At 52.1% G+C, this 140145-nt stretch overlaps 7 protein-coding genes across 7 annotated transcripts; 3 read left to right on the top strand and 4 right to left on the bottom strand.

The window, feature by feature from the left end:
- Positions 1-1394: 1394 nt before the first annotated feature.
- On the bottom strand, positions 1395-40939 carry LOC128728641 (serine/threonine-protein kinase 32A). The gene is made up of 9 exons (XM_053822272.1): positions 40885-40939; positions 35846-35901; positions 21466-21631; positions 20191-20261; positions 19885-19973; positions 13553-13590; positions 3340-3465; positions 2567-2748; positions 1395-2498 (listed from the first exon to the last, which is right to left on the bottom strand). Exons 1-9 carry the CDS (start codon positions 40937-40939, stop codon positions 1947-1949), a joined length of 1335 nt encoding a protein of 444 aa, XP_053678247.1. The 3' UTR covers positions 1395-1946.
- Positions 40940-50438: 9499 nt separating this feature from the next.
- Positions 50439-53416, top strand: LOC128729068 (xaa-Pro aminopeptidase ApepP-like). The gene is made up of 4 exons (XM_053822719.1): positions 50439-50518; positions 51078-51213; positions 51292-51796; positions 51863-53416. The coding sequence occupies exons 1-4, from the start codon at positions 50439-50441 to the stop codon at positions 53089-53091; spliced, it is 1950 nt and encodes a 649-aa protein (XP_053678694.1). The 3' UTR covers positions 53092-53416.
- Positions 53417-55296: 1880 nt separating this feature from the next.
- On the bottom strand, positions 55297-61763 carry LOC128728522 (cytochrome P450 307a1). The gene is made up of 2 exons (XM_053822149.1): positions 61325-61763; positions 55297-56555 (listed from the first exon to the last, which is right to left on the bottom strand). The coding sequence occupies exons 1-2, from the start codon at positions 61761-61763 to the stop codon at positions 55297-55299; spliced, it is 1698 nt and encodes a 565-aa protein (XP_053678124.1).
- Positions 61764-83142: 21379 nt separating this feature from the next.
- Positions 83143-84959, top strand: LOC128728674 (cholesterol 7-desaturase nvd). Its single transcript, XM_053822309.1, has 4 exons — positions 83143-83361; positions 83428-84137; positions 84208-84499; positions 84569-84959. Exons 1-4 carry the CDS (start codon positions 83143-83145, stop codon positions 84728-84730), a joined length of 1383 nt encoding a protein of 460 aa, XP_053678284.1. The 3' UTR covers positions 84731-84959.
- A 1363-nt stretch (positions 84960-86322) lies between these two features.
- Positions 86323-88797, top strand: LOC128728700 (xaa-Pro aminopeptidase ApepP). Its single transcript, XM_053822334.1, has 4 exons — positions 86323-86382; positions 86619-87895; positions 87999-88306; positions 88382-88797. Exons 2-4 carry the CDS (start codon positions 86640-86642, stop codon positions 88672-88674), a joined length of 1857 nt encoding a protein of 618 aa, XP_053678309.1. The 5' UTR covers positions 86323-86382; positions 86619-86639; the 3' UTR covers positions 88675-88797.
- A 325-nt stretch (positions 88798-89122) lies between these two features.
- LOC128728826 (protein LST8 homolog) lies at positions 89123-90368 on the bottom strand. Its single transcript, XM_053822475.1, has 3 exons — positions 90252-90368; positions 89461-90178; positions 89123-89391 (listed from the first exon to the last, which is right to left on the bottom strand). The coding sequence occupies exons 1-3, from the start codon at positions 90366-90368 to the stop codon at positions 89231-89233; spliced, it is 996 nt and encodes a 331-aa protein (XP_053678450.1). The 3' UTR covers positions 89123-89230.
- A 6071-nt stretch (positions 90369-96439) lies between these two features.
- On the bottom strand, positions 96440-122753 carry LOC128729245 (dorsal-ventral patterning protein Sog). Its single transcript, XM_053822910.1, has 10 exons — positions 122450-122753; positions 120963-121856; positions 117394-117672; positions 116084-116773; positions 103184-103287; positions 102851-102983; positions 99236-99298; positions 97329-99152; positions 96739-97247; positions 96440-96663 (listed from the first exon to the last, which is right to left on the bottom strand). Exons 4-10 carry the CDS (start codon positions 116220-116222, stop codon positions 96451-96453), a joined length of 2985 nt encoding a protein of 994 aa, XP_053678885.1. The 5' UTR covers positions 116223-116773; positions 117394-117672; positions 120963-121856; positions 122450-122753; the 3' UTR covers positions 96440-96450.
- Positions 122754-140145: the final 17392 nt, after the last annotated feature.

Genomic DNA, 140145 nt, shown 5'->3' on the forward strand with positions numbered 1-140145 from the left:
ACCATCGAAAGGGAAAACCACAACAAAGGGAATGAAGCGGCGTAATGGAGTACCGCAGAGCCGGTTGAGGCTGTAGCTGAAGCCAGCCGGGAGGATGGGGCGCGTGGATAAAGTTTTCCGCTCGTGTGCCATATCGCCCGAGTTGCGAGGCTCACCCGTGGGTGTGGGTGCGAGCTCGATTCGGACCTTTGGTTGCGATACTTATGCGATCCGCTCGTCCTGGCGCGAATCCTTGGTGTGGGGTATCCGGTGATGAGCCACCCTATTCGGTACCGGGGTATGCCGGTTGGGCTTTCAATTAGAAAACTCTCGCGTAAGCCTGCAGTGCTTGTCGAGTGGCGACCGCAAGGCTCGATCGGTATCATGGTTCGAAATGGGCTAGAAAATAGATATTGTAAAAGTCTCGCTGGAGCGTAACGGTGCGAGGCTACACGGTATGGTGGTCCAGGGGGTGAGGGGAGAAAAGAGGAAGGCTGTGGATGGGGGAGAAGGTTGGTGGGGCACTTGTTGGTGTTTGAATGGAGGAGGATTCTTTTTTTTGCTCCACCAACAAACGTACCGTTCCATGCCTTTCGATATGTTTGCATATTGCATACCTTCCGTGCGCAGTTCGCTCGGTGCAGGTAACGAACTAGCGCAGAATATTGATGACAGACGATAGCTGTTGCTTCGCCAATCATAGAGTGGTTTTAATCAATAGCCTTGCGCTGGGGGAGTTGAAAATAAAATTTACGGTGCTTCGGTGTTAACAAACCAGCAAACTGGAGAGCTGAGCACACCGGTGTGACTTGTTCGGAGATAAGTTCTATTGTCGGAAGCTACCAGCTACCTGGGTTATAAATTCAGCATCATATTTTTATATAAGTATATCAGTTTAGTTGTCGTTCCCAGAATGTCAACATATCTGGCTGATAAGTCACTTGAATCGAGCTAACCTCATCTCATCGCAACGTTAACGAACTCTGATTATTTTCAGTTCAAAATGAAGAACAAAGCTCTCGTCAGCCAGCGAGAGCAACATCATAACCATTTTTTTATAAGTCTAGTCAAAGTTTTCTCAAAAAACCATAAAGGAACCTGCCAGAAAGCTACCGCGACGCTTTTTCTTCGCTTGAAAGGTAGGCAACCCGCTTCGCATAGCAGCTTCCTCGTTCTAGTTATGAAAATTACATCGAAAAGCAGTTAAGACAACTACCTTTTCCACTTCTGCCAGCCTGTAAGCCTTCTCCCTTACACACTCCGGCTGGCGTTAGCTCTTTAAGCGGCTTAAAACGAGCCCGTTCGTTCTCGCGTGTTCCCCGACGTAATGAGTTTTCTTTCCCCCACCCAACGTACTATTTCCAACAAATAATGCACCACCCGTGAGTTGCGTTTCTGGGTTTTTTTTTGCGTTTTGTTTATTTCACAGCGTTTCACAGACTAACATACATGTCTAGTTCGTTTTCTTTTTCTAATCGAATGGGACCGCTTTCTGCTCTGGCGGAACGCTAGAATGGTGGGATGGGCCTGACGACCGGTTGATTTATTCACCGTCTCCGGTACAGAAGCACGAGTAAGCGTTTGGGGGTGAGGTTCAGCCACCGGCAAGTCATTAAGCGAGTACGTACCCTCTGTATGTGCGATAAATTACGCCACCGTGTATGTGCGAAAATTGACTGGTGTGTCGACCGTCGATGCGTCGACCCACGGCACAACGAGCGAGAAAGAGAGAGCAGTACAGCAGTAGATAGATGCACCGGAACTACTGCAGCTACCAACCGGTTGTGGTAGTTTAGCTCCACCGCGGCGACAACTCGCACGCTCGCAGGAGCGATGATAAATGATTGCCTTCCGCGCGAGATGTCGGCGACCAGGCGCAGGCTTGTGGCCTATATGGTCGGTGCCGGTATCACAAGGCGCCTCGCTCAGGCGATGTGGCAGGTCTCACCGGACCCGGATGGGCGCTGCTAGATACTGCCTTTAGGTGATGGCGTCCGGTCGATGTAGTCGAGACTGTCTGCAGGTCCTGGCACGGGAACTGGCACCGTAGGTCGGCTTGTGCTGGCTTGCTCTGGACGCTCACTGATCGTGGCTAGACGATCAGCAGGATCTGCTGGAGGACCTGACACGTGCGAGTTGGCCATCGCCTGATCGAGCTCTTGCTGCCATTCCGACTCCTTCGCTTCCATCGCTTTACGCTTCAGCTCTTTATAGCGGTTGTACACGAGGAACTCTTTCAGAAGCTGCGCGTCGAGTGGGCTGTGCAGTTGGTCGTGGTTCTCCTTGTGTACTGAGCGCTGCTTCGCCAGCCGCTTCTTCTTCTTATGCAGGGGTTTCGTCTCAACGATCATCTCCTCCAGCTCGAGGCTTGGGTCGCAGTTGAGATGATCCTTCGATGGTTTAAACGGTGGGTTAGTGCGCTTGGCAAGCACCCGCTCGAAGTCAGTGCCGCGCAGTAACTTCGTCAGGTGAAGCTCTTTAAGCGTGCTGATGCGTGCCCCTGGATGTACGTTCAACAGCTGCAACAGTGCGTCACAGGATCATGAATCATGAGTGAAAGCATGCGAAGCATCGGAAGGAAGCTTACCTTTGCGAGCAAATCGACGAAATTATCACCCCAATGACGCGGGAAGTGCGGTTGCGTGTTGAGGATGTTTTTCACCTCAGCGAGGGGTGTTGATGAGTGCACGACGAACGGACGTGCTCCACACCGCAATTCGTACGCAACAACACCGAGACTCCACCAGTCGACCGGATAGCTGTAGCCGGCTGCAAAAAAAAAAAAAAAACCAGGGGAACGTTTGCGTTTAGTAGCGCAAAAACTGCATTCGAACTGCAGAACGCTGGCTTATTATATTGTTAATATTTTCACCCTCAGGGAGAGGCACCGACGAGGCTGGCAAGCGTGGCTGCTCGCACGCGGAATTGCAATTTAATGATGTGGAATAATTTAATGGTTTATTGGGTGGGTAGCCATCGTGCCTCCAACTCCACGTGGTTTGCTTTCTCTGCCTTCGTTAGAACATTTCCTGTCAGCAGAAACGAGTACGGTTCGCTGGGGTTCCTGTTTGCTTTTTTTTGTTTTTTTTTTTTAGCAAACCGCTTCCGAGCAACCGTTTAATAAATGATTTTTTGTTGCTCTCTCTCTCTCTCTCGCTCTCTCGCTGGGAATGAGGCTGGCTTAGTGGGGTGGTGGATGTTGCGAAGGGTGGCGATATTAATTGCAGAAAATTATGACCACAGCACCCAGGCGGTGTTTGAGTTTTCCCTTTTTTTGTGTGTGTCTGCGTGCGCGCGCAAGGACGAAGAATACGAGCACAAGGGGTGCCATTTTCTCGATCCGCTTTCCCGACTACTTACCGATTTCTTCTAAGGCACACATAAATACTTCCGGAGCCATGTACGGCTTGGTGCCGGACATGCTGCAGGCGAGCCCGTCCGGGGGTAGGCGAGTGGCGATGTTGAAGTCCGTCAGATGCGCATGTCCTGGGCAGCGTGAAGGAAAGGCAAAAAAAAAAACAGAGCCAGAAAGAGAAAAAAAAGGGGGGGGGAAAGACAATTAGACATGCTCACTTCCACCGCCCGCAAGCGATCCACAGCACGCGCGTTAATTAACTGAGCCTGGTGCTTTTTCGCTTCAAAAACACAACCCCATACTGCTTGGAAACAACGCATCCGTTTCCGGTTGGTGGCACAAGAATAACAAACCTGTGCACGGCGGCAAACGCGGCTTCGATTGGAAGGACCTCAGAAATCAGTGCCCCTATCGAACTCGTCTATGCTACCTCTAACTGCTGTGCTTCTTCTGTTTGCTTTGAGTTTGCTTTTCTCCGATTTTCCACGCCACACCCCCGACAACAGGACAGTCACGTGTCCTATCTCAATACACCCGCTGGAGGACCACTTGCCATGGTGAGGCACACTTCAGACGCGCCAAAGATTATGAACGTAGAATGGCAAGCGTATGGGCGGGCTTTTCTTTGCTTTCTTTCTTTTCGACTATTACCCGCGTTTGGGCGCAATTGGCTTGTTTTTCTTTCCGCTCGCTCGTGACGGTTCGTCTCGAAAAAAGAGTAGAAAAAAAAAACGAAATCGTCCTGCCACGATGGGGGAAACATTCCCGCACGGTGATGGACCAATCGGTGCCGCTCGAGAAAATAAAGCTTCGAGCGGAAAATCAAACAACTCGCGAATCAACAACCTTTCGAGGGAGCCTTCCAAAGTTTGGGAAGGTTTCTGCTGCCGTACCGGGCATTATGCGTCGCGTGGAAATGGCGGTGAAGTTGTTTGCTCTTCGGCGGTCGTTTTATTTCCGCAAGTTCCGACGACGGTATGAGAAATTTTAATTGGTAAGTTTTCCCCAAAGTCAACGGAAAATGCTCCGTGGACGTTTCACAATGCTTCTCACGGCGATCGATCGGCGGGAACTATTTTGCGATTACTGGCATGAATTTTTCTTCATTTTCCGATCGATGTTGGGTCGTTTGTCAGTGGGGAGGATGTTTGAAAGTGCCCGCGAAAGCCCTGCAGCTCTGCTCTGCGAGAGCATCCGCGTGGTGGCAAATAATGATGATTGAAATAAATGACCACTCCAAACCGCCTATCCAATTCCATTTGTGGTCCGATCGGTGAGCCTCCCGTGGTCAGGAGCCTCACTTAAAATCCCATTTCCCGGGTGCTAGGCCGGCCTCGGGCGGTCATAAACCGGCTCGCAAGTGCGTAGTTAAGAATTCTAAAGCTCTCCGGGTTGGCGCATCATCCGGGGCTCTCAGGATGCGAGATCCTTTTCTTTTTTTCCGCGAATTCCGAACGCTTAGCCTATGTTTGGTTCCACTTTCGAGCCAAGAGATGGTCTGATGTCCCGTCAGGGACTCGTCGAACGTGATCCTGATCCTGCGGGCGCACGGTTGGCGTTTATTTCCTAATTTTATGGCACTCCCTGGAAAGCGCCACGAAAAGGTGCGACAGGCGGGCATGTGGGTGAACTTTCTCGACTGGTAAAATGGGTGGCTGCCACATGCAAGCGAGGGGAAGCTCCACCCTTGTAGGTTCAAATTCCGAGAAATACCGGAAAATCAACGGATTAAGGTGAATCTCGCATAAACGGCGTCACGCAATCTTTGTGCCGTATCGTCCTACCGAAATCGCGCGCCCGCCGGTGGTGGGAAAATGGAAGGAAAAAAAACCATCCCCTTCACGGTACCATTTCGGGACTCCCTCCCTGGTTGTTTCGTGTGCGTAACGTCGTAAAACAAAAGCACACACGCGCACACACCGTGGAAACGAGAACGAGAGCAACCCGCCATCTTTGACGGCACCGGAGCCCGTCGGGAAGGGTCGCTAGGGAATAATAAAGGGAAAAATATCTCCTTTATTACTGTCATTTTCCCATTTCGGCACCATTCCCGGGGAGCCGGAGGCCGGTGGCCGGGGGCATTGATGTTGCAGCCAATTGAAACCGGCCGGAAGCTCGGCAAAACCCGGAAGCGTCCTCAGGGATGCCGCCAAGGTCGAGCGGCTGTGTACGTGATCGTGCTCGATGGCTGAAGGATGACGCGCGGCTAGCGATAATGGGCGGGAGGGGGTTGAGAAGGGGGTGGATTTTTTCGCATTTGTGGACGTGCTCCGATTGCCGAGAGGCTCGAGTTGTTGGGGTTTGTGTCGTCGATGCGTCATATTGTCAAAAAATGTCGAGTGAATCTTAAAGCGGAGAAAAAGGGCGCCAGCCTTTTTTATTTCCTATTTTTTGCTCACCCTCTTGAAACCCCAGCACACACAGACACGAGCTCACATACGAAGGCCCGGAGAACGGAGAGGGTCGAGGAACAGAGAGACATTTGACATCCGAATGGTACCGTTAGATCTGTTACCATTAGAGCAACTGCAGGATGTGGACGGGCAACGGGAGCACATTAAGAAATATTTGTATGTTAATAAGGGTCGCTGGGCTGCCAGAAAGGATGGGGAGAGGAGGAGGGGAGGGGTAATGGTTTAAAATATTTTTCAACTATCCCAGCATTCCAGTGGGGCTCTTGGAGTGCGGTTTGAAGACGCGACCGCACGTCAGAAGAGACGGGAAAAATATGGAAAATGTGTATGCAAAACCCCTAACGGTTTCCCAGAGGGTGAGGAGACCGAAAAGCTAGGGGATCGGGGATGGAGAGGTTGGGTGAGATTTGCGGTTTTCCGGCAAGCGATTCGAATGCTGCGTCTCAAAACAGAGCATGCAGATTTTTTGGCGACATTCCGATGAACTGATAAGACCCTGGAACGGTTGACAGCAGACAGCTGACGTCTTGCAATGGAGCGGTGCCGTGTAAGTAGCGGAGCATTTAGTGCGTTGATTTATGGGACAAATGTTTGACACATTCCTCAGTAGTGGTGACCACAGTGGCATTCGGCATGATGATAACTGACCGCTACTAGCTGTCAGTTTGGGACACACCTGTCAGCTTGGGGTGAAAAATCAAATTCATACGAATTCCAACCCATTTTCTAGGGGTTTATTAAAGAGACATTATCAAGTGATTATCTCCTTGAAAGACGGGAATTCGTAACATAAAGAAAATAGTGTTTTAAAGGATGCATTGTTAAATATCTTTCATTTGCTTTTGTTGTTATAACATTCAGGAGCTGTCAAAGAAGCAAAACAAAATGCGTTTGCAAACCGGTCTATTCGAACTTTAGCTCTAAGGAACCATGGAGAGGATCTCGGAAACGAAACGGGAAATGGCATTCTTGATCCCATCTCTAGGCACCAGCTCAAGATAATTGCCAAACTGTTGTGGCTCTAAAACTGCAGCTTCATGGCACACGATTTAGTTCCACCGTACTGCCAAGCATCCTTCGCATGCGAAGGTATTAAGCCGGAAGGCGTCCCACGTGGTGGAGACCCTCTCGATAACAAATTGCTTCCCCAGCCCCAGTAGGGATCCCTTTTAATGAAATCACGTCCTCGGGCACGGGCACCCGCCGCAGCTACTAACCGCACACGCAGGCTCGATTTGAAGTGTGCAATTCGGAAAATAATCATCTCTCCAGTGTCAAGCATCCACTGAGCTGGGCCGTGATATTCGCTGCCTCACCCAGGCAACCAAACCGGTGTGGCAGTCGGCCCTACCACCTGCGCACTCCTCACGCATGCAAACACCGTAACCGATCCTGGCGGCGAAATCCGACCGAGAAAGCTTCCCTGCGTGAATCCAGCCCACACGGAGGGGGTGGGTGGACCGGAAAGGACGACCGTCAATTGATTGGAAAATTGGATCCAATCGCACGGGAAGCTATTACTCGACGGCTTGCCGCTTCTTCTCTGTCCGAGAAGCTTCGCTTCTTTTCTCATTCGTGCTCATGCTGGCTCGCTTCCACCGCGCCGGCATCAATGGCGCATTGTTCGAGGCGATGAAAAATCGGAACACGCGTCGTGAGGGTTTTTGCCGTTTCCGGCACCGGTTCGTCTTTTATATGAATGTGTTTTATTCTTGGTTTTGTTTCAACCCCAAAACGGCGTGCATTTGGTGGCGCTGGTGGATGCGAGTCCTTGTGTTTTTTGCTCCTCGCGGTAGAGGAGCTTTGTTTTGTGGCCAGAGTTTCGTGTTTCGTAGAAGAATGAAGCGTGCAGTTTGCTGTAGTAGCTGTATAATATGAAGAGCGCTGTTAAAAAAAAGGGGAAAAATCCGTCCAGGAAGAGCACAAAAAGTGTCTTCATTGGACCATGGTCGCGTGGTTGGATTGGTCCGAAAAGTTGGTGGTGGAGATTAACATGCAACCAGAGCTGGTAATTCACGTCCACGAGGTAGATAGACCCATAAGTGGTGGTGCATTTATAACGTGTTGTGCGCGTGCAGCGGTTGCCGACTAACAATGCAGGATTTAGATGTTAATGCACATGCAACCATGATTTAATGATGAACCAGGTCAAATTAATCCGCTTTACTATCGAAAAGTCAATTCTAAAGGCTCAAAGTCTATGCTTTCTATCGCGCGAAACGTGGAGAAGATTGACAGAGGATATTGCATTGAATTACATCAATTAATGTCACTTTGACAGCTGAGCACCACAATGCAAGTGTTGTTGGTGACTCCCTCAAACAGCGATCTTGTATTCAACATTGTTTGCGGTATTTCTCGCCCATTGAAACTCGAACCAAACAGCTGAGATTATGCAAAGTTTGTAAAGTTCCCGAGGGACATGAATAAAACGAGCTTACGATGGGGTTTTTGTTTGCTTTTTTTATGCCACAATACGCAAGACCAGATGGGGACGATTCTTGGCGATGAAGTACAGCATATCCTTTTCCGGTGCAAAACTCCGGAGAAACACAAAGCGAGAACAAAAATGTAGTTCAAAACCTACTTGCTAGTCAAATGCGCGTTGTGTCGGTTGTGGAGGAAACTTTACCACTAGGAACTAGGAACAAAACTCCATCAAACATTCATCAGCTAAAAGCCGACTACTTCCTACAGGGAACAGAGAGAAAACAATTTTGCATATGCTTGCTTATGGTTTAGATTTCGTGTTTGCGCTTTATCGTTTAATGAACTTATTGTAGCTTCTTATAAAACTCCAATAACTTCTGTTGATTCCGTGCATTGACATTTGCGAGATTAGAAAATAAGGAGCGTAAGCCATTCCTTTCTCGAAACGAGCTGAAGGTAAGCAAGGAAGGAAGCTATTAAAACATCATGTGATAAAATCCTTTTTGTTAAAACTGCAAGTATCTTCTACCGGACCTGGCTATTCGATATTGCAATGTCCTTTTTCCGTTACGACAGCTCTCACAACTCTCGCAGAGTATTTTTTCGGCCTTTACTTAGGCCATGACCCACACTAAAGCAACAGTCCCATCAACAGTTGCGTCAAATAATGCGCCAAATGCCCGGTAGGCTCCCAGATGGCGAGCAGGTGTGATTTTAAGCTCCCTCATCCCGATATATAAGCAAGGAAGATTATTACAGTTTGCGACGCGTTTTAAACCGTATTCTACGTGCGACAATCTCAACGGAAGCGGGCACATTACCGGCACCTTTGGGCCACGTTAGAGTGGACTTTTATCACCTTCTCAACTCGGTTGCCGTGTTTCGCATTTCACTTCATAAAGCCGAATAAAGAGCGCACGCGGGAAAATGGTGGAAAACCCCGGAAGCACGGAATCGTCGGTCTTATTTCGCATTTTATAGCCCCACCAGGCTGTCTGTGTTTGAGTGTGTGTTGCGAGTGGATAGGTTTGCGTTTCCTATTACTCGTTTGCCCTTGCACCGGTTTCAAGGAGCCACTCACTCACCCACACAGTCCAAGAGCAAGGATCCAGCCCGGAATGGGGGAGTGGGTAATGAGCTTACCGATAATTTCATTACTCTTTTCTCCGCCTTCCAACCAGCTCAAATGCAACCGCTGGCTGGAAGCCGATTGTGACCAGTCGGAAAGTTTTCCCACCCCTTTCGACGGTGGCAGCTGTCGGAAAGGTTGAAAAATCGCATCCAAGGCAACTTCGCCATCGAATAAGGGGGCCCAGCGTTTTCCCGATGCAATGCCCACCCGCTGGAGGGCGATTGCGTTTTCATCGGTCATGCTTTCGCTCAAGTTTTGCTGCTTTCGATTAGCTCGAGTTTCACCCCGTTCCACTCGAGGTCCGGCTGCAAGTCAATCTAATAAATTAATTGCTTTTTGCCCCCCGGTTGGCGAGTGAGGTACTGGGCGCCTCCATCGCGGGAAAAGTGCCGTCAAATTGAAACAATTAATATCCTTTCCGTTCTGGCGTGGACAGGCTGGGTTTAAATGCGCTTCGGCACCGCAACCAACGTGGTTGGGTGAAAATGCAGGACGAAAGCGTCGTTGCGTGTCCTTTGTGGAGTGCTGGTTGTATGCTTTTAGCTGCAAGTTCGTTGTCTCACACAATAGTGGCTCATAACATGTGCTTTAAGTAACGTTGTATGCATCTTGTTGAGGTGTGTTTAAGCCTTTGCAAATGCCTTATCATAGTGAAAGAAATCCTTCACACTGTCCTCGAATGTGCTGCGCTGCATGTATTTAAGTTTTTTTTTGTAGATTTTCGCTTTCCTTGCCATATATTTTCACACTCTTTCACGCCAACATTTTCGCCCACCGTTTCTCACCGTTGCTCGCAATTAGAAAGTAATCCATTGAATGCTGTGTTGTTTACTCACTGTGAGCTTTCCTTTTTTCTCACCCCTCGCACGTTGTTTTCCTTTCTTTTTTTCCTTCGTCCCACCACACATTAGCCCGGATCGTTTCCACGGGACCCTGGAAAACCCGCTGCGTAACGAGCAAAACGGTAAACCGCATGGTATTAAATCTCGGGCGGCTTCACGTTCCCGCTGGGAAATCGTGGCTGCCCCTTCCTTCCTCCCTCCGGTGTAACTGGTTTTCGCTTGCACCAAAACCGAAAGGATTATGCTAAATTTTCTCGCACCCAGTGCGCCTGATACACGTTGACAGTTTGTTGCGTTGTTGCGGTTTACGGACCGGTTGGCGTTTTTTTTTTACTTTCATTTTTCCCTACTTCCGGTCCCCTCGTACACGGACAGCGAAGGGGAGAGGGGTGGTGCTGTAGTTTTTTTTCTCTTCATCCTCCCAACCACTCACTTCCTGCTCGGGTGCAGTTCGGCCGGGTGAGCTTTTCCTTCGCTTGATGCATCACGAAGTGTCGCAATAAAAAGAAGAAAAAAAAAGGAACAGAAAGAAAGAAAACGGAACATCTCTTCATCATTGCAACCCCTTTTCCGCGCTTCCTCTTCTCCTCCCACGATGGCCCTGCTGCCCTGGATGACGCAACTAGCGCTTTTCATCGGTTTTAGTTCGCTAGTGGCCATAAAATATGCAAAAACAATTTCCCGCTCTTGACCGGTTTCAAACGGGGCGCAGCATAACAAACGAAACCTAGCGAAGGAATAAAACACCGTCGGGAGGACGCAAAACAGGGACGCCTCTCACTGAGCTGTTGACGGGGACGGGGGGGGGGGGGGGGGGGTGGAGGGAGGTGTGGGTGGTGAAAAGCCAGGGAGAAGAGGAATTGAATTGTTGCGAGAGGGGTGCGAAAAGGATCGGCGAATGGAAGGGTGGGAAATTGTTCTATTCATCCCGATGTTTGCTTCCGCGTTTGCAACCTCCCCGCACCACCACCCATTGACACCCCCAACCCCCCACCCCGCAACCAACAACCCCCACCGGTGAAGTGCGCGCTGTTTGTTTGCTCTCTTGTTCGAAACGAAATAATAATAATACAAGCAACAGTATAGGCAAACAAAAAAAAAAAACTAGAAAACATCCTTCTTCCGAGGTTGCGCTTTTTTGCCTTAATCCACCCGCCCTCCCGCTCTCCCCAACTCTCCCCAACTGCTGCCTCTCCACACCCCACGGCCCTTACAATCGAACGGTCAGCGGGCGGCAAGGGCTTCATTCCACGTTTCCTTCTGCTTGTTTCGCGCTTGTTCGCTTCTTTCGCGTTTTGGTGATTGTTCCTTTTTTTGCTTTTTATGTTTCATCCACTTCCCGGCATTTTTCTCTCGGCTCTCTTTTCGCGAAAACTTCCCCACGGACCGAATCAAACCGGGAAACCGTTTAACGCGCGCTGCCCACAGGGTGGACAAGTTGATGGAAGGAAGGAAGAAGAAAGGGGGGGGGGGGGGGGGGAAATTTTCATTCCCCTTCGCTCTCGCTCTCTCTCTCCTTTGTGCGCTTTCATTTCCTTGTCCAGCTGTGTTGACTTTTCGGACTAATATTGTGCCCCCCCCCCGTTTTTCCCGGTTTTTCTCCTTCTGTCACTCAGCAGGAGCTTAACAGGGTGACCGTTCGGGCGTTCGCTGCAATATTATCATTTTTCGCCCCTCCCCGCCACTGCCCCAGGACCCTCCTCCTCACCCATCCCCGCTCTGCCATCGATCTGGTGCGCTTCTATTTGCAATCGGATGGATGTCTTTTTTATTTTCTTCTCTGCGCTTCAGTTTTCCTCCCCATTCGGGTTCGGGTGTTTCATTTGATTGTTTCATGTACTTATTTGCTGGCCGTTTCCGTGCCCTTCGCACCCTCCCATCCCATCCCAACACACACACACTTTGCCCCGCTCTTCACCGATGATGGGCGTGTTTATTGATTTGGATTCGCCCCGGGAGATTTCGGGCCCCGAGTCTGTGTATTATTCAAAGTTGTCTACGCGATGCTTTGCAACGGTCAGCCGACGGGAGGCGAGGAAGGGTGTGTGTGTGTGTGGCACAAATGGATTTCCATTCGAATTTCCAAATGATTGCAATACTTCACATTCCACCCCCGCTTAGCGCGGTTGAGGGACGTGGCTCGCCCCAATCCGCCCTTTCGGATTTAGGGTGGTTTGTTTGCGTTTTCCGCCCATGTTCTGACCCATTTTCCTCCTCCCAACCCGGAAGTTTAGCGAGCGCGCGTTCGCTTCTCGATGAAACGAAAATGAAGTGACAAAACCGGCCACCGGAACAAAACCACGCACTCCGTTTGGTGCGCAAGAAAAGAAAGTTGCTTCCAGGGTTTGGCATTTTCTTCGCATTTTCCAGCACGCGTGTGCTCCGCACCTGAACGGGCGCACCCCCACGCTAAGGATAATAAACAATGCCAAAAGGCGGTGCTGCAAAACTGCGCACTGGAAGATGACATGAATAATCAATTTTCACGCCGGCCAACCGGAATGAATACATTTTCGCGCGCGCTGACCAGCAGCCAGAGCGAGATGGCAGCTGCAACCCCGGGGAAACGGGATTATGCATGTAAGACGGTAGATTTATCGCTGCTTCAATCGGCTCCCCGTGGAGGGGTGGTTTGAAAATGGCTACCGCTCAAATGGAGAGAGTAGCAGTCATTTTGGCGCGTGTCACGCATTAGCATACATTCAAACGCCTGTGGGTTGATTCGCGCCTACCGAATAGGACCTCGAATAAAGCGCCCGTTGAAGCACGGATGTTGGAGGTGAATGGAACACCCTTGGTTTGGTTGTGACAGCAGGCAGCTTGATGGCGTGTTTTGTCAGCGGCAGCGCTCGACCGAGGGCTGAATTCGGTGAAAGGGTTCTGCTAACATCGCAACCGAATGCGAATGGTGCCCATTTGGCTGGGTAGATTGAAGACGCCATTCTGCGCCCGTTGTCGGTTTCTGTCAATCTTGAGCCAAGGGCACAATGGAGGGCAGGGAAAATAAACTCTCCAGCCGCCTTTCCTTCATCGGTTGCACAGAAACATCGCCCTTTAGCGTGGCGATGGGATGGAGGCGATAAAATTATGAAGATGATTGTCAGTTCATATTTTAATGCTAGTCCGGGTGGTGAAATTGGAATGTAGATTGGAATGCCGATGTTATCGGGAGGGTAAATAATGTCACATGAAGTTGCTGATGGTAAATTTTGCCTGGACGTTTTCAAGCAGCCTAAAAATGTATCCTCAACAAGATATGTAGCCACCAGTTCAATTGCAAAGCCTCCAAATGTCCTGTTTGAAGCCATTATTGTTTAGTACGCAAAATGGTGCAAATTTATCAAAAAGAATCTTTCTAATTTTGGATGAAAATAATTTCATTAAGAACAAATCAACTTACCTTCCTCATCCAGCAGTATGTTGTCCGGTTTGATGTCTCTGCACGAGTAGCACGATTTATCGAACGTTCGTATCCGGTATGAAACGAGAAGAAAAAACAACACTTAAGCGTGATGCTAAATTGAACCACTTCAGGACACTGTTGAGAGAAAAAATTAAATTAAAATTCTTTGGAATAATAATAAAACCGATCTGAACAACGCTCGCCATGGTTTGGTTTCTTACTCAGCTCACAAAATTCAACCTCATCAGAATGGAATGGAAAAAAGGGGGCAAAATGAGAGGCATAAACAGAAGCAAGAGCATACAAAAAATAACAAAAAGTTAATGATTTAACCCGTACTGTCAATAAAGAGCAGCTCATTACCCCAGAATCCCGTCTGTTCGCTTCGGTTTCAGCCTGCTTCCGATGAATCCCGTCCGGGGAGTGGGATGTATTAGAAAAAAAACTTTTTAATTGCTATTTTAGCCAAACGGCTCGAGGCGTACACGAGTGGCGTGGGATGTTTCTCACTCTCGCAGGAAGCGAAAAAAGAGCATTAAACCCGAATATGGTGCGGGCGAGGATGTTTTTCAACTCATCCCCTCTTCAACTCAACAGATGGATCATGGCTCCATATTTATCCGGAAGCGTACGTTTATAATTAATGGAAAACTACGTGCTAATTGGTTGATTGAATCCGAAGCAACGCTGAGATCGTTTTGGCCTCCTTTTCTGGATGGCTCGTGGCACAATCTGACGGTAACAGATTCACGCGTTTTATCGAGTGGATAAAAATGGCTTTCCACCCCGGGAGGATGATGCGGGTAAGGATGTTTTCTGCACTGCTTTTCTCTCTACTAAATGTCAAACAATCAACGCTAAATCAAGGTGACAAATGTCAAAATGAAGTATCCGCAATAGAGAAGAGCGAAGGAGAAGCTAAATTCGTAATATAACAAACAACGATGGCTTTGGTAGCTTCCGGGAAAGCCCACCCCCTAGCGGAAGTGATTTAAAATGTATTTGTCCATCAGCGATGACATCCGGGTTTTCCTTTCTCCACTTTGCAAGACGTACATCACGTTGCGAACGTTACGCATTGTTCGAAGTCGACCGTAGAATGTTTAACAAAAAATTGAAGCAAACAGGAGAACGAAGGAAAAAAATGCAAAATGAGGGAAAATCCGTGGCGCATGTTGGGCCACGGTGAAATTAAAGTCCCATAACGCAACCATCGGAAACTGTCGGTTCGCGTCCGGTTTCTTAATTATTTCCACCTCCCTTTTGCCGGTCCCATTTGCAAACCGCAACCGGCACCGATGGAAGCGCCCAGTGCCCGGTAAAACAACAGTGTGAAAACCCCGACCCAGAGGGGGGCAAGGTCGGGCGGCAAGGATGATACATAAATAATGATTATTATGAGTGTGACCTGGCGCGTGCGCCTGGCCCCCAAACCACCGCAACGATACGTGATGCCGCCGGAATTGCCGATCCCGCTCCGAAGGACCTGCACGGCACCAAGGGGGTTGGGAGGGCGTGAGAGGGAGAGGGTGCGATGAGAAAAGTTTTATCCCATCGTCTACGGTGCGGGCGGTACCGTATTTATATGTAAATCTGATTAAATCATTCCACCACCCTCCCCTCCCCCCCCCGAACCGACCCACCGGAGGAAGGAAATGTGCGTGAATATTGTATTATCGCCATCGACTCTCGCGCACGAGGGTTGGCGTCGTGGTATGTGATAATGATATGGATGCAGGACGAAAACACGAGCTGGGGGAAGGGGTGGTGAGGGGGGGCGGGGAATGGTGGTTGGGAAAAGTCGAGCCCCAAGGGCGCTAGACGATCGCGTGTCTAATCCCGCGGCGTTTTCCGTGCGCACTTTCCCGTGGAAAGCCCGAAGGTCCTGCCCTTTCTTGTGTGCGTTCTTTGAACCATGCCACGGGGGAGGGAAAAAAAGGGGTTTCGAAAAGCGGCAGGGTTGGCTATGGTTGAGTAACACGATTACGCCGTCACGATTCACCTTTTTCCTTCGCCTTTTTCGTCAAAACCCGCTTCCCGGTCGGGTTGCGGTTGTGGAGGGAAGTGAAGGTTGGAGCCGAAATTTGGTCGGTTTGAAATTCAATCATCACCGCGCCATTGAATGGTGGTGATTGATGAAGTGGTTTCGGTGGCTCGTCAACGGCGAAGATAAACAATCGAATCGCGTCTACATCCCTTTTATTTGGGTGTCTCTTTCCTTCGCTTGCTTTTCCTGTATGCGCTTCTCACTCCTTTGGGAAAAAGACTCAAAACTGAGGGATTCATTTACACACTGGGATGAACGTGTATGTGTGTATGTGTGTGATTGTCAACAGCGTGACGAATCACACAAAACCCCGCACGATTTGACGATTTTAATGGGATTGTTTTTCTTTGGCAAGGGATTGTGGTTTAATTTGATTTTGTTTTGTATTCTGAGATTCAAATAACGCGTTCTCGCAATCATCGTTGCATAGCACATTCTAAGAAGCAACCACGTGTACCGAAGCTTGCAGCACATTATCCCTGGAACAACACCTTTCCGATGGCCGGAAAATGGCCGGAAAAGCGGCCTGGTTGGACGATAAATTATGCCCGAAAACAGTGCCGACCGGGTGGTGGAACAAAAACCGGACACTTATCGACGATCGCGGGCACATTTCCACCAAGGGAGGAGGGGCACGCACCCACCTTATCTTTTCGTCCTATCGAAGCAGGACAATGGAAGGATGCGAGACACGCGAGGGACCATGTAAACCGCCCAAGGACACGCGCGAAAGCGACCGATGCGTCCTGCCAGGCAGCGTGTGAGCGCTAGCGTGTGTATACACTAGCGGGGGAGATAATCTACCGGCGGCAAGGGCAGACGGTGTGGAACATCCTAGTTGACATCCTGGCATCCGTTCCCACGGGGGACCTCACTACCCGGCGGGTCGACGTGACGCTATTTGTGGAATAATTTGTGTCCTCCAGCCGGGAGCGGCTTTCGCGGGAAATTGCGAGACGGTGAGGAAAAATAAATAATCCATTCTCCCGCGCCCCTCCCCCCCCCGTTCCACCTCCCCAAGCCCACCCTCCTGCCCCGCAGAACGCAAAATGGCAGCGGTAGCGATCCTGACGAATGATATTCATTAAAACATCACAAAAAGGAATCGCTCACCCACACGCCGGCTCCGGTGATGGGTGATGGGTGATGGTGGGAGGAACGTGGTGGAAAAGAAGGAAGGGAAAGATGGAAAAAGGCAACAGAGGAGAGGAGGGAATCAATTACGGTGAGCTGTACACATATTGTGTAGTGTGTTTCTTCCGGTCGTTCTTCCGATGCCATTATGTCGCAGGAAGTCCCCGAGCGGGGATGGATTTGTGATGGATACGTCGACACAAAAGAAGCTCTCGTGGGGTGGTCGGAAGGGAGGGGAGATGGCTGAGGGTGGGAGTGGCACGGCGTAGGAAGGCTGAGGGAAAATGAGACCGTTGTGAATGCGCGGTTGTAGCGGGATGCGGTTGAAGGTATCGTTAATGGTGCTGGTGCTTCGGAAGATTTGTTGCCCCACAACACACCCTTCCGCTGGTTCTACCCTTGCTCGTACCCTTCTCTTCTAACTCCCTCCCCGTTCGAGCAACGTGATGACGAGCAAACGCATGGGCGGGCGCGTGCACTTGTAACCGACATGGCAAAAGCGTGTGTCAGTCCAATTTCGCAACCCCACGTGACAGAGGAAGGAGAAAAAGAGAGGGAAGGGGGGGGGGGGGCGAGTGAGAGAGGAGTTGGCAGAGATGGGAGTGTATGAAAAATAATAATAATAATAGCAATGGGGAAGCCAGCGAGGTTCGATTGGCTCCTGACTGGGCAAGGTCCTGGGCAAGGTGGAACTGGAACAGCCGAGCGAGGATTAAACCGTCCACACGTGCGAGCTTACGTGAGGCTTCACCCTCTCACCCCCCCCCCCCTTTCTCTCCCCCTTCATCCCTCTGCAAGCTTTTTGTGGCTTTGTGGCGTGCCCTTCCACTGGGCCATTCGGGCTCGAAGAAAACGTCGCAGTTATGAGCAATCGACAATGCGATTACTTACCACCCGCGGACCGGTGGCGCCCCACAACCGTGTCCTTGCGATGTCGAGCAGGTGAGCAGACGAGGCTAGCAGCCAGTTCAACCGCCTCAATCAATTCACAGATGGGCGGGATTTATGCGTTTGATTGCGAGCTGTCAAAAAGGGGTGAAAGAGGGAAAGCGATGGTGAGCGGGGGGGGGGGGGAGGAGGAGGGAGGGTTGGTAGTGAGGTGGGTGGAAGAAAAGAAGCGCGAGCCAGAGCCGACCTAGATGGCCCGCGCAGGTAGGGGTGTCGAAATAATGCGAGACGAGATTGTGCCCGCGATCGGGACTTTCCCACCCTTCGATTTCATCCCCTATTTGGGGGGGGTAGGTGGGGGGGGGGGGGGGTGTAATCGCATCATAATGGTGGCACGTTTCATGACCCTCGCGATCTATGTTGCGACACTTACGGGCTCCATGCTTGTGCTGTCAAAATGTCAGCCTAGGCCGATGGAGGCGCCCAGTCGTGGCATCCGATGGAGACGCCTGGTGGCGCACGCCTTGAAGTGAAACCGATTCGCAACGATGGCTGCTCTGCCTCTCTCTCTCGTCCTTTACCACACCATGGGGTGGTATTTCCCAGTACGTCCACCATCGCAGAAACATTTCCAATTTGACGTGTGGCGTTTTATGTCATGCTTTTCCTCGGATCGCCTCCCAAAAGATTGTTGGAAATTGTTTTAAAATTCATGCATGCACGTATCCGTGTGAGCGAGGAAGGGTTATTTTTACGAAAGAAAGGATATAAGCAAAAAAAAAACCAGCCCCCACGCCTGAAAAACACTCAACATTCGCAGGTACTTGACGTGAGCAAGAGCAAGACCGAGAAGGGAAAGAGAAATAATATGGAAAAAAAAACCTCCCTGAAATTGTGACAGAAATGTTTGTCTCTGGTGGGTTTTTTTTTATGTTTGCTTTTTTCGCCTCATTTTTACATGCTATCCGCACACACGTGCACGTGAGCCACACCATAGCAGCTGACTCGCGGGACGAACCGGTTACGAAGGGACATTCGGGGCGAATAATACGTGCCAAATGAAATATTCATAAAGCCAGCGCAAATATGCGACGGAAGCGAAAGGATTTCATTTACGTCCTTTACGTCCCGATTATCCTTTTTGCGCTGTGCATGGTTTTTCGATGTACCTTCCAAATCCACGCTTCACTCGCCCTCTCTTGCCTTCGCCCTGTGTGCCTGCGTGTTGGTAAGAAAACAGTGAATCCATGATTCAATTTGTAATGAAAAATGTAATCTATCAACATTAGTCTGCGCGTACGATCTGCGAGCAGGATTAAGGACCCGCGCTTGCAGCTGATGCAGCAGGGGGACATTTTGCAAAGTGATCCGATGTCGATGGAGGGGCGAGTTGGCGCTGAAGTGAAGGTACACGGAAAAGGAGTTTATTCCGGAGCGAAACGCCAAATAGGCACCATGGATTGCAGCCGTCTACGGCACGCGAGGTGTGAAAATAGCTCGCTAGAGCTTATTACGGGTGTGGGAGAGGGAGTACAATGCGAAAAGTGAGCATGAATAAGGATAAGAACGTGTGTGTGTGTGTGTGTGTGTGTTCGTGTGTCTACAAGTGAGTGTTTACACGTGCTACAAAGGATGTGTCACCGAGAGCGCAAACACGCTTCAACATCACAGCACGACGCTGTTCGCCATTTTGCTTTGTCTTTTCTTTTTACAACACACACACACACACATTGGCACGCGTGTACACAAAAGAAGCACGCATTTGGGTACGTTGGCGGTGAAACTTTCGCTTATCCACCAACATTTTGGAACTATTTCGCGCACCCGACGAAAGTGAAAGAACCACCGCGCGACAACGTGCCAGAGTTTCGCGAGCAAACGTGCGCCATTTTCTTCCACCCCGCTAGCGGTACCGAGAAGGACGAAACGCGCCGGTAATGGTTTTACGGGCTTTCAAACGAAAAGTTAGTCGACGGAGCCGAAAATTGCCCGTAAACGATCCAAAAAGCCCTGGCGGGAAGCGCGACCGGGAATCGCTTATTTCGCGTGCGATGATCGGCGTAACGGAGGCCCAGCAGGTTGGTGCAAATTGTGCGGATAGGCTTCATCTAATGGGTTTGGGCGATTTGACAGTTACGGGGTGCCGAACCGTTCGAGACGGCACGCACACACACACACCGGTGCGTGGTGGGGGGGAAGTGCTAATTAAATTTCTCCGATGCTCCGAAAAACCGGCCACCGGATAAGAACACGGACCTACCTGTGCACGACGCGCTGCTTCTGCAGGTAGTCCAGCGCTGAACCAAGCTCGCACACCAGCAAACCTACGCCGGCCTCGGAGAACTCCACCTGGCCGTGTTCGTGATAGCGCGCGCGCGTGTTGGTGTGATAGAGAGCGAAAAACAAGAACAGAAACGAGTTAGTGAACGAATGAAATTGCACTCCTGGTGTGTCCTTGTGTGTGGAAGCGAGTCCTTTCTATCTCTCTCATCCACCTACACAGACACACAGACACACACACACACACACACACACACACACACACTGACACCGTCACCCCACCTACCTGGTGCTGCAAATGATACCGCAGGTCGCCACCGGCCAACAAATCACAGACCATAAACAAATCCTCCTCGTCTGTCCGTGACGTCCAGCGAATGGGTCAGCGTGGTAGTAGAATGGGTCAAAATGGAAGCGTGTGTTAGCGTTTGACGTTCGAGAAGTTGCACTGACCGTTTGGACGCCATAAGCCAGTGAGAGGATTACGCGATATATTTGTCTGATAGCGAGATTAGGGTGGTTTGGTTGTGTTCGAATGGAAGGACACCAAAAAAAGAAAAGGCTCTTGCCGTGCTTGGCCAATAACCGATCATGGTTTATTATTTACGGGTTTCGGTGACGGTTGGTAGATCCGTTTGGTTTCATGGCGAAGATTGAGTTCGTTTTATACGAAGCTACACAATTCATGGGGTTGTATGGTTTGGGTTAAATCTAGCCCAAAACCCACCAAACGATCGTAACGCACTTAGTGCCGTTCAGGCACAATACTGGCTTGAGTACCTATCATTCATCGATCGAGATATTGCTTCCTTTAAGTCGATTTTATTCGAAAAAAAAATAGTACGCTAAACCGTTAGAGGTCTATTGATGGAGTTGTGGCACATAAAAGCAATCCATCATAGCAATGTGACCAAAAATGAACTACAAGGTTCACCGGAGTCTGATTGTAAAAAAGTAAATATAAAAATCCACCGCTAACCCGGGACGAGGTTAATATTCGTCATGTAAAGAACGAAACCCGAGACCAGGATCACGTTCCTCCCGGGGGGGGATCATTGTTGTACGACCGGTGATGGCCGCGCTACACGATGGCGTTGTTCGAATGGAGCTAAAATAATGAAAAAACACGCCAAGCGCATTCGCCAAATGGTGCGGTCCATTCAGCTGCTCCGCGGTAGCCCAGAGGATAAGTGAAAGTCATGTTAATGTTGCTGGGAATATGAAATTTTAAACCGTACACAGCTGTCAGGTGCAGATAGTTGATAGGGGGAAGGTAAATGGGGCTTAAAAAGTTACAAAAAAAAATAAATAAAACCAGATGCAACCGCTGCATCTGATGACGTGCGTCGGGAATGCCGCGGGAAAAGCAGAAAGGAGTTATGTAAACTGTAACTATTAAGCAGGACGAACGAGCGAGGAAGCCTCGCTAATCCTTTTCCGGTCGCATGGATAGACATTTCTATCCCTTCCGGCCGCGAAGGAAGGACACGCGTGGGTGTAATAATGAGCCGCTTTCATTCAGGCTACCAGCATGATGTAACGTGCCGTCTCGGGCGCTTACCTTGGAAGGAGAACCAGAGGTTAACCAGGAAAGGATGCTCGAGCGAGGCGAGCAGTTCCACCTCTTTCAACACGCCGCCAAGAGCACCCCGGCCGATGCACACGTTTCGGCTGACGTACTTCATTGCGAAGAGGTTGCCGCTGTCCTTCTTCTGCACGATGCACACCTGCGAGATGGGAGAAAGAGAAGGCAAGTAGAACCGACCATCAGAGGATGAATGTGAGTTAGTCTGGTGGATTTATTTTGCGGGAATAAAAATATATATGTTGCGCTGTACTTGCTGTAGCTGCTGTAGTAAAGTGTGTGTTTTTATACGCAAGCAGATATTACTTTTTAAGTAGCACTTTCCCTGTAACAACTTCTAGTAATTCTGTTTTTATTTGAAGATCCTCGAAAGCGTCTGTTTACTGCATCGGATTGGCTACTGTAATTACCGTTCTGGCAATGAAAGGATTTGGTTTTGAGATATATGCTAGCTGATAAAAGCGTTAACTCATCTATATGAGAACTCCGAGATTTAATCTATTGTCTGTTGCTTTAGCACACCAGCGTTCTCTTCATCGAGCCATGAGGAGGTGATCTACAATAGGTGCTTAATATGTGTTAAAATGTCCCTATTATTCCAGCCCAAACTCGCTCTAACGATGTCTAGTCAAGTTTAGCAGGCAATCGTGCACTCATTTAGCTTGATCATAAATATGGTGGCAAAAGCCGTGTAAACAAGCGCTCTATCCTTGTTTGAACAACCGTTCAGGTTAGCTCACACAGACCTTGGTTTTCGAACAACTGCAGCCCGGGCTACGAAACAACTCTACTTTTCCAGTTCGCGTGCGAAAGCAAAAGGCGGTTTGAAACGGCAGCAAATGGAGCAAAAACGGGTGGGTAAGCAATCGATCGAATAGTTGGAAATAGGCATGAGGGTTGATAGCTCTCGGGTGCGCTGAATGGAGTGAAAATCGACCACACCACAACCGATGGGTAGATGCTGAAGGTGAGCCAAAACAGGCAGAAGAATTTGCAAGCTGCAAGGCCCACACGCGCAGGGTTGATGTATGGCAGCTCTGACATAAGAAAGTGGTAAAGAAAACCGTCCCAGCTAAAGCGAAATGAGGGGCGAAGAGTTTCCCGTTCGGGAGGCAGGGCGCGTTCGGGTGCACCTAAGCACTTTTCCGTGTTTTCCCACGCTTAGCCACGCGTTCGCGTGCTGACAGGACGCGAGCATGCTCCTTAAAGAAGCCCGCGTGTGGGTAAGATGGAGGTGGTAAATAATGTCACATGGCAACCGGGCGTGACATCAGCCGGCGGAGAATGAACGATAATAGAACTAGCGAACGCACGGCCTCACCGGTGGTTGGCATTTTGGGTGGGTAAATGTCGGTGGAAGCACGCTCCTGCAGGTTCCATGGCTTTGCAGAAGTACCACCGTGGAATTCAATCGGTCTGGATTGGGGGGGAGAGACACCACGATTCAACCGACACCCAATGACATCCTCCGGTAGCTATTTATTTAATCCGGCTTTAATCCTGCCCGAGTGAGGCTGTCTAATGGGAGACTTTGTGCAAAGAACCTGTCTTTATGGGCGTGAAGGGTGATTTTGGAGCTTCGTCAGTAGCACTTGCTTCGTGTATGGGTTGGATTTATTGGACCAATCCGTCACTTTCGTCAAAGTTTGGATCCACCGGTGAGCTTTCGTTCCCAGAAGGAAGTGAAAGATAGTCACGATGCTTGTGGGACGGCGAACTTCATTCCAGAGCTCATCACAATCTCTTGCGGACGTCTCATGGGACTTCTTGACGAGGTACTCTGATTGCATGAAGCAACGATGTAACCCGACTTTGGAGACTCCCAATCAGATGCACACAATGGCAAACAATTGTGAGTAAATTCAATTATACGCCATCAACTGTTCTCTATATTTCAGAGTGAGATATTCCACAGCCACGATGCGCTACCGCAAGGGAACGTAAAAGTTTGCAACCAACTTATGCAGTCATTGCTATCCTTTGCGCACTTCTCTTTAAGGGCAGTAATGTAGGAGTTGATGCACAAATATCTTTAAAGTGAAACGCTTCGTATACACCTGTTTAATCACGTCTGCAATGCCTGCCCAGTCGAGAAGCTCGCTAAAAAACCGCAACGTCGGAAAACAGGCCTCAAAGTTCAAGCCCAAGGTTCACCTGTTTGGTCGTCACCCATCAGCATCTATTAGCCCATCCGCTACAACCGTGTCGACGTGCTGCAAAAGCACGCCCAAGAAGCAAACCCTCCGTGCTGCAGCACTTTAGTTTGCTTAATTTGATTAAGAGCGTACTCGAGCCGCTCCCTCGGGGGTGTAGCGTGCCCTTCGACGATGCCACTGAGCTGCAGGACATGGTACGGTTGCGTTCTGCACCTAACAACACCCGTGCACGTGGCGCATGGAGTGCCCTCGGTGCAGTTGGGAGTTAGAAAAGTAGCCCTTTTCGCGTGGCTCGAGAGAGATGACCGCGACACTAATGGTGAGCGCACTTTTGCGCTCTCACGTTTGTGGTTTTCCACAACTACTTCCTTCGTGGCTCAAATCTCTGGCCATGACGTTTTGCGATTGACTTGCGGGTTGCGTACTTTTACGCGCCATTATCGAGCTTCAAACGTCACGGCATGGTTTCGGCGAGGGAATATCTCTAGCTCGAGCTTACTTTTCAATAAAGTCATAGTTTAAGCAGAACCAAACACCATACTGTGAGCTACGGATGCCACTGCAATGCACGTTCCCAACCAGTACGAGCTCCCAACGGGCACGATCGAGGGAAAATCTCCCGCACAGAAGGAATGCACTCACGTGCGAGCACAATTGCTCCGCGAACGGTTTCCCGGCGGGGCAAGTTTTCCTCAAGTGAAGCCCAAGAAACGAGCTCGACAATAAGCTTCGTTGAAGGGCAACCCTTACAATTGATTCGCTTTCGTGCGACAACAGATGTCGGTTCTGATCGCGATCGAATTGATAGCGTGCAACCGCACAGCCGAATGTGGACCTACTTGGGTGTGGAATGAAGGTTTATGTCGCTGGCGTGGAACCCGAAACAGCTTTCAGCGCCCCATTCAGGTAGCAGCTCGTGCTGGCATTCTCAGACAGCCGAATCCTTGCCACCGTTCGGTAACCGGTTGGGGGTGGAAAGAAGAAGAAGAAGAAGAAGAAAATCCCTTCAAACACAGGCACAGGGTGGTTCGACGACGTGGCCCAAAAATGCCGCTGCACGATAATTGACATGCAAACGGTGGGCTCACCGGGATGCTGGCGCACGTTTGCTGCAAAGAGCAAGCTTTTGTGGAGCTTTTTTCTCTTCCCTCCCCCCCTCCCCTCCCCCTTGTATTTCTGCTTTTTCCCTTACACCCAGCTGCTGCCCGAGCACGGCGTGGCAATAAAAGCGTCGGCGTCGTCTGGCGGCATTACCGACACCTTGCCCGGAAGCATGTGTCAAGCGCTATTACCCGAAGGACGTGGCAGGCGCCAACTATAGCAAAAACTAGCAAAAGACTAGCTGCCGGCCCATGAAGCCAGCCGGAAATGGTTGAGCCCGGGCGTCGTCGCATCCTGCGTCCCTGTAAGCGACCGACGTGAAAACGGCCCCCGCAAACGCCGAAAGTGAAAGAGTGAGGCTTGCAGGTCTTGCTCCGTCGATTGGATACGTGATTGGATGTGTCCGAGGTGGCCGGAAGGCGTACCAGTGGAACGGTCCTTCGTTTCGTCCATATTGCGCAACGCTAACCGGAAATAAAAAGTGAAGAATGAGAGTGGGTTGCGGGTGGTAGGCGTTGTGGCAGCTGGGAAGGGTGGAGTGTTCGTCTCCCACCGCAACCCGGCCGTACCGGCTCAAATTCAATATCCTAAGCACCGGGTCTCCCTTTGACAATCGCAATCTTGAGCGAGCCGAGGATGCCATTTACCACCCATCGTCATGTTTAGGACTCTCTGCCCTTCGCCACACCACTGTACGGCTGGTGAATTTCTTCATCAAGCTACGAGCAGGCGAACTTTCCATGCGGAAACATACACACACACACACACAGAGGAAAAAGCAAAAGAAAAAAAGGGGCAACGAGAAAGCAGCAAAAAAGCACTGGCCGGGATGTGGCGGCTTGTGACGCCTAAAGTTATACATCACGCCCGACACCAGCGGGCAACACGCTTTGGAGCGGTTCCTCCTGCCAAAGGCTCTTGTTTTCTGGCTCGTTTGTTTTGACTTTTCCGTCCCCCGTCCCGTGTGTTGACGTTATTTCGAGAGTGTGCGTGAGTTGGTTTTTGTGTGTATGGGTGTGCCTCATTCGTTACACCGGCGCGACCGGGTGCGAGTGAAGTTTATGACAAAATAAAAGCAAACATCCGGCTGTTGTCGCACGGCACAAACAAACAGCGAACAAAACGCGTACGGCTCCGGCTCGAGAAGTTTCCACCCCGTGCCAGGGTGCAGGCGTTGCTTTTCTTTCTTTCTTTCGTTTCGCTCAAGCGTTTTGAATTTTTGTTTCTGCGTGATACTTTGGCAACACTCTCTACAGCCGAGGCACGCGTGGCTCAATCATACAGCGTGGTTTCCATTTTGAGGGGAGGTTTTTCCCCCTCCCCCCCCTCCTCCCCCCACCCCGCGTCTGCCAGCTAGCATTCGATGTCACAGGTACGTCCTGTGCGTCATATTTCAGCAGGAGCGAGCGAACAAATATGAAATCGCTCAACTTCAAACCGAGGGTGGCTTCGAGTTTCACCAGCTCCCATGACAGCTTTCGTTGGTGTGTGAGAGAGAGAGAGAGGGAGAGAAAAAAATACACAAAATATCCTGCGAGCCATTGTCATCCCGGTGCGTTGGTTTGATTTCTCGTTTCATCCCGTTGAGTGTGAGGTTTTGATGGGCTAATGTGTGCTCCCATGCCGCTTGATGGAGGCGATCAAATTGGCCCGGTTGTAGCAGGTTGGCTGGTGAGACTTTCGGATATTGGATTCGGCTCACCAGCTGGCGCACGTCGAAACACCCAGGTGGTTGCTTCTTCAGACGAGGCCTCGTCATGCCGTCGACGCCGGTTTCGTTCCATTTCGTTTTATAGCGATCTGTCGGCGAGCAAACGCGGCTAAACGTTTGGCACAGATCGGTACAAACCGTGTCAAGGACGAGGCTTAGCACTGAAGCCTGCGCGTGGAAAAAGCACTCAACATCTCGTGGAAAACCCACCCCACAAACAAGTAACGGAGAGTGAACGCACGATGAATAAAATGGCCACGATCGTTTCGCTTTTCCGGCGTATTTAACGGCGCACTGTTCGCGCCCTTCCCAGCCCACTAATGGCCATCCAGAGGTCGGTGCCGGCGGGACAGTAATTACGATTCATTGCTCACTAACTCCGGGCGCGTAAGTGTCCGATCCGGCGCTTTATTTCATTCGCTTCTCGTCGCCACTTTATTGCGCTCTTAAATTCGAACGATTACAACCGGGGTTTTTTTTTTGTTGCTCCTGTCCCGTTCGTCTACCCAGCACGTTGTCCACCGTGCGAAAAGCGACCAGCTGCTTGCAGCGCTGTGAACTTGTTAATTGAATGAAGATGGAGCGGTCCGCGCTTCCCAGACCATTCCCACTCGATTGCGTTCGGGGGTGTTTTTAATAAAATAATTTCCCAGCACATCTCACTTATCGTGCAGACGGCAATGAGAATCCAATCGATACTGCCCCCAGCGCTCGGAACCGAGAGCGATTTATTATCGGTCATTTCCACCACACCGGTCAGTTAATGAATCAATCCACACGTTGAAAGCTCTCTGCCCTGGACGGTGGGCAGCTGGGGACACTTCTTTGGAATCCTTTTCAAGCGAGAAAACAAAATAGCAGTAATTCAATCATCCTTCATCAGCTTTTTTCCACTTCAAACGCCAATGTCTTCGTTCTTGGTATTGCGTCCCAGGTGTGGTCCCATCTTAGGTGCAGTGGGTTCAACAGCTTCATTGAACGGATTCTTGGTTTCTCATGCAAGACACGACCCAAGGTGGCATTTTGCAGCCGCTTGCCCAAGGTTGGGTGGCATTTGAATATGTTGTTCTAAAGTGGACGACTGTTTATCTACCATTCATACTCGGAATGCGACTTCGGGGCGCAAGAACTATTTAAAAAGTCCTTGCCCGACACCTTCTCCACCGGACAGTGTATCATTGCCGCTGGGTCAGCCTTGCGAGCCCTCGGCTATTTCCACATGGTGACTATTCGTTGCCCTTTTCTCTGCTGCGACCCATACACGGTCCCACGGCGCTGCTGCGAGTGCATACATTAGAATATATTTCCATCGAGCCCGAGGCGGCCGCCATGCATCGTTGCAGCCCGGTTTGGAGGTTCCACCGACGCGAGCGAAGGACGACGGTGCAAAGTCAAATGAACGAAATTGACCACACAGGCTCGATCCAGCGGCAGGTCGGACGGGCGAGAATGAAAACCGGGGCGCAAGAAAGGTCCGGGCTCAATTTAACTTGAAGGTAATTTCCATTTCAAAAGATCAAATCTAGTTCTGTTCTAGTTCGAAGGGAGACGCGAGGTGCGCTGACGGTGTGAGGTGAAGACCGGAATGTTTCGTTGCAAAGGGCATGAAACGAAGACGCCCTAAGGTGAGCCTTGGTGCAGTGGGGTGCGTTTGCCAGGCTCCATCACACTCCATGCGCCCGAAAGGTAGGCAACACGGTGGACGACCCTCCGGACGCTTCGAACCGTACGTTGCCACTTTGCCACTCGACACTCTTTGCGTTCTTTCATCTTTCTGTGCGAGCGAGACGGGATGTGTGGGAGCGGATAAGAAAAGTGAGATGCACGCAAAGTGGCGGATAGAACGAGCATCAACCGGGGCTTCCGGTGATGACCTAATTTCTGCCTTCTTTCCTGCTCTGCTCCATCAATGTGCCGCCGTTGAGTGCTGGGATGTGTGGGAAGCTGGGGGCACACATTTCCATAAATTATCAACGACCACAAAATCGTTACATTTCCGCCCTGGTGGGCTGACCACGCGCGTCCTCCAGCAACCGAACGGGTACGGCATTCCGGTTGCTCGGGCTCTAAAATATGCAACCGTTCTAGCAAATATTTGGCTCGTTCGCATATTTTAACGCTTGTGAAGCACGGGCAATGTGGTGGTGCTGCCTAACTTTAGGTGAGCAGTTGGAGGCTTGTGTAAAAGCCCGTAGTGATGGAAAAGAGAGAGCAAGAGAGAGAGAGAGAACGAGAAAAAGAGAGCAAAACGAGCACGAGCTGAACGATCTGCAAGTGCCATTCGACGGGTTTCACCCATTCAGCTAGTGCACTTTCCCAGGGCGTGCAAACGTGCTGTTTTCCATTCGATGTCAGTACGATGCCATTTCCCGCTCAATGAGAGCAACCTTTCTCGCTCACTCGCTGGCAACAGGGCAGTGAAAAGAATCGAAAAGCTCAACCGCAATGGCCACTCGGGACCATACGACGGAGGCGTATCGAGACCATAAGCATGCAAATCGCTGTGATAAGAAACAAACACCCCCACACACACACACACACATATACGCAATGTGAAGCCATTTAGGGGATGCAAAGAACCGCTGCGAGTGGTTGGCGTTTAGTCGCGAGTTGAGCGAAAGGCATCTGCCAGCGATCGACGCCCGCCATCGAGGCACCATCGGCCGCGAAAACGCGATGCATGCCGCGATGGAATGCAAACTACATGCGTCGGTATTTGGCCACGATGAGCACGCCGTGGCAGAAATTATCCGTGGCCAACCGGTGGAGCGTACGGTTTGAGATGAGCGTTGCCATCCTGCCTCCGAAGAATCTACACGCCTCGCGTCGAATGGAAGACTTCAATCGGTGCCGGGGGTGCTGGTGAAAACCGAGGAAAAATAGCGACATCCGTGGAGCAGCCCGTGCTGGGACTGGAGCTGCTTGGGTGTGGCTCGGGGAAGATGCAAAGTTTAATTAAATTCCTTCTCAGCCGGCGTCGCGAACGAGCGCTCTGTCACGGAGCAAACGTGGGGTTTTCGTCTGCGCTTATGCAAGAAACGCGATTCTTCGTGCGTTTAAGGCGTGCGCGAGCGCGTATTGAACCGTGCTGTCCTCGGGGGCAAATCACTTCCGTTACCGCACATCTAAAGGCCGTCTGTGTGATGGTTGGGGATAAAATGGTTCCGCTGGAAAATAAAACCCAGGCGCCGGCTTTTCGCACCGGCCGGGAGGGCGAAATGAGATCTGATGGAATAGTTATTTGTAGTAATAAGATTCGTTCCAATTACTTGGCCTCTGTCACGCCTGGCGGGTGAACCTGCTCGATGCCAACCAATCATCGTCGCTAATCCCAGCTGATACGTGGTGGGATAGCAAAAGTCCCGACGCCAGGATGTCAGGATGGCGTGATAAGGGAGCAACAGTACAAAAAAAAAGCAACCAGCTTACTCCAGAAAAAACCGTCCGTCGTTGTTCCCTTGGCGTTTGAACATGAGCTCTAGCTGAGAGGAGATGGGGATAGCGATATTGGACACCCCCAAATACGTTTGCTTAGATTATTTCGGTGTGATTTGGAGACGCTTTGTCGCGTCGAAGTTGCCGCATGTCGGTAGAATGAGCACCCAAGCAGGACGGTCTTCTAAAAGGTGGAGAATGAGGCAACAAAAAATCGATCAGAAAAATGTCCACGAAGACACACCCGGCCGTATGGAAATATCCCCTGAAGGTCAACCAAAGGTCAGCCAGTTGGCAGGCGGCCTTGGCGATGCGTTTCCGTGTGGGTGGCAACAAAATAGGTCAAACAAGCTAAGCGCATCCTTTTCGAGCCATCATAAAGCTCACATGTTTGCTCGTCATCGGCGCCATCGATCTCGCAGCATCTGTAACGAAGAGATCGTTGGCGGATGAGGAGCTTCCAGATGTGTTGCGTGTTGTCTACCTATTAGGAGTAATAAGGGGGAGGTAGGTTGGGGGGTGGTGGCTCTTCTTCGGTTGGCTTTCGAGTGCGCTTTGAATCAAACCAAGCAGCATGAGAAGGAAATTTGCAACTTTTTAACCCGAGATTCTCTGAGGCAGTACGATAGAACAGAGCTGGGATCTGAGTTTCCAATCCAATGCTATCGATCAGCACATGCATCTCAATGCACATGCACCCGCTGGTGAAACCTAAACCGGTTCGGTATGGTACGTAGATGAAAATCGATCGATCAACGGGGTAGACGCAAAGGCGTTAGAAAGGTCACGCTTAAAGGGCATCGAAACTCGATCCGCCAGTTGCGCCATGCCGTAAGGAGAGCTTTTAAAAATTGAACCATTTATTCACGCTCCATTACCGCGCTGCGTGTCCCTCGAGCATCCATTACGCATCGAGTATCATGTGCCCTTCGAAGGGCGCTTCGCTGGAACGTCTTTCACGATAGAGCCACAACCTGGATCGGACCGGTGGCGATCGATTCGTTCGAACGTCAATATTTTCACAGCCCATCGGTTCAAACTTCCGTCCAATCGCCCCTTTTTCACCCCCATCGCAAAAAGGCGAACGTAACGAAGATTCATTAGGGCCTGCGCTGGGCGAACAAGAGGGCATTGAATTATCAAAACGGCTCGGCCCGGAAAAAGGGAAAAAAATCCCCTGGGCTTCATGCAAGGCAACACGCGCTTGTGTGTAGCCCAGCGAGAGTTTTGGAGTTGGTGGAAAGTTTCCGGGCGCGCGAAAACTCACTGGTGAGTGATTTATGTGTGCGTGTGGTAGGGATGAGGGGGAGGAGGGAAATCACTACCACCCCCAACCCCATTACACCGAGTACGAGCTAATATTCATATTCGCGTGAACTCGAGAGAATGTAGGACAATAGGAGGGGATCTTTTGCGCGTAAAACGAGAGGGCATGAGCTGCACAAAGTTTGGGACCCTCCCAATTGGCTATGATGAAATCCCTAGGGTACGTGCACAAAAAGGAAACAGCAAAAAAAAAACGTGGCCATTCGCGGTACAACACCCAACTGCTGGACAGCGAAGGGCACGTAATGGCGACCAGCGGATCCGCGGTTCATTATTGTGCAATAACTTTTTCGTTAGGGTCATTTGCGTTACCCTCGGCTCGGGAAGAGAGAGAGAGAGAGATAGAGGAAAAACACAAGAGAGGGATGCTGCTAAGGGAGGCATAAATCATGCCAAAAGCAAGAGACATCAGCCAGACCATGAAGTAGAGTTTACATGGGGTGTTACGAAGCTTCGCCGCTGCCAGAAGTTAAAGCTGTCATTTTTATGGAGGTGATTGTTCAGGAGGTGAGCGACGGTCGAGTAGAATGACCTTCTGGAAGTTGGACGAGGTACTGCTAATTAGATAAGCTATTTATTATCAAACTGACAGTGACTTGTAGCCAAAACTTGACCAGTTGAATTTTTGACATATATCTTGGTTGGGAAAACATACTAAGGGCTATCGGTTGCTACTGTTGTTAACCCCACCGGGAGCGTACAATTTTTATTTTGTCGAACGAAGTTGTTCACGATTGCAAATAAATTAGTAAATAATTAAATTCCCATCCGACTCCCTAGTCAACGCGCTCGAGTAAATAAACCGTGCCGCTCGAAAGCTCCCAAAGCGACCAGATTGTTCCTCTATCCAAAACGGCACTGGGTCCATTTCAGCGAATCATTTCATGCCGCTGCCCACGGTTGCGCCTCACATTTGCGTGCGACGTAAACGACCCTTCGGATGGTGCGCCTTGCGAACACGCAGCACTCGGCGTGCGGGCGTGGGCTACAAATTGGCCTCCTTCTCCCGCCACAAGTAAACCAGCGTGGATTGCCTAACGTTAGACGCGCCTTTCGTTCCCGCGGGGTTGAATCTCGCTCGCAATTTCCTCGCCATCGCAAGCGAACAACAAATTAAACCGGGAAATGCTGGCCCGCCGGGGGCGTGTCAGCCGGAGACGCTTTTCGGATTGTTGGCTTTCCGCTGCCGCTAACGGGGCTTGTTTCCTCGGTAGCGCTGCCGTGCCGGTTGCATACCCTGCAGGCGCGCCAGTGAGACAGATCAGCCGCGGATGGTGTCTGGGTGGGAGCTTTCTTAACTCTGCAAGTGACTAAGATTGGATCCACCCTGCACCATCGGCCCTCGAGACTCGGTTGACAAGTTTCGCTTGTGTTTCATCTCCCCCACGAATAGCTTCGGGTAGAGCGCTAGCCTGCGATTTAATAAGCTCGCTAGCAGTATGAGTATGCTCCGGGGCGAGTAAGCCACCCAAATGGGTGCAAGGGAATAGAAAAAAGTAGAATGAAAGCAACCTTCGCTTCTGCAGCCACGATTCGGTTCCTTCCCAGCATCAACAGCTCTCGACAAAGGCATGAGTTTAGTGTGTGTTATTCAACGCCGTAGGCCTATTGGAATGCAACCATAGCAAAAAGGACCCACGCTGAACATCCCCTACAGGAAAGCGTTTAATTTGTGTTCATTTTCGTCCTCACTCGTTAGCGTGGACGGTGTTGAACGTGTCTTTGTTGCTAAGCTCCGGTGTTGCTCAACTACGGCAGGGTCAGAGATAATGATGTCCTGGTACGTGTCCTGCAGTGTGCCAACTGACATTCCGGAGCACGATTTGGCTTCGAAAATTGCCCATTCACTTTGTTCTACTCGTAGAAGGTAAGGTTGATGGAAAAGCCACCTTGTGGGTCGTCCTGGTCGCTAAGGATCTACTTCCCGTCGGTTGAAACGAAGCCAAACCATCACCATCATCCATAATGCAAGCACCACACCAGATGGATGTATGGAAGTGCATCTCTAAGCGGTTCTGTGGATGCAATAGACGCACCTAGCACTGACGAAGAAACGAACGTTCACCAGCAGCTTGGCAGGGTTCCGGAAATAGGCATCCTTTCAAACGACGACGGGCGTGGGAGAAGAAAATAATTATCAAGTCAACAAACCCCACCCCATAAAGCAAAATGGGGAACGATGAGTAGTTTTCCGCGAGCTTCACGTGGCTCCATGTCTGATAACCTCGCGGCCATTAAGGCTATCATCACACACGGAACGACATCAGGGTGCGTTCTAAATAAGGCACTGTTTGTTGTTTCTTGGGTCGTATCGTTTTCCATTTTTTGGTCCGTATTGGTGTGCTCAAAGTGCACCGCCATATTAAGACGTCGTATCTGTGCCAGTGAGCGTCCATGTTGTGTCGAATCGAAGCCGAATCAACATGGGCATGAGAGCCACAGGTTTATCCAGCTTGAAATCTTCGAAGGTCAATGAATCGGTTCGGTTACGCACGAGTTCTAATATCTGGAAAACAGTTGAAGCATGGTTGAACGTCCCCATGGAGGGTTGATGGCTTCTGTTCTTTTTTTTTTCTCTCGTTCAAACGAGCTGAAGAAAGGACCCGATCTGATTTCAGTTGCCCGAGAAGGACTATTAGGGAGTGGTTTCCCGGATCGCGTCTACCTGTATCAGAGTGGATTAAGGTGTGCTTGTTTATTTCGAAATTTATCATCACGCACACATGGCCAGCCGCTCGAAAACGAGCGCCACCAATACGTTCGTCCTATCGAATATTTAAAGGGTACGCCAGTCGCTCGTTGTTTTGAAGTATCCTTGGGAAGGAAAAATGCTCCAAAAAACACCAGCTGATGGCTCACCTCCACACGCGTCTCTTCAAGACATCACCGCAGATGTTCGTCCTCCTGCACGCCCAACTCCTGCAAGGTTTCCGAAAGTCACCAAGAACACCCTGGCGGGATTTTAACGAGCTCTAGACGTCGACATCCCTGCCGGTGTTTGCGGACACTGTTGTGGGTCGCATTCCGCCGTTAGCTGCGGTTTTTTTTCGCGCTACACCACCCTTTCCACCATGTGCGCCATGTTGCGGGCCTCCCTCCACCTTCAGCTTCCTCTCTTCCTCTTCTCGCCAAGGAACCGATTGTCGGCCGATTATCGTCACTGCCTCTTCCGAGCACTTCCGAGAAGCTTCCGCTCTGTTCGGTGGGAATGATGTGGGAGGAGGGCAGGGCAGGGGAGAAAGACGCCTTCAGCCGTGACGTCTATTGTTAAGGTTTTCCCTCCACTCCCCGCTCACCACCCATCATCAGCACCTCACCACAATTAAGGTCGCGGCTCATAAAGCGGTCGCGACAACGACACGCAAAGGGCGCACGTCCTTCGCCACCGCAAACCACTGGCAGGAGGCGTCGACGCCACCAACCCCCCCCCCCCCCCCGGGTTGGCCTTTTGCGGTTGTCAATTTCTGTGGTCCTTAGGCTGGTGCCGGTTCCCGGAACGTGTCAGAGTCCGGCCCAGTGAATTCCGCGCGAAACACAATGACCCGGAACCGGCCTCATTGTGGCAATTGCAGGGTGCGCTGGCATGGCGGGTGGGAGACGGGAGGGGAGGGGAGGGAGGGGGGGGCAGAAAACTAGGACGTTGGAATGCAGCCCTCCACTCTCTCTCTCTCTCTCTCTCCCTTCCAGCAACAAATAGGGAAAGGGCCGCAGCAGGAAACCAACCGCGTGAAGCCGCCGTACCGTGATTTGACCGCTTTCCGAGCTAAGAAAACAGTTCATTAGTCACAATACCGTGGAATTATAGCCGGTTGTTGGTGGGAGGGAATGAAAGGAACAACGAGGAGAAGGGTGGCTTGGGGGGGGGAGCGACAGATGGAAAGATAAAGCAGTAATTTCGTCAACGTCACTTAGTGAGCTATTATCCGGCACGCGGCACTTCATGGGCGCATTTCCGGGGGGAAAGGGTGCCCTGGAGCTGTGAAGGGGGAAGAAGCGTGAATGCAAGGGAGTAAGAAGAAAAGAAAACCCCTGGCAACCCGTGGCGTGACGCTTTGGTCGTCTTGGAGCAATTGGTGCAAAGAAAACGGAACACAAACCCCGCCATTGCTGCTTGTAGCGAAGCTCTACTTTCTCGCGATAATCAGGACATGTAAAGGGCTAAGAGCACGAGAGAAAGAGAGAAAGAGAGAGAGAGAGGAAGCGAGCTAGTGGCTGAGACAGGAGAAAGGAAAAATGCTTGCGATTTGGGACGCAATCCTCGTCCCAGCAGAAGCTGAGCATCCTTCATGGGGTAACGTTGAGCTTGCAGTTTTGCATTTCGTGCTCGCGAAAGAAACACAAACAGCGAAGGCTATGGGAACGAAATGCTGGGGAAAAATTAATAACACACTAACGAACGCGTGGGTGTACGTGCGTGGGCTGAGCGGAAATAAGGGAAACAAAACAGCGAACCGTTGAGCCGTCACGCGGAGACATTTTGCTGGGGGGTTTTGCTTTGGAATGGGCTGTCAAACGGTCAACGGCACGGGTCTCAAATTTTGGGACCAAACGTCAGAGACGCGAGAGTAAACAAACCAATCGATCTGAAGAAGATGCTACATTGGGAGGACGAAAGGCCGTCACTTACCTTGCCAAAGCTGCCCTTGCCGATGTTGCGCAGTATTTGGAAGTGGTCAAAGTTTACTGAAAAACGAGATCGGAAAGCGAAATTAGTTATGCGAATGTCAAGCGAAATCAAATTTCTGGAGAAGAGCAGTAGATGTTGATGGAGCGGTATGGTAGAAGAGGACAAAGTACATTAATTTTCATAACGTCAAAAGACCCGCTGGTGGCAGTGGCGTGACGGAGGTAATCCTGCGTAGAGAGTTTTGAACCTGAACTTCAAAACAGGACACAGGTTGTATAGGAAAGCTTTCGAACTCCTGCTTCCATCTCCCTCAGTTGTTATTGCTATTGGAATCAATCGCAAATTTGGACAAACGTACCGAATCTCCGTCGTACGTTAGTAGCCGTCCAAAATACGACCCAATTCCAAGTATTGTGACATCCCGGGGAACGAGAAGTAAACGCAGATAAGCAACATCTGCGGTTATCAGCACGTGGTAGGAATGAAATCGAGCTTCGGCATAAATTTCAGAATTCCATCGCATAAACCTGGAAATCTTGTCCGAGACATGTTTGGACACTGCTCAGAATTACGCGCCCTCCCAAATTTACTTCCCAAGCAACCATAACGTTTTCTGGACAAGAACGCTCGGTTAACACGCACAAATTACGATGCCGAGCCTCCTGCATGTAATTGCGCTAACAATCGATCAGTTCAGGCTGCAGCTTCGCAGGGAGACGCTGAACTTTGGGCGTAACTTTGCGCCAACTTTTCTCCTCGGCCACGGCTAAGGACGTGCGCGTGTTGCGGGAGCGAACCCACCCGAAGGATTCGCCGATCTGGGAAATTAGCCCCAAATTGAACGCTAAACTGACGTGTCCGCCTGGTCCAGCCCAAGGATCCTGGGGCCACCTCGTGACGCTCGTGGCGGTGACAACTTCATGTCCGTCGCCGAAGCCCCAGCGAAAAGGTTATTCATAACAGTAATTAATCCTCATTCCAGCCGGCGTCTTTGGGCACCCTCGCACGGATGTCACGTTTTCTCGTTAATTAACTTTCCGTTTTGCACGCCTTGTCTCTGTTTTGCGGCCCAAGCGTCGACTTTCCCTCGGGCGTAGGTGATGGCGACGAACGAGGACTCCGGAAGGTTAGGGTGAAGGTCCACCCGCCCGGGATGGGTCTCGCACGTGCGGAAAAACGAACGTTCCCTCCTGCGGTGTGGCATGGCCCGACGGCTTGTGGTTTTTATTTCTTTTGCTATTTTTACTCCCAACCCCATCCGGGCCTTTTTCCCGGAAGGCACCGATGCGTAGGGTGAAATTTAATTTAATCGCCATAAACAGATGATCCTTTGCACCACTGACCGTGGGGGGGTTGAAGCAACTGCTGCTTGAGGCTGCTTAGTATCGCTATTGGCCCGTTAGATCTTGCAGCTCTGTTTGCGAGAAACGATTTTACTTTGTTTCATGTCTTCAAACACGACGTTGCGCGAAACGCATCTATGCAACCCGCACATGCACGCTAGAGCGGCATCTGTCATCGAGAGATGGGGGTGTTTAGCTCACCCCCCACCTAATAGCATGCATACCTTCAGGAGCAGACATGAAGGCGGATTTTAACGAGCCGCTCCTCCCTCACCCCAACACCGGAGTGCCTTGTTAGTGGTGAAGGAACCGTTCGTTAGCATAAAACAGTCGCCGCTAGGGGCGAAACCTAATCCCCGGACTCGACAGAATCTTGACAGCTCGCACCGGCACCGACCGCGACTGGGTCTCGGTAATGATGGTATCGATTCTCTGATGCTTTCAGATTGCCGCGGAAGCTCACAGTTTCGTATTCTGCTCACTCACTTGGCCCTGCAGGCCGTGCAAATCACGTCCGCCCGATCGTGCCCGACTGCGGCCGTTTAAGGATGTCTAGCGCCCAAAACCGCACCTGGTGGCAGGTGGTGCGTATAAGTGGGTAATTTTAATTTACGCATGCACCACGAACACCACGGCATCTTGGGCACGCCGGGCACGTCCGCGGCATGGTGTCGCTGGATTTGGTTCCAAATTTTCTTTCCCCAAAGCCTAGTTAAACCACTCGCCTGGCATTCGAATAAGCGCCATCGAACAGAGGGTGCACGCGAATCGAACTGTCTCGTTCACAAACCGGGATCTAATCAAGCCCTCACTGGTCACCGTCTGGAAGGAGTTGATGAACCAACGGGTGGAAAAGGACGAAAACGCAACCAGTCCTTTTGGCTGTCAGACGCTACTGGATGGCGATGGCCTTTTCCCGCGAGAGGCGTACGTCCCGATATCATGTTTTATTAATACACCCTTCTATCTTCAAAAGCCCAAACCTCGTCAGCCCTTTCTCACTCCGGTTCGGGTGAGTTCGAGATTTTAATGAGTTTATAATCCGGTTTTGTGGTTCACTTTTCTTCGCTTCATCCCAGACAGAAGGGATGAGGAAGGAAGACGGGGGGGGGGGGGGGTGTTCCGAGTGAGAAAGGGCTCCATAATGATTGCGATGATTATTGATTGGTAATAGGATGGCCAGTGCTGATGGACGCGATTCGCGAAAATGCTTCTGATTGGAGAGTGACTAAGGCCTTTCGTGAACGATTAACTTCTGGGCACCAAGACATGGGGATATCCCTTTCAGCGTTTTATGCTTAACGAAGACGGAGGAGTGAGAACAAATGCTGCCTAAAAACGTCAACAATGACGAGTTGACGGATGGTTAGGCATTATTTTATGTTGATATTTCATTTAATGAGTACTACCAAACTTGACAGCTGTCAAATGGCAATAGACGCGAATAAAGATATTTATCCTTTTAAACAGATAACGCCATTCTGCAGGAACGTTAGTACTTCTACTCTTGAGCCTCCTCAACAACCATGCAATAACGTTGCCTTATCTCGCCCTAATTGCTGAACACGTTTTTGAGCACCCTTGATGTCCGGTTACTTCACTTAAGTGGTCTTGAACATTGCCCTTTTTATTTGCCGATGTACTCAAACCCCGGCAGTACGCTACAACCACGCTTTCCGCGTGGTTTTGGGTGGAAATTCACCCCCCCAATTCGACACAAAATGGGTGGGCCTCATTAAAATGGCTCATTATGGAACAATACATCCTCGCGGGCTTTATCGCTTCCCTCCAGCTCCGCCTGGTGATCGGATGTAATTAACATTAAAAGCATAATCATGGCGTACGTTTTCGGTGCGGCTGGTGTTGGCCGCGATGAGAGGGTTGTTATTATTAAAATACTTTATCTTTCAGGGATCGGTTCGAAGGGCGCGAAGTAACGGATAGTATATTTCCGGGTACGTGGCTCCACCCAGCGAGGTTGAAAAAAAAAGGAAACCAACATTTTCTTGGGCCATTGATTGCTGGATATAACTGTTGGGAGCAAATAATTGTTCACTGATGTTTACGACGCACCCACCAATCCCGTTAAGGCGCCATTTTGGGTTGCCGTGTATGCGAGCGAGTGTTATTTTTTCACAATTCCAGCCTCACGTTCTCACAACCGAGCAGGAAGGAAGCAAGCCGTCCCGGTTTGAAGGAAACCCACCGCCTGTACATGTATTACAACATCTCCCCAAAGGGGATGTGATGGTTTCCAGCCACCCTTAACGGCCGGATCGGAGCCAACATGCCGATGATTTTTACCAGCACTGCCAGACCTCCGATCCCTTTCTCGGTCGCTTCCTCTGGAGGCCTTCACCCTGCCATTCATTAGGCGACTTTACGTGAGTCCTTTGTCATGTACCACCGGTTTTATTCGACCTTAGCCCGCGCGGTGAAGAAGAACGGTGTAGTAGACGTTGTTAAGGGCTGGCGGCGAATTATGGGCAGACGTTTCCAGCCGGTGTTTGCGCTTGTGGAGGGTGTTCGAGCTAACGAGAAATTTGGGTGAATATGGGTCAAGTTTGCTGAGTACATGAGGGTGGTTCGTAGAGTCCGGTTCGGGTCGGGGCGTAGGTGCTCTGGAGAATGATTGCTACAAGGAGATGTTCAATGGGTAGAGCAGAAGCTGTCTACACCTGTCAGCCGGTACTATACATGCTGTTCCCCATCCCTATGGTACGTGTTCGTACAGGACATGCTTTCAAAGAAGCTAAATAGCAGATTGTGAGCATTCGGGTCGAGATGAGTGTATTTTCAATACCTCATCATCATTATTCATCAAATCGCACTATTCAAACATGTGTCAATGTAACGTGATGGATTAATGGAGTGTGTTTCAATTCTACTTTCAAAAAAGAATGTAAAGAATCAGCTCTTTTGGGAGATTCGAAGCAAAACTTGATGAGAAAGGACTTTATCTAAATCAGGTAATCAGTACCTCAATCTGGTTTTTGCGTTTCAGTATTAATAATTATATTTATCCGTTGCTTAAGTAATATTCAGTTACTATAAAATACCTAAAATAATGGGAAAGTAATTATGAGTCACATCATCCAACCAACGACAAAGATCTTGTTGTCAAATAAACGTCAAGTGGTTCATAAAAACAACGCATTATACTAACGTGCCTGAAAGGTGCACAATGATGGCCCATTTCAGATTGAATGTGCAAGATTAGGCAATAAAATTAATATCATCGCAAGAAACGCCGGCACAATCGTTTGCTTTCTTTACCGTTCTCAATCGACATTGACCAAAACCCAGAGCGCGACCCAAAAACCTGCCGCCATGACAGCCATCTTCCCTCTGGTGGCCGCTCGCGTCATTGTAGCAAGAACGGAACTCACTTCCACGGAGGCGCAAAACCCAAATTATTCCAAGACATTCTTCCACGTCCTTCCACCGTCCTTGTTCGTTCTTCGCTCGCGTGCACCATCGCCAGTCGTTGTGATTTTACGAACGCCGGAACCGGAAAGCGAAGACAGCACGCTCTAATGCCAGTAATTGCTCGCGGACGAGCCGGGGAGTTTTATTTTTCCTACTTCCCTCACTGTACCCACCCTCTTCGCTTCCGGTTTTGGGGGTGAAATGGAAGAAAATGGTTCGTCTGGCAATCGCTCTCTCTCTCTCGCTCTCACTCCAAATCGTACTTACCATCCTCATCCGACAGCATGCTCGCGTCCTGCCGGGACGACGAGTTGACGCCCATTGTCCGTCCGTCGGTGTCCCTTCGTCCAGGTCGCGTATCAATCACCTGCCTTACTGTTGGAGCCACACCACCACACACACACAGACACACAAACGCAAACCTGCCCTATCGCGAGGACACGATCGGCGCCAGGTAAGCCCCCTGGCGGGCGTTTCGCGAAACACGTCGCCTATGAGCTAATCGCAGGATCACACGCGATTCACCGCGATCCGTCCGCTGGCTCCGTCGGGTTTCAACCACACAATGTTCCGCTGTTCACTCCTCGTTGCGTTTTCCCCGCTCAGGTCACCCCTAACCGTCATTATCGCACTGCCAGATCGATTGGCGCCACGGTTGGCGCGGTTCGTGTTGAGCCATTTCGCCCTTCACTGGGGCCGAGCTCCATACCAAGGAAAGTTGCCAAAACCAAACACCGAAAAAAACCCCAAAACCAACCCCAAACCTTCCTTCGGCACCCGTGCACCCTTTCGTGAGGGTGAAACGAGTCGAAAATAAATCCAAAAACCCCCACAACTGCTCTGAAACTAGTTGCCCGTCCGGTTTCGAAGGACTAAGCGAAACCGCGAAGCTAATGTGTGTTTGGTGGCGCTAAACCCAACGAGAAGCAGGTCCTTTTCGTAACACCTGATGCGCGCTCACCCTTCCTGTTGGGTGGCTTTGTTTCGTATGCGCTCACCATCCTACCCATCGAGCCGGCCGATCCATCGATATCGTTTTATTCAATTTGCATTAATTTTTTTACCCACACCCTTGCCGTTTTTTCGTTCTGCTGTGGTGGGTGTTATTTCTTTTTTCGTCCTGCTTTCGTGACGCCCAGACACGCGGTGTGGTAGGTTGCTCTCCCTCACGCCGTACTCGTTTCGTCCTGCAGGAAATGGAAAGCGAAAATCACGGTTAGGTACGGTGGGAGGGGTGAAATTTAAAAATAAAGCGCTCATTTCAACCAGGATAAAGCTACACGCTGTGGAAGAGGGAGTACGATGACAGGAGTAGATGGAGCTTAGGCGGAAAAAAAATTGGCCCACTTTCGCAGACAGCGAGTGAGTTTTCTTTTAAGCTTCGTTCGCAACGACACGAAACGCGGAACGGAACGGGATAAATGATTCGCGGAAGTTGGCTAGCGTTCAAAATGCTGGAATAAAAAAAAACCATCTTAAGAAAGGCACGGAAGGTAGGTTTTGCGAGGCTTCTTAGCCTTTTTGTGTTTTCGCCTCCCCGGAATCGTTAATGAAACAGTCATTGATAAAGCAGCTTATTTTGAAATAAGAAAAAAAAGTTTGCGCCACGTGCACTCCACCGGGCGCCTCCATCGAAAAAAGTACCGGGCGCCTCCATCGAAACAAGTACCGGGCGCCTCCATCGAATGAAAACAAAGTGCAGTATTATTGTAATTTTGCTACGCTATTGTGCAGGTTGTCGTATTATTGACGCAATATCCTGGCAGAGATTGGCAAAACGAGTCCCTCTAATAGACTCACAGCTCTCGTTCTTCTCGGCCGATCGATTTATCGCCCCGCTCGGTGGAAGCCTTGCGTATCGTTTCGCCATCGCCTGGATCGAGCTTGAACGGCCACTTGCGACCGACAAAGCTGAATCGTAACGGCAGAAAGAGGTGAACCATCATCGTGATGTGGCAATCCAAGCTCACCGTTGAGTGGTAGATGCTTAACCACACGCGCGTAGGCAGATGGTTGGTTTCAGTGCTTCGACCGCACTACCGCTGGCAATAAAAATCATCACCCTTTCGGCGTGGGTATCTTTGGTTTTTGCTTCGTGCCGATTAGTGGTGGTTATGGTCACGAATTGGCTCCACAGCCACCATTGTTGGGTGCTCATTATTTGCGAGCCCAACGCAACTACCCTTCTGAAGGTCCTTTTACAGTATCAATCGTTGGATAATGCCACGATTTAGAGGAAAGCTTCCGTCGGGCGTCGAAGCGACATTTCAATTTTGTCATGCTTCGCGATGCACATCCTCATTGCTCCCAGGAAGGGCTAATACACACACACGCATCACGGTTTGCTGTCGATGATCACCGACCGGAAACCTGAGCAAACGCGAAACAAAACCGTTACGCATGACGGGCGGAAATCCGCGTTACGGTTCATAAATGTGAGGGCACGATAAAATGATATTCCTATTATTTCTTAATTCCTCCTTCCACGAGCATTTCTCATCCTTGTTAAACGCGTGGTGCTGCCTTCCCAGAGCCTTCTTCTTCTTCTTTTGCTTACTTCAAGGAGCGTAATCATGCATCTTCCAACGATCTAATGAACAGGAAAATATCTTTTACCTCTAATCCACCCAGCTTACGAATGGATACAGCTTTAATTTTCTTGAGTTTCAAGTCGCCAAGAAGTGCTAATTTACGTATTTCCTTTCTATCATATGATTTCATATTCGTCCTAACACTCCAGGACGTAGCTACCTCTCGTCCACGTCAGAGAAGGATAAAATAGTAACACTCGCACTAGCACGAACAGGAGTGGTTGCAAAAAAGAAACCTCACTCATGGTTTTCCATGCGGAGAGCATCTTAAAAAAGAAAGCTTAGTGACCTATGCCGATAGCCGTGTAAATGTATGCGTATCTTTCCCTACTCCCTAAAAGGAATCCTCTTTTGGAGCTAATGAACATTGGACATCTTCAACCAACTCTCGTGCCATCCCATGCTCCTGTATGCTGAAGATGTAGGGATTAATGTTACTTTAAAAAATGGATTCCAAGACAGTGAAGCCTACGGGATAAGAAGCAGACCACGGCGGGAAACAGTTCCAGAAGTAAAGGAACCCTACCGAAGGAACTGAACTTTGAAGATTCTTTCCAGACGCTCCGAGGGCACTCTTCGCCACGTCTAGAGCGCGGCATTACTTTTTTGCTTTTTAGATTTTTCGTTTTGTTTCTTTGGCTTATCTACATTCCGGCGCCTTGTCACCGTGGCTTCGCGTTTTTCTTTCGGGTTGCTTTTTTCTGGTGTTTTTTTTTCGTCCATCCGGCCTGGATTTAAATGTGCTCTCCAAATAGCACATTAATTGGGCGCTCTGTTTGGTTGGAAAGTTTTTACCCGTTTCGATGGTGCTTCAATTTCAACTGCCATCCCGAAAGCTAGTCGATTGGGATGCGCTCTTGGCGTATATGTGTGTGCATATAAAAATTTATAAATTGGGAAGTGGGTCGTGTTTTCCCGACGAGTGTTTCCATAAAATGTGCAAGTCAATATACGCACCAACAGCGTTCTTTAACAGTTTCCTCGGTAACGGATTTCCTCGTGAACCGTTTTTGCAGACAAAATAATTTTCCCGGTTTGACAACGTGCAAGCAACGAACAACCTACCTCAACCGGGGATTTCATCGATACGTTCGGGCACGGTATTGACACAGCTGCCTCGGGGTTGTCGTTGGTCAAATGAAATATCACACATCCGATAAGATATATTTACTCACCACCTCGACCATATGGAGCAGCCACCTGATAGGTACTCGATAACACTAAGAGAAAGTTCGGCGAACGTAGAAAAGCGGTGTTTATTTTCCAATTACTTTCTTGTTGCAAAAGGAATGATGGGAAAACGATGGAATTTAAAAACAAAGCAAGGACGGTCCAGCTGATAATCGGTTGAAATAAAGCGTGATATAAAACTAGGAAAAATAAACAAACGCTCAATAAGAATCGCCCACGGTATCACCTTTACACGCGCTGCCGAAGACGCTCCTCGCTTTCTCAAAGTTGATTGCGAAACGTTCAAGAGCCTGCGTTTGATTGAGCGGAGGGTTGTCGATCACTTGCACGATCGAGCCGTTCCCGGAATCACCACTCACGTGCGGCCACTTGTTGACAGCCACGATAACAGCCCAGCTGGCTGAACGAAACACTCGCCCCCAAATTGCGCGCCAAATTCACCGCCTTCACAACTGACACGCGGCACTTCCGGACGCTGCGGGTGGCCGAAAACACGCACCGGAACACGCGAAATTCAACTGGGCAAAAGCGACTCCAACACCGGTGCGAGCGCGCGCGTAGCAGGCTCGTCCTGTTCGCCAACGTGTCTACGGCACACTGACACGGCATGTGGTGCGCGCTGTTGACGGTTCCCGCCATCACCGGCGCCATTGGACTGAGCTGTCACACGCGCCACGAACGACGTTCGTTCGGGTTCGGGTCCGTTCGGGGGTTGCGTTTGTAGTATAGCTCGGTTCACTGAGCTTATAAAAGAAGCCGAAGCGCATCCTTTTCGGGGTTCTTTAAGCCACACTTACCGAAGGTATGGTTAACCAATAACAGCTGAATATTTTTAAATTGGATCAGATCTCCAAACTACTCGCTTTACGACACGGTGTTTGCAGGAAATATGGTCCAAAAATGAGCACTACGTCTTCGCCTGCAACGAAGTCTCGCCAATGACCATCGATTACTGACAACCCGATGCGATACAATTCACGAAATAAAGCATGAATTTCGCTGGAGACAGCATCCTGGCAAGGGGTAGCTCTCGACGCACGAAGTGGCTTCTTCCAAGACGGTTTTCTGCGATTTTATGCCGTCTCCGCTAACCAAGCAGCAATCAAACTCCGGTGAGCAGCAATCAACTCGAGATTGTTTTTCCTATCGCTCGTATCTTCGGCAGATAATTAAGGGGATTATTGCGATCGCTTTCGTCGTTAGTGCGTGCCCGATCGTATGCAACACGCATTAATTAATGCGAGGAGGGATGATGAATTAATTAGACAAGTTCTGCGTAATGGACGAACCCATGAAGCGCACGACCGTGAAATGCCAGTCATCGAGCAGGTCGTCGTACGGCTCACCGAACCGCGCGTCTTCGTTGGAATCTCTCACACCATAATCTACCTATCAGATATGAAGCCCAAAAGTGCTCAAATTGCACTCGAGAACACACGATAGCGTCGTTTTGCCTCGTGCCGTTAATAAAGATGTCCTGCATGACCTCCAGAGCCACTCCTCGGTCAGTTCTGGTAGGATGCGCGTGGTTATGGATATTTTTTTTTGTCGAAGCAACCTGACCATCTGAGCCCACACTTCCAATTATAAGCCCCTTCTTTGCGCTCCGTGTCAGGTATCTTTCAGGGTGAAGCATCTGGTCGTTGTACGGGTCGAGATTTGTGCACATTTCCCTACTGGGATGACCCGAACAGGTCAAGGCGGGAGACTTTGTCGCCCGTTTTGGACACTTTCCAAGCATCCCGAGAGGTGTCTCAGGCTTCGTTCCACCTGTGACCCAAGACAGGCAGGATGTAGACAACGTTATCCACCATCAGAAAGGTTTCTTCATTGGTACACCTAAGCTTTTTGACCGAAAACTATCGGCCATTTATTGTGGAAAGCTTGTATAAAAAGCTGAAATGAAACTTCACGAGCAGGCATCTCATTTGAATAGGATTATGAGATGGAAAATTGGGCATACCTAGAACACGTTTTAACTCTCGAATACACACACAATCCCGAGGAAAATTCAAACGTTTCCGGTACCTTTTGCGCGAGAAAACTGCGAACGAAAAACGGAACGTAAAATAATCACACTGGTTTTCGGCCGCTGCTACAACGGTCGATATTAATTACCCGCATTCTCCAACCATTCCGGGAATAGGGGATGGAAAATTGAAACGATCGTTGGGTGCCCACCAGGAAGGGTGATATTAATTTTTCCCCATCATCACGAAAGCTCAAGCGGAAGGAGCAGACAACCAAACACTGGCCGGCTCTACGGGTCGCTCGCGAAGGATGCGTTTTATTGCAGCGAATCAAAGGTGCCGTCGAAAGCAAAATGGACACCATACGGACCGGAAATACGCACCCAATCTAGACGTTACGTTCTGCTACGCGGGTGCGCTTTGGTTTTTGAATTTTAATTCAATTACACTCACTACCGGGGTCCATGCGCTGCTGATTAATAATTTCTAGCCCTCCAGGTCGGGCGGGTTGAGCAGTGAGATTTCATTATCCTCGCTCGCGATTTAGCGCCCGAGCCGCGGGCTGGAAGTCTATAATCGGTGCCAGTGTGTTTGCCAACGCTTTACGCTACATTACGCTACCGTGTAGCGGCGTTCCGAGGGCCGTTGGCGCATGAACCCAATGCGATCGAAAACAGCGTGGCGAATTTAAATTGATATCGCGCCCGGCGCCACTGCAGGGTTGCGCGGATTTATTGGCTGCGTTGCCAATTTGTTTGTGCCGTTTGCGATGTTTCCGAAACCGTAGGCAAAAACGGGCGATGAATGTACTCTGGGTTTTGGTGTGTTTTATGGGGCGAATGTGCGAAGGCGCGCGTAGTGAAGCGGGCTTGTTTTAACTGGCTCTGTAATCGTTGATTTAAAAAAAAAATGCGGAATCAAATTGAAAATCATGTGAAAGCGGAATGATCGGCGAAACTAATTAAGAGACCAACCAGCCAATGTTAAATCGTTACAAATTGCAGCCATGTGAAAAACAAGGTTACGCGGCGCATTAAATGAACACTTTCGAAGAGCAAACACTAAACGGGTGCCATGGAAGTGGTATGGAAGCGATAGCAATTAACGTATATTTAATGTGGACTTTATTTGCAGTACTTTATTCCCTGTAAAATACATTCTATAATGCTTCGTACGTAAAACGTACATTGTGTATTGATAGATAATGGCAACTATACAGTTCTAAACTTGCTGCCATAGCCCCATATTTTTATTGAGTTGTTGTTAGCAAACTTATACTCTTAGACTAGATTAATTCTGATGATAGCTTTTAGTTTAGAAAGTAGTATACCTTATTGTAACAATTACGGAAAAAGAAATAGCTTACAGAAACGCATGTGTTCAATACATTATATTATGGATTAAAGTAACATCATATTCTTAACATAAACACTTTGTGTGCCTTGCTTGAAGCTCTAAATATCTTACTAATCAACCAAAGAAATGAAGACATGAATCTGGATCAAAAACCCCTTTTATTTAGAATGTGATCGAGATGATGGAAGGTGTTTGGATGACCTTGATTCAACCGGAACACATCTTACAACCCATTATAGATATGCTTACATCTTCGCAGATAAGAAATGTGCGTTATTGAGATCTAAAACAATGTGGTTGTTAAAACGGAGACTGATAGCTACTCGGTTGAAGTGAAATCTGAAACAGAGCTCTTTCACGTACACAGCAACATGCCTTTTTGTCACGCTTATCAATTCCAAGCTGAACTCAATATTATCTTTCACCTCCCTAATCTAATTTTTTGCTCAATACATAGCTCAAAGCGTTTTTTAAATTCACTTTTCGTTCTCAAACGTCTAACAACGCTTCAAAATGTCGTCCTGTGATGGCATCGGCGTAACTACAACAGTTTCATAGTGGAAACATGAACACCTTGCATCAAACCGCCATGCCACGAGGCCAGCTTGGCTAGCCGGAAGTCGGTTGATTTACGGCACCACCCGGTGAAGGTGGGAAGGTCTCTGAGGTCCACTGGTAGGTGCGACCTTCGAAGGACAAACATTAGGGCCAATTTGAATCGCAAATCGGACTTTTTCCCCAAGCCACAAAGTAGAACGACCTTCCGTCTTGGAGTGTAGAGGGCGTTCCCATTCTGAGTCTTACAACTCCCTTGCTAGGTTGTATACATCACACGGTTTTGCTCAATACCCTCAAATGGTGCCTGGGTTTTAACAGCAAGAACGTAAAAAGAAAATCCGCTACAAATTCGAAGCCCTTTGTAACCTGTGAAATGTTCCTTCGGCACGTGATGTCGAGCAAAAATAGGATCCTTTCTGCTTTTGACCTCACCATGCGTCGTGTGGTTGAGTTATACTGTGTCAGGTTCCTCGCTACAGCTCACTACCGAACTGCTCATCGATTGCTGTCGATGGTGAAAACTCCCCAAACAGCCTCCAGGCACGTTGATCCCCTTCAAGTGCCATTGCGCTCCGAAGAGGGATAACCGCTTTATCACGTCCACTTCTCCGACCTCCAATTCTACCGACCAAAGAGCTCGCAGCAATTGTTACTGAGTTATGGTAGGATTGGATAGTGTAATCATTTTTTTTTCTACCCATATGTCTGGTTTTCGATCGCACGTTTAGGCGTTGGAGCGGTTGACATTTAACAACCCATTAGTCAGATTCGCAAATCCCTCATTGACTGTTGTGGTGGGGCGTGTTGATGGATTTCTCGCATTGGTGTCGGTATTCGTCTGCCAACAGCGAGCACTGCGGCAGGTGTTCGAGTTTACAGGGTGGCACAATTATGTGGCCGAATTTAAAAACGATTTATCGTAGCCAAGCTATATTAGATTATCAATCTTAACTGACATATTTCGACTGCTCTTTTATGCCATTTACATAGATTCACTTTCATTCATCCTGTCTAAGAGCCTTGCTTTGCTTTGAAGCTCAATGCTCAATTGAGGACGCAAGTGTGACTTGTAGCCCTTTTGATGAAGTATTTGTTAATAATACTTTAGAAGTCAAGTACTTCTATATAAGTACTAGAGTAAGACTCTAATAACTCTCTGAACATCTGTCAATTATCTTTGCTTTGTCAGCTTTTTGCTATCTGTTTTGTGGACTATAAGGCTTAAAGCATATGTTGACGCTTTAATACATTTATTACAACTCTAAAGCTATAAATGTTTTGAGACAAGCATGAAACAAATTGACACTCTTTGTTTCAAAAAGAAATACGTTTGAAATTCCTCTTATACAGTGAAAATCGACAATATGAGCCACCCTGTAGAAGTAGCTCATTTCGTATGAAGCACGCTTTTGTATGACACCCAGCATGCGACCGTTTGACCTCTTCGACGTAGATTCCGCAGCACACTGACCACATGCTGACCCTAGCCTATTTTCGTATCCTGCGCCCTCCACCTCTTCCAACTCACCTTCACTCCCTTCCCTAGCGCAGGAAACTTGTACCATTTCTTCTTCGCACGAAATGGCCCTCTTCCTGCTGATCTACTGGCCACCACCTAAAAGGTCCTAACCAGCACCCCTTCAGCACCTGATTGGGGCGCCCCAAATCGATGCTAACGATACAGGTGAAAGACCTGGCGGCTTCTACCCGGCCCCTCCGATATCAAGGTTACGGCGTCGTTTTCGCGTTACCTCCACACCACCGCAGGGGAATACAAAACTCCACGTAGTTTACGAGCAACCCCCACCGTATTCTACCCCACCCCATATCGGTCACTCGCTATCGCACGTCCAAAGAGTGACCTCCATTAGCAACGGCGGACCGTCACTCACAATTACGGGGACCGCATGTTTCCCAAGCGATGGCGGCGATGGTTCCGTTGCGGCGCGTTTTCGCTGGGTAGTTGCGGTTCACACGCGGACCTGTGAAAACGCACCCCTGGTGGAGTGCCCCCACGTGGGAGGTGGTTTTTTTTTCCTACGGAACACCGAACGGAAGCTGACATCTTGGACGTACTACATCGGGGAGTGGATTACTCAATCAACCCGAGGTCGGATCTGCTGGTGAACACGATCAAACACACTCAAACGCAACAATGAAGCACACTAGGCGGTATCTGGTTGGGATATCGGCTCTGCTCGTACTCCTAGTTGGTGGTGGAGTAGCACTTGGCAGGTGAGTGGTGGCAGGGAAGCTGGAGTAAACAGATGGGATATCGGAATCTAGAGAATCTGTAAGGATATACGAACATCTCCAACACCTGCGGGCGATTAAGAGTTTAGTTTTTAGTGATTGAACCTCTGCAAGTTCTTTGGAGCAGATGGAATATATTGCTTTTGGGAGTTTCCAACATCTGCTCTACCTACAATATTCCACCAACAAGGTGTATTGTAGTTTCCGAACCAACAGAAGTTGTCCAGGGTATCGGCAATATCGACGAGAGGCCAGTGTCGTAAAGAGATCAGCCAATTCGTCCGTCACTGTCACGGGAGTAATCTCTCAATCGGGTCTCCCTACTCAACATCGCTGTACCATTGTGTTCCGTGCACTTATCTGCTCAAATTGCCGTCACTTTATTGCCCTCACTTATTGGTTCGAAATGCCCGGTTGAGGCGGGCTGTGGGGCAAAACGGCCAACCGATTGATAAGACGATTGCACGTAGTTCGGGTTGCACTACACCCGCAGTCGCGAAGGGCTCGACCAGGCCCTGATTGATGCTAATTTCACCCGCAGGGCACTCAACAAAGATGACGACCTGATGGAGGACATGACACCGAAGTCGATGGATGCGATACTGACCGAGATACGCAGCCTCATGCGGGACTACTCGATCGAGGCGTACATCGTCCCGTCGGTGGATGCACACAACGTACGTTGCGTCTTCTTCCACATCTGCCAACTTCTCTCTGGTCTCCCGACATTCTCATGCTTGCTTTTTCCCTTGCAGAGTGAGTACATCTCGCTGCACGACCGCCGATATCAGTACGTTACCAACTTCACCGGTTCGGCAGGAACTGCCATCATCACGCTAACGGGAGCAGCTATGTGGACGGACTCTCGTTACCATCTGCAGGCTGAGGGACAGATAGATCCCACCTACTGGACGCTTATGAAGGAAGGGCTTGCAGGTGTTCCCACACGGGACGAGTGGCTGCTTTCGCATTTGTCCCCAGGTGGGCAGGTCGGGACGGATCCCTTCCTGATTGCTTCTACCGAGTTCGAGCGGCTTGGTGGAGCACTCGCACGTCAGGGTTACCGACTCATCACACTCGAGCGTAATCTGGTCGATATCGTGTGGAATAATCGTCCACCTCAGACGGCGGAACCACTGCGTCCACTCGAGCATGCCTACTCAGGCCGATATGCCTCAGAGAAGATACAGGACCTGCGGAACACCCTGCAGGAACAGAGTGCGAACGCGATCGTCATCAGCGCTCTGGATGAGATAGCATGTAATATACGCGCCAAGACAGATCATCAAGAATATGAACTAACAGCTTGCAATCTTCCCTTTTTAGGGCTCCTAAACCTGCGTGGTTCTGACATCCGCTACAACCCGGTGTTCTTCGCTTACCTCATTGTGTCTCACGGAGCGTTACACCTGTTCACGGCTCCAGAGCGCATTAACGAGACGATACGTGTTCACTTTCAGACCGAAGGTATCTCTGTGGATGTACGCGATTACCGAGACGTTCTGGCAGGTATCGAAGAGCAGGTGCGAGGTGGCAATCGGCTGCTCGTGTCAACCGCATGCAGCCAGGCGTTGTTTGCGGCCATTCCAGCGGACCAACGCATCCAGCTGTACAGCCCCGTGGCACAGTTGAAAGCGATTAAGAACGCGGTGGAAGCGTTTGGAATGCGTCGGGCGCACATCCGCGATGGAGCTGCTGTCGTGCGGTACCTTCACTGGCTCGAGCAGCAGGTTGATGAAGGTAACGTGACCGAACTGTCCGGAGCGGCTCAACTGCGGGAATTCCGCTCTCAACAGGACCTGTTCGTCGATCTCAGCTTCACCGCTATCAGCGCGTTTGGACCAAATGGAGCCATCGTACACTATAGCCCCACAGAGGACACAGACTTGCAGATTACGCGTGATGGTATATATCTGATCGACTCTGGTGGGCAGTACTTGGATGGTACAACGGATGTGACGAGATCGGTACATCTCGGAGAACCAACTGCCTTCCAACGAGAGTGCTTTACGCGTGTTCTTAAAGGCTTCCTAGGTGTCGCTTCGGCAGTGTTCCCAGCGCGAGCTTCTGGTACCGTGTTTGATGTTCTCGCCAGGCGTGCTCTATGGGACGTTGGTCTCGATTATGGACATGGAACTGGGCATGGTATAGGTGCGTACCTGGGTGTACACGAATACCCACCATCATTCGTGTCGAACAGTGCGTCTCCTTCCAATCAGGGTGTGGTGGAGAACATGTTCTCTTCCAACGAACCAGGATACTATGAAGCGGGAGAGTTCGGTGTGCGGCTTGAGGACATCGTGCAGGTTGTACCGGCCAGTGTACCACACAACTTTGGAGGGCGTGGAGCTCTCACGTTTTACACCAACACTTTAGTACCGATTCAGAGAGCACTCATCGATGTAGAGCTGCTTTCTGCGGCTGAGATCGCGCATATCGATGCCTACCATCGGCGAGTAATGGAGGAGGTTGGACCTCTGCTATTACAGCAAGAAGATGCCGGTGCACATCAGTGGTTGACTGAAGCGACACTACCGATTGCAGGCGCGAGCTAAGACAGCTTATCACTTAGTTTGCATGCGTTGGAGCACGTATAGAAGAACAAGACGTTACTCCCTGCTCATTAAAACCCAACGATTTTACAGGCTCAACCAGGTGCACTACATTGTCGAAAATAACTGTACAACGCGCAGTTGTAATGCCCTATAATTGCAGCCTGCAGCAAGACCTCCTCAATAGACCGTTTCAAAGAACATCCAAGCAGCAACATGAGGAAAGGTCCTTTATCAACGTGATTAATAAAAATAATAAATTAATTGATAAAAATAGTTAATTTGTAAGAGACAAAAACTATCATTCGAAAGGTTGGTAGGCAAAATATTCAGCTATATTTTATGATTCATAGTCTTCAAATGTGTTCAACACGCCGGCATTCGAACATTCGATTAAAAGTATAAACACTATTTGCAAGAAGAGATTCTGCTCATTTTGAAACATGTATTGTTGTAATTTTTTTGTAAAATCTACGATCAAAAATTGTGACCTTTTCCTAGTCCTTTAGCTCAATTGAAGTATTTCAAACCGAAAGGCTGAATATCAATGCTATAATGTACCTAGGTAATCTAATATTGTCATAAAATTTAGTGCATTTTTGATTGTATCAATTGCTTTTGTTCATATTGTTCGATTGTGATACGTATTAAAAGCATATTCGAAAGTAATATTGTAGTCGCGTTGAAGCTTGAAATATTTCTTAACGTATCCAGTGAAATATTTCACTGTAAAAAAAAGCTGCGGTGCACGTTAGACCAGTTTGGTATAGCATGTAAGAAGGCTGAAACAGGATCCCGTTTTTCAAACGAATGGAGCAATCGCCCCAACCAGTTGAAAACCAAGCCAATGGTAACGAGCGAATAAAATGAATCATCGAACCAAATGCGCATGCTAGGCGGGTAAATAATTCAAACCAACCGGCACTGCATGAATAAATATCTGTGCGTTGATCAGAAGGTAAACACGCTGAGTAAAGAACGAAAACATGCTTTGCTCTCTAAAAAACCATGTTGTGACGCTTGAACTCGGTACCATGACTCATCGGAAGCGAAGTAAAAATACCCATAGAAACACTGATTGCAACAGAGAACCACCAACAACTAAAGCCATTTTAAATCGTTATCAAATAATACATGAACATAAACACCAAAGGCAAAAAAAAACATCGATCGGTTGTCATTACGCAAGATTTTATTTTTCTATCATACAATACTTATAGCCAGTAACATTACCGTTTACGCTTATGGATGCAAATAACAAATTAAATGCGATTTACTTTACTCTCATTCATAAATAATCACTTCTGACGTAAATCCCTGAAAGAAAAAAAAATAATCCTTCCTAACATAGCTATGCTTTTGCTCCATTCCGGAGCGGCTGGACCGCGCGGCCCACCCGCCCGCGTGTGCCTCTAAGGGGATGGCTGCCAGCGGGAGTCAAAATAATAATAATATTAATATTAATAAAACAAATACATTCAGCAGAAGTAAGGATGGATCGATGGGCAGGGTTGGGATAGGGATGATGTTTTCTTTTTAGAAGGCAGGGAGAGAGAGGTGGGAGGGAGGGGGGGGTCTCCTACAACCTAGTGTACCTTTTTCGTTTGGAATTTGATGGAATTCGTCTAGATCTGTCTCACAGGGTAAAGATGAAAATCAGTCTTAGCTCATTAGTTTACTTTATATTTTGTATGTCCGTATGCGTCCCATTTTGCGCCATTTTGCGTACGCGCCCTAAGCGGATGGTGATCAAGCGCGTGCGAGGGTTGGTGAGGGGTAGAGGTGGGGGGGAGGGGGGGGGGGAGTGAGGTGAGGTGTGTTTGTGTGTGCAAGTGCGTGTAAAGATACATGTGTGCATATATATATATGTATGTATACCGCGCGCGAGAAAAAAAAAAACCTCCAAGCAGGGGACAGAAGAGACACTACCCTGCTTACCTCTGGCCGATCCCTCAAAGTGGGGGGGGGGCAAGGTGGGTAGGGATTGAGGGAGGGGGGGGGGTAAATGGCAGGTCACTCCACCTGCTCTACTAACTAGTTAACACGGACACCGGGAGCATCCGCCGTCGTCACGCTTTCATCGCAGCTTCTTGCGAGGATCTCAGGAATCCCCGGGGCGGGGGGGACAGAGCGCAAATTAGCGCCATCTGGTGGAGACGAGACTCTCTCCTCTCCCTCACCTCCCACGCTCCCAAAAACCGAACCTCCTCACTGGGCCACCGGGGTGCGTTGGGTAAAAGCGAGCGGGTACGCGTCAGGAGGCACGGCAACACACGCCGGGTACATCTTGATCTGCTCGAGATCGTTCGAGTGGACGTCGTACTTCTGCAGGATGTTTGCGATGATGATGAAGCTAAACCCGCGCACCAGGTTCTGCCCGATGCAGGTCCGCTTGCCGATGCTGAACGGCAGAAAGTGTGGGATGTTCTTGCGCAACCGCTCGATCCGGATCGTGCACTCGTTCTCGCTGCTAACACCGTGCGTCCGGATGATACCGGTGAGGTCCTGACGTGCCGTTGGCGAGTCACCGAGATCGGTGCGGATCTGCGCGAGCGTGGCCGTCTCGATGAACCGGCTTGGGTTGAAGCGCTTCGGTTCGGTCCAGTACCGCTCGGAGGTGTTGAGCTCGTAGTTGTTGATGAACACGACCGTACCCTTGGTGACGCCGTACCCAGCGATGCAGGTGTCCTCAGTCGCGACATGTGGCACGATCGGTGAGGAGGAGTACCGCAACACCTCGAAGATGGTCGCCACCGTGTACGGCATGCTCTCGGTGTCGTAGAGCGTCACGTTCCGGCGACCATTCTCCGTCGTCCGGTCGATCTCGCGCTGGATCTTGCGCCCTACCTCCGGGTGTCGTGCCACATACCCAAGCGCCAACATCACGAGGTTCCCGATCGCCGAGTGTCCACCGAGGAAGTCCTCCAGCATGTACATGATGGTGTCACGCGTGACGGACGGATCCAGCCGGAGGCTCTTCAACAGCGCGTCCGCAAAGTCACGCTCCGTCTCATCGTCCCCGAGGGTCTGCTCGCGTTCGTTGACGATCCGCTCCAGAATGAAGTCCCGAATCTCAGCCGACCAGCGCGTCAGCTTGCTCATGTGCCGGTGATAGAACGGCGCCAACCAGGGCAGAAAGTCGACCGCGTACCCCTGATTGATCTCCCAGAAGATCTCGTCGAAGTTGCGCACCACGCCGAGGAACTGCGCATCACCATACTCGAACCGAACCGAGCACATGTACTCACTGAACATGTTCGCGCAGGCCTGCATGATCAGCGGCTTCACCTTGAAGTCCTTGCCCGGCGTGACCACCTCGTCTAGCTGGTCCATAAAGCGGTGCATCTCCATCACACCCACGTCGCTCATCTTCTGGTAGTAGCTGGAGGCGTCACTCGGCGAACAGTGCTTCCGGGCGAGGTTGCGACGCTTCTGCTGCAGGGTCGACCAGTCACACAGGGCTAGTGCTGCAATCGAGAGTGCGCGAGAGAGAGAGAGAGAGAGATGCAACATACACGTCGTTAGTGTTACGTCTCTTCAGCCACGGTAAGGAACCACCGATCGAGCGACTCCTACGCTTGCTTCCTTATGTAACGTCTGTTACCCAGCCCCTGAAGGTCACCTAACCCCCGTACTTCTGCTCCAGGGAGGGAGCGCGTGTGTGTGTGTGTCGTAATCCAGTGACACCCCCCCCCCTCCCCCCCACGAGACGAACACAAAATGGAGAAGAAAAGCTCAACCCCACCGCGATCCAACATCGACACCCGAATGGTCAAGTTCGCATCCTTGGCCTTCGCGTGAGCTCGCGGAGTTGGCGCGCGGTAGACACCGAAGTTCGCAAAAGCGTCGTCCTTGAGGTCGCGCCAACATGCGACACCCATACCAACGCGAGCGACCCTGCCGATGGTGTGCTTCAAAGCACACTAACCGCACGTATCTCCGGGTGTGGCGATAAATCGCCGGTTTACGTCACCGGATCGTGCGGTTGAGTGAAGTGAGCTTCCGGTTCGTTGAGTTGACGCACGAAGCCGCTGAAAAGCGCCCTCCCCTTGGAGGGTGGAAAAATTTGACACAAACACACGGAAACCCAGCTTCGGAATGCCTTTTGGGTGTTTTTTTTTCTCCTTTTTTCCGAGGTTTTTTTTCCTTTTTTTTGAGGGAGGTTTTGAGCTCGTTTCCCTTCCGGTCTGTGGGTGAGAGTGCACTCGCGCGTGGTTCCGGAAAACCGGAAGCTGACCACTCGCCAGCTATGTGTGGGTGTGTGTGTGTGTGTGAGTGCGAGCGGCCCAGTAATGGAGAGATTAAAATGTATTAATTTGCTCCGATCCTCCAAACCCCGCTCCGCTCTGCCGGAAGTCCTTTACTGCAGGGGCATGTGGGGGGGAGTGGAAAGCGCGAAGCGATCGCTTCCGGGAGGCGATTACCCCCGCAACCTCTGACACTCTCCTCCCCCACCCCGCTGTGCGGAATCTCGGGCTCGCTCGTTGCGCTTTTGCGCCCACATGAATATTAATCTCAAATGAAGGCGCTGATGAGTGCGATGGGGGAGGCAGAGGGGAGAGGGGAGAGGGGAGAGGGGAGGGGAAGGGCCGGGTGGTGAGGAGGGCTTAACTGTTCCCGTACCCAGCGATCGGTACGATCATCTGGATCGTGGCTGAGCGCGTGTGAAAGGGAAAGGAAACAATTTAAACGCACCGACCCCGATTGTGGATGAATTATTCATACCCACCTTTTGGGTGGGTGGGTAGGGAGGCCAGAGGAGGCGTGAAAGAAGGGGGGGGGGGGGTGCAGGACGAGTGAGGAGAAACGGGAATACGGGAAACGTCAAGGGCGAGTTGCGCCTAGCGGCAAATAAATCCCAATTCTCCCTTTTCCTTCCTTTCGCTCGCATCTCGCATCTTTCTCTTTCCTGCTCACTGCGCTTTTCTCCATAGAATTATGTATGAGTCTTCCCCCCTCCCCCCCCACTCCGGCGTGACCTGCTCTAATTAGCCGAGGGTTGGTTCGACCCCCGAAGTAGGTGTGAAAATGGCGGCGAATCGGGAACATCGGATCGCCCAACCGGATCACCTGTTCGTCCTGTGCGAGGTCTCAGGTGCCCTCCCGCTTGTCTCCCTTCTACCATCACCCCGCTCAAGCACGAACCTGTTTCGGCGCAGTCCTCCCTACGTCCACACACCCTTCGCAACGCGCTAACTACGGGAAGGGTGAGTTCTTTTTTATTTTTGTTCGACCCCTCGGCGTATTCTTTGCCTTCCTTCGGTTCAGTTGTCTTGACCCACCGTTCGGTTGCGCTGTGTTTTCGAGATAGCGCAACCATAACGCTCTTCTCCAGCTGTTTCGAAGCATCCCCGAAAGCCAATTTACCCGCTCCGAATCTCGCCCTGTGTGTGTGTGTGTGTGTGTGTCAAAAGTGAACAAAAAACGAACATTGGGAAGGTCCAGAACGGAAAAGCCGAAACCATGGAGGAAGCGAGAGAGAGAGAGAGAGCGGATGAGCGGTGGAAGTGGCGAGAGTGTGATAATGATCAAGGAGGAGCCTACCGGTATTCGCACCCCCACTCAAACCCATCTGGACGGCCTTGAGGGGGAGAGATGATCATAACGGGGGCGATTGAAACAAAGGGGGTGAGATTCTAAACGTCAAGTGAAATGACGTAACACGAACACTGCGTAAAACCGACCTAAGTGCACCTGATGACCGGGAAGAAGCTGTTGCGCTAGATCAGTGTCACACAACTCCCTCATCTGTCACCTGTCAGGTTGTCAGGTCAGAGGTGTCAAACGTTCCCACAATAGAGTTTCCCGTTTCCCGTTTCTCTCTCTCTCGCATTCGTTCGATCGTTTCCCGTGGCACATGATCGCACGTGTGGCGGCTAATTGGTGTTGGTTCCGGTTGCAAGATGGCGCATCGTGTCACCACGTTCCGGATCGAAAGCAGATCCATTGTTGTTGTCATCCGGTTTGGTTCGGTTTTTTTTTTTTCGGGGCATGTTAAGTTCCCGACGCAGAAGGCAATTGCGTCGGGAAAATCGACACTGCGCCACACTTGCGACTGGACTTCTTTATCACCCCCCCGCCCTCCCCCGCTTCCTTCAACAACCCTCCTAAACGGGTTGCCTCCTTGTTCCACTCTTAGTGACGTTCCTAGGGGTTTTTTTTCGCAATCGAAACACACACACATAAAGCCGGGACGTGCCGGTTTTTGGAGGTTCAGGTTGCCGGCGCCATGTGTGCTGATGAAGAGGATTTTTTTACCATTCCCCCACTCCCAACCCTCCACCTTGTACTCTCCTAACCCCCTATTAAGGGGGGCATATGGCCCCCATTTGGTATCGCGACAGTGGAAGCAAAAACAAGCGTACCTTCATGGTTCGATTGATGGTTCGTGTGGTTTAGCCACCGCCTTATCGGTGGTCAATGGACCTATGGTTCCCCCCACTCAGACCTCCCGACCCCCCTCGCTCCCCCTTGCACCCATTTCGCAGGGAGTCATGAACTATTTCGAAGCAACGTTCCCACGGCACTCCAGGTTGATGGCTGGGTGATGCAATCGACAAACGGTATGTGGCTGCAAAGTCGTTTGCACAAAAAAAAATCCTCTCACCCTCGTGCCTCGAGCCCCCCCCCCCCCCTCTTAACATATAACCAAGGCTCCCACGGTACGGTGTTCCAGAATCGTTCTGGCAACGTAAGCGCTGACGGAAATCGACGAGACCTCAAGTCACCAGGTCTGAGTGTGGTTACGAAATTTCACCAACGGGAGGGGGGAGGAGCTCGTTGGGGTTGAAGTGGATGGGATGATATCCCCGTCCTCCCCTTTTAGGCCGGAGGACGTTCAGAAAAAGGTTGAAAAAAAAGGGGGAGACCTGGAAAAAGGTCACGCGGTGAGTTCCACTGCGCAATAATGGCTTCCACTTCCTTTTGGACGCAGTTGCATCGTTTCGATCCTGTGCATCCACTCTTGTTGCTCCTACTCCTGTACCCCCCTTCCTTTTCAATATTCGCTTTCTCACTCTCGCAATCTATCGCTAAATTGATCTGATTTCCAACAGACGGATCTAGGCTCGAAGAGAGGGCTTTGGGTTTGAGCCGCAAAATCCCCTCTACACCCGTGCTCTTGGCCGTGCTTTTCCTCTCCCGCCGCCTCCTCCATTACCACTGTTCCCATCTTCCCTTCCGGCTCGCCCCTTCATCACTTCCTTCCAAGCTCAATTCCCGTGCTCCACCGCTGCAACTTTCCCCCAGTGATTTTGTTGATTGTTTCCTATTTCCTCTCGCTAACTAGCACACACACACACACGCACACGCACACGAGCACATACACTTTTCTTGTTTTCTTATTTTTCTGTTGGGTACCCCTCACTCTTGCTCCCTCCCGTTCACTCTTTTTCGTACTCGCCAGTCCTTCTCGCCTCGCCCTGTGGCTCCTCGAAGGCTCCATTTCACCGATTCGACCCCCTCCCCCTCCCCCCCCGCGCCGCTACCTATCCTTACAGTGCACCACCCCCCCCCCCGCCCCTCCCACCCAGGGGTGCGCGTGCAACATCAAACCAAAAGGCGCTGCAGGGCAAAAAGGCAAAGTGGCGGTTTTTGCGCGTGCGCTCGCTCGTGCCCCTCATCGGGAATTGGAGCCCTGGCCAGACCACCCCCCTCGTTCCCCCCTCGGACCTGATCGGACCCGGTCCGGTTAGATCCGATCCGGCGGCAACGAGCCTCCCCCCTTCGGGTGGAAGGTGGAAGCCATGCCCACAGGGGTGCAACGAAGGGAAGGGGTTGGGGTGGAGGGAGCTAGGGCAGCCCGGACCTCGCGTGGTGCGGTGGGTTTCACTTTCTCTGGCCCAGATTGAAGCGAGAGACCCCTTTGCCCAGTGCCCAGGCCGCTTGGCGCCAACTTCAACTGAGGGCCAACGAGGCAATCACAGAATCGGGGGGGGGGGGGGGGGGAGGGGGGAGGGTTGAGTCCTCGTTTTGCGGGTTCCCCCTTTAACCCCCCCCCCTCCCCGCAACCCCTTTGACCTGTGTCGAATGCCACAGGGCAAACCGAAACCGATGGCAGAAAGAAGGAAGGAAGGAAAAACAAATCGAAAAAAAAACGCACCAGAAAATCGGGCCACAAAACTGCGCATTTTCTCGGCACAGCTCGTCCACGGGTCTTCCAAGTTTACAACGCGGCCAGTATCCTGATACCCCCCACGAGCCTCCCCCCCACGAGCCCCCCCCGGATAATACTTACAGTTGTTCCGGTCACCGCCAAACAGCTTGTGGAAGCGCAAAAAGTCCGGCCGACCGCCGAAGTAGCGCCCATTCTGGTTCAGCACCTCCCGGATGAGGTCGAGATTGTTGACGACGAGGCAGCGGGTCGAGCCGAGCGTGATGCTGTACAGATCACCGTACTTCTTCGCCAGCGCCGTGAACCCCTCGAACGGGACCTCGTACTGGCCGAGAAAGGCGAGACTGCCAAGGATCGGCCACGGTACCGGGCCGGGTGCCTGCGGGAACGTCACCAGCTCGGTGGTTGATTGCGGCTGGTCGGTGGTGGGGAGCTTCTTCAGCCTGGCCGGCCGTGCGGTTTGGATGCGCACCTTCCGGTGCCACTCGTACAGGATCTTGAAGTAGCACACGACCGACAGGACGATCGTCAGCACGGCCAGGATCAGCCCGGTGTACGCCATTATCCCCGCGCGTGTGTGTGTGTGTGGGGGGGGGGGGTTGTTTTTTTTTTGACTTGACTTGACTTGACTCGACTTGACTTGAGCAGCCCCCGAAAGTTTGAGCCAAAGGGTCCTTCACGATGGTTGGGTGCGATATGGCTTTTCCCGGTGGCGAGTTGGGCCGTTTTAAATGCTTTTCCTGTCACGTGCACATGCACTAGCGCGCACGCGTGCTAACACTTTCACACACACACAATGGGAGGGGGGGGGGGATCGAACGCGCCTCAAAACAAAATCGAGCTCCTAAACGAAGCGTACCCGGCGGGGGGTGAATTAACGAAACCGAATGCAAATACTGCGCGCGTGCGGGGTGTAAAAATTAAAGCAAAAAAATAAAAAACGGGGGCGGGGGGAATGATAATAAACTCTCGAGCACCCCCGTAACAAATGTGAACGCGAGCGCGAGCTAAACAAAACAGCAAACAAACAAAACAAACATAAACCGAGCAACAATAACAATTACAGGGGGGTGCCCACCCCTTAGCGAGCGATGGGTGGATGCGGGGGTGTGGCGCGGGAGGTGATAACCAGGTCGCAAACGAGGGGTGACGCCTTACGGGTCCTTATCGCGCGAGATGACGTGATTCTGAGCTTTTGCTCCCGCGCTTTTTTTTCGTTTTCGTTTTCGTCGTTCTCGCGCACTTTTCCCGATCGCTTTTCTCGTGGCGGGGGTGGGGGTGGGGTGGGTGGGAGGGAGGGCGCGGTTTGATTGACTCCCCCCTGGGCTGGGCGTTACTTCCGGGGCTGTTTTGCGCGCACACACACACGCGCCACAAACGAAACGAAACGAAACAGACAAAAAGAAAAACCAAAAAAGGACGATCACACTTCCTTACGATGGCGCAAACGGAGAAGGGCGCAAGGACGATTGTGGCGGGTTGCTGCACACTGCTCCCGGTTGCTTGCAGTCTACGCGTGCGTGTGTGTGTGTGTGTGTGTCGCCGGCGTGTGTGTGTGGGTTAGAGACACGGACGCCCGTCCAGCCGCGTTCTGCGAGACCCCGTGGCGCGATCGCTTCCTGGTCGCGATCGGACGATTAGCTACGGCAAAAGGTTAGAGACTGATCGAGTGCGGATTATGCGCCAACGTTTATATAGAGTTCGCCGCAGACCCCCTTCGGAAGGGCAACCGAAAGCAGGGAGGCAACAAGTGGGTGCAAGCGCGCGTGCGCGCGCACACCCGCACTAGCGCCTGGCCAAACCCACCGTTTCGGGTCCGAGAGGATGCGGCCAATGTGTGCGAGCGAGAGAGAGAGAGAGCGACCGAGAAAGAGAAAGAAAAAGCCACCAGCTTTAGAAGAGGGCGGGGGGTGGTATGGGAGTTAGAAAGGGAGCAGGAGTGAACTGTGCTGCGAGTGCACGCGTATGAGCGAGAGCAAAATGACAGAGTGAGAGCGAGAGAGAGAGAGCGAGAGAGAGAGAGAGAGAGCGTGTGTGTGGACCCGCGAGAGACCCGCACGGCAGCTTGTCGGGAGCCTTGACGGGAGACGAGCCAGGGAGAGAGCGTGAGACACACACACACACACATACCGAGTTGGTTGCGCGTGTGGTAGGTGTGTGCGAGCGAGATAGCAAAACCGGGAGAACGGCAGACCCGGGAGTCCCGCTTTTGCGCGAGCGAAGGAAGGCGATCGGCGTTTGGCGCCGGTAGCACGGCAGGAAAGACCCCTACGGGGGGGGAGGGGAAGGGAGGGGAAGAGCCACCCCTCCCCCCAACCCCATTGGGCGGGGGTGTGTGCGAGTGAGTGCGAGGATACGTGCGAGAGAGCGCAAAAGCTTCCAAATGAGTGGACGAACTGGCGAAGCTCACCGCAGGACCGCGAAAATGTGGCGAGTGTTGGAGCGAGCGAGAAGGAAAAGGAGCTGAGGGAGGAAATTCGTACCCCGGACGCGTCAAAGTTCACACCCCTTTGCAGCATCCCTTGCAGAAATGGGGTGGCCGTTTTTTTTTCTTTTCTGTGCGGCTCAAAAGAAGCATAAAAGCGCATTTAGGTTTTAGACCTCCACAGGACACTCCCTCTCTCTCTCTCTCTCATGAGAGGTGATCTTTCTCTCTCTCTCTCTCTCTCTCTCTCACACACATCACATATTGGGTGTCTCTTTCTCTCGCAATGTTAAAGAACCCCACGGGTGGAGAAAGCTTTCCGCAAAAAAAAAGGAAAAAAAAATAGAAAAAAAAACCACCGTTCGAGCTTTCCGGCGAGTCCTGCGTCACTTCCCGTGACGTTCGTTTGCTCCACCAGAGGGCGCTTCATGTGGCCTTCGGCCCCTTTCGGAGGGATGGAAACAAAACAAAACGCAACGAAAATGGGGAAAAACAATAGTACAAAAACCGAACCACAAAAAAAAAATGAAAAAAAGAAAGAAAAAAAAACCACACACTACTGCCAGGCAGCAAAATGTCTGCCCGAGCGCCTCGTGCGTCTCCCATCTCTTCGTCTCCCGTTGGCGTCGTTGTTTTATTCATCATCTCATCTACCCGGTTCCCGTTTGTCGCTTCCTCCCGCCCTTTTCGCCCCCTTTTTTCTACCCGTAACCCCCTCACCGCACCTGCACAGAGTTCGCGTTTCGTTCTTGTTCTTGCTTTCTCTCTCTTTCTCTCTCCATCCCATCGTATCCTTCCTCTGCGCGATCGTTCTTGCGCGATCGCTGGTTCTGGTTCTGGTGCTGCCCGCGCGCGTCGCCCGTGTCGCTGAATTGCGGTTCAGCGATATCGATAATTAGAACGGCCATAAAAAAAAGAAGAAGAAAAAAAAACCCAAAAAAAAAACCCTTTCATCCCCTACCGAGAGGGGGTTGAGTTGGAAGGGTGCAAGCAAAAAGGGGTGTTGCGCGAGGGGTGGAGGAGGGGTGGGGGTGGACGGTGAAAGAACCCATCACGACCCATTTCCCTTTAGAGCCCCCACACCCATCCACCCCCTCCCCCCCCGCCCTCCCAGGGTTGAGATTCGGTGGATCGAGTAGGAGGAGAAGGTGGAAAGAGAGCTTTAAATCTGGCCCTTGTCCGAGAGGGACCCCCACTATCTCTTTCTCCCCCTGTCCTACCGATGGCAGGTTCCCTACTCCCCCTCTCCCCCCCCCCCCCCGCCACCCATCTGTGTCGGGTTTCGAGAACAAAAACGTGCTGAACGCGCATCGATGCGCGACATGCACACGCAAAAGGTACACCAAACGAAGGGGTGGGGGGGGGGGATTGAACATCCGATTGAGTGTAAGCGAGACAGCCCGATTCGTATGCCCAACCCGAAAAGCCTCCCCCCGAATCCCCGTGTTGCAGTGCGAGAGAAAGCTTGGAAAAGCAAAAGCCAAACGATCGTCCAAAATGAGGCAACGATCGAAAGGGAAGAGCCTCTAGAGTCAGAACACCCCCCCCCCCCCAGGCCTCTCCACCACCAAGCCCCCCCCCTCCCCCCACTGGGCCCCCTCTCCTGAACACTAAGTCCTTTCTCCCGCTGTGAAGTCGCCGATCAGTGATATTAAACGGGCGCGCCTTCCCGGCTAGATCGATCGTTGACATTACGCAACTCCCCCCCCCCTGGGGGTAGGGAGCTGTCAAACCGGGCCGAGATGTCAACCGGCCATTTCTCTTTTTCCCGCCACCCCCCCCCCCCCCCCCGCTCCCCTGCTTTACCTCCACGAGGCGCGGGTGTACGCTCAGCCATAACCTTGACACTGACGCACTTCTGGTTGAGGAAGGTGTTGCCTACCTACGACCGAATGATCTCATTTTGCGGTCTCCAATCTCGCTGATGTCATACGCGCTCCCTCCCCCCCCCCCCTCCCCCCACGGGACGATCGGCTTTTATTTTGGCTTGACCGGAGCAAAACGACTGGAACCGGATCCCATCCCACGGGATGGTCGCAGCCGGAAAGCCACTTGGCACCTGGGCTGGGGACCGAGCTCGAAACCGAAACCGGCCGGACGAGTTTCTAGAACCGCTCGGGCCGATAGCAAAAGTGATGCTGGTGCTGATGGTACCGTGCAGAAGTACCACCTGGTGCGGCGCAGGATGACGCGGTTTGGTTGATGCAACCGGTGCAGAAGCCCCTTTCCTCCGGGGCAAGGGGTACTCGCTCTTATTAAGGCCTTATTAAGGTACTCGCGGGTCACAAGGTGAATGGCCGGCCAAAAATCGAAACCTTTGCATGGTGCTTCAACAGGAACTTTCTCTAGCTGGGGACGGTAGGGTTGGGTGAGAGCCCCTCCCCTCTATTCGGTGAAAAAAAACACGCAAACTCGAGCGAAGAAGACAGCAGTTTGACAAATCCCCCAAAATTGAAAGAGAAACCGAACGAACCTCTTAGAGGAGCCTAGCACATAAATATGTAGATGGCACACGGGCCTCTCTTCTGGGGCCGGTTCTGGGCGAATTGCAACCTCCTCTCTCCCACACCCACACCCCCCCCCCCCCCGCCAAAGGGGTTGTGAAACCGGCAGCACCAACGTCGTGGAGGCGAACGTCTATCGGAGGACTTTATATCGTGATTTAGAATCAGCACCGAATCAACTGGCGACTCCTGCTGGCCAGCTCGTTTAAAACGAAAAGTAATCCGGTCGGGTTCTGGATGCTAGCGAGCGGGAAAAATCCGGGAAGAAAGCTTCTGCTCAGCCTTTCCTCACCCCCCCAAGAGATTCCTCTCGCCGGAGCAAGGATGTTGGCCAGGGAAACTGGTTTCCGTTCTTGCCCGGCAGAGGGGGCTTCCCCGAACCTTGTGCCAAAAGGGGAATGGGGGGGATGGCTGGAAGGGGCCACGGAGGGAGGAAATGAGAATGATGTAGTGCTCCGGCCGTCGTCCACCACCAGCCAGCCCGCCCGATATGACTTAATTCCGTTCGGACGCCATTTCGACCTGGGGAGTGGGAACTGGCGCGTACTGGTTTGGGGTTTTTCGCTAGTAATTTTGTACCCCCACGACCTGAGCGACTCTTTCACTCTCGTAGCACCTGAGTGTTCGCGTGGCGGGCCGCTGCGCAAGGTGACGATGGGGCGGGCAGGATGCCTTGGAGATGGTTGGGGCCATCTTGAAGAAAAGCAATCAGTTCGCCCCCTTCGCTCTCCCTGCACAGAAAGCCGGTTTCTAGCGATCGTCCGGAGGTGTTCCTTCTTGAGCGCGAAGCCCCCAACCAGAACGGGTCGTGGTCCGTCCAGAACGGGCCGATGGGGAATCTAGTCAGGATGCCTGCTGTGCCTATTTCTTATCTGAACGCCCCTTACGGCTTTACAGCAGATTCTGAAGCAGGGCAGAACGCGAACGTTCGCAACACCGTCAGGGCGTAGTCAGAGAAATGTATGACATTTATCTCAATTATCATCGCTCCCCGAACAACGCAGCCCCCTTTGGACGTTTCTTACGTCAGTGAGTTGTCTCGATAGGGGCGGGAAGTTGCGAAATTGATTGCGATCGGCTCTCCTCGCCATATCTCTGTCATCTTCTCTGCCTCTCGCTCTCTCTCTCTCTCTCTCTTTGCTCCATCTTGGTGAAGCGAAAACCTAGCCCCGTCGGTCGGTGGAAATGCAGGTGAATTAGAATCGCTTTTCTGTCACCTGTCACCCGTCAACCCCGTCAGGTAGAGCTGGTTTTTTTTTCTGAAGCATAGGGTTGAGAGCAATAGAACGGGCCTGCTGAAACCTGTTTCCAAGGGATACATTTCGGTGACTCGCCACAGGGGGGCTTGAACGTTGCCAGGACGAGCTGATAGGCGGTCGATCTGAGATATCGCACTCCACATCGGCGGGTCACGATCAGGCCAAAGGTGTTCCAACAGCTTCCTTACCCTCAGAATAATTGAACATCCTCACGCTGCAAATTCATCGCAATCATCTTCACGCAAACGTCTCGTTTGTGGCGTTCCTGGCGGAATTCGCAGCAATTCGATTGCGCAGGCGTGAAGGAGAGAGAGAGAGAGAGAGCACGACTCGATCGACCAGGAAGTACGGCGAGTGTCACCAAGCAATTGTACCATGCCCAATCGGTTCCAATCACTAGCGTCGCCCTCAGTTCACCGTCAAAGGATGAAGGCATTCAAGGCAGCCGGCATAATTTTTCTTCTTCCACACGGCGGCTCAGTACGGCCGTGGTTCGCTTCCGTGTTCCGTGCCTCCAAGGATTCAATCAAAATCTCTATCGCTCTCTCTTGCGCTCACGCGCGCGCGCGCACGCGCTCACAAGCTCATCGAGTACGGCTTGCAAACGCTCAAGGCTCGTATCACACGCCCCAACCCCCACTTGACAGCTGGGGGAATTTGCGTACGCTTGTTTTGACATCTCGGCTATCAAAACACGCCACCGAAGTCCGCATTCTCTATCCACTATCGAAAGGATAAAACGAACGACGGAAAAGCTGGAAAAGCTTCGCTTGATCGAGAGAAAGAGAGAGAAAGCGAAATAAAAAAAAAGTGAAAAAAACGGGCACCCAAAAATCACAACAACGAAACGTCAGTCGCGCGAGGCACCTGTCAGAACGCTCAAGCCGATCAGGATGTGAGCCGGCACCGTGGCCTCGTTCTAACACCTGCTGCGCGTGTGTTACGTAACGCCGAGCCTACCTGCCCCGGGAGCTTCCGCCTTTGTGCGGATCCTGCCCAATTAAGGCAAAAGGCTCGCCCTACCTGAGCACCGTATTTTTGTTGTAGTTTTTTTCTTTCCTTTCATTCTTTCTTTTTTTTTCACTGCACTTCACCGCGTGCTGGAAAGGGTGTAATTAGAGGCGCGGCGCCAGCACCGAAACCTCCGGGACCCTTTCGACAGCGGGAAAGGGACGATGGGCGGGGAGGAAAACTCACCCACACAGACAGAGAGACACGGGATCGCACCCGAACCGGAACCGTCCCGGGGTTTGGGTTGGGTTTCGTGGCCTACGGAGCAGTGCCGCGCTGTTGGTCCTGCCGTGCGCAAGTGTGCAGCCTGCCCAAGTGCCCTGAATCAGCGTGTGTGTGTGTGTGTGAGCGAGTTTCACGGCCGCTTTTCCAAATTTTGCCGCCCGCTGCCCGGGCACGTGCGAGTCAAAGCGTCAGCGCGAATTTTCGTCGATCAATCGATCGCTCCCGGGGCCGGGTTTTTTTTTGGTGTCTGACACCGATTGGTTCGAGCTTTGAGGACGGGTAAGTGTGAACCATGAATGGGCCCCCAAGGGGGGGGGGGGGAAAAGGGGCTGATGGGTGTTGAGAAGAAGAAGAAGAAGAACCAGAAGGAAAAAAGGCAAGCAACGCAAGCAAATAAGTCGAAGCCACCGAAGGAAGCCGAAACCGAACACCGGCAGGAGCGCTGGCGTTGGCGCATTTTTGCTGGCCTCTGCAACACACCCTATGGTTTGTGTCGGGTGCGAGGAGGTGGGGCGGGGGGGGAAGGGAGGTGAGATCCCTGCACTACAGGCTGCAGGCTGTTTGGAAAGCCTTCCAGAAGCGTCCAGGGTTGGGCAGCCCCTTTTTTTTTTGGCTGACACATCTGCTTCTGGAGGCGGAAGAAATAGTAAGAATAGAAAATTGCATTCACTACACTTCCTGGAAATGTGACATTGTAGGTGTGTGTGTGTGGGGGGGGGGGGGGGGCGTTTATACCTCTAGGCTCATTTCCACCGATTAGAGCACGTGCGTGACTGGCAGGGTTTGAGGAATGCATGAGTGGGACAAGGGGAGGAGAAGAAAGGGAGGACGATCAGAGGAAGGAAGGGGGGGAGGGGGGGGGAGGGGATACCGGAAAGGGACGACGGTTGCGCGAAGTGTTGGCCGTCAGCGCGCGAGATCGAGATGGCCCTGAATTCGCAAAACTCCAACCGGCGTGGAAGAAGCCGTAGAATAAGGAAGAAGAAGAAACACACACACACACAGACCCGAGACCCGCGAGGGTAGTGGCGAGAGAGGAAGGGACGAGGGGGGTGGGGGTCTAGATTTCAATTTCCCTTGATCATGACCTTTCCGCAATGGTCAATCAATTACGATTGGCACCGATCTGCGAATATGCGCACAGACATGTAGGACAGCCGTTCGTGTTTGTGTGCGTGGGAGTCGGTTTCCCCCTTCCCCATTGAGGTCCTCACCCCCCCCCCCCCCCCTGTAACCAATTGAGCTTCCGTGAACGTGCTGTGTGCGGCTAATGCGCAAGCTTTTCAACCTACGTGGCGTGGCAGTCTCGACTCCTCTCACAACAGATTGCAGCTTCGTCCTTCGGTGTGTTGATCTGAGGGGACGGGGGGGGTCGAGGAAGAGGGGCGGGGGGGGGGGGGTGATGGTAGGCCCATCCTGCTGACTGACGCATGAAGGTGTTGTTTTACGCGGCGAGCCAACAACGTCAGCGATTAGGGGCGCTGTGCCTGGTACGCTGCGATGCCTTCTGCCCGAAATTCGCCTTCGAGCAGCAGTTTTTTTTGGCCACGGCTCCGGTTGCACCGGTATGTGGCCGGGTGTTGCGCAACCGGAGCCTTCCGGAGTGGTGCCTAGCAACAAAACGCGGCCAGGTTCCGCAGCAGGTTGTTCCCGCCGCAAGCGAAACCGGCACCGACCGGACAGTTGGCGTTTGGCGCTTGACGTCAGCGCGGTTCGCTTCCTGCTCCGGTTACGCCGAGCGAAGGGGGGGGGGGGGTGAGGGAGAGGGAGAGGATCTCTGCGAGGGGAAAAGGAGGGGGGGGGGGTGTCCACGATGCGTGACGCATTCCGCGGGGCCACGAGAAAAAGGGCCGATTCGGGCAATAAAGCACCAGAAAAAAATAGGGGGTTCAGGATTTTTGAGCGAAATTAATGACCCAAAACTGGCCGATAGAGGGCGCGCAGGTGTGCTTTGGGAAAATGCATTACGATAGCCGGAGGTGTGTGTGTGTGTGTGTGTGTGTGGCTGGAAAATCACGGCCCCCTCTGGACAATTTCTCTTTCATTTTTTGAGCGTGTTGAAGGGAGTCTAGAATGAGGCTCTGCCCGATAAGCGCTCACGCGGAACGCCTCTTCGTTCGGGTTCAGTGGAGCAGGTGTGTGGGGAAGGGGGAAGGGGGGGGGATCTTTCGATTCTTCAGAAGAGCCCCTACCCCATGCTTCAATGTCAGAAGCCTTTCCGACTATCCACTGCGACCTTTGGCAGAGCAGCTGTTCAAAATCTGCTGGCGAGCGACGTTTTTCGACATCAAATGGTTGGTTTTCTTTCTTTTTTTTTCTTCTCCTCCTACCTCGTGCTTTTCTTCCTTTCCTTCACTCGCGAACATCTTCTGTCCATTGTCCACCATCCCCCCCCCCCCCTCCTCCCTCTCTTCCTGCACACCTCAGCATGCGGCGGCAACGCCCCGGTCGTCGTTCGATCCTCGGACCTGACCAGAACTGGTTCCGGCCGCCCGCCCCTCGCTTTTCTCCCTCTAGGAAGAGCTAGAAACCTGCCCCCCCCCCCCCGTCCCCTCGTCCCATCCCACACAGATACCGTGCCCTTGCCGCACCGGCACGTACAGCTCCTGGCTAACCTTCGGTTGCAGGGAAAAACCGAAACACCGCACCGCAGTGGAAGAAGAAACCAACATCGATAGATCTTTCGCACCACGGAGAAACCTTGGGTACCATTCTTTGGGGAGGTGTCCCGGGGGAAGGGGGGGAGGAGATTTTGGAACAACCGGATTTTGGCGGAATTGGCGATTGAGCTTGCCAGGCTGTCAGTGATGCCGGTCACGGTACCCATCAGCCGGTTCACCGGTCCAAACCGGTCGCGCCTGGGTCCAAAACCGAAACCGAAAACTTCCCACCCGTTGGGGATATGAGGGGGGTGGAGGAGAAACCCCTTTCTTCCTTCAACCACCTCCCCACGCTCAGGTCTGAGCCTCGAGAGAGAGAGAGAACGGCACGCACGCAGACACGCCTCCACGAGTTCGAGGCATCCGTATTGGGGCGACCTTCCCAGACCTTCCCGGGGTTGTCAGGCTCGTCGATCTGTCTGCCCCGGTCCGAAGCGCGGGAACCGGTTTGATTTTATTCGCCGCAAAATTTATTCTAATTCATCGAGTTTTTCCTGCAAAAATCCATCAATCAAGCGAACGCGAGTGGTGCGCAAGCTCGAGCGCTCGGTTGTGGATGTTGGGTTATATAACCGCGGTCTGCGGACGATGCCGGGGTCCGGTCCGTACCCTTGACAATGACTGTTAAACCCCCCCCCCCCCTTTCGTCCCACCTCCCCCTGCTCCCTGATCATCTGTCCCCCGACTCGGGCATCGAAAGCAGGCCTGCCCCACATCCGCGGTGAAGTCTACCAGTCCTTGCGGAGAGTATAAGCGGACGCAAAAAGCTCAACCCTCGCGAACACCTGCTGGGGTGTCTTTAGGACAGGTCTTGGGAACGCCGCACCGTAACCGTGCGCTGGGGCGAGAACCGTGTGCCTGGGACCACTTTCACATCGGGGCGAACGAGGAAGAAAGTGGAACCGGCACGCTGGAGCACCGCCAGAGGGCGCTCGCGGTGCTCAGTAAAAGCGGGATCTTGCAGAGTACGAGAACGTTCTGGCGTGAGATCGTATCGGGCGCAATTTCCCGGGACCGGCAGCTAACGGTAACTGGCGGCCATGTTTTTTTTTTTTGCTGTTTTATTAGCTGCTCTTTATTTAGCTTCTTTTTTTTTTTTTTTTAATCGATTCCTCCGGGTCTGAACCTCGCCCGTTAATGAGAATGTACTCTGCTTGACGTTTCGCTTCACCGGTTCTTGCGCTTCTAGCAGATCCCCGTCTCCGCAGCCAGCTCCAGCTCACTCACTTTCTTTCCTACCTTTTCTGGTCGCCCCCCTGCAACCTCCCGTGTTGCCAATCTCACAACCATTCCGCCGGCGTGCGGGCTGGGATTCTACACCCGCAGGAGGTACACCCTGGCATACATCGGCTTCGCTCGCTCGCCTGCGGTCCTCATTTATTGCCTCGTTTCGCCGGTTTCTGCTGTTCGTTTAAAAGCAGCCCAGCGGCACCGAACGAACGGAACGCGTTGCGGAACTTTTATGGCGGCTCTCCATCGCGCTGTTCTTCGTCTGCGCCCTGCAAGAACCCGCTTCCTCTAGGTGTGACTGCTCCAAAAGCGTCGCGTGGAACGTGAGCTTGCGCTTATGGAGCAGCTTGTTAAAGTTCTCGATGAGGTTCTCGAGATTTGCGCTCAGTTCGAAGATCAGCTAGATAGCGATATGGGCGAGCGCTATCAAGCTATACTAGGGGTAAGCGCTCAACTGCTGCTATTACACGTACATTCGCTTTCATCCTATCTACTTCTGCCTCCGCGTGTGACTAGATCGCTTTTCCTCTTACGCCATTCGCCTTTTCTTCTCGGCGCTCTCGTGGCCGCCAATAAACCGAAAATCATCTACAATCCCACCCCCCCTCCCTATCCCACCCGCTCCTCCCAGGAGAGGGGGGGAGTCATGCTTTCTCCCGCAACCAACCCTTTTTTCCCGCCCTTAAAGCCACCGGAGCCTACTTAGAGCGCGCCTCGCAAACGACTGGTGAGACGAGGGAAGAGTGCGGCGGGGGGGGGGGGGGATTTCAAGCGAGCAAAACGAAGGGTGAAGAAAAAGAAGAACAAGAAGAAGATGCTGAAAAAGATGAGAGGGGTGTGGGAGAGGCAGGAAGAAGATGAAGGAGATGGAGGAAAATAAAAATGAAAAAAGAGCATCATATTTATTCGCCTTCCCTTCTTTCTTTTCGCACTTCGTGAAAGTGGTTTTCTGGAATGCAATGATCCAATTCCTCCTCCTCCTCCTCCTCCTTCTCATTTTCCACCTCACCTCACCCCCCCCCCCCCCATTCACTCTACTCCACCCACTTTTCCAGCAAAAAAAGCTCCGGTGTGGTAGAAAAAACCAAAAAAAAATTTACTCCAGTGTGTGTGTGTGCCCCCCCAAAGGTGGTACCGTTCTTTTTCCTACCTCTCCCATCCTTTTTCCCTCCCCCCCCCCCCTTAATCCAACACTCAGGCCTGTAGCAGGGTAGGATTCGCGAGGAAAACGTCGCTACCATCCACAAGGTGAGCTGATTTTTCACGTCCCCCTTGAAGCCCCCTTCCTCACTAGCGTCCCTCTCATTTGGTGGGTTGAACCACCAGTTCTTTTTTGTCTTATAGCTCATCCACCCCCCCCCCCCCTCCCTTTAACTCACCCTCATCGGGTGGGCGCGTTCGTGGCGCGAAAGAAAGCGAGAATAAATGCGCCGTTTTTGTCCGTCTCCACTTTTTTGAGCGCATGTTGCTTTTTTTTTTGTTTGTTTGGTTCCTGCTGGGTAAAGAGGGGGTTTCGGGGCGTGCAGAAAACGAGAAAAAAAACAATCCCCCGGGCATATGCAAGCCTTACATAACGAGAGAGGCGCAAGCGGGCGCACAAACAACACCGCCCCGAACCGGGACAGGAAATTGGTAACGACTTTCATTCCCAACCCGTTGGCGATAAATTCAAGCGCCATCTCTCCTCGCGCGTGTGCAAGGGAAGAGAGGAGGGGGGGGGGGGAATGGGGAAGGGGGGGGGGGTGGGAAGGGAAGAAATTTAAATTCGCATTGGAGCTCGGCTCCAGCGCGGGTTCCTGTGGGAAGGAACATTGGCCGGCGAAAAAACAAAACCTCCCCCCCCCCCCCTCCTTCGACTCCCTTCCTTCCCTCGACTCCCTTCCTCCCCCCCCTCCCCTTTCCACATCCCTTCGCCCACCCACTGCATCCCGCGGGATGGGCGCGAATGCGATCGGGAATTGGTTTTTTGATATTGAAAATTGATGGCCTGAATTCATAAAAGCGCCGGGTCATCCAGCCTGCGCCCTGTCTCTTTCTTTCGCTCTCGCTCTCTCTCTCTCGCTCTTGCCCTCACTCGCTCGTACCGGTGCTCATATTCGGTGCATGTGCAACGCTGTGGATGCAATTCGCATTCGTTTGCGCGTGCAGCTTTGTTTCCTTTATTTTTTCCCCCTTCTTTTGTTTTGTTTTCACCCCACCGTCGCCCAGCTTCTGACACATTCATCAACCCCCCTTCCCCCTTCCTCCTCCCCCTCACCACCCTCACGCCACACCGGCCCGGGGGGGAAGAAAGCGCACGTTGCGTAAGAAAAACGGGCGTCAATAAGTTTGACCATCGCGCTCGATTTGGCGACCGTGCTCCGTTTTTTATTGGCCACCCTTCAACCCCCCCACAAACCACCCCCCATTCCCCCCCCCCCGTCACCGGGGAGGCAGGATCAGGGCCCTACGCTAATGGGGTCGCTGGGTGCGCTGAATCGTTCATTGCCAGCCGGGGTCGTCCGGTCTGTTTGGTCCTGTGTCGCGCCAACAATTGTCACGCGGGTCACCGAATCAGGTCGCTTCCTGTTGCGCCTCGCGGCGACGGTCACACCCCGAGAGGATGCTGTTTTCGTGGCAGGATCAGGACGGAGACCGAAACAGCAATCCAAGCGGTACTTCGAATTACTAGCAACGGTCCTCGAGCCTCAGAATGCAATGTCTGAAAGGTCCTCGAGCCTCAGAATGCAATAGCAAAGGTCTGCAATGTCTGAATGAGCGTTGGCGTTGTAGAAGTCGTTCGTTCGGATCAGGTTGTGTATGTAGATTCTACACCTTAGAGGATCAACGACGTCAAACTCGCCCACCGGAAGGTATAAACCGGCAAGAATCAGGTTGAAGAAGAACGTTCCGAGACTGTTTGGGGACAGCGAGTATGATCGATCGCTTTTGGAGCTGTCAGTCGCGATCCCTGTCCCTGGAGCGATGTCCAAACTTGACGCCAACATGACGGGTTTTGACTAACGCTGTAGCTGGAAGTTGCTCAGCTATATCTTTGCAGCTTCTTCAAGTGCTCTTATTTTGAAGATTAGAGTAGAACTACTCAGTGAGGGGTACCTGAAAGGGAGTCCTCTCGTCCACATCCTTGACCGCATCCATCCAGGTCACGCCCGAAACGAGGGAACGATTATATAAAAGCGAAAAGCAACGCCAGTTCGAACATTCCCGGGGGGGGGGCGAAAAGGCTTCCCCTTCCACCGCTGCCCTATCCCCAGGCTGGCTCCAAAAACAAAAGCTGTAGCAAACAAACAAACAAACAAACGAAAAAGAAAGGCGCGGGAAAGCGCCTCGGTCGATTCGAGCCCGGGCGAAAACAATTCCACAGCTCGGTGGCGCAAATTAGAAAACCTTGAGCCGGGTGCACTTTTGGCCCGAAAAACGACACCAGAACTAGTGGAGTGGGACCGGGTGGGTGATACCGGGGCGGGAGGGGAAACAACAAAATTGGCAAAACCGCGAATCGATTGCGATCGAAAACGCTACCTCGCACTGATATAACACATCTAGCGGTGGGAGAGAAACAAGGAAAAAGGAACCGAAAGAAGGGCGAAACTGCCCATTCAACACACACACACACACGCGCGCGGGTTGTGGTGTTGAAGGAAAAGCAGCAGCAACAACGGCAACAAAAATGGCAAGAGTCGAAAATCTGCAAACCCTGCAAGCCACGCTGGACGTTCAGGTCGGGAATGAAAGTTGTTTGCAAGCGTCAAGCGCTCAATGCGGCTTGCAGATCGAGAGCAAACGATAGGTAGCGCGCGCACGCGTTTGTGACGTGGTACTTCGGGATGGGGTCAGCGATTTGACAGGAACCGATTAACCCGAACGTGTAACCCTAGCCGAGATGCGCCCCGAGCAGAGGTTAGAGATATGTGGGATGAACCGATCCGACAAGCCTGTCGCTTGAGATTCCGCACGCTCTCGGACATCACAGAGTGCGCTGAGCTGAGCAAAGGTCAGCTCTCCTAGAGAGAACGAGATCGAGAGAGAGAGAGAGAGAGAGCAGGGTCCAGAACGAACGTCGTGGAAGCCAGCCGGAGCGGCGATATCGCGTGGTCATTCGGTGGTTCCAGAGGCCAATGGACTATAACCGTAAATCACGCCGGCCTCACCGGTATTTCCATCCGGCGGTTTGTCATCCGCACGAGTGGCACGGTTTCCACCCTCGCGAGAGGGGGCTGGGGGTCGTTGTGGGAGGGGGGGGGGGGGTTGTGCGGACGGAAAGTCAAAACAAAAATAACGTTTCTCGGCGGCGTCGCTGCGTCAGAAAACAAAAACCCCAAACACGCCACAGCCCGGTTCCGGCCAGCCTGGTAAGGGTTGCTGCCCTGTATTCTTTTTGGTACCTTCGGGGGCGCATCGGGGGATGTTTTGTTTTGGCTTGCGCGTGCCCCACGTGGCCCCCCTTTTGGGGGGGGGGGGAGGAGCGGGTGCAAGGGTGCCCTGGATGGGGGGAGGGAAAGAATTCTGTCTATTTTGTTTTGATCCAACGCTTCCATCCAAAATGCGCGCCAAGCGCGTGTGGTCCTACCGTGTGGTTAAGAGCGCGTAGAGGAGGAGTACAAGTGAGAGGCATTGTGTGTGTGTGTGTGTGAGAGAGAGCGAGAGAGAGAGAGAGAGGGCTAGAGCTTTTGGGAATGTACGGCTGGTGCGCGAGTAGTGACCGAGGGCACGAAATTGGGCCACTTTCTCGATTTACGTAACATACCATTGGCTGCCTCTGGCCTCTGGCGATCTGAAGGATCGGAAGGTTGTGCGATGTCCAGGAACTATCACAAGATCTTTCCTTCTTTCACTCTGCCATGTTTACACAGGCTGTGTTTTTGTTGTCATCTGTCATTCGTCTAGTCCTTAAGGTTCCAAAACATGCAGGAATGTCTAGCTTTGGAATTCTGACATACTCTGACGTATGACACTAGTTCGGAAGAGTTACAAGAAGTGCTCCAAGCCAAAGAGCTTTCGTATAGGAGTTAGACACATCGCAAGAGAAGATGTCTCCCCATTGCAGTGTGACAACAAGCCCCAGGCATTGTAAGGAATTTTCCAAGCACCCTTCTGCAAGATCCTCTCAGAATTTGTAGACGTCTCCTATCAGCTGCCCACTGATGCGGTTGGGTACAATTTCACAACATTAGAAATCGGTAACAGCTTGTTGTGCGCTGCCTCGGTGCAGTGTACCTCCTCCAAATCGGGCGTTTGGTGAAAGTGATCATTTTCCTCACTACACCGCGATTGAGGGTGGAAGTCTCTTTTCCTACCCCAACATCATCGCCTCCCCTTTGACCCAAAGGGCAGGGGGAGGGAGAGTGGGAAAACCGTACCACCGTGCCAATTAAGGCCGACAAAAAGCGCGCAAAATGCGATGTGGTCTAGTTCGCTTCGTTTTTGTGCCGGCTTGCAGATGTTGCCTTTTTGGTTGTTTTGTATTTTGTTTTTTTTTTTTTGTTTTGTTTTTGCGGTCCGTTGTTTTGCAGTTTGTTTTTGTTTTGAGTGGCTCTCTATCTCTCTCTCTCTCTCTCTCTCTTTCTCTTTTACTCTCCCACCTCCCACCGGGTGGACTGTCACTCCTCTCGGGCCGCTCTCCTGCCACCCCTTCATCTCACCAAGCCGGCTCGACCCAAGGGTCGTATCGCTGGAGCACAACTGGAACGTGAACCGGGAAAATACGGCTAGCCTTTACCGGTTGGGAGCGGGGCAAGGGCGAGGGGTGGGTTGGGAAAGCTCGAGGGCAGGCAGGGGCATCGGGGCAACGAGGTGACCGCTCTGAAACCGTTACGCGAAATTCCACCCGAACATCGAAAGCCCGGCGTCAATCTTTAGGTTTCTTCTTCGACGCTGTTCCACGAAATAAAACCGACCTGGCAGGACCCCGGAGGCCATGCAGGTCTACACGCCATCTGGCCACCCCTCTCGTCCTCTCTCTCTCGCTCTCACTCGCTCTCTCTCTCTCTCTCTGTCGCGCGCGCACTCTCGAAAGCTTCACGGAGCTTGAAGGCAAGATGTCACCGCCAAGACGTTCGCCATCCGCGTGGCCAAGTCTTGTATCACCCTGAGGCTGCAACCTGACGAACCGTTAGATTGGCATCTGCGCCGCAAATCGTCAAACCTAACTGTTGTGGAGCCCCCTCAGGAGGGGGGGGGGGCACGGAACAGTTTAGCACAAGGCAATAAAAAGCTGCCCATGTCACGGCATGGTAGGATTGCATCAGCTTCACCCCGAGAAAGCTCCCTGCCTTTCCCCTTGTCTCAAGGAGGGGGGGGGTGAGGGGGGTGGTTGAAGGGGAAGGGGGAGAGGTTGAGGTCGGTAGAGAAAGGAAGTCACTCTCGTGTCGTTCATCCGGGTACCTGTGCAATGGAGTTGAAGTTGAAGTGGACCAAAAATACGACAACAGCGACCAGGATGGGTCAGAAGCCTAGTCAGTGACATTTGGGGGTTGAAGGGGGGCAAGAACATCCCCCGGCGGGGGGGGGGGGAGGTCATAAAAAAGGGGGAGTTCGATACAACGCAATCGTTGAAGAAGTTAAAGACAGCAAAAGAGGGAGCGAGCGAGCGAGAGAACAAGAGTAGGAATGTAGCAGCAGAAGTTCGGTTGATGGCGTTTCCGATGAGAAAGAGGAGGTGATCCGATAAAGGGTTAAGGGAGTGGGGGTGGTGCAAGGGAGCAGGGAGAAAGGTGAGATAAAAACAAACCGATCGATGGCGTGACACGTCGGGAAGCGAGCGAAGCGAACCGAAACAGGCACGATCGAACCAGCGACCTCAGTCACGTGATTGTGGGTTGGGAAATTTTGTGGAATTCCAAAGATTCCGTAACCGTTAGCTGAACCATTGACCCTGGGGGAAACCGCACCGAGAAGTAAACAACCCTCTCCCGGTGCTTCCCTTATTTCGGGATCTTCGGCCCCTATATTTTGGAGCACCGAGACGTTTTTTGGAGGGCAGTTTTGTTTTTGTTTTGACACGGGAAAAGTCGATGGTGACGCAGGCAGAGGATGCTGGTTGTGCGTTCCCTCTCGTTCGATTTGGGGCTATACTTAGATGTGGCAGCGCACCAACGCCTTCATACAGGTAGCTGTCAGGTTAGTGACGTACTGACGCGAAAACGTCAAGTACTCAGGCCAAAGCACGCGCGCGCGCGAGAGAGAGAGAGAGAGAGAGAGAGAGAACGCGAAGGAGAGAGTCTGCGTGGTGGAGAGTGCGAACTCGCGCATAGTGGGGAGTTGCAGCCTGGGCAAAGCAAACTTCAGCACGTGCGTGACGCACTAACATTGAACTTGACATCTGCGGTTCCGTGCGTTGGGCATTATACACCTGAGGCGAGGTCTTGCGTACGCGCTCTTGTTTGACGTGCGGTTTTTTTGGAACCTCCATTATTTGCGTTCAAGCTCAGGCCGTTGGAACCGTTGCACCATCGTACAGACAAAACGCTCCCTCTGATGATGCTGCATTCCAAGATGGAGGTCCGCAAGGTGGAGGACGCAACAGAGAGAGAGAGAGAGAGAGAGAGAGGCGAGCTTTCGCTTGTTCGTGTCCCGTTGCGAAATAACGCAAAGTGAACGGAGTCGGAAGCGTCGAAAGCGTGGAGCGAAAACCCGCGAACCTCGCGCATCTCCCACCCACCGAAGCCAAAGTACCGTAAGAAAATGCTCTCCCCCACCCACCCACCCACCACCTCATACCCACCGTTGGCAATTCTATTATTTTCGGGTTAGTTACGTTCGAGGGAGTCTCCCCCCTCAAAAAAAAAAAAGAAAAGTTGAATATTCCAAAAAACGAGCAGAACCTCTTGCGGTTCTTCGCGCTTTTTTTGGTTCTTCTCAAGAATAGTGGGAGGTGTGGAAGAGGAGGCTGCGGATGCGGACAGGGACTCATTCGCCCACCCAACGGTGGCCATCAAAGCCTGCAAGATTGGGCGGCATTGGGCAATTGGGCTGCGTGAAGGAAGCCTGTTCCTTTCTCTCTTTCATCCCCCCAAAACATTCCATTCTCGTTAAGAGGTTGATAGGGAGGGGTGGGGGGGCGGGGTTTTCCGGGAGTTGAAAAGAGGAGTGCAAAGAGCAGAAAGCGAAGAGAAGGTGTGGAGCATGGGCAGGTTCATGGACTCCACGAGTGGAATTCGCGTGTTCTCGATGTTTCGGAACACCGTTGCGCAAGCGGCCTTTGGGAGAAATTGGCGTGCAACGGGTTGCGGTTTGGTGCTGGTGAAGGTGGTGGAGGATGAGGCCGCGAGGGCATGAAGTTTTGCTTTCATCGTTCGAAGCGTTCGGTGACGTGTGCCGGTTGAGTTCGGGAGGTGAGCAAAAGCGAGCTTCAGTGGAGTCGGTGACTTAACGCACGGGTTTTGCTTTTTTTTTTTTTTGGTTGTGGAGGGCGCTGGACTTTTGGGTACCGGTGCTTCATGATGGTGGGCACGGGTGGGTAAAGAGGGACGTGGGAGGGGGGGGGGACTCATCGAAGGCGAAAAGGCCCCACCCCAAGGCGGACCAACGGAGTCCAGAAGTAGGTTATTGCGTTCTGGATTTGATCACTTTTTCGTTTGCGATGAAGGAAAAGAATAACGCGCGCGTGCGATCGAAATGATCGGGGGGAGGAGAGGGGAATAGGAGGGGGAACGGAGGAGGTATTGATTTCCTTCCTTGCTCTTTGTTTGCTCCCCTCCCCCCTCCCCTCCCCCACCCCACCCATTGCACCACCCGCCCCATCAACTGCAGTCAGCTCAATTGATGGGAACGGTTGCGAATGAATGCGAAAAGATTTTTATTAAATTGAAGCAGTTGGCAACCGCCAGGGCTGTCCAACCCTTCCACCCACAAGAGGTTCCTTTTCTTCTTCCACCATCAGCGAATGTCACCATTCAATTACCAACCGGCGCTGAGATGCGTTCGGTATTGGGGTGAGTTGCAATTGAGAAACGATCTGCTCGCCTGCCTATAATTGTCGCTGCTCACTGGGAAAGACAACCCGCGATCGCGTCAATAACACCCAGGAAGAAGCTGCAACGTGAGACGGTGATGGGTGACCACGTGTTGCACTCGTCCCTGTCACTTTCCGCACGCGCGCGCCACTTTGCCCCTGCGAGGTAGGCAACACGCAAAGCACACACGCGTGCTTTCGCTTTTCACCGGCACGCGCCAAAGTGTTGCATGCAAAACGCAACCACAAGTGCAGCTGTCCTTGCCGACCTGACGCCTGGCAGGGGACTCAACGAACTTCGACAAAAAGGACTCGCGAACTCGCGCCAAACGATGTTCGACGTAACCCTTTCTTTTGTAGAGGACGGATTCTTTTCGGATCATCTCCTTCCTTTCCAACTGCTCACGCTCTTCTTTTACAAGTCACTTGCATTATGCAACGGCAGGTCGTCCCCCTTATCAATCCGCTGATCACACACCCTCGCCTTCTACCCCCCCCCCCCACCCCTCTCTCTCCCTCCCTCCCCACACAAATCAATCAACATCGATAAGCGGCGGACCTGGAGCTGGTTTCGGGGTTGGCCTTCGGGCGGATGCGGCCACTGCCCGCATGGATAACGAAGCAAAAGAACGAGAGGAGGAAGAAGAAGAAGAATGCCTCCCTGCCTAAAACCCCATGCAGGTGTTCCGCTTCTGTTCGGTGGTGTTGCCGATTTACGCTCAGGTTATCGGGAGTATGACGAACGTGCGAGCCTTTTTTTTGTTTGCCCTGCTTAGGCGTGAGATGGCACTTTCCAGGGGTTTTTGTTGCGTACGTGCGTGTATGAGTGCGTGCGTGTGTGTGTGTGTTGGGGTACCAGGGCGGTGTCATTCCCTTTACTCTATCTTTTACTGACCTTGAGGCATCAACCAACCCCAAAAAACTATTCACCGATTCGGGAAGGAAACGGCACGTTTCCTCACAGGAAACAATTGCGTAGCGGCACGCAGGAAGGGCGCAGGAACTTTATCTATTCCCCCTCCCCTCACCACCTTTTCCACCATCCCTCTCTCTCTCCCCACCCCATCCACCAGGTGATATGAAAATGATGAGTAATCTATCCCGAAAGGGGCGCTATCTCGGCCACCCGGAGCAGACGGTGACGTCGTACTGGCATTGGGTTGCTGCACGGGACTCAGAAGTGCTCGAACAGTGCGCGAGACGGGACGTGCACAGCTCCACCACCGGACGGCGGACACAAGGGGTAAGCGCAACGTGCGAGATCTCGGTACAATCGATTCCGGTCCATATTCAAATCAGCTCACCCAGCATCGAAGGATCCGTGAAAAAGGGCGCTTCGCGGTCGTACATTAAAGCAGCAGACCACGCAGGATTAGACCGAGCTGGTGGGCCTCCCCTTGGGGAGGGGGACGAGTGTCGTGGGGGGTAAGGGGGGGGGGGGAATCAAAAAGAGAAACCGTGCTGGCTCAATTCTCGGCCACCTCGGCCGGCGTGATTGGTACGATTCGCTGATGGTTGCGTTGATTTCGTTTACTTCTCCATCTACTCCTCCACACACATGGCACTCCAGACGACGACGACGACGACAACGACGACGACGTGGGGTGGGTTCTGCTCTAGCGACGGCTACGGTCCGTAAGTCGGCTGACGGTCCAGTTCAGTTGGTTCGGCGCGATGGAGCAGCTCGGTTCGATGATGGAGCACCGGTTGAAGGCGTTGGCAAGCTGGATGGCCTATGCCGGGAATGGTACGTTCGAGGGCTTCCTTGGAGGACCTGGAGTCGCGCTCCTGCCCGCGTGGTCCTGGCCCGGCGGGTTCTGGTTCGGTGTGATCACGCTCGCCCTTGGATACGGTCTGTACCTACTCTACTACCCTGTGTTCGTCTGGAAGCGGGTAAGTGTGGCCTCTCAGCTCCACTTCAAACAACTATCAAAACGAAGTCATCGAAACCCCGACCAGGACCTCACCGACATCGGGTACAACAACGTGCTGGACGCGGCAGGGATTGGGAAGCGCGATCGTCGCCGTGTGGAGGCGATCAACCGTGCTAGACGGCTGCGTAGGGCCGGAGATCGTTTGCCTCCACCGTACCCGAATGGGTGGTTCTCGGTGCTGGAATCGGAGTCCCTGGCACGCGGAGAAGCACGCAGTGTGGACTGCCTCGGGCAGAACCTGGTCGTGTTCCGGACGGCGTCTGGCGAGGTGAGTGTCCTGGATGCGTACTGTCCACATCTTGGGGCGAATCTAGGTGTTGGAGGTATCGTCCGCGGTGACTGCATCGAGTGCCCGTTCCATCACTGGTCGTTCAGCGGACGAGATGGTCAGTGCACGAATGTCCCGTACAGCAAAACAGGTACCGTACCACGGGTGGCCAAGCTGCGCAAATGGCGCTCACTCGAGGTGAACGGTTTCATCTTTGTGTGGCACCACACGGACGAGGGTGTTGAACCGTGGCCGGTTAACGTTGTGCCGGAGATCGAGGATGGGCGGTGGGTTTACTACGGCAAGAATGAGTTCCTCGTGAACTGTCACATCCAGGATGTGCCGGAGAATGGAGCTGATGTAGCGCATTTGGCCGCCGTTCACGGACCGAACATGCTGTCTGGGAGTGACATACGGTATTCGAGAGCAGCTTGGGCTGATTTTGGCATGCACTCGTGGCTCGCGAGGTAAGTGATCTTGAGGAAGTGGAAAACTGCGCCAATTCCACAGGTGATCTTCTACTTTTACTCACTGCAGCTGGAAGGCACCGGAGGAGGGCGAACCGGCGCACATCGCCAAGATGGATCTGGTGCATTCGTTCCGGATCTTCAACAAGCTCGAGGTGGGTCGGATTGACGTTCGAGCGCTCCAGATTGGTCCCGGGTACGTTCAGCTGCTCATGAACACCGGTATGGGTCCGTTTGTCGTCCTGCAGTCGGTCACACCGGTCGAACCGCTCGTGCAGAAGGTCATCCATCGGTTCTACGCGCCACGAAACCTCTGGAACGCGATCTTCCAGAAGTTCGCAATCTGGGCGGAAAGCGTCATGGTACGCGTTGACGTTGCAGAATCTCCAACACCTCGTTTCAACATTGTCTCTTTCGTCGTTCATTTGCAGTTCGAGCGAGACGTTATGATCTGGAACCACAAGCAGTTCATCGACAATCCGCTGCTCATCAAGGAGGACCGTCTGATCAAGAGCTACCGGAAGTGGTACAGCCAGTTCTACGGCGAGAATAGCGTTAGCTTCGCGATGGCAAAGGAAAAGCTGGATTGGTGAGCGGCAGAGGTGAATCAAAATGGCGAGCGAACGAAAGCGAAACATATTCGATGCAGTGATCTTTTTGTACTTAGTGCGTTAGACATCGACGTTAGGTTGAATCTGGACTAGGGCTCGTTAACTGGCGCCGAAATCCCCAGGGGGCGTACCGGCGTAGAGAACGCTTTGGGAAAGCTTCTAGAATACTTAGTTACCGTGTTAGAGATAGGATTACGATCGTAATAAAGATAACCGAATTTTGTATTTTACGTCAACTCGTTTCACTTTATTTCGGGCCGCTAATCTTCACGTGCGCCACCGCATCGGTAGCCCGTTACGCAAGCTGATTATCGGATGCGATACATGCGATGCGTATTCGCGGTGGGAATACCGGAAATGAGAGCTGACAAGCGGGCCGGGCTATTCAATAATTAAAACTCGGTAGATTAATTTGAAGGGCCCATTGTTTGGACCAGCCCAGCCCGTTCGTAGTAGATGAGAATAGCGAAGGGCACCCAGCCAAGAAGCAGTAATCAATGCACGTGCGTCTCACATTTTGTGACGTCCACGACGTTACCAATACGGGCCAACGATAGTCTCCATCAGGACGAGATCCAATGCTGGCGTCCCTTCTTAGCATCCACTATTGGGGTTTGCATATTGCGTAGAAATCATCGGACGATGTTTGTACCGTTAGAGGCGCAGTATCCGTTGAATGACAATGCCTCCGCTTATTTCCAATTCAAACCCACGCATTGTTCGGGAAAAGGATCCATTTTTCATGAGCATTCTCCGCATTACGATGTTTTAAACTGCCTACACACTAAGCAAACTGGTCGAAGGAAGTTTCACATGAAACATTTCACGGCGCGTGAAACATTTCACCAGCACGTTGTGGATTGGATGTTCAAAGATTCAACCGATGTTTTGACGATGTGCAGAGGTTTTAAGCCGGAAATTCAACATTAAACAAAGTAGAATTGGTTTGCAAAGAAAAACCCCAAATGTTTAAGATGCATTTGTATCGTTAGAACTGACTTTCATGGCGTATGTTTACGGATAAAAATTCGAAAGTCATCTGACATCACAACACCTGGCGGAAACGTCAAAACGTGTGCATTGTTTTGGTCGGTATCGTCAATGGAATGGGATTTTTGATTTCGTTCTAATGTTAATTTAAACCCGTTTTCATATTCGAGAGAGAAATCATAAAAAAGAATATAGATTCTAATCTAAGAAACTGCGTAAGTTTTGCATAAAAACGTACCATATTTAGAAGATAAAAGAAGCTATGGCTTGATATTGTTATCCCATTTCAGGGAACTTGCTGCGAATAGTAGGTGGTGTTTTTTTACCGTAGATAACTCATTCTTTAGGTAAAGTTGTTAACTGCCATCTCAGCTGGCCTCAAATAGAAACCGCCGCTACGAAACTGGTTGCAGCGTTATTAATAAGATTTGAATCCGTTACACGTTCCAGATTCCTTCGAACACGTGGGTGCCTCGAGGAAATCTTGAATCCGGTGGTTTACATTTTGAGCGCGGAATACGGACTACACCCTTTAGAACGAAAGCGGCTTTCGTCCGTAAACAACCTGCCTTATCTATCAGCCGTTCGGATCGAAGTAACGGAACGAAAAACAAAAAGACCATTGACCGTCCGTGTAGCGCCAGGTAAGGAAGGGAGTCCGACACAGTGAAATAGATAAGATATAATATGAAGTCCCTCATAATGGGTAATCCATCATGAACGAGTTGTTAACGGCGACAATGCAAGAAGATAAAGCCCCACTTGAGTTGCGCAGGGAAAAGGACAGGAATTTCGTTAGCCTACTGCGATGAGCCAGTTCACCTCTTACGGTTAGCCCGCGATGACTAACGATCGTGATCTTGTCTCTCCCGGTGCACAGCTCCATCGCAGTGAGTCGACGATGAAACCGACCGGAGATGTGCTGGCCGCATTGCGGAGACAGATGCAAAGTTTGCCGAACAACCTGGGCTCAATCAACGCGTATATTATCCCTTCGAACGACGCGCATCAGAGCGAGTATTTAGCGGCCCGGGACGAACGCCGTGCGTACGTGTCCGGTTTCGACGGTAGCGCTGGAACGGCTGTCGTAACCGAGCAGGAAGCATTGCTATGGACGGATGGCCGGTACTATCAGCAGGCGACTAAGCAGCTCGATACCAACTGGACGTTGATGCGGGATGGCCTACCAACGACGCCATCCATTGACGCATGGCTGGCGAAAACGCTCCAGCCCGGTTCGCGTGTCGGCGTGGATGCGAACCTTATCACGGCCGCAGCCTGGAACCCGCTGCAATCGTCTCTTAAAACGGCCGGATGCACCTTACTCCCGGTCACGCCTAACTTGATCGATCTGTTGTGGAAGGATCAACCACCCGTGCCGCATAACCCACTGCTACCGCTCGCAACCACCTTCACCGGGGCGACCGTAGCCGAGAAGCTGGCCAGCGTACGGGAAAAGCTAGCCGAAAAGCGCGCCTCGGTGCTGGTGGTGAGCGCTCTCGACGAGATCGCTTGGTTGCTGAACCTACGGGGCAGCGACATCGATTACAATCCCGTGTTCTTTTCGTACGTCATCGTGACACCGGATGCGCTCCATCTCTTCATCGATGACGCACAAATGCACCCATCGGTGGAGGAGCATTTTCGTGCGAATGGTGTCGCGGTCGAGGTACAACCGTACGGTGAAGTCCAGACGGTGTTGAGTCGATTGGCTGAACGTCCCACCGCTCCACCATCGCCTGCCGGTGGTCCTTTGGTGTGGATTAGTTCCGGTTCGAGTTACGCGTTGGCCGCCCTCATCCCTGAGGAACGTCGGCTTCACGACATCACACCTATCAACCTCATGAAGGCGGTTAAGAACGAAACGGAAGCACGTGGTCTGCGCGAATGCCACGTGCGTGATGGAGTTGCGTTGTGTCAGTACTTCGCGTGGCTTGAGCGCTGTCTGCGAGATGGCAAGCAGGTGGACGAGATTAGTGGGGCGGCTGAGTTGGAGCGATTGCGGAGTCTGCAGGCGCACTATAAGGGTCTAAGCTTCACCACGATCAGTGCGTCTGGTCCGAATGGGTCAATCATCCACTATCATCCACTGCCGGAGACGAACCGCCCGATTACGGACCGAGAGATCTACCTTTGCGATTCCGGCGCTCAATATCTGTACGTTTGTAAGCAAGCTTGCATTTCATTGCAGGGGTTTTTTTTCGGGATGAAGAATCATAAGGATTTTGGAGGAATTTTGACCCACTTTCGTCCTTTTTAGTGACGGTACCACGGACGTAACACGGACGATGCACTTTGGCCAACCAACACCGGAAGAGATCCGCGCTTTCACGCACGTCCTGAAAGGCCAAATCGCGCTCGGAACGGCCGTGTTCCCGCGCAAGGTAAAGGGACAGTTTCTCGACACGATCGCTCGCAAGGCGCTGTGGGATATCGGGCTTGATTACGGCCATGGGACGGGCCACGGTATCGGTCACTTCCTTAACGTCCACGAAGGCCCGATGGGCATCGGTATCCGGCTAATGCCTAACGATCCTGGACTGGAAGAGAACATGTTCCTCTCTAACGGTAGGTGTGGGTTTTGTTTTTGGGACGATTGCTTAGCTCTCTTCAACTGTGCGTGTTGTTTTATTCATCCACCAGAGCCCGGTTACTACAAGGACGGTCAGTTCGGCATCCGGATTGAGGACATCGTGCAGGTGGTGACGGCGAACGTAGGGACGAACTTTGACGGGCGTGGCGCGCTTACGTTCCGTACGATCACGATGTGCCCGATCCAGACGCGTCTCATCGATGCGAGCTTGCTGACGGATCGCGAACGTAACCATTTGAACGAGTACCACGCGACGGTACGGGACACACTTGGGCCGCTTTTGCGGGATGTTAACGATCTGGACACACTTGCTTGGCTGGAGCGTGAAACTGAACCCATTTAGCTCGTCGATGTTGCAATTACTCCACCGAGCAATTTTTGATATCCTCTTCCCTTATTAGGCCATTCTGAAAAGCAATCTGTAAGCGATACGACACGTTCTTAGGTAAAAATTATCATTGGCAATGATCCCTACGGAAGGATAATAGCAAGAAATGTGTCACATTTTTTTCCTCTACATCCGAAATACGGAGTTGGGCTTAACAATATAGTAATATAGCATTTTATATGGTGCTTCAAACGCGATGCTAAAGCACAATTCATTGTCTTGCCCATTGCCGATACTCTTTCCGAACACCTACGAAAAAAGGCATTTTTCGGAGAGATGTCTGAATGCTAAAACTTTCAAAATCCCCAACACCGATCAGCAGCATGTGTTTTGTTTGAGTTGGATAAAATAAGTTTTATTGAAGTAGTTTCCTTAAGCTGTATTACGACCAACACAGCCATCTATCTGTACATAACCCCTGCGTAGATTCGCATACGTTAGCAGGGCCACACAATAAGAGTATGAAAGTAATCCATTTACAATTAACAAAAGATGCACCGGGAAAGAGTGCTCAGTGAGTCGAGGATAGCCCAGTGCCGGTGGTATCGGTGGTACTCCTCACCGGCTCGTCCCGAAAGGCAAGCGCGGTGACCGGCTTCAGGTGGCCAGCGTACTCCCGTTCCACGGTTTTGGTGTCGATGCGCCACAACCGCGCCATATTGTCTGAGGAGGCTGAGCAGAAAAAAGAAAAGAACCCCGATCAGCTCACGCGATGCCGGAGAGTGTGCAGAGTGTCCCTACCGGTGAAAAGGTACTTGGAGTCGTTATTAAACGCGACGTCCCACATCCAGTACCGGTCGATGCGCAGCTCGGCGAACAGTGTCCAGTTGTCGGTGCGGTAAACCCGAGCTGTACTATCACCCGAGCAGGTCACCAGCAGGCTCGAATCCGGGCTGAACTTGCACCGTAACGCGCACTTCTCATGCGCCGGTATCTTAAGTTTCGCCTCGGATCGGGTCAGCTGTCTCTCTGGTCCAGGTGGGCCGCTCCAGCTCGAGAGCGTCCAGATGAAGCAGTTACCCTTGTTGTTGATTGCGGCCATATACGCCCCGTTTGGGCTGACCGCGACATCCAGAATCGAGCATTCGACTTCCGGCAGCAGGTGATCGTGCTGGTCCGACTTTACGTCCCATAAGTAGATGCCCCCACCCTGGTGCGCCATTAGCAGTTCAAATTGATTCGGTAACAGACAAACCGCGTTCACCGGATTCTGGCAGTCGAAGATCCGCTGGCAGATCAGCGTCTGCGAGTTCATGTCCCAGATGCGCACCTTGCCGTCCTCCCCACCGGTGAATATCCACTTACCATCCTCCGGGAAGCCGACACGCGTAATGTTCTTCTTCACCGCGTCGTAGTCCATGATCGGGTAGTTGGAATTGAGGTCGTACAGCCGAATGTGCTGGTATCCGCTGGCGGCCAGCAAATTCCGCTTCGAGGCGATGTCCAGCGAGTTTACTTGCTGTGGGCGAGTGAAAAGTACAAGTATTAGTACAAGTGTGAATTTAATTAAAGTGTGAAGAAGTACGCCCTACCGAGTCGACGTGCTGCATGTTGCGAAGGCAGAGGGCTGAGAATGGTTGCCACACGCGGATCGTGTGGTCGTAGCTGCCGGTTACGAGAATCGGTTCGTTCATTGGATCCGTTGCCATTTTGGGGTCCTATTGATCGTTGGGTTGATAGGAGAGAGAGAAATGCGATGCGGAACTCACTTATTTAAGTACCCTCACCGATTCACGGATTTGCCGCACGAGGAGTCCTTACTCCTAGATGGGCAATCGAACCTGCACGAAGGGTGCACTTAAATGGGGTTTGCCCTTTCCGTTCACGCTATTTTTCATTGACAGATGGAGCAATTCAATGGCGCGGTACTTACCAACTGTTTGAATTTATCGAAACGAATTGCTACGCTAGAAATACTTGGAAAAAACCTGTATCAACAAAAATGCAATTTAGCTTGCTAAACAACAAAATCGAACACAACAATCATGCACGCATCTTTTGACACTACAAATGTCAGCGATGCCGCTTCAAATGCAGCACCTTGTCGAATGTGTTCTTAAAATTGCAATTCAATTTCTACACTTATGTAAATTAACTCATTGCTGATTTACAGTCATCTTTCATTGGTTATTTATAGTATGTATCAGTTCGTTCAGAGTTGTTAGTTAATGTGCATGCATCTGCATTTTGAAATTATTTGATTTTAAATTCATTTCAAATATAAATTTTAGGAAAAAGATAACTTTATCAGTGATTATTGATACTACTGATTAGAAAATGAGTAAATGAAGAAGTAAAACATTGATTAGTGAGATACTATATGCAAATTAAAATCACTTCTTAAATCTCGTGTGGTGCTGCTAGTATGCAACAGATGGCGTTGCTAAAAATATCATCTTACCATCGTCGCGGGTGTCAAACTGGCAATTTTTTAATGAAGCATGTGTCTTATCATGTTAATAATTAATTTTTCATAGCTCTTTAAGTTAGTTTAGCACTGCCTATCGATAAATCTGGATTATTTTCGCCATCTTAACCATCTTTTCATCATCTAAACATAGAAAAAGAATAACGAGAATGTGATGAATGTAATAATCAACCACCACAAAATAATTTCACTTTTCAACAACTTCAATATACTTAACCTTTTCCTCATTGTCATCAAACTTATCTGGAACAAATACACTGAAAATCATGCGCTCTAGTAAGTTTTGGAGCTTTCGCTTTATTAAGCAACAGTGTTTCGGTTTGCGATTTGCTATCATTTTGCAAAAAGGACTCCACCCCTCGGAAGGAAGGGAGCTCCGGAGGTGGAACCAAAAGTTACGGAGGTTACCGCGTTGGGAGGGGGGGAAGGTTGTTACAATAAAATCGAATACTGTCGAATTTTGGTGCCGCACGATTCTCTTCCATTTTGATTTGTCGTTTTTTTTTGTAGTTTGGTATTATTGTTTTTTTTTCTTCTCTCTCTCGCTTTTTTTCAACTAACAATTCGTTTGACTTAGTGTACATATATTACGCGCTAGATTAAAAATGGGCTTTGCTGCTACTTTGCGTTCGTGAATCTAATCCTTTCTCCTCAACTATCTTGCGAAAATTTAAAGGAAAAAAAGATAACTTCGACATTCTGTCCGCATGTTAGCAGGTGTTCGACAGATGCTTTAGCGCGCCCACGACTACGCTACCTTTAGAACAACTTTAAATTAGAACAGCTTCTGGTACAAGAGAAGCAAAACAAAGGGTGCCTTCCCTTACGCGAAAGCTGCCGACTGCCAGGTCAAGGAGGCCTCTGCTACCAAACATCACCCCAGACTAGTTCGGCCCTAGCCTAGCTATCGCCTAGCTCTGTCTCTTCCCCGGCCTCTGCTCAGCGGCCCAGGTTCTCTCCTTTTCGTTTGCTACTGCCTTGGTTTGCCACTTCATGCCCGAATGTGCCCATCTTTTGCTTGGTTTTGTGTGCTTGATTTTTACTTTCAATCATTTCTATCTTCTTGTTCGTGCTTTTTTTCTTACTATCATTTTCTTATTTTTTCCTTTTTTTGTATATTGTTTAACATATTCAGTCTTCTTTGGTAAGTGGTAACGAAAAGGAAGAGTCTGCAAACGCGTGCCCAGATTGTTGCCTTTGCCCGTGCCTGTCGCCTTTTACTCCTTCTTGCAAGAGTTCGGTATGCTTCGTTTTGTTTCCGTTTTGTTCTTTTTTGTTGTGTTTGCTTTGTTTACTCTCGTGTACTATACTTTTGGAACATTTGATAACCATTCGATTGTCACAAATGAGCTTGTTTTGAATTCTTGTGTTTTTCTCTTGCTCCGTTCCTAACTTTGTTTGAATTTTACAATCTTTGTTGTTTTGCTAGTTGTGATGGTTTTGTTTCTTGTTTTACTATAAAGTGTTTTGTAGCCGCTTGTGTGTCTGCGAAACTCATTTTCGATTGAGTGCAGCGATTGCGTTTAGCCGAAAAAGACAACTTTTCGCTTCTTCCCTTCCCTTATCTTGCACTCCTGGACTTGGTTGGTATTTGTTTTTTCTTTTTAGTATATGTTTTGATTGATTTGTTTAATCTTTGTCAACTAGAAGTGTGACACTCAACAACAACGAACAAACGAAAAGAGAAGGTGGGGGAAAGACAAACGAGCCATTATATAGCGGTAGTAAAGCGCCACCGTCTGTTCGTTTAAATACCGGAGCTGCTCCTTGGTTACAGAATAGTTAACTAGTGTTACAAACAAGAAGAAGAAAAAAATACTAGCGTTATCAGCAACCGTATCCGGGCTGAGCGATATGGTAGCAATAAGAAGTAGTAATGTAGAAGCCGTAATTACTGATATCAATCGTAAACCGTGCTAATCGTACAATAATAATAAGAGCAAAATATAAAAAAATGTATATATATATATAATATAGTGCCAGGAGCGGCAAGCTCTTCTGTAAGTAGCTGCTCGTACAGTAAGAAATAGTAATACTTACAATACTACATCAGACATAGTAACCGTCGCTGACATAATGGTATGGAACCGTCATTAGTGATAGCATGCTCCAAGACTGCCTGCGAAGGGCATAAAGCCTTGCTCTTCCTGCCCTTCCAAATTCCAGCGTTGTGTGTATGTATGTGTACGTGTGTAGGTGTGCTCGTGTGGTATATGTGTGCGCGCGTGTCAGGATACTCTGCTACCGTTCGCGAGGCAAGCAGATTTCCGAGCGAAAGGGATCGGGAGGACTCCGAGCTGGCGCGATCCAATCCACGTGACTAGAGATCGACTTCCGGCTACCTTTCGTTACCCTTGCCTCCCCTCGCTCGCTCCCGCCCACCCCGTTTGCGGCACTTTCTCTCCCGGACTTTCCCTCCCGAACCACGGGCCAGGATGTAGACTAATTCTACCGGGGTTTTTTTTCCTTCCCAAAACCTAGCTGGCAACGTCTGCGGGGGCCTAAATGTAATCAACACTAATTTTGTCACCCTCCAGTATTTTAACCACCCCCGTACCCGACGCTCTCCCTCCCCCACTCGCCTGCAGTTACCTTCCTTTAAACGATTTGTTTGCTTACGTTTTTTTTTTCTTTTTGGCATTCGGTTAATTTTGATGACCCCAGCGGTTCGCTGGAAGTTCTTTTTGGAACATAAATTTTGCCACTGCGAAATGCGAAACAACAAGGTTAGACAGAGAGCGAGGGGGTGGGAGGAAAGAAGGGGAGCTGGAGTGAGAATACTCAAAAGATGAAACAGTTTTAAATTTAAATACGAAAACAAACAAAAAAACACAGAAACTGACTTGACCAGCATTCGCGAGGATTGTTACAACGGTTTTTTCTTCATTCTCTTCTCTCTTTCTCTCTCTCTCTCTTTCTCTACATCTTTCTCTATATCTCTCTTGTTCTCCTCTAATTATTTCCTTCTCTTTCTTTTTTTTCTCTCTCTTTGCTTCTCTTTCTTTTTCTCTTGCTTTCTCACTGTCTACCTATCACTTTTTTTCTCTTTCTCTCTTTTGTATCTATCTATCCCTAAGCACAACTACCGGCTACCTTACCCCTTTCTACACCCGCGTCGTGACTATCGAGGAGACGTTCCCAGCGAAAGCGAATAGAGACAGGACTCCGATCCCCAATGCAACAGGTCTGTTCAGTTGAGGAGCATTAGGTGTAAGAACACGAGAACGTCCCCAACCAATCACATGCAAACCTGATTCACAAACCAACATCTACTTTGCACGCTCGCGAACTTAACGACGCTCTTCGCTTCTAGAAAGCTGCTATCTGCAGCTTCTCATTCATAGCAGTGGAGTCACCGCAACTAGCAACGAAGAACGACAAAAAAAAACAACAAAAAAAAACCAAACACACAACTAGCCGCTATTGGTTCCTGTAATGGTGGTGGTTGTTTATTCTATTTGCCCTAGGGTTTGCTTTCCCCCATTTCTGTTTTCTTCAATTGGTTCGAATTGGCTGCCCTTCCGGTTCTGCCCTGCGGTTTTGCCCTCCCTTAAATGCGATCCTTCCACCTTGCCTCAGACCAGTCTCGCAGTTCCTAACCTTGCGGGTTTATATTCGCTCATCCACCGCTGAACAGGAAAGTGGAGTCAGAGATATCGCTTCCCTGCTCGGTAATCTTTCCTCCTCACGCATTCTTGCTTGCTTTTTTTCCCGCCATTTTTGCTCCTTCCATTTCGCTCTCCATCCTCCCCCCCCCCCCCCTCCCTACCTCCCATCCTCCAGCCGGTCGGGGGGAAATCTCCTAAGCTAGAGTAAAAAAAAAAAACCTATCGTAAATCGCTTTGGTACGTGGCGTGGCGCAACACGAACGCGATTCCACCCATTCGCAGACGGTCCTGTTCAATCGTAGTGTGTGTGTCTTGTGAGTGTGTTGTGTGCTAGTGTATGTGTTTGTGTGTGTGTTTCTTTTGTTTTGCAAAATAAATACGTGTCCTTACATCGGTAGGTACTAAGCGCTAGTTAGTACAGCATGATCCTTCCTAATTGCCTACATGTACAAAATAATGTATATATATTTATATAAGGGGTATATGAATATATATCCATACATGCGCGACTATATGTGGTATATCGTTTCAAAAAAATATAGGGAGCGGAGAGGGAAGGTGCTCCACTCACCGTGCGCACTGCCTCCCATCTATATGGCTTCCCGTCTCCTCCAAACGCCATACCTGGGGTGCGTGTGTGCGTGTTCCCGTGCTAGTACAGATACAGGTTAAGGTAAGGTTACATTATATTATCGTTATGCATCGTTATCCTCATAAGGGTTAAAAATAGTATTTTAAAGTACATATAAATAGTTTCCTTTTTCTCTCTCTCTCTCTCTTTCTCACGCGCGCACGCATGCTCTCTCGCTCTCTCTCGCTCTAATTGTCTAATACAATCGTCCTTGTAACCCCACCTCCCCAACCCCCCCCCATCCAAACCGTTCCCCCCCGCCCAGGTTCAGCCAGCTCATTAAGGTCCTGCACCCATACACCCTTTGTGGAGAGAAGGAACTAAGAGAAGGGAGGTGTGGAGAGGGAGAAGTTATGAGGGGATGGGGTGAAGAGACAGAGGTATGAGAAGGGGGTTAACCCAACGACAGGGGGATCTGGCAAACGCGGTATTTTAACATTAAAGGCAAACGCATTTCGCGAAGAAATTCTAACACGCGCAATTGGTGGTTCACGTGGGCTTAAGCTTTTTTGTTTTGTTACATTACGATGGTGGAGGGGTGTGCGAGCAGGATAGAGGGGTGTGGAAGGACGATTCGAAAAGGCGAATCTTTCACCGAGCTAAATGGGACCTAAACAAGGACAGCCCGCACAAGGTTAGGGATATTGCCATTATTGGTGAAGCACTCATGACAGCTCGAGAGCTATTCGTGACCGCAGGAAAGAAAGAGAGGGCGCACGGGACAGACAAAAAAGCAGATGGTGCAAGGAATCCTGAAACGATTCTAAACGCAATTCATCCATTTTGTTGGTGTTGTTGATCTCCATCCCATTCCCATTGAAAGGGATGAAGTTGTCAGAGTGAAAACAGAGAAAGAGATATAAAGAGAGAGAGAGAGTGTGTGAGCGAGAAAGAACAGATGGGAGGGATAAGGAAGTTTGGGGAGAGGGGTGGGGGGGGGGTTTGGCGTGTGGGAGGTTTAAGCAGGTAAGTGTAAGTAGGCGGAGCCCCGCGGGCTCCAATCCTCAACATGGCACAGGGAAGCCCACGGCACTTCGCGTCGCTTCGCTCGTAACTACTTCAATTCAACTCTTGACACTCGCTTGCTGCTGTTGCGGATGATGTTGCTGCTGTTGCTGTTGCTGCTGTTGCCGCTTCCGGTGGTGCCGAGCTGGCCTGCACTGGCAACACTCATCGGCAGGCTGCTGCATCGGTTGCTGTTGGCCAGGACGCTTCGCGTTCTGTCGGTTGCACATGGCCCGGTTACATCGCTTCCGGTTGCAGTTCAGCTGCCCATCCTGTGAAGAGTACGCAGAAGAGGGACGACATTAGACACCAAGGATCACGGGCGGTGTGGTGATGGTTAGGCTTACCTTGCAGCGGCACTTGATGCACTTCTCCTCGCCGTGTGTTGCCAGAATCGGATGGTACTCCTGGCCATTCTCGTAGATGTTCTCCTCGTAACGGCAGCCGCCGGCGGCTAGGATGGCCTGTGGTGAAGGCGTAGTATTCACTGAGGTACCCGCTTCGTCGTACTGCACGTCTGGTCGGGGTACGGCGGTCTTCTTCGGTATCTTCGGTTCCTTCACCTGTGGACACACCTTGCAGCAGGCCTTCTTGTCTGGTCGGTACGCGACGCGCTCGCTGCACGGCAGCGGCGGACACTGAGCACGTGCGCACTTCACCTGCAGCGAGAACACCTCACAGGTGCAGATAGTACACGTCTCATAGCCACTCGGATGTAGGTACGGGTGCCAGGTGGAGCCCGCCTCGTAGAACTCTTCACCGAGCTGACAACCACGCTGCGGCCCTGAACTGCTGCTGCTGACGGTTGTCACCGGTGCGATCGCTGGCAGGCTGTTACCGTGGGGCGTCTTAGGTGCTGTAGACAAAAGAACACACAGTTAGTGACGTTAACAGAAGACAATCTCTAGACATTGTAGAGCCTCGGGCGTAGACTTACCGGAGCAGGTTGGACAGCAGTCACCCTTTTTGTGTACGATGTCCTCCTTGCGGCAACGTAGCGGTGGACACTTGATCTTCTCGCACCGGTACTGCTGGTGATCACAGGAGCACATCGTGCAGGCTTCAACTGCGCTGCGCCACGTTTCACCCTCATCGTAGAACCGACCGGAGTGGAAGCACTTGGTCTCGCTAGGTGCGATCGGGTGTAGATCATTGGCGGCGAACGGATCCTGTGGAACCTCGTTATCAAGCCCACCAGTACAGTGGCTTGGTACACGGGTAGCAGCTCGCAGACGAGCTCGCAACAGTGGATCACTGGTGCTGTTCGAGCGCACCTCGAGATATATGACACTGGTCTCGAGTTTGGCGAGCTCTCTGGGTGGAAGTCCCAACTGGAAACCCTCAAGCTGGTTGCCGGAGAACTCCTCCAGCAGCCGACGGCTGACAGGTGCGTTCGGTGCCTCCAGCGGTAGTTCCTCAAGGTACAGCTCGAGCGGATGGAACGCACTTGGGATGCCGGCAAGCGACACATCATAGTGCAGGCTACACTCGTTATCAACGGCCATCCAAGCGAGACCCGTGGCGTGCGTTAGAGGCTGGAGGTCGGCAGTACGGCGCAGCAACACCGGTGCAGCAGAGTCACGTGCATCCGCCACCTGACGGGTCACGAACTTACCGTGCAGCATCGTGAGATTCTGATCATTCGCGACCTGTATCGCCAGCTCACCGGCGTACAACGGCTCGAGGATGCGTGGACCCATGCGGTCGATCACACCTGACGCATGCTCACCGGTGAAGACGCGTGTCAACGTCTCCAGTTCCGGCTTCCGCTTGGCGCTGTCATCGACGAGTGAGAGGATGGGACTGGAAGCACCTGGCAATCCCACCAGATGGTGCGTCCGGACGTGATACACAAGCGCACCCTCCTTGTTCTGATACATCCAGGCAAGTCCGCTTGCGTCACTACGCGCGTCAACTCCGTGTGAGGTGAGCAACGTCTGGAACACCTCGCACGCTACCCTACTTCTAACTGGACCGTGCAGACGTAGTATATCCGGTTGTCGGCGCGACTCCACCGTCAGAGTCAGCTTGCCACGCGTCAGCAACCGCAGATCAGCAACCGAGACGGGTGAGGACACCTCCAGCACGTTAATGTCGTGGGCCGGTTTGCGCACTCGCTGGACATCCTCCAAAATTAGCTGACGTTTGTCGAGTGACTCGAGCCGCACGCTCAGCGGCACGTCACTCACATCGTCCGGTGCGAACAGTCCGTTCAGCACGATCGTCAGATGAATCGAGGAGGTTACGCCACTGCTCGTTGACACGATCGCTGTACCACCTGCTCCACCCATCATGTCAGGTTGGGTGCCTGGTTCCAGCAGCGCACTGAACAGCTCGTGTGCTAACGCTGGGTACTTTGCGATCGGACCTGCTATCGCCAACTCCGCCTGATGTTTGTTACCCCATAGCAACACCACACTGACCAGCTCATCGCGCAACAACCTGCGGTACTCGCGGGCAACTCGACGCCATACGCCACACACCTTACCGGTGCCATTTTGGTACGCACTGACACGTCCTTCTTCCGATGCCAGCGTTAGCGTGTGCTCCTCCAGGATGTTGCCATTTGCGTGCACGAACTGGATCGAGCGTGGGCGAGCCGCGCGTTCTGACACGTAGAAGCTGTAGTAGAGGTTCTTCTTGTGGAAGGAGAACCGCCCGGTCGCGATCACGTTCTGTGGGTTGAGTGTCGAGTACATCGCGCTCATGTCGTCCTTCTTCAGAAGTGACGAGGTACGTCCAGTCAGCAGGGCTGCGAAGTCTGCACAGGAGAAGAAAACCATGGGTGTTCGTTAGTTCCGTGAAGCTGTTGCATGCAGTCGATGTCGGTGTCGGTGTACTTACGTTTGCTGCGTTCCTCCTCCTCGGGCATCGTCGCCTGGGGAAGATCTTGCACCACGTCAGGACCTGTGGAGGTAGAACAAGAGAAGGAAAGAGAACCATGTAGTGGCACGCGTTCGAGATAAGATTGGCACCGTAGGGTGCTGTGTTAAAGGCGCGATAACGATCACCAGACGATGGGGATGAATGAGAGGGGGGAGATGCCCAGGCGTGACCTGAGGGGTGTTGTGACTTAACCAGCCCTATTCCCCGAACTCCGCGTGCGTTTCAGGATAGATCCCAAAGGTGGCTCCTTCTAGAACCTCACCTTTTTTTTTTTTGCTCCCATTATCTGCTTATCTATAGAGCACGTTAAGGACGTAAACGTTCGCTCCCCCCCCCCCTCCCCCCCTCTGGCGTGTATCGTCCCCATACCCCACGTCCGGTGCTCAGTTACGCACACACTCGCTTATCAGACTGTTGACAACAGGTTGAGGAGGCCTCGCGAACACACGAGAAGCCTCGAAAACTCGCTCTCCTCTAGGCCTAGGGAAGGGGGCGCCAGGAGGTGCTCGGGCTGGGGCCAAGATTTGCGATCCCCTCTCCCACACCCCCTTTACCCATACTACGCTTATTGCTCTTTGGAAAAATGCGATTGATTGGTGTTGAACCAACCAACTTGATGACTTGAGCCTCTCGAAGACTGAAAGGCATGAAATAGGGATCGCAAACACACACACACACACACCCATACAGTCGCACCTGTCATGGGCTGGTTGCGAGGGGCAGGTTTTTGCGCGCTAATTCCTCCCACCCCACCCCTCCCTCCTCCCTCTCCCCTTCCCAACCCACCCTTTCCAGTTCTTTGACAGGAGCTTCTCGCTGAGTAGGCGGAGTAGGTGTCAGGTTACCTTCCGGGTCACGGGCTGCTGGCTGATGGTGGTTGCGTCACCTCCTGCCATGGGGCCACGGCAAACCCCCGCCCCCCCCCACCTCCCTCCCATCCTCCCTTCCCCTCCAAAAAAGGGTGTTTGTCTACCTGTCTGAGGTGAGTGCGCGCGCGCGCACGCTGTTTATTTGCACGATTGGAGTCCGGACAGGCCTTGTTTGCCTGCCTGCCTGCCTGCTCGGTCCCGGGGTTTGCGGTTTTGTGGTGTGCTGCCTGTTTGAGCGGTCCTGGCGCACACACACACACACACACCTTGTCCATCCTCCCCCACGGTAACCTCCCGCAAGCAGGCAGGAGCATCCATTCACAAAAAAAGAACCCCCAATCCACCCAACCAAGCTGAGATCTCTTCACCACAGTTCGTGTGCGTGCGTGTGTGTGGATTGTTAGCGCGTATGTGTTTCTTCGTGGTGGTGCTTTTTTTTGCTCTTTTTTTTTTCCTTCTCTCGTTCGCCTTTTTGGCGTCACCTCACTGAAAAACAACCCCGCGGGAGTGGAGGTGTCGTAAATGGCGCTATCTCTATCTCAGTTTGCACCACACCATCCCGCCCCTTCCACTCCCTCACCCCTCCCCCCTCCCCCTTTTCGGACAACCCCTCCCTTGGCGCTCGCAACCCTATCTGGTGCGCGCTCTTGAGCTGTTTGACGTTTTGCACTGGCGCCGGTCGCCGTGTGGCGCGTGTGTGCGTGCACGAGAACCTGTCAACGCCGCAGCAGCCGGTGGTGGCAATCAGCCACTGCTCAGGGGGTCAGCAGCACGGACACCCTGAGCTCAATGTGGCGCCTAACATCCCCCCCCCCCCCCTTCCACGATACGCACCTTTGCTTATGAGAGAGGAACAAAAAAAGCACGCGGTTGGGTGCAGGAGAGAAGAGGAGGGTAAGGGTTGTTGTCGTTGTTGCTGTTGTTGTTGGTGCAACAAACGCCCGCATTGTGATAATGGCGGACGTTGAGAGAGAGAGGCTAGAAAATACCCGACATTGAAGGACCGCGAAAGCATATCGCAGGTCCGGAACCGACCTTTTGGAGGATCGGTGTTAGGGTAGCTAAACCTTCCCCCTCTAAGGGAGGGGGGGTGCGTTTTAGGGGTGTACGCACCCGGGAAGGGCACAGTGGTGTTTTAGATAGGAGCGGTTAGATTAGCGGAAGGAGCCATAACACGGGCGAGCGTTTCGCTATCAATAATAGCATGTAGAATTATAGCAAAAAGAGAGCAAGAGAGAGAGAGAGAGAGAGGGTGAGATGGCACACACGCACAGAGGGGAGGGGGGGGAAATCGGTCGAGGTCACGAAACGGCGCCATCAGCCGGTCTATCAGCCTTTTTCGCTTTCCCCACCAACCACACACCCGTCCCTGCCTCTCCCTCTCGTTCTTACGCACACCACCCAGCACACTTTCGCCATCTCTTTCACGACCAAACGTTACGTAATGGAGGACGGCGCGCCCTAGCGTGCGTTGTAGTTCGAGTTTGCAAAGGAGAGGGGTTTTGCGTATCATCCCCTCGGGTTGGGATCACGCAGCATAAGGGAGGGAAGGGAGGGAAGGAGCCTCTCGGTGCTTATCGGTGAACTCCACCAGGTGGCGCTCGCGTGACACAGACACACGCGGACGCGTGACGTCGCGGAAGTCAAACCAGCTCAGTCGGCTGGCTAAGATGGCGCCAGCCGCTCAAGGATCCCGACTTCCGACTGTGCGAATTCACCCCCTTGAAATAGAGCGGGGGGGGGGGGGGGGGGGGTGGGGGGGTAGGGAGCAACACAATGGCCGTCCGGTCGGTCGTCAGTCGCACACGGGCGCTAATATCACCACCACGAACGGACTCAACCTCAAGGCTGGCTGGAGGCGAATGGACCTAATTGACCATTGGGGGGGGGGGGGGCGGGGGGGGGGGGGGGGAGAGGGTGGGGGTGATTTGTAGGGGGGTGGAAAAGGGTGCTGATATCACTAGCCCAGGGCGCCCTGACAAGGTGATAACGATTGCGGTCAACAGCAAAACTCCACCAGTGCACGTAGCGCCGGTGCTACTGGAGTCGAGTGGGTGGCTCGTTAGACGTACTGCAGGTTCAAGGGGGGTGAGGGGGGGGGGGGTGGGGGTGGTACCAGGAGCACACGGGGAGGGTGAGAGTGAACTCATAAAAATTTGTTGCTGATTCGCCGGCTGGATGCTTTGCTAAACCTTCTGGCATCGAGAGCGAGAGAGCGAGAGAGAGTGTAAAAAAACAGTGACTTGCTGGGGGTAATATTGTGTTGATGAGGCAGGGGGGGGGGGGGGTAGATGAGGAAGTGCGGTTGCGGGGGTGGAGGTCAGTTAAAAAGGGCGCCACGAAGGTGGGGTGAACTACGTTCGCGCGTAAAACTCGCCTGACGCGCGCAATCTGCGAAAAGGAGACGCCTAATCGCGACGTCATTGCTGCTCGGGGGGATGATTTTGAGATTTTGCGCGCATTTTTTTTGCTCCTGCTGCTGTTGTTGGTGTTGTTGTTGTTGTTGTTGTCTTCTTTCCCACCTCCCCTCCCCCGTGGGTTCCCAATTTCCCACCCTGCTGTTAGAGCCTTCCTCGAAATGCTCGAGACTGGGCTCGTAAAAACCAAAAAACAAAAAATAAACGCCCCTCAAAACGCGCTTGGAGATCTGAGCTCTGGACAAGGATGGCTGGGACGCGGACCACCGTCAAGGTGCAGTACTTACTTTGGGCATCTCCCGGACAGGTCTTGCAGCATCTTCCCGGCAGCAGGATCGGATCGTCGCAGGTCGGTTTCGGGCACTCGTTCTTGATGTTGCGACACTGGACGCGACCTACCACGCGGCGTTTCTTTTGGAACTGCCGATAAGAGGGCACGAGAAGGCGAGAGAAAAGCGTGAATTAGTGAGAGGGCGAGAAAGCACGCCGTCTAAGCGTGCGACGAACACCTGCGAAGGGCCACGTGGGGGGTCTTTCGACGCGCGATGGCGAAAAAAAAAAAAGGACCACCCAAAAAATGGCCACCACACGGGCGGGGGGCAAAGCTTTTCAACACTTACCGGGACGCATTCACACATGATGCAGTACATCACACCGAATGGGGGGCCCAAATCGGCGAACCAGGTCGTATGCAGCTCGCGGATGGTCTTCCCAAACTGGCACTCTGTCGAAGGAGAGAGAGAGAGAGAGAGAGAGAACATGAAGAAAAGCGTTGGAAAGAGCGAAAAACGTAAGCGAAAAAGAAAAAGGCACCGGCGCTAGAGAAAACTGCTGAAAAACGGCTCGTCCCCGTGCCAAATGGGGGAGCAAGAAGAAGAAGAAGAAGAAGAAGAAGAAGAAGAGGAAGAGGAAGAGAGAAAAAAACACAAAACTCATCAGTAGCAGTAGGAAAGAAAAGGGAACACACGAAGGCGCCAGCGCCTTCCAAACACCCCCCCCCCCCCCCAGCAAAGCCCGACTCGCCCGGCGGCGTTAAAACAAAACCGAAGGCAAAAAACTAAACGTAAAACCGGTACGGGACAGGTACAACACCGCGGAAGGTGAAGGAAACCGGGCGAAGATCGCAACATTGGGAGGCAAAATAGAACGCAACGGATAGGCGGGAGAAGAAAAGGGGAAGCTGGCAAAAGAGTGCGCAAAAGAGGAGCAAAGCAAACGAAACCAAACACAAAGAAAAAGCAAAACAAAAGAAGAACAAAAAAGATTAGTTAACAACTGGCGCCACCAATTTGCGCGATCGCGATCGATTGTGTGTGTGTGTGTGTGTGGGAGCGGGGGTTGTTTTTTTTTGCTTCTTCTCTTCTGGTGTTGTGTTGTAAAAAATAAAAAAAAAACCCAAACACATAACAACAGCAGAAAGAAGAAGAGCAAAAAAACATCTCCCAAAAAAAAACTCAAAAACAAACGTCAAAAAATCGAAACACAACAAAAAATCGTTTAAAAAGGATCGCTTTTTTGCCACCCCCCCTTGCACCCTCGTGTCGCCTATTTCCAGCAAATAAATCCCCCCCCCCTCCCCTCTCAAGTTCCCCTGTTTCCTCCCCCCCCCCAAATGGACACTCGCTCGATCAGGTTCGCTGAAAAGAGGAGAACGCAGCGCTCCTGACCTGCGCCTGTTCGCCCGCGCACCACTTAGATAATTATCCTGCCTGCTCGCTTCCCCTCTCCCTCCTCCCCCCCCCACTCCCCTCACAACCCAGACCCGCTTTGTGCGCATGCAAATGGCAGAAAAGACGCGACCAAAGAGGCGAACGAAAAAAAAAAAAAGAACATCCCCCACACACACGAGCTGCTCCTTCTGACGTCTGCGTTTTGTTTTTATCTTTTTCTTTTTCTTTCTTCTTCTGGCTGTTTAGAGTTTTGCGTACCGCTTGCCATCCCCTGTCCCTTCGCCTCGCCTCCCTCCCTTTTGCCGCCCCATCCGCTGGCATTAAATGTCGCGCTTCCCCACCGGATCGATCGATCGCTATTTCGCATTCATCATCGGCGAACTGGAACCGAATCCGAAACAACCCCCCCCCCCCCCTCCCGCTCTTTACCCTCCTGGCGGTCCGCCTCCGTAAGCTAATTTATGGTCCCATTCATTCGCTTCCCTCCCCCCACTAGTCTTCCATCAACCTTTTCCATCAACCCCCCTTTTGGGGCCGGAATTATGTAAGTGATCGAATGTCAGCGAGCTCGCGCGCGTCGCAACGCCATGGGAGATAAAAATATGTCCGGCGTTTTGTGTGCGTGTGTGTTTTCTGCTCCTCCCCCCCCCCCCCCCGTTCGGGGAGGGGGTGCTTTTTTGGGGGTTTGCCTTTTCTGCCTCACGGAAGCGGGAGGAGCGAGAAGCTGGAGCTGCTGCTAGTTTCCTTCCCACCTTGCATGTAAAGCAATTTTCCGAGGGTTTTTGAGGGCCCCTGGCGGTGGGTTTGTGATGTAAGAGCGATTTTGCGCGATGGCGGAAGATCAAGGTTAAGCCCCGGGGGTGGTACCATCCCCCGTTTTGGGGCTGGGGTGCTTACACAGGGTGACCCATTCTGTGTGGCCAACGGTCCGTGACCGGGATGGTGCCCGGTTTAGGGTGAGCGAGTGAGTCAAATTTCCGGACCATCGTTGCTGCGCACTCTGACAGCTCACGTCAGCTTCACCAGCTGTCAAGCGCAAGTCGAGCGATGACACATGGCGTGTGATGCGTGCGTGCGTTTGTACCGATAGCGATCGGCGGGGGTGGTGGAAGAGTGCACGGGCGGGTGGGTGGGTTTTCGACCCCTTTCCGTAACCCTCTCGCACGCTTTCCCTTTAAAACCCACCCCGCCTCAGTAAGCCCGGGTATCGCACTCAATCATAATGGCAATAACAATAATAATATCTTGATCGACATCGTCCCTCTCGTCTCTCTCTCTCTCTCTCTCTCTTCCCACCCCACCCACAGCTCAGGCTCAGCCAGGAGATGAACAAGAAAAAGAAGCGAGACAAAAAAAAAAAGAGAAAAAGAATTACGAACCACAAATCATACGCCAATGATGCGCAAAAATAGAAAATGATCTTCTCGGGTGGGTTTTTTTTTGCTCCTTTTTTTCGCGTGCCGGCTGTTGTTGGGGCGCGTGCTCACCCACCGATGCCCGAAAAGCAGCTCGCATTCCCTCCCCCCCCGTAGAACCCTCTTTCCGCCAGTTTCCCTCGTTCGCTCATCTTGAGGAGGGTTGGCTTGCAAGGAGGGCGATGCTGCATCAGCTTCTCGCTCTGGGGCTGGGTTTGCAACACGAGAGTGTTGCCAGACGCACCCCACCACTTGCTTCTCCAGACAGCCCCCTCCCCTCCCCACCAACAACCAGGTTGAGAGGTTGGCGGTAGGTCTCGTCAATTAAAGGCAATCATATGCATTAGCAACCAATTCAACTCCAATAAAAACTGAATCTCCTCACTCCCATCCCCTCCACCACCTCCTTACCCTGCCTTCTGCCATTCTCCCCCCCCCCCCCATCACCCACCGCTGAGTCCCCCGCACGCAAACGGGGCAAGACTGTGGCATCGAAACGATCGCGGTCCCGGACCATCTGGTGGCAAATGGCTCCATCGAGTCTCAAGTAATCGCCTCCACATCAACCCCGCCTGCCCTCTTCCTTCCCCTGATACACCCATCGATCATCCCCCGCATCCCCATCGCACCACTCGTGCCTTCGGACGATGATGATGATGGGCCAGCCGGTTCTTGCTCCTCCTACGCGATTAATAAATAAATAAAGAAATATGAAGCACCCCTCCCCCCTTCGCGCCACCCGCTGGCGTCACCCTGTCACCCCTCCCCCTCCCCCCGCTACACCCGCAACCCTCCCGCCCATCCAGAAAAGGTGCGTACGATGCGCTGCTTTCGCCCATTTCGTGCTCTCGGGGTGTGTGTGTGTGCCTGTGTGGCTGTATTTAATTTCACCATCCCCTTCCCTCTTCTCCACTTCTTCTCTTCCCACAACCCGGTCAAGCTGAAGAAGATGGGGCCCACTGGCTCTTCTATTTCGCCATCGCCATCGCCATACGACGACGAATTCTGCAACCACCCCCTGTGGGGGTGGTTTCGTGCATGTGAGTGTGTGCGTGCGTGTGTGTTGGTGCTCCTTTGGTGTTCATTTTGGTGCCTACTCGCCGAATTATTCCCATACCGCTTCACACACACGGATGATGCCATGGTGCGGGAGAGGTTCGGTGGGAGCGTGCGGAGGGGATGTTGTCAGATTTGGAGGGTGGATTTTTTGTTGGTGTTGTTTTTTTTTTATTTTCATTTTGGCATCATTTGACTGAGCTTACGAAACAAGCAGCACGCGAAACAGGGTGACCTGGGATGAGCTGGCCCAAGAAGAGCGAGGTTTCCCTCGTAGGGGTTGATTGGGTTGCGGGGGGTATGGGAGGGGGAGGGGGGGGGGGAGACGCTAGCCGTTTGTTTGATATTATTTTGCATCCCCTGGACAGGCGGGTGAGAAGCGGAAATTTATTGCCCGCGTTATGTGCGCCGTTTTTGGAACCCCCTCGCATTTTTCAACCACCCTCCTTGCTTTTTGAGGGTGGGGGGGGGGGGGAGTTTGGCGAAGGAGGACGATAAGTGCAGAATGCATGATTGATTCCACAACCAATTAAGGTGACGATGATGGCAGGTAGGTGGAGAAGGTCTGCGAAAATGACTGCGAACCGATCCAAACAAGGATCATCCCGCCTTGAGCCAGAGATCAACACCAGCAACATCGGAGGCGGAGGAGTAGTAGAACGGCAACAACAGCAACATATTGAGGGTGTACGAGATAGAGAGAGAGGGGAGGAAATGGCGAATAAATATATTAACCATCTCAAAACCTACGCCCGGACGAGCTGGACGCTGAGTTGGTGCGCGCGTCCTTTGGTTAGCTTTTCTTTTTTTTTTCCCCACCCTATCCTGATCTTTCTCTCTCTCCCTCACAGAACATTCACGCACAGATATCACTGTCTAGCTCACTCATTCCCTGGCGTTGCCGTTAGGCCGCAAAATCGAACCAAAACAGACAACAATGCGTTTTGTGTGGCATCTCTGGGGAGCTGAAAGGGTGCAAAAAGAGGGTAGGCAAGGATGCGCCCCAACAGCTACAGAGAGAGAGAGAGAGAGAGAGAGAGAGAGACAAAAAATGACGAAAAAAAACCCGACCAGCAGTTCAACTAAGTTTCCAAAAACCCCCCCCTGTGACCGATGATATCATCATTAAATTAAACTAAACGGCTCTTTCGCGCGACAAACCCCAACGAAGAAGCGTCCTCCCTTGCCGCCTCTCCCTCGCACCCTTGCCTACTTCTCACCCCCACCCCCTGGGGTGGCTGGGGGTGGCTCAGAACACGGCGAACGTGCTCTCGAGGGACACCGGGTGGGTGAATAAAAATAATAATAAAAAATCTTAACATCTGCTTGGGGCAGGTGGGCGAATGGCGGGGGGGGAGCCGTCTGTGGATGCTTCTCCGCTCTTTCTCCCTCGTCCCAAGCTCCGTAGCAAATTTCGCACCCTTCTGGGGTTCGCGAGACGCCTCAAGACGCTTTGAACCTTGCACCCGAAACAACTTCTCGTTTTTCCGCACCCTCTCAAGAGGGGGGGGGGGAGTGGGGGGGAGAGGTTCCCGACGCACGACAGGAAACCGAAAGAGGCGTGGGGCTTTATTTCGATTTTTCCCCCCGCCTCGAACCTCCCGCCCACCGCTTTGTAAATGTAACCAGAAGTTTCAAGAGCCGATCGCGCGATTCTTCAATTCTAGCTCTAGAGCGGCTCCTTCCTGCCTTTTGCCACCCTTCATCCACTGTGAGGGGGAGAGGTAAGTCTCCCGGGGGAGGGGGGGAGTGGGAACGCTTTTTAGCATAAATTTAAATTTAACAAATTTCATCTCCCGCGCAGACGCATTCATTTTCCAATCCGTCATCCATGTTGGGATTTCGGGACCCCTGATTTTGTGCCTTTTTTTTTCCTGCCGTCCGCTAGTGACTGCTTTAACTTTTTTTTCTCTGTTGTGTTGGTTGCTCTTTGCTTCACCCACCCACTCACCCACCCACCTCGACAACCCCAACTGTCTCGTGTCGCGTTTCCGATCGGATCCATTTTCCACCCATTCCGTGTGCCCCTTTGGGCTCTTTCGATCGAACATTCGCACGGGTTTGCATTTTCACCACTCCTTGTTCACTCTCTCTCTCTCTCTCTCTCTCTCTCTCTCTCTCTCCCAACCTCCCAAGCACCCCACAGAACCGGAAGCATCCGTCAACGGGGGCACTCGTGGGGAAGCTAGGCCTTCAGGTGAGTCACGGAAATGGCGAGGAATCCAAAGGACGCAGGGGGTGACAGCGGTGACGGGGCGCGTGTCGTGTTTGCGGCCATCTGTCACGATCCTTGCACCAACACCTTGCCCCAAGTGGGGGTGGGAAATGTTCTTTTTTTTTTTGCGGAAACGATTAATTAAGCGCGTCTAAGCCGCCGACGAGGTGCTAAAAACGACCCTCTGTGTGTGTGTATTCACCTCCACAGCCTAGCAGGTCTATCGCCCTACTTCCACCTGCCACCCACCCCCCCCCCCCCGTCGTCCCCCGCACCCATCAGGTTGAAGACCGTGCGCGCGCTTTTGAAGTTTTTCACCACCCCAATCGAAAACGCGCGTAATTTACGACCGCACAAACAAAACTGACACTCGATAGGGTCACAATATTTGGACAGCGGTACGGTAGGGATGATGAGAGAGAGAGCTGAGGTGGAAGAAGCTTGGGCTTGGGTGAATTGGGAAGGGAATAAAAAAAGAACAGAGCGTGGCCGAAGAAAGAAAAATAACCAAACACAACTCACCTCCCCCGGTGAAGGGGGGGGAGGGTTGAAAAGGGGGTGGTTTAGAAGGGTTGCTCCAGAATCGGGCGTAGATACATCGCGCATCAATCTTCGTACCGCGCGAAGGCTTGCGAGGGGTTGGTTGTTGGGAAAAACGGGGTCGTTGACAGTTCGATAAACAGCTTCGGCAAACGTTAACACCGGTGGGTTTTGTGGAAGGGGGTCAGGGGAGAGGGGCTTGGTGGAGGGAGGGGAAGGAGAAAGGTGGAAGGAGCAGGTGAGGAAACCGAACGCGAAGAAAGACCCGCGAAAGAGAGCGAAGAATGAAGCGAGAGGAGGAGATAAAAAAGGCCCGACGAGATGCGCCTGTTTACATTACGGATTCACCACTTGGTAGGAGTTGAGGGGGGTGGGGGCGCTCGATTGGGGTGGTGGAGGAGAGGGGGAGGGGCGGGGAGATAAAGCGGAAAGGCGGGGAGAGAAGAACAAGACGCTAGATTACGTCCAGCCGAGGCGAGACCGACTACACGAGACGCACTGTCTGCCAGGGACTGCACCGGGCCGTTCGGACGAAGGGCGTTTGAAGATGGAGAATGGAGGGGTGGGAAGTAGGTGAAAGGAGGAACGGAGGGCTACAAAACCGGCCCACAAATAAACCAGACCCACGGCCTCCGCCGGCTTTTCCTAAGGAGTGAAGAACCACCGATTGGAATGCGGACCGAGATATCTGGAAGGGCTCAGCTAGACCTGCTGGCGTCTCGGAGGCATCCGGAGGTGGAGGTTGGGGAACTGAGGGAAGGAGAGAGAGAGAGAGAGTAGGTTGGTCCGGGAGGGGGGAACGCGGAACCGTATCAAAACCGGAAGAACATCCTCACCCAACACCAAAGAAGACCACTTGTTGCCGCTTCCTTGGAAAGGGTTGCATTGAAGACATCGTCCCTAGGGAGTTATCTCGCTTTCTCTCTCTCGCTGTATGGAATGGGTTTTCTGTCTCTGCATCGATGCATTCCTGATGCAGTTGGCGGTTGGACACACTCGCACACACACACAACCACACCCGCGGCCAGGCGTTCGAATGGCCGGACGTGCAAAAATGCGTGTGAAACGGTTCCACCGATCGGCGAGAATCGTGTATCATCTCCATCGCAGGTACTACTGCAGCGCGTGTGCAAAAAAACAAAACAACGGTAATGACGGTTTCATGTTCTTGCCAAGCCTTGGTAGACCTGCCCCGAATGCCACCATTGGTGTCTCAAAACCAACACACAGAAACCCCGGCTCATGCAGGGACACGAAAGATCGATTATCGAAGCATGGCACCCTTCTTTTGCGGACATACGTGGGATCGCCCATAGGACGGCAACTTCCCGACGGGATGCCGTGGGAACGGACATGCGCCATCCAAGACCCGGCCTCCAGCCTACCCACCACCGCCGGTTTGCGCCGCCATCACCGAAACCTGGACATTCCGCGCGACGTCAGTAAGTCGCCGCAAAAGTGATCCAAAATTCCTCACTTGCGCGTGTGACGTTTTGCGCAAGCACGCCATCGGCCGGCACTCGCAACCCCCACCCTTATGGGCGTGTGTACGCGTGTGTGTGTGTGTGTGTGTGTCTGACGGGGGTTTGCAAAAATAGCAACCCGCGGTATGCGGTTGAACTTTAAATTGCCGCGAAGTCAATTCATGTCGCGCGCGCTTCGATGCTACTAATTCTTCGTCTCACCCTCCACATAAGCGCCGGGGATTTTTTTTTTGCTCCTGCTCTCTCTCTCTCTCTCTCTCTCTCTCTCTCTCTCTCTCCCTTCGCGGACACCCCAGTCGGAGCTGTCGAGGTTTTTGTTGTCTCGGCGTTGGGCGGCTTCTAGTGCGTGCGTAAGTACACCCGTAGAGTCGGGGTGGCTCGTCTTAGCGGCGACATCTTAGACGGCGACACGGACGTCAACTGTTCGGTTGATGCAGACGCGCAAGATCAAAACCCCACCGCGTGTGTATGTGTGCTTCTTCCCTTAACGACGGCTGGTTGCGAAAAAAGGGGGCGTCTCGTACTCGTGGTTTTGAGTAAAAAATAAAAAAAAAAAAAAGAAAAACCAGCAGCGCAACGTGAGGGTGTGAGGGGAAGGGGGCGGGAGAAGGGAGTTCTTCCTGAATGGGGGAATACCACCCCCACCCACTGGGGTGGTGGTTATGAGTTTGTCGATTTTATGACTATCGTCGAGACATGCGACTTCTTGCGTCGCCATTTTATTTTATTCACTTTTTTTTCTTTTCGTCGTCCCTCCCCCCCCCCCACAGCTGTGCACTCGATGGTAGTAGACGCAATTGCACATTCCTCCCCCTAGCACCCCCTCCTCGCCCCCTCACACTACCCCCCCGCTTCAGCCCAGACAGACACGTAATAATGGTGAGGCGGGCGTGTAGAAAAAAGAAAAACTAAATGAAAAAAAAACAACCAAATGAATGCGCACTGTTCGAGGCGTGGCGCTTGCAGGCGCCAGATTAAGCGAGCTTTGGAGGGTGGCCCTTTCCCCGCTCGGCAAACCCCCTTAGCTACACCCCTACAGCTTCTTTCGTAAGGATTTCTCGTTCACGTTCTTATCCTTTCCGAATACAGCGACCTACGCAGTTACAAGCAGAAGTTTGGATCAATAGTGAGGGCTGGGGGGGTTTGAAACAGCCCTTCTCCTACCTGAGGGGGGGGGCTCCTCACGCACTAGGAGACCTCATCGAAGTAGTTCGCCATCGGCAAAACTTTACTAAAAATAGTCTAGATATGGGCGGAGAGCGCCAATGCGTTCCATTTGCGGCACACGCAGACAGGACGGTTCACACACACACACACACATACATGCGGAGACACATAGCCCCTTTTCGTATTTCATCCCCCATAGCATCCCTTCTTCACTTCCTTCCCTTCTTCAATGTGGGGTTTTTTTCTTCGCATCAGATTAATTGGATTGCGGTGTTGTCTTGTTATTTTAAAAACCGTGCCGGGGGTTTGGGTGTGTGTGTGTGTGTGATGACACTCGTCTGCCCGTGTCTGGTCGCGTCCCACCGGCGCCCGGTTGTTTTGATTGCCTCCCCCACACCCGGCCGTCCCTTCGCCGGAACCCTCGCATTCGAACTGACAACCCAAATAAAATAATTTACAAAAAACACACACATTCCCTCGACAACCCGTTTACGTTGGCGCGTCCTTGCGTGGCCATTTTTGTGTGCGCCATTTTTTTCGAGTGTGCGGGGGTGAGGGGCATCCTTTAACCCTTCCACAGTGGCTACCTGATCCTCGTTTGTCTTCACCGACCACCGACCGGATATCCTTGCGCGGAGATTTCCACTGACATTTGCGGCACGGGGCAGCAGGCGGATTGCATGGGGAGAGAGGGGTAGAGGGGGCACAAGAGCGGCAGGTCATTGACCTATGGTTCACCCACAAGATCTCCAACAGTGGCTCCCGCCTCCGAAACGCCTTTTTTTTGTCATTGAGTAGATGATGGAGGCGAAGCAAAGCAAAGCAAAAAAAAAGGCAAGAAAAAAGAAAGCCAATCCTCACACAAACACATATTATTACACACCAACCCCCCCGGCCGTCCTGACCTCCTCCCACACCCGCACCAGCAAGCCGTGGTCGTCGATCATATCGATTCGAGCGATGAAACCACCTCCCAGCGCAGGAGATGAAACCCACAACCGGTAAGTAGGCAAAAACGCCTCCCAACTCCTCCGACAGGTATGTGAGACCCCTCCCTCCCCTCCCCTCCCCCAGTGTCTTCCCTCTCGTCTTCTAGCCCCTCTCCCACCCTGGATGAGGGGTGTCGTTTCACGCACCAAAGGCAAGGATGCCTTCCTGAGGCGTCTCTTAGCCTGAGGGTTGCCAGGCACATCCTAACTGGCTGCGAGCTAATTAATTGAACCATTTCCAACCCCCCCCCCCCCCCCCCCCCGTCAGGCCGCCCACTCGCTCTGGTTCACCCGCGTCTTGCCCTACGTGCGCCCTCGGGTGATTAGGGTTGGCTGCGAAACGACGACCCGCTCCGTTTAGCTGGCGTCAGGTCGCCTCCGTAATGGAGAGAGAGAGAGAGAGAGAGAGAACCTCACTGTCCGAGGTGGTTCCGTTACGGGTGTTTAATTGCAAACAGGAGAAGAAGAAAAACTGGAAAACCCGTTTTCCACACGGCCCACCCCGTTGGTGGCAATTTTCGAGGTTACGAGGAAGCGTGGCGAATTTGTTTTTTTTTCGTTGTTTCGTTTGCTTTTCTAAAGTGCGACTCAAGTCGCAACAAAAATTTCACCCCCCAGTGATTTGCGGTTATTGTGTCCATGCGTGTAGCGCATTTGCGCAGCCTTGCAAAAAATGTCCGCACCACAGAAAGAAAAACGGTACTTGCAACTCAATATTGGTTCGTTTTTTCTTTTTTTTCATATTGCGTTTTTTTTTCGGAGTGCACCCACTGGGTGGTTTTCATCCCTTTTCTACGCCCCCCCCCCTCCCCCCTTTTTGCTAGCCACCAACATCGGAGGACTTCGTGGTGAGACATGCAAATGAGCCGCTGCGAAAACGATTACGGAACGTTCCGTTAACGTTTCCGGTTACTCCTCCGGCGTAAAGGTGTGGCTGCGTCGAGCAAGTTCGTCGTCCCAGCCAGTCAATTCCGGGAAGGGCCACCGTGCGGAATGCACCGACGCCATACTGGAAAACCGTCCACCGTAAAAGGGACTGAGGACTGAGCAAAAACTCGAGAAACTTCACCAACGAAAGCCGGACACCTCTGCATCGGATGGAATCGTTCGTTTTTTGTGCGTGAACAATCCTCCGAGACCGGGTTCACTTCCGGTGGCTTAAGGGTGGTACTTCCGAGAAGCTGTGCGTCCTGCGGGAACGTCCTACCGAACGGAGACGAGCCGCTCAGAAGGGACGATCAAAATTCCGCCAACAAATTGGTGCGGAAATGCACGCAGCGAGCATTATGCGCCTTACCCCCGGGGGTTGAGGTTCGTTTGCGATGGTTGGGTGCTGAAAAATGCAAGCAACAAAAACAAGAAACAACCGCGAGGGTCCCGGACATCTGGCGTGAAAGAGAGTACACACGGTGAGCTCAGGTAGGGCGGTGCAGGTAAACCAACCACCTGGGCAGCAGCCAGATCTCGGGGAAAGACCGGCGGACGTGTCAAAAATGGGAGGACGACCTTTCAGGAGGTAGGCTTAGATTCATGCCGTGCCGGTTCCCACGTGCGAGACGGACCCGAAAAGCCAAATTGTCTACGACCCAGCGGGTCTGCGGCGGGACAAAGGCAACCCGTGGGCTGACCGAAGGTCCCTTCGCCTTTCCATCTGGTTCCCGAGTCCCGTCGGGGGTTTGTCCTGATTCATGTCCCGATAATCGACCGAAGGCGAGCAGGGCATCGAGAATGCGCTGGCGTTCAAATGTCTAAATTACGCGTCCAGCTTTGGCTCCGCCCGGTGAGGTTCCGCACGCGCATTCGCTCGGGTTCGACCATATTTATGTGTGTTTCTTTAATTTTATTTTCCCGACAAAAAGCCCACCAATTGTTGAAAGTCAAAAATGCCGGTACGAGGACGAACAAAGGCGTACACACCGCGCAACGGCGCACGAGAAAGCAGGGAACGAAAAAAGAAAGACCAAAAAAAAAGGCGACCGAACCGAGAACACCGAGAACACCTTCGCCTCGGGACGACCGGCGGCAAAAATAAGCGGAACAAGAGAAAAGATCTATGAAAAGCGGCTGCGAGGGCGTGGGAGGGCACGGTAGGGGAAGCGCGAAATCCCAGGCCCCCCGGGGGCTTAGAGAAATTATGAAATATTTTGACGCTACGTGCTACCTCCTGGTTTGGCCGCCACAAAGCTCTCTCGTAGTATTCTGAGGATGGTTGCCTCTTGGCGGCATCGGCGAGATGGTTGTCAGTGAGTCACTTACATAACGCGCACCATTCTCAAATCGGGTGTCGTGGTCAAACTCTGGTTGATACCAAACAAAAAAACAAACAAACAAAAAAAGCTACACCAGAGTCACCCGAACTCCAGGGAACTCCAGGAAATAGCGCCTGAGGTGGGAAATCTTCGCGTGTGGCAAGCGCACCTTAAAACCAACCTTGGACCAGACAAACCCGACCTGAGGCGCAGCACATGAGCCAGTAGTTGAACCCTTTCATGTCCCTTTTAGTAGCATGGCGCGGGCCCTTAAATGGCGCACGTGAGCGCGTGCCTCGTGGATACCCCCAAACATCTATGGGGCACGAACCGCCGGGCCAGCAGCCGAAAAGAGGTGTGGTTCTGCATTGCAACACACACACACACGCGACTTCTCTCCTCCTGATCCTTTCCCTTCGCCTTACGCCCTTCGCCTCCCACCCCATACGATCGCTTTTTACAGAAACAGCAAAAGGGCACGGGCCCGACACCGAGGGATGCGAAAATAGATATCTCGTGATCGGCGACTGACGTCCGCCACCGCGCGAGGTACCTCGCGATGGGCGTGGACCATCGTCACCAAACGCGACCAACTTTAGTGGACTTCCGCCCTAAGATCATCCGATGTGCAGAATGTGCACCGGAAACATGCCGGAAACCCGCGACATCCCGGTGGCATTCTGGATCCCAAAAAGGTGTTGTGGGGTTGTGTGCCGAATGGAGTGTGTCACGTACCTGCAGGTCTGTTGCGGCGAGCTCCCTCATCCTCGATCAGCAATGGATGCCGGCGGGCTGTGACCGGTCGCGATGCGAACCCGATCAGCATCACCACCGACAGCCACAGGAGACAAAGTGTCGCGTTAAATTTAGCCATTGTCGGTCGCTGCGTATTGTCGCCTCTTCTTCGAGGTTCCGCGGGTTAGATTGGCTTTCTGCTTTGCTTTTTTTTTTTTGCTGCTGTTGCTCTGTATTTCTGTGCTGTCTGCTCCACCGTGCGTGAGTACTAGCTGGTACCACTGGTTGCTTCACTGGTTCGCGCTTCCTGCTGCGCCACCAACTCGCCTGACGTTCACTGTGTCTCACTCGCTCACTGTGCGTTTATTCTGAGTTTTGGCACTCGCAACAAAAAAGGGCAACAAACAAAAAAAAAAGACTCACAAACTGCTGCTCGTTTTTTGGGCTTCCTGGGGCCGCTCGAAGCTTTTTGCTCGACTTTCGCGCTCTACACGTGCTGGCCCAGCCTCATCACCGGCCGTTCAACATTCGTACACCTCACCTACACGTCACTGGCACGGGGCTTCACGGTCGCGCACTCCCGCACAACCGTTTCACAGGGGCACACTCTTCGCGGGGGGATCACACTGCACTAGCCCTCACAGGCTCAGGTCATTCGCGGCCACACAGGTCCGTCGCGATCGTGGTGCGCTGTATCGCAGAGAGTTGGATGTGGATGTGGAAGAAAAGAAACGAGATACGAGATGTAGTACAAGCACGCCCACCATACTAGTCGTCAGGGGACTGGTGGGAGAAATTTTGGGACAACTTGGCTCCGGTTGCGGTCTTTCGGCACTTCTGCACTGGGCGGCTTCTGACGAGCGACTGAACCGTCCTGGCGATGGCGGTATCCTCAGCACGGGTCATGTACGCTGTGCACGGACAAACCACACACACACACACACGGCTAGTGCTGCGCATACGCATACCCCGCCGTGTGTGTGTGGGCCCTTCCCACAGGAGGTACCAAAGAAACGCGAACGGGTGGAATTCTGGAGGTTGCTTTTGGCTTCTGGAGGTTGCCTTAATTATGCCTTTCCCACCTCTGAACAGCGATCGACGGCTTCAGCCCTTACCCTGAGGTTGGGAATTCCCTCTCCTCCCCCCCCCTCCCTTCCCCTGGCCTCACGAGAACCACCGTTCGTCCGCTGGTCCGCTGAAGACCTCACCGCGCCAGGATGCGCTTCTTGGTTCAATCGTTCAAAGTCCGCGAATTTTGGGAAATTGGAAAGTCTCGCGACACGAGTGGGACGATAGGCATACTCACGCACCTAAGCTGAAGTCCGGGGAACGAGGCTCGTCCGGCGCCAGCGGTGCCAACGCGTTCCCTTTGGCCGCACCGGCGCACACTCTCCCGGTCGGGTACTTCCGCTTCCTGCGCTTGCGGGTGCGCTGCTTTGGACGTTGCCAGCGGTACGAGGTGTGACTGCTGCTGGAGCGTTGGCCACTGCCGGTGGCGTTCGTTTCGGCCGTTCGTTCGATCGTTCGTCTAGCGGTGCTGCTGCTGCTGCTGCTGCTGCTTACATCTTCTCGCGATTCGCGGCCAGATACTGCGGTGATGGTGCCGTACCAGGTGTTCAAGAAGAGACAGAAAAGAAGCAAACAAGGGTGAAGGTGTTTGCGTGGAGATGCGTGTCACACAAACCGCACGGGATGGAGAAAAAACCCCCACACAATCAGGACGTTTTCCTCAAGATCCCGTTTGCTGGCACTCGTCCTTTGCAGGATCCAACCCTCCCTGCTTTGCATATCCCCTCCCTCCCTCCCCCCAAAATGCGCAAACCTTGTATCCCTGCAGGAGGAGCGACGAAATCTTGCGGCGCGCTGGGCGACCACAGAAACCGCGCGTTTTGAGTTTTGAGTTGATGGTGCGATTACGCCGCAGTTGCTGACGTCGGTTGGTTGCTGGCGGCGTACATGACCTGCACCAAGTCGGCACCGGAGGGTGTACGACTGGGCTTGCAAGGTTTTGAGGTTGATGAGATGCGCCGCGACTCCGCCGGGAAGGTGTTGACTCGTCGCCTCACACCAGGACAACCCAGGTGGAGGACACCTTGCTAGCCCGGAAGCTGGCCCTTACAGCGCGACTGGTGGTACACTTCCACCCTCACACCCCTTCCCACACACACACGCACACACCGTCACACACACGCACACAGATGCACACGGAGCGCGCGCGCGCGCCAACCGACGGGTTGTGGGTCGTAAGCGAAATGATGTCTTTAGCTATTTTTCCTGGCGGTTTTTCACCGCGGTTTCTTATTTTAAAAAGGGTTGTTTTGTTGGCCGCTGGCTTTTTTTTTGTTTGCGTGTATGCTTTCCCGCCCCCTATTCCGCTATTTTATTGCTCGCGACAAAACTGACCAACACCCATGGTAGGATGGGCCGCCACAACTGCCACCCGACAACCGAAAAAGGGAGGTGTGTTTGAAGGAACCGTGGGTGAGCGGGGGGGGGGGAGGACTGAGGCTCACGACTCACGACGAAGTTCCCCTTCCGACGAAGCACGCGAAATTGGTACGCGAGTGTTAAACGGGGCGCGAAACACCACAATGTCACCACAATCACTACCGATTCGCGCGGTGGCGAGTAAAAAAAAAATATTTATATATATGCAAAAAGGTTTATATAGACAATGTGAAGAAAAAAACGCACACACACACACGCGCGTGGAGGAAAAAAGGGCGGCCGATTTTTCGCGATTCGTAAAAGGGGTGCCTGCCTCGCTTAAGATGCCGCTTGTTCAACCACTCTGCTCTGCTTTGCTCTAGCGCGTCCACTGGTTCGCGTTTCGCTGCACTCCGTTCTGACTCCACCGAACAATCGCGCGTTTGTGCGATCCTCTCGCTAGGGCAGTCGTACCTTTACGCCGGTTCGCGTGTGCGCTCTCGCTCGCGCACTCCTTCTCTCTCTCTCTCGCTCTCGATCTTGCGCGCTCGCTCTCTCTCTTCTTGCTGTGCACGAGCTACTGCACTTGCTCTCGCTCTCACTTCACGCTAGCCGAGAGCACGACGAGCGCTTGTCGGCGAGACGCATGCTGTCTCTTTCTCCGCTCTCGACTCGAACAAACGTTCCGTCTCACTCGCGCACGCTCCCAAACTCTCCGCTCTCTGGCGATCTTGGTCTGGCGCAAAGCGTGATCGGTTTACGCTCGTTCGTTCGGTTCCGTTTGCGCACGCTCTCTCTCTCTCTCTCTCGCTCTCGCTCTTTCTCCCGGTTGTGTATTAGGGGTGGGTTGTTTTTTTTTTGTTTTGCTCTCACCCTCCGTTGCACATGAAAGAGATAGCCGAGAGAGTGATGCAAAAAGAGAGAGAGAGAAAAAAAAACGTAAACTGCATCCGAGACTTCATTCAACGTCTGGGCAGCAGCGGCCGGTTAGCATGCAAAAGGCAAACGACAAAGAAGACAAATCAGCAACCCTAGCCTGCTTTTAGATGCAACTGTCGAAAGGGGTGTGTTTGAGAGAGACAGAGAGAGAGAGAGAGAGAGAGAGAGAGAGCGTGAAAGGAAGCGAATGACGGAGGACCAGAGTGCACTTAAATAGTACATCTCGCCCCGTCGGTTCGATCAAAACGGGATGTTGAGCAATAGATATGGGGCGGGAGGGTGGGGGGGGGGGGGTGATGGAGGGGAATGAGGGGTGGTAGTAGTTGATCAGCGGGAAGGGAAGGGAAGGGAAGGGGCTGGTAGAGGGGAGTGTTAAGACGCGAGACGTAATTATCGACAAGCGGTACTGGGGACACTCGACTGGGGGTGTGATGATTTTCCGTTTCAGCTCCTCCTCCCCCCCCACCCCCTTTCACGCCCCCCCTTCCTCCCCACCCCACCCCACCCTCGTCTAGCTCATTCATCTTTTTCCTCCACTATCCTGCGGAGAAACAAAACGTTCCAATCAGTGCACGTTGGGCTTTTCCACGCGTTCGCATGTCAGCAGGGATAAATCGCTCCCTCTCGCTCTCTCTCGCTCTCTCTCTCGTGTGCGCTCTCGTTCGCTCGTGACAGGGGCGAACCAATTGACAAACGAAAAAGGACACCACATTTTTTGTTGTCGGTGCTTCTCCTCCCACCGTTGCATAAACTCGAACAGGATTAGGAGCCGGCTGCGTTCGGCTGTCAGAACGTGCGCGCGCGCGCGCGCAAATCGAACCGGATTGAGTGACGTTTCGACGCAGAAAAGCGAAAGAGAAATGGAATGGATTGGGTGAAGCGTGTGTGGGGGTTGTTGAAACAAAAGCAAATGGCCCACCAAAGGGGGGGGGCGAGCGCTAATCACCCTTTAATAGCTCGAACCTGCCCTCAGGAAGCTGGCTCTCGTGGGTTTGGAGAGAAACCGAGAGTGAGCCCGGTTTCGAATGCCCCCAGCGATGGCGGCGTGACTCACGACCGTGTGCTAAGTGTTGCGGGAGACACACACACGCACACACACACACACATGAACAGCTGATTGAAGGGAGCAAAAGCCACCCCTAAATTGGGGTGGATCTTTTGAGGAGGCTCATTTCCAGGTTTAGGTCGTCGTTGAAGCGAGCCAGCGCTGACTCACCCCACGATGCTCGTAAGGGCCGCTGGCTGTCCTGTCTAGATCGTTCCACTGTACACCACCCCCCCCCTCCCCCCCCCCGCTCACCCCTTAACCCCCCCCCCCCCCCCACACTGTTGGGTCTCCCCAAAAACGCTAGAAGAAACATGCCCGAGCGATTAAAATAAGACCGACAGAAGAACGGCCTGTCCGTCCGTGTCATGTGTCGTCCCGTCCTTGCGAATGCTAGGAGAAGGAAGAGGGGTGCGGGAGGGTGGGAAAACCTCACCCCTCGCCCAACACCACCGTGATGCGACCTACCTTTATGCGAGTTGCAAATCATTCGCGTTGCGCGCTGACCGTTCCCAATGACAACAACGGGTGCTTGGGTTGTCTTTTTTTTTTCTTCTTCTTTTTTTTTGGTGGTGGTGGTTTTGCTCGTTTGATAGTGTTGCTGTTGCCGGCGTTGACACTACCTGGTGCGAAACTACAGCTTCGGGGTTTTGTTTTTTTTTTTGCGCGCGCGCGCGAGCGGATGATAAATTATCTCGTTTCGCGCGCGGTTCACTCGCTCGTTCTGTCTCGCTCGCGTTCTGGTTCTGCTGCTGCTGCCGCTACGCCCCAACAACAGCCACCCTGTTTTGGGGTTGTGGAAAGCGGCCGGGTCAGAGGGGCGGTGGGGGAGGTGGGAGGGTGGCTCACAAGGGGTGGTTGGACACGCACACCAGATCACACACCCCGTGCACCTTTTTCGCGGATCGCACAACTTTTTCGCTCTCTCTCTCTCTCTCTCTCTCTCTCTCTCTCTCTTGGTGCTCGTATTTCGTTTGTGTGTGTGTTTGTGTTTGTCTCGATTCTTTTCTACCTTTTTTTTCTCTCCTCTTCCTCCACACTGGCCTTCCTTCGCACAACGATTTGTTTTTCGCCTGCTTGATTTTGTGTTTAGTTTAGTTGCTCCTTTTCTTTTCTTTTCTTTTTTTTTCTCTCACGCTGTTTTGTTTTCTGAGGGGGTTGCTTGTTGTTGTTGCTAGTCGCTTCTCACACCAAACGCTCCACCACCACCCCCTGCCCGGTGGGGCCCGCTCTTCCGCGCCGGAGGCTGGCGGTAGTAGAAAAAATCGCGATCCTTAAATGTAGTTGTGGTTGTCGTCGTCGTCGTCGTTCGATATGCGTTCGATCTTGCCGCTGCTCTCGCGTTTCGCTGCTAGTGGGCGGCTAAAGTGGGAAATGAGGAACAGACAAAAAAAAGATAGAAGAAGAGAAAAGAGAGAGAGAGAAAAAAAGTTAGAAAAGCGAAACGGAGAGCGAAGAAAAGGAGACGGCAAAGGAACACGATCCCGCACACAAGCGCACACCTACGAGCACAGGGGGGGGGGGGGGGAGTGAAGCGTGGAAAACGCGTAGTACGAGTGATTGGGAGGGGAAGGGGAAGGGGGAGGGGAGGTTGAGGAAGGGGTGGGATGAGAAGGAAAGGTTTTGTGACAAATGTGGCGATGAGATTTCGAGCGCGAGAGAAAGCGACCAAAGGAGGTGTAAGGGGTGGTGGGGGGGGGGGGGTAAAATCGAGATCTGTGCGGATAATCGACGGCGCCCCCCCGATCCCACCCCAAAAGGTCTATCACAAACACACACACACACACATGACGATAAAACGCAACAGAACGGTGTTGTGTGCAATTAGGGACTTCCCTCTCTGTCTCTCTCTCTCTCTCTCTCTCTACCTCCCACCCCGGTGTAGAACTCACCCTCCTCCCCTACCCCTCCCCCCCCTCCCCACCCAAAGATGGCCGCGCCGATCGAAGACTCACCGACGCCTTCAGCAGCAGTTGCGCCGAGGGCCGGCTTGTCGAAACCTTGCCACCGTGCGCAATAGTGACCACTAAAAGCCGCCCCTAACGTGACACTCACTTCTCCCAGGCCAACACCGCGGTACTGGAACTGTCAAATGTTGCGTGGTCCCGCGTGGCGCGATTTTGGAGGCAACCGGGAACTTTGGAAAACCCGTGCCACAGGGGAAAACTGGGTTTTTCTTCTCTCTCTCTCTGGGTTGCCTTTTTTAGGACGCTTCGGGACACCCACACTCGCGGCACTGGGCACTTTTGGACTGGGAGTTCGAGGGGTTTTTGCTGGTTTATAGTGGGGCGTGAAACGGCAAAAAAAAGGGCGACGTAAAATTGCACCGTAATTACAGTCGCTCCCTGGGCAAAATAATAATCAAACAAAACAAAAAAAAAAAAGGACACACAAACACACGCACGGGAGTCAGGACACGCCAAGGGGACCGGTCGTCGATTGTCGGTTGCGTGGCGTTGCTGGCTCCACAGCTCAAGCCCGTAATCGTGGTCGTGATCGTGCTCGTCGCGGTCGCGGTACATCACTAGCCGGGTGTTGCGGTTCTGCTCGTCGGTGGCTAGCAGCAGCTACTGCTGGGGGTGTTTTTTTTTTGTTTTTTTGCGGACCCGGTACGCGCGCTTTTGCGCGGCAGGTTTCGAATGTTCGGCGGCCGCTACGCAACAGACACCCGGTTGGTCGGGTCGCGAGAACATCACACAGGAAAAAAAGAGCGGAAAAAAAGGCAAAGAACCTCGACAACTACCGGTTGTACGGAGCGGCCAGGAGACGCGTGTTGTAGTTGTGGGGTTGCGGGGGGGGGAGGGGAGGGGGAGGGAGGGAGTAGAGCTGCTGCATCCCCTCCTCCCTGCACATATCCCCACTTGTGATCGCCGTTTTGGCGACGCTGCAAGAGACGTGTCTGAGTACAACATAACGAGCTCTGGCGACACCTCGCGGTGACTGTGGAGAGGGCAGGGGTGGCAAGACAGCGGGGGGGGGGGGATGACGGCAAGACACTTGCGCACGCGTACTACAAACGTGTTGCTCCCCCCCCCACCCCCTCCATCCGTGCCTTATCACACCCTAACCTCACTTTCTGGCGGTGAATGCCGCACATACACACCACGCCTGATATAGATTCCTGAGGCGAAAATGTAATAGCTGCCACCTCATCGACACCCAGCGCGGTACATTTGGCAGCTCACCCTCCTCCCCCCCCCGCACCCATCCTACCCTCTCGTAGCAGCTGCACGAACAGCTAGTACGATGTGTTCTTGGCGGGGGGGGGGGTTTTCTAGCGAGCGGAACAGGTGGAGTTGTACTCGCGCGTTTTTAGGCGGAACCAGCCACTAGGTTGAAAAAAGGGCCGACCATTGCAGGCTTCCCGGTGGGGATCTGGCATCTGGGAGCTCCAAAAAGAAGAAGAAGAAGAAGAAGCAACGCTCGCCACCAGCGAATCACGTGCCCGGCATTCCCGGCTTTCGGGGGGTGGTTCATTTCGTGATGTCAGCGAGCTACTTCTGTGAGCGGGTCGCGAGATTTAAAGATTTGAAACGGTTATTTTCGCCTTCGCCACAGCCACACAAACACACGGACACGTTGCGTACCCTCGGCGCACACCGGTGGGCTGGTTTCTTGTGGCGGTTATCCGGTGGTTGACAATTCCGTTCGCGTCGTCAACTACCGCGTCTAATCCGCTCTATTGCCGGGTGTTGCTGAGATTTTTCATTTTACGACCAAACGCCACATTCCCCGACCGAACAGGGTGATTGATGAAGGTTCTAGGGTTAGGGCTGGGCCCCGCGATTAGGCAAAATTACCCCGATTAGGGTGGCAACCCGACGGCCGTGCCTGAGCACATGCCGTGTAGAGGGTGTCTCGCAGCAATCTCGTGATCGAGACGTCGCGGGAGTCCATTTTCCGTTGCGTCTTATTGCGAAAAGGCAGGAGAAATTTTGAGATGCACTGGAAATGCTCGACATTCGCGCAGGATGCCTGTAATTAAATCATCAGTAACGGATCCTCCCGCCATAACCCCCACCAAAGTTCACGATCAAAACAAACACGCATCGTGCCGTTTCGACAACTTCCTTAGCGATGGCGGCACACGGCCAGCTGGCCGACGCGCGAAACGATGGAAAATTTAAGTACAAATAAATAAACCCAAAAACCCCCGGTCACCCTGCGGCAGAGCAGGGCGAGAGAGCACTCCAACACCCTGGGGGTTCCCTCCAGCAGGCCGTGGGTTATTCCGACCGTAAACGATCGCAATCGCGTCGCCCTCCTGTACCGGGGGCCATTAATTGCCAAAGCAAGCAGATTTGTGATTTCCATTTTACAACAAACCGTTACCGGGCGCGGCGCGGAGCGTGGAAGCGAGCGAAGGGCTCGGTTTTTGGCCTTCGGGCGCAACCTTGGCCCCGAGGGTTACCCGCGGGGGTGGACCTGCACGGCCAGGTAAGGGGCCGTCGGGAGTGGTTTCGGTATCGGTGCGGGGGAAGAAAAAAAAAAGGGATAATATGAAGCCACGGTGGCCCTCCGTGGAGAAAGAGATGCAAAAAGCAAGCAAAAAAAAAACACACACATAACGCTGAAATGGAAAGCCGAAAGGGCAGTAGTCAGGAGTGAGAGTGAGAGTGAGAGAGAGAGATACAAAGAAAAAAAAAGAAAGAAAAATCCAAACACCCGAAAGAGTGGGATTTTCACCGGCATCCGAGCACCCCCGGTACGGTTCCTAAAAGCGGGAAGGGCTAAATCGGTGGAAAAAACCAACAATCGGGGCGTCGGGGTTTAAGCCCGGTCGTCTCAGCAGCCGCGCTACCTCCTGTAAACGGGCTGCCATTTGCATAAGAAGTTAAATAAACAGCTGGCCGCGGGTTCTAAAGCCGGATTTTGGCCGGTGTCCGGCCACACGCAACCCGAAACCAGCCCAGAACGAAGCCTCCGCAAAAACCCGGGAGCGGCAGTTTGTTTTGGTAATAAAAGTGAACCTTTCAGGGATCGACGGAACGCCCGAGAAAACCCTACGAAGGATGCTGAAAACCCTGCGTGCGGGCGCAAAGAGGACTTCGGCATGAAAGAAGGACTCGGCAACTCGGCAAGCGCAATAAGAGCCGGTAAAAGTCACCCGCGCAAGCCTGCTCGGTGGGTAGGGATGTTCATGCGTTAGTTCCGGAAATTCCCGAGACCCGGCGGGGCGCTGTTGGCGCTACCTGAGCTCGTGCTCACCAGGATTCCTTCGGTGGTTCTCGCACCTGCGCTTGCTCATCGTCGTACCCTCTGGAGGCTGGGAATTTCCCTTCGCTAGGTCGGTTTTTCGGAGGGCACCCGTGTATTCTGACATTGCTCAGAAGGGGCGTCGCTAAAGGAACGTGGGATTAAACCACCACGCGACCGCGCGAAAACCCCGAACCGTTGCCCAATCGCTTTTGCTCGATTTATGAACGACCAGCGAACCTGCGGGACTGCGAGTGCGGCGATAGGAGGTGTTGGTATTTGCCACCCTCAAAATTTACTGCTCTAAACCATTCGAGGGTGCTGTGATTAGGCGCGACACATCCGTCACCCAACGGTGGGCTTTGCGGTGTCCATTAATTAGCTTCTCGGTCCCTGAGCTTCTCGGTGAGAAGGTGTTACGCTTCTGTCAGCTCGGGTTGGGTAATGGCGCGATTGCGAAACCACACCACCGCACGGGTTTTCGAGAGCTGAGGAGGTGTAAGGAAAAAAAGAGGAACGAACAGAAAAGAGCACCACTCTTGGCGAACGCACAACGTCACAGAAGAAGACGCGAGACGGTGTTAAAAACGCATTTACGGGAACCACCAAGAGGGCGAGAGCGCTTTAGCTAACGAGTCCCAGGATGGGCCAAGTGTGAAGATCGTTGATAAGAGCCTGCACCAGATGCCGGAACTTCACCGCCGATCCTTCCCCGATCCGTCAACACGCGAGCAAAGAAGACGGATCGGTGACGGTTTGTTTTAGAGCACGACTTCTGAGACGTCCTCAAAACACATCTCATGGAGGTCTTGGCGTGTCAGCTCGTCAGTGGTTCGGTCAATTAGCGGATCGTAAACTCGCGCCTGGAGTGAACGGGAGGAGTGTGGATGGAGGTCCTGCCTTCAAGGGTGCGGTGGATGGCACCGATTATACCACCTTCTCTCGAACTTCTGGACGTCGGACGTCAGCTAAAAGGAGCCGGCATTGACGGTGCTCCAACGAACGGTCTTTGTCGTCTTCTCACTTTCTGCATTTGGTCGAGGTTCGTCCTCTGTTCTGTTGCGTGCATGAACTACCTCTTTCCCTCTCTCTCTCCTTCTCTTACTCTCTATCTCTCACACACACACGCGCTTTATTCTCATCTCTTCTTCAGAGCCTCGTTCGGTTGAAGGAAGAATTTGTGTTGTATTGTGATTTTCTGCACCACTTTACATTCGCTTCTGCATCTCTCACACATCCCCCCGCAAAACCCCACCAGTCCGATCGCATCCTCCCTCCTTTCTTTAGCATTATCTGCCGCCTCTTCTTCCAATCTTCTTCTTCTGTTCATCACCGCTTTTAATCGGTCTCTTCTGCCGCTCGTTTTTCGTCGAAGTGCGATGAAATCGATACGGAACATCTTTTATCTCGCCCGTGCCCAAAAAAAAAAACACAGCCCCCTCTTGGCCGAAGCGCATTATTATTATTTTTCTTCTCACACATCCCCCACCGCTCCCTCCAGCCCCCCCCCCACCATTAACCTATCCTTCCAGAAAGGGAGGTTCGTTATTTTCGCCCCATCTGCCTTTTTTCCTTCCTTCCAGCGGTGCTTTTTTTTCTGTTCTTCACACATCTCATGCCGCAGTGATGGTGTGCGTGCGTGCGTGTGTGTGTGTGTGGACCATCAGCTTTTCCCGTCCTGTTCTCCTCCAGTCCTCTCCCCTGCCCGCACCCACCCGTAGAGATGCTGCAGCTCCATCACGACAGCGGAGCCGAAACGCGCCAAATAAGGCCTCACACGGGGGAAGCGGTTTTCACGATGAGGACGAACCCGGTGCCCCCCCCCTCTCTACCTTTCCCCCCACCACGCTGCTACGTGTCAGGCACCCTTCACCCCCCCCCCCCCTTTGCGGGGGGAGGAAGACAGCCAGAGAAGCCCCGCACTTTTGCATAATTTGCAAGCGCCGAACCGAACGTTTTTTGACAGCCGCTTTTCGGTCGAACCCGCACCTTCTTCGTTCCCACCAACCCCCTTTCGCACCCCTACGGTGCATACGCAAACGCGACAATTTACGCACAGCGTGGCTCCCTTCTCCGCTCGCCCCCCCCCCCCCCCCCACCCAAGGACCCACGGCTGAAAGAGGGTGGCAGAAGTGTGGCTGGCCAGCTGTTCGTGGCGATTGACGAATCCCGCCCCACCCATCGATCCACCGGTTCCGCCCACCGTCGGGGTGAATCTTCCGACCGGAAATGGGGTGCCAGCGGGGGTGGCTTCACCCTCTGGGCGCATTTTCCCGGTGCAATGTCAGCTTCCGCGAGCAGACCGCTGGCTGGGGGGAGGGGGGGGGGGGGTTTGCGAGGCTCGTGTGTTTGTGTGGGCCCTTTTTCTCGTCCCGACACTCGCGTGACCTTTTCCCGTGGGGTAGTGGATGGGGGGGGGGGGGGGGGCACCAGGGGAAAGGTCAGTCGGTGCCGGAGTGGAGGCTGAGGTAACTTTCTCCCCATCTCGGTCCTCGGCTTGACCGATTTCCGATGTAGCGTGTGAGCTTTTTTTTTTTTTCTTTCTTTCTCTCTCCCCTCTTTGTTGCTCCACCCTCTCCGTCCTCTTTTGGTGCCATTTTCGTGCGTGTGTGTGTGGTGGGGGCTGGTTTTTTAATTTGTCATTTAATTCAGCTTTGGCGCCAGCCGTCTCTCTTTGAGAAAACAAAAAACTGCCGAGCCAAACACAATGGTCTGCCCTCGGCCCACGGTTGCCGTTGCAGGGGGTAGTAAGGAGGGGGGGAAACCAAGACGCGAGGGTGACGAAAGAGACCGCCTTCGTCGCCTGCCCAAGCCCAATGTATAATTTCTATTTATTCGCGGTCCAGATTAGGGCAATTTTGTGGGGCGTAATCTGGGCTCGTGCGCGCGCGCGCGCCCGCGTGTTCGATTTCTCCAAACCCCTGTCGAGCGGTGGAAGGGTGGAGAGCGAGGGCAAGGGAAGGGTGGCGCCTGGGAGAAGGGGAGCACGGCGTGGGAGGCCAATCGATCCGAATGATTGATGTGCCACGGGAGAAGCCGGAATAATGCCCAAATAAAATAAATGGCCCCAATATGATTAGCTCCTGCACGGCTCGAGGGTTGCGCTGGAGGGTTTGGAGGAGGCGCCTGCTATTGTGCGGTGATCTCCCAGGTGTGCTCGTGTGCGTGTGTGCGTGTGTGTGTGTGAATGGCGCCCATTAATCACAGAAACTCGGACTCCATTCCCGCTCCAACGTCTCACTCCAACCAATTGTGTCGGCAATTTGCGGACTACAAGGGCCGGCAAGATGTAGGCGAGCAAGAAGAAGAAGAAGAAGAAGAAGAAGAGGGAGGTGGCAAGAAGTCCTCCCACATGGCCACACGAGATGCATCCCTGGGCGTTGGTGCGAGTGTTCACAAATCAAACCGTAATGAACACTGCCAACTGTACGAGACCCGCATGTGATCGCATCTTCGCCTCCACTCGGACCGGTTCCAGCCATTCCTGACGAGTTGCGGGGGTGTGTGTGTGTGTGTGGCAGCGTGGAGAGGCAACTTCACGGTTGGATGAACGCGTTGGTGGATGTCGCGACATGAGATGCAACGGTTGGAAGGCTCTGGATGGCTTGGGTCTTCCTCCAGATGTCACCTGGGTGGTAGAAGCGATCGGCAGGCTCTGGATGGTCGGGTCTTCCCCCAGCTGTCACCTGGACGGTGACGTTCAAGCTCCAACATGGCGCACGGTGAAGATCTAGCGCTGGAGGTGTTAAAAAGTGAACCATTTGGCCGTGTGGGATCGCGCTTTCCAAGCGCCCACAGGCAGCTTCTTGCAGTGCGCTTGGATCCTCGTTGGCACGCTCCCCGAATTCTAGCCGACAAGCAGCGATCCGGTGCCGCGTGTGGCTTCCCAACGGTGTTCGCGCCTCGGGGCACTCTGGGGCAGCAGCAGCAGCAGTTGGCGCCATGGTCGGGTTGAGGTCTTGAGGGTCTGTCTGAGATCGGCATCGCGCCAGCCAGGCTTCCTTCGCCCTCGGTCGATGATTAATGGTTTTGCCCACCGACCAACCGTCCACCGGGGGACCGGGAGCGCCCTCTAGCGGTGTCTAGATCGTGCTGCTCGCGTTGCGTTAGAGGGAAGCAATCGAACCGGCCAAGCAGGCTCGGTTAGAGCCAGAAGTCATTCAACTTGCCCGGCAGCAACATCGTTTCGAGGGCGCAACTGTGGCTGTTTGGAGAGGGGGTGGAAGTGGCAGAGGGCAGTGCATTGCAATCCTTCCTCCACCAGCTCACCATAAAGGAATGATTGCAGCGCATTGGCGCATCGCATACGACCGCCTAACCTTGCCTTGCGCCCTTGCGCACTGGAAATGGGAACGAGATTCCGAACCGGAGCCGCCACCGGCCGCCTTTTTCGGCCCGATCGGGATGCCGTTCGTTGTGGTGGAGCAAGCGGTGGAGGGGGGGGACGAGGGGGGAGGTTTGGAAAGGGCAAGTGGAAGGGGTTTTCCCCTTTTTTGGAGCTCGCGAGCAGCACCGAGCAGGAAGATGCACGAGCCGCAACGGGCCTCACGCACCCGGGGTATGCGTACGACAACCCTGTACGGTAGGGCGGAAAGGAAAGGCGACAGGAAGGGGGTGTGGGGGGAGGGGGAGGGGGTACAGTAGTGCTCACGACATTACTCGCTATGGGCGCGCTCCCAGGGCGATGTTCGCGTCCAGATCGATGCAAAGCGCACCTCACCTGAGGGATCTCACCGAGGGGTCTGGGAGGGTTTTTAGAGGGGTTGAGGGGGGGGGGGGGTGAACAAGCAGAAGGGGATGAAGGTGCGGGGGGGAGGACGGGGGTGATAGTTGGATAAGTGGCCAGCACCATCAGGCAAACGAAAGGCGCACGCCAAAACCGTCCGTTCGAGCACTTTTTTGCCCAAAAATGGTTCGAAAACGCGAGGTTCACTTCCCAATAAAGCGGACCTTATGGACCTTGCCGCTCACGCGAAGGGTCCGGCTGACGGTGTTGCGCGGGCGTCGACTGTGTGTGTGTGGGTCGAGTGTGGCCGTGCGTGTGCATGAGGCCGCCGTCGGTTGCGAGGCTTTGAAACGGGCAAAAGTTCGTCGCTCTTGCGTGGTTTTGGGAAAAGAGAAGGAAAAACCAGGCGCCAGGTCGAGCCCACGCAGGTCTTGTAAGAATGTTCACCCGCACGCTCCGTGGTTGCCGTTTTCGGAAGAAAAAGAAAAAGAAAAAGAAAAAAAAGGAAGGGCCCATTCGCTAGGCGTCTATGGGTCTTGGCACTGACAGCCGGCCATTTCGAGGTATGCCGGATCGGATTCAAGCTAGCGTGCTTTCTGTGGCGTTTCATCTCGCGAACCTCACGGGACCGGAATGAACAGCTGTAGGGCTCGGGATTTGATAGCTATGGGGTGTGGGTCCTGCGTTGCACGAATTCCCCACAGAACGCTTGGCAGGCGATCGAGTTCCACGCTCGTTATTCCTGCCGTACCGTTCTGCTGCTTCGCAAAAGCTCACTCCCCTAACCGGGATGATGTCACACAAGTGAGGTTAATTTTCCCCCACCCATCATTTATTTATTTTTTGATTAACGCATCCTGGCGCAAGGGTGAGCAAATTATGAACCCGTAAAAATCTAACCGCCATCGAGCCAATTAATGGTCACTTATCGCATCATGATCAGGTCTGTTTCGCGGGAGGCTATAAATTTTCCCGCGCGATTACGCCGGAACTAATGCACTGTTGAGCAGTTGAGCGCATCGCAACTGCGCCGCAGCCAGCTTTGCCGTTGTTTACGCTGGAACGAGAAAAATTATTGCAAACACATGGAGTAAAACTCTGGGGGGGCGCAGAATAACTGTGAGGGGCTTTTTTTTGCGTGCTGCGAAAGTAAGGGTGCTTGTAAACAAAGCGCCATATTTCGCTGTCAAAATGCAATCCCGCAATATGGCCGCGTGACAGGAAGCTGGATGGCGTACGTCAACTCACCGTTAGGCAACTGTAGGACATTCCACTGCCAATTGATGCTGAAGCAAACGATAACACTTACGATTGAGTGTAAATCATGCCGGAATGCTGCCCAAATCGAGCGATCGCTTCGTTCACGCTAAGAATGCACGTTGGCTGAGCTCGTAATATTCGATCGATAGTCCGGTGAAGCGTGGCTGTTGCTTGCGCACGTCGAAGTAAACGGGAAATTGGGTCGTCTTTAGCGTTGATGGAGTGGTAATAAACAAAATTATTTGCTAAGCAATGCAGATGTTTGCGTAAGCAGTAAACCGCAAATTTACGTGGCGTTCCTCAAGCTGGCGTTTTCTTCTTAGGTTCCACGGAAGCTTTCGGAATGGCAGAAGCGGTTGTGTTGTGTTGTAGGTCATATGCAGCTTGAATCACAAGTATTTAGAAGCGTAGAAGCTGAGATTGCTTGAATTTAGCCCTCACGTACATTGGTTTATAGTTTACGGTATGCCTGATCAGAAGCGTTTCAAAGGTTGATCGGTCGTTAAATTGGAACCGATGACTTTGGTAAGTAAAATGACTGTAAAAAAATCAATTCTATGCCTTATGTTTTGTGGATGTACTCGATAACAATTGTCAAACGGTTAATTTGAAGGCATGTTGTATATGAGAGAATTTCAGAATGAAGATCAGCTTTTGTTCGCATTTACAAAATTCTTCACAAAATATATAGAAAAGGTAAGCAAATATTCAACTTAAAAAAATGACTAAAATATATTTAAATTCTTGGCTTTCCGTAATCGAATCCATTCCAATCTTCAGCAAATAGAATGAGAAGTATACAATGGAAATTGGCAAGTTCATGTGTGTTTATTTGTGTATTAATGTGTATAAATAGCGCATGGAAAACAAAAAAATAATTCTACCATTTCGATACCGTCGATTAAATTCGAAAACATTGTTCTCAACGACACGCAACACGCCCTGAAACCGGAAAGTGTGCCAAATAACCGCTGCAGTTGCGAACGAGCCGTAAATAACTTCAAAACCCCCTCCACACACAGCTGAAGGTCGTCTAAAAACGGCTCAGCTGGAAAACACACACACACACCGGTTGGCTTGCGGAAAAACACTGCCGGGAAAATCACACCCCTCTCGCCTCAGACGCAAGTGCCAGCCCCAGACCGTTCGCCCTTTGATGTGTGGTGCGAATGGATGGAGAAGTGAAAAATCGATGCCAACAGCAAGCGTCTAATTTGGGGGAAAGTCTGGCGTGAATTCGTGGAACTTGTGCACGCATGGTGTGATTCCTAGTACCGTGATCCTATCGGATAATCACCTCTCGGCTGTTGACCGTGGACCCGGCTAGGGTGGCTGCTATCCCTGGCCCTTTTTTTTTTCTTTCTTCGCTCGATCCCCAGCCCAACTGACCAAAGGTGCAGCTCAACGCGTGACGGCATAATGAATAAACAAACAGCCGCGACCACGATAAGGTTATCTATCGCCCTTTTTTGATTTATGGACACCCCCGGGGATGGGCGAGAAGTGTGGAGGTGGATTTGGCGAAGAGAGAGAAAAAAAAAGATGAGGGCAGAGCAAAGAAGCAAAAGCACCAACCGTGGCGTGATTGTGGCCAGCAGTGGCAGGCTGCTGAATGGGTGGGATTTTTTTTTTTTACGAGACGCGTAAAAGGGCGACAACGTTGGAGATAATGGCGCCCGGCGCCTGGAGTTAGCTCCCTTCAAAACCCCACCCCACACCGGCTGCTCACCAATTCGCAGCCCGCGACAGGTCAGGTTTTGCGAGCTACCAAGCTTGAAGGGCTGAACCATGGCTCTAAGGGCACAATAACCCGTCGGTGCGAGCACGAGCAGCCTTTGCTGACCCCTTGAGCGTGCCTTATCGGTGGTGCGTAGGTTTTGATGCGTTTTTATCGCCTCAGATACGTATGGGCGCAGGCGTATGTATCTCGATATCGCACGGATCCGGCATCGGGACCGGTGTTTATCGTCCGCGTGGCAATTAAGATAGGGCGGTTGTGTGAAGGCGCGTACATCCCTGCACCAGAGTGGAGTTTGCCGGTGGGCTGTGACCTCGAACGAACTTACAAATGGTCGCAAAAAGTTCCTGTTTTGGAGAGCCTTCGATCGCCCATTGAGAGGGACAGTTTGTCACATGACAGGTGACAGATGACACGTCTGAAAAATACTAAATTTGATCCACAAGCCAAAAAACAATAGCAAAGAAAAGGTGTCAGGAATTGATGCAAATAAATTTGTAGAACGAAACTAGAGGAAAACAAAGACTATTAATTCTGGAATCTATGATACCAAATGTTTGATGTAAAAGCTACTGTGCCGTAAGTTTATTTTGGAGTGAACATTGACAAAGAAAAACCTTAAACTTAGTACAATTATTATACATGTTTTTCGATAGACTACATTCTGTTTTCAAAGAAGTATCAAATGTTGGAATGAAATCTCTACTAACTGAATTGATGGATCCCAAAAAGTGTAAGATAATCTCCACAATTCGATAGTTACTGGACGCTGCTTGCCAGAATTCCTGCGCCTTGTGCGTGGTGTAATTTCCAAAACAATAAACAAACACATTGCTCCACGATGTTCGGTAATTACTTTCCACTCTTTAGCATCTCAATAAGCTTGGCGCACGCATCCTGCCACAGGTGGCACAGGCCGGAGATTTCATCGCAAACACGTGTGCTAAGCGAACACATACACACACACACACACACATGTCCGAGCCACGTTGTTTGGCCACGGTGGTCAAATATTGGTCGCCTCGCTCGGTGCGGTCGCACAAACAGCACCCAAGCCTCCTGTCATGTTGACACGACATCTTCATCTTCGGTACCATCGAACAGCGCCTCAAACAGCCAACGAGCCGTGACTAATTGGTCGATCGAGCCCACACCACCGACAGCTCGGCCACACACTCGAGACGCTCGTGTGTCAATATGGCGCGACTTCAACCAGAGACGCGCTCTATTTGCGCTCGATTCGCAGCTCCAGCCAAAAAGGCCTGCATTTCGGGTTCGTGATCCCTGGCTCTAGACGGCGTTTAATCAGCCGTCAAAAGGGGCATCCCAAAAGTGCCATCTATCACATCCACGTCCGGGATCTTCTGTCACACCTGGCCCAATCGCTCTCTCTCTCTCTCTCTCTTTCGCTCGTGATCGATCTTCCTCGCGCTCTGAGCTTGTCCGAAACGTCAAACGATGACGGATCGACGTCCAGCGGGCGATCGTCGCGTGGTGATTGGACCGTGCTCCGTGGTCTACTTCGGAGTATAACACCCCTCCCCCCTCTCTCTCCCTGCCCCTCCCCCACACCCTTCCCACAGGGGTTAGCTAGAGGTCGGGCAGCGTCGTGGCAGGCCGCACGGCTCGAAAATAGAAAAACGTGACACGCGGCGCGCCGGAACAACCACCCGAGCAGTAAATTTATCAAACCCTCCTGGTGGCCATACCGGCTGTCCGGTTTCGCGGATCACATCCAGCGATCAGCGGCTAATGATCCACCATTAGGTGGCCTGTGCGGTGTGGTCTAATTAAGCCCTCCTTCGAACCTCGACGCTCCCGGTTCGCCGTTTGGGAGTTTTTCCGGCAACGGCGCTGTTTTTCCCGATGGTAGGGATTTTTCATCAACCCCGGTGGATGGCGTTTTGGGGCGAGTTTCTTTCCTTTTGCTAGCATCAAACCCGCGCAAGAAGACACGCTTAATCCTGGACGGAGGACGAACCCGGCTTGCGTTGCTTCTGCGTTTCAGAATTACTGCTGTTCGTCGTGCTCCAACCGAAACACCGCGTGGTGCGAGAAAATCGCCAGCGCGGCTGCAAAAATGAAACCAAAAAATATTACTTCGACCGACCTCTTCTTCATGGCGCATTTTTTATTTTCCCTCTCCCCTCCCTCTCCCTCCCCTTGCTCTCCTTTCTCCTCTTCCCAATGCTCCCGCTGGATCTGTCTGCACGCGGAGCGCTTCAATTTAATGGCCGCTGATGATGCGGCTCGTTTTCTTCGAGTTATACGCCGCGTTGGCTGTTACTTCGGACACGCGACAGTTTGCAACATTGTCCCGCGGCTGGTTTGGCTTCCTGAACCGGCACAAATCGCGGCTCTTGTCAATGTTTATGCGACCATAAAACGAAAGTGAGCGTTTGTGTTCGCAGGGGGAGGTGTTCCGTTTTTACAGCCACTGCTTAACGTTACACCATCCCCGAGGCGTTGATGTGGAACCATCGGTGGCTTGTTATGTGTAGATATGAACCCGGGACGTGTTGGAAGGGTAGGTACGGTGTTTCAAATTAGCCGATGAAACCAACTTCAAACGAAATTCATTAAAGTCCGTTTTCATTTAAATATTAATGATCAGGCAAAGTCTAAGTTCTGAGAATTAAAAGCCACGTTCAAGAGCTGTACTGAAACTTGTTGATTTTGCATTGAAGACATAGTCTAAGAACATTGTAGAGGTAAGATCTTCTGCTATCTAAATGTTTTGTGATTTATAATCCAGCTTCAAAAGGTTCTCAAATTTTCATTCCTCAACATCTCCAAGGCATTTCGTTTCATCTGCGTTACAATGCTTCAATTTCAAACGAATTTCGCTCTAGATCAACACCCTACCGCTACTGAACCGAGGTTCCCACCCCGCTAATTACCCAAGCAACACGATAAGCGACGCTCACCTTGGACTCCACAACTCCGCCAGCTTTTTTAGCGCTTTCCAACAGCCTGGCAGCCCAGAGATAGGGTCTGGTCTGATGGCACCACAACACGGTGCCGTTTGTAAGGGCGTGATCGGAAATCTAACCTGGCACGAGTCAGTGTTGGCCAGCGAAAAATGGGTCCACGTGTGCGTTCGCGATCGCAACGAAATGAACAGAAGCCGGTTTCACACTCCGTGGACGTGGGCGGCGTGTTTCGATTATCTGAAATCATTACGCAATCGCACACTATACCTTCTTAGGAGGTTCGGCAAAACTTAACTCAATTAATCGCAACTCGCGGGTGTTTCGATGCCACGAAAGAAGGCAAACTTTGGGTGGTGTTTAGCACAACGCCCGCAGTAAATTAGCTGCACATCAATGAAGCTTGTTAGCAGCGATCGCTTACGGTGCTTGAGGCAATTTTCGTTAGCTTCAATTTTGTTTGGTTGGCCCCCTGTTTTTGTGTGTTGCCGTTTTTTTTTTGCTCCACTCGCACCATCGCAAGAAGATGCTATCTAATCTACGCGCATCGTAGAAACAAAACCCACAATCGCTGATAAGACGGACAAGAGCTATTGAACGGCTAATCTCTGGATCTCTTTCCCTCTTGTTCTCTCTTTTTTTTTCCCCCAACCGGGCTTTAAACCTCGTGAGGTAGCTTGGACGAGCCCTAGATACTCCAGTGATCGGGTTTGCGTAGTTGGACGTACCGGATGGACTTCCTAGTGACCGAGGTACTGGACGTAGTAATCCGTTCGTTTCTTCCAACGGTTGCCAAGATGTCACACGGTCGATAAACGCGCCTCAGGAAAAGCGAAAGGCATTTAAAATGGCGCTTATCGGTATCGGTACGCCGAGTTGGTCGTCGAGTCGACATTCGTCTGGTTGGTGGCGCGCTATAGGTGAACTAGGCTGACTACCAATCACACCGACGTGCGATTGGGATCAGATCGGTAAGCGGTAAGCGCCCCCGGTTCAAGAGGTACGCAAAACAGAGCGGCAACAGTGAGGCCAGACAAAAAAAAAATATAAATATATAAACGCTCCCCGTGACATGCTTTGAAATATGCGCACGAGAAAACCAGGTGTGTCTGTTTTGCCGCTCGCTTGGAAGCCGTTCCCGCCAAATCAAGACATCGACGAGGCAGAAATCGTGCCCGTATCTTCTGGCACACCCTGTGCCCGAAGTTCGGTACGTAGGTTAGCAGCAGTTGGCCTGCTGGAGCAGCAGCTCCATGGCCATGGCCGTTCTCGAACCCGACCGGCGACCCAGGGTGTCCGCTTGCGTCGTTCAAAAATTGCGCCGTTCTGTCAGTTTCGGGGTGGAGTGGGAGGATGCAGAGGTCGGACGGTGGTGTGAGGGAAGGTGGGAGGAGGAGGTTGGTTGAAATAAAGAAACGCAGCAATCTTTATATATCAACCGAGCGCACGCCACGGTGGAACATCTGTGCCGCTAGGGATGTGTCAGAATTTCCCGAATTTCGCGACACCGGGGATAGATTTTTTTTTCCTCCCTTTATTAATATTATTCTTTTTTTTTCGCTCGTTCTTTTGCCTAAATGTTACTGCTTTTCCTGCCCCCCCCCCTCTCTTCCCCCGTTTTCTGCATACCCCTGTGCGCTCCCATCACGGCGGGATCGTCCCAATTCTACGGACGCGCTCTTCTTGGTCTCTTTTCTCGGATTGCGCTGAAGGTGAACCGCACTTGTGGTGGTGCTGTGTGGAGGAAGAGATGAAAAATGGCACCCCCTCGCACCCCATTGGGCACGGCAACCAACTGCCTCGTCCGAGTTCGATCAACGCGTGTCGCGATCAAGGATCAGCGCGTGTCGCGGCCGACATTAGAAGCGTGCGCGAGCTCGCGCGCGACAACAGGCCATTCCGCGTTATTGATGAACATTCCAAAGCGGGCAGGATGCGGCAATCCCCCACCCCTTCTTCTTCTTCTTCTTCTTCCTCTTCACCCATTCAACCGGGGAGGAGCGGGGGAGAGGAGGGTGAGGGGGGATGACCCGTCCGCTCGAATGGTGCAGAGATGAAATAAAATAACAACATTTCGCCATCGGCGCAAACGGTGGCATCGCTCGTTGTCGAATAAATTTTCCCCCTTCCTGAAACCGGTGGGGAAGCGTGAGGGGGGAAAGCGAGGAGAAATGGGAGGACATCCTCCCCCCCTTCCCCCTTTCCGACCCCTTCTCCTGGAGCAGGTTAGGTGGAAAGCCCGCCGACGAGCGGTGGCCGTCTATTAAAGTTGATTATTTATTGCGTTTTAGCCGTTTGCGCGGGACCCGAAAAACGGTGACCCATAAAGCCGACGGAAACCGACCCCCGGCGTGTAAGGTGGAGTTGATCCGGTGGACCAGGCAGCCGCTGAAATGGCGTAGCGGACGGCGTAATAAGAGGCCATGAAGCATTCCTGGTCTTTTTTTTTTTTTTTCATTCGTTCCTTTTCCCAACTCCCTCCCACCGATGACGTTTTCGCTGGTTCTCGATTAACGCGTGCGGGGGAAGAGTTGTGCGAGATCACGATCGAGAAACCCTTACGAATGAAGCAACCCGGGCATTCATCATCCGCAGCCTCCCGATCGATCGACGGTCGGTTCTGTTTAGATGACACACGCGCCAGCAGCATCAGCCGAATTATGACAGCTGTCAAGCGCAGCGATTGTTACGATCTGCGAATGGGGCATCTGAAGGAGGCCCTTCGCGAGTGGTCCATCCCAGACACAGGCGTGTAATGTGCCGCTTGTTGCGATAACTCGCGAAACGAGCCGAAACTAATGTCGATGCCAAACAGTCGCCAACCCAGCCACAACATGGCGCGTGCTCGTTGGTCTGTCGCGGTGGGTGGGCGAGGGCCAACGAAAAAAAAAACAAACGAAAACAATTAAGTAACAAAACCATAACAAAAGCAGCGATTTCAAAGCGAAACATAGGGTTAGGGACAAAGCAGGGCAATGAAGCGGAATACGTAAAAGGTGCGCGAAACGGACGCCCCGGGAGGAGCGCTCTAATCGGGGTGCTGATGATGATAACGATGCGCTAGAGCAGCCACCGACCCACCCCATCTTTGTTCGCTTCGTCAAACCATCACAATGGCCTGTCAGCACAAATCCGTATGACGTAAGCCAGCGTGAGAACTGTCACCGTACGCCGGGATGGCTGCCGCATTATCCCGCCCCACTGCCCGCGGCATCCCGGGGTGAAACCGGGAGGGTTTGTTTGGTCATAAAACGGTCGCCTTGGGTGCCCTTTTTGCTGTTTAATGCCGCGTGACGTTTGTGGATCGCGATCTGTCTGCCGATGTGCCCGGCACATCGTGCAATTCGGTCGGTTTACTGCAGGTGTTGAGAGCCACAGTACCGGAGGTGCTTATTATAAACGCAGCGCAAAAAATGGCCTCCATGGAGGCGCCTGGTAGCCGACGGTTTGTGCAATAGATCCTCACTGAACGCGCTGTTTTGCACTGTTTATAGTACCTGATCGCATATTGTCCGCACCACTGGTCGGCTCCTTTACGTCCGGAAATACACCGGCAACCGCGTGATGACAGTCGCACATAATGACCTCCTCTTTTTCGTTTATTACCACCTTCTCGGACACCACCTCCATCATGTGCGTTGTGCTGTTTGTCTTTTCTTTTTATCGCGACCGGGGGTGCTTTTTTTTTGCTTCTCATATTCTTCAACCCCTCCCCCCCCCCCCCCCGAACCACTTTTCCGCCTCACCGAATGGTGTCGGAAAGCGAAAACGGTTTACACCGTTGCAGACTCGATGGTCTGC

The sequence above is a fragment of the Anopheles nili genome, chromosome X (assembly GCF_943737925.1).
Source record: "Anopheles nili chromosome X, idAnoNiliSN_F5_01, whole genome shotgun sequence".
Classification (NCBI taxonomy): domain Eukaryota; kingdom Metazoa; phylum Arthropoda; class Insecta; order Diptera; family Culicidae; genus Anopheles; species Anopheles nili.

What these genes read in the sequence shown, in the direction of transcription:
- LOC128728641 (XM_053822272.1), bottom strand. Translation starts at nt 40,939, where the DNA reads ATGGGCGTCAACTCGTCGTCCCGGCAGGACGCGAGCATGCTGTCGGAT. An exon ending in GGTATCATTTGCAGCACCAG is followed by an intron (nt 19,974 to 20,190) that starts GTAGGTGGGGTG and finishes GAACACGGCCAG; the next exon opens with GTGGAGTTCTCCGAGGCCGG. An exon ending in AAGCAGCGCGTCGTGCACAG is followed by an intron (nt 13,591 to 19,884) that starts GTAGGTCCGTGT and finishes CTACTCGTGCAG; the next exon opens with AGACATCAAACCGGACAACA.
- LOC128729068 (XM_053822719.1), top strand. Translation starts at nt 50,439, where the DNA reads ATGAAGCACACTAGGCGGTATCTGGTTGGGATATCGGCTCTGCTCGTA. An exon ending in CGTCGGTGGATGCACACAAC is followed by an intron (nt 51,214 to 51,291) that starts GTACGTTGCGTC and finishes TTTCCCTTGCAG; the next exon opens with AGTGAGTACATCTCGCTGCA. An exon ending in CGCTCTGGATGAGATAGCAT is followed by an intron (nt 51,797 to 51,862) that starts GTAATATACGCG and finishes TTCCCTTTTTAG; the next exon opens with GGCTCCTAAACCTGCGTGGT.
- LOC128728522 (XM_053822149.1), bottom strand. Translation starts at nt 61,763, where the DNA reads ATGGCGTACACCGGGCTGATCCTGGCCGTGCTGACGATCGTCCTGTCG. An exon ending in TGGCGGTGACCGGAACAACT is followed by an intron (nt 56,556 to 61,324) that starts GTAAGTATTATC and finishes TCTCGATTGCAG; the next exon opens with CACTAGCCCTGTGTGACTGG.
- LOC128728674 (XM_053822309.1), top strand. Translation starts at nt 83,143, where the DNA reads ATGGAGCAGCTCGGTTCGATGATGGAGCACCGGTTGAAGGCGTTGGCA. An exon ending in ATGCACTCGTGGCTCGCGAG is followed by an intron (nt 84,138 to 84,207) that starts GTAAGTGATCTT and finishes TACTCACTGCAG; the next exon opens with CTGGAAGGCACCGGAGGAGG. An exon ending in TCTGGGCGGAAAGCGTCATG is followed by an intron (nt 84,500 to 84,568) that starts GTACGCGTTGAC and finishes GTTCATTTGCAG; the next exon opens with TTCGAGCGAGACGTTATGAT.
- LOC128728700 (XM_053822334.1), top strand. Translation starts at nt 86,640, where the DNA reads ATGAAACCGACCGGAGATGTGCTGGCCGCATTGCGGAGACAGATGCAA. An exon ending in GATTCCGGCGCTCAATATCT is followed by an intron (nt 87,896 to 87,998) that starts GTACGTTTGTAA and finishes CGTCCTTTTTAG; the next exon opens with TGACGGTACCACGGACGTAA. An exon ending in GAACATGTTCCTCTCTAACG is followed by an intron (nt 88,307 to 88,381) that starts GTAGGTGTGGGT and finishes TTCATCCACCAG; the next exon opens with AGCCCGGTTACTACAAGGAC.
- LOC128728826 (XM_053822475.1), bottom strand. Translation starts at nt 90,368, where the DNA reads ATGGCAACGGATCCAATGAACGAACCGATTCTCGTAACCGGCAGCTAC. An exon ending in ACATGCAGCACGTCGACTCG is followed by an intron (nt 90,179 to 90,251) that starts GTAGGGCGTACT and finishes ACTCGCCCACAG; the next exon opens with CAAGTAAACTCGCTGGACAT. An exon ending in CTCCAAGTACCTTTTCACCG is followed by an intron (nt 89,392 to 89,460) that starts GTAGGGACACTC and finishes TTTTCTGCTCAG; the next exon opens with CCTCCTCAGACAATATGGCG.
- LOC128729245 (XM_053822910.1), bottom strand. Translation starts at nt 116,222, where the DNA reads ATGGCTAAATTTAACGCGACACTTTGTCTCCTGTGGCTGTCGGTGGTG. An exon ending in CTGTCCGGGAGATGCCCAAA is followed by an intron (nt 99,299 to 102,850) that starts GTAAGTACTGCA and finishes CTACCTCCACAG; the next exon opens with GTCCTGACGTGGTGCAAGAT. An exon ending in GGAGGAGGAACGCAGCAAAC is followed by an intron (nt 99,153 to 99,235) that starts GTAAGTACACCG and finishes TCTCCTGTGCAG; the next exon opens with ACTTCGCAGCCCTGCTGACT.